This window comes from Chelmon rostratus, chromosome 3, assembly GCF_017976325.1.
Source record: "Chelmon rostratus isolate fCheRos1 chromosome 3, fCheRos1.pri, whole genome shotgun sequence".
Classification (NCBI taxonomy): Eukaryota; Metazoa; Chordata; class Actinopteri; order Chaetodontiformes; family Chaetodontidae; genus Chelmon; species Chelmon rostratus.
The window spans coordinates 10602920-10722704 of record NC_055660.1 but is presented as its reverse complement, the minus strand read 5'-3'; the positions used below and the strand labels follow the sequence as shown (position 1 = coordinate 10722704).

Sequence of the window (119785 nt, the reverse complement as noted above, 5' to 3'; positions counted from 1 at the left end):
GGGGTATGAAGGGAGAAAGGGTAGTAGAACATATGGGACACACTGAAATGATGTCGATACTTATGTTGGCAGTGCAGATGAATGCAAATCAAGTATTTTACTTAAGTACAAATTTGAGGTTTTTGTATTTTGCTTGAGTATTTCCATTGTATGTAAATATATACTTCTACTCCACTACGTCTCAGAAGCATATTTCTATTTCATTACATTTACCTCACAGCTGTAGTTACTAATTACTTTGCATCCTGTCCAGTGAAAGCCATGTATCTCCAGACGTGTTGATGTTGAATGTTTGTGATAAACTGAAGGGTGAAATGTTCCTTCATGGGTTGAGAAATTTCTCCTCCTTCTTCAGCTATAAAAATGGTTCTCACAGGACAGCCCTGCTACAAACATATGATGGTCTTATAGAGTATGATCCTTTGCTGTAGGTTAAACTAGCCAACAGTTTATAAAGTAGTTCAAATGAGCTCACATAACAAAATAGAAAAACACTGACAGGGAACATTTTACTGCGCTACGAGTACTTTTACTTTTCACTCTTTAAATACGTTTTGCTGATTGTACTTACATACTTTCACTTCAGGGTTTGAATGCAGGACTTTTACTTGCGATGCAGTATTTTGTGGAATTAGTACAGTGTTGCCAGATTTTGTTTGGAGTGTGTGCTGCTGGTTTTAATGAGGCCTGCAGTGTGTGTGTGTGTGACAGCTGTGTGACACTGTGGTCTGTTTCTTTACAGCGAGCCATCAGACAGATCAGCTGGTGAGCAGCAGACTGACTGTGAGACTGAACTTCACACATGGACTCATAATAACCCCCCCTCCTCCTCCTCCTCCTCCTCCTGCAGCAGCAGCAGCGGCAGTGGGGTGAAAGGCTTCGGCCTCTGCAGCTGTCACAGATGCCCACCCCCCGCCACACTATCACCCAGCAACCAGCTAGAAATGAAGCTGGTAAACAGACCCACCTCCCCCCATTCCACCACTGCTCCCTCCCATCCCCTCAGAAGCTCCCACCACAACATCTCTCTCTCTCCTCTGTCGGCTGCAGGCTCGCTCGCCCACTCTGTGCTTTGTTGTGCAGCTGAAAGCAAATTGGGGGTTCAGTCTGAGAGGAGGGGGCAGGGAGGGGCAGCACAGGGCTGACCTCATACTCCCTGCCTCTTTTCTGTTTTTTACGATGCTTGCTTAATATAATCAGAGTGTGCTGGTGAATGAGGGAGGAGGGGTTCACACAGAAAACCCTGTTTATGAACACTGACTCCACCACTTTTTAACGAAGCCTGCAGATTAGTGGTGGAAGAAGTACTCAGATCTGTTACTACAGTAAACTGACTAATAATACTGAAGTCGCCTTCATTCGTACAATGAAGATGTTCACCTCTTTGAAATCAGACAGCCCTGTATTCAGTGCTTGGGTCCTCAAGTTCTATTCAGCCTGGTCTCCTTTCATAAGATACACAGACACTCTGTCTTTCACTTGCCTTAAATTTCCTCTTACAACAAGGGGACATGTCATCTGCAACACAAAAAAAATAAACAACTAATAATACAACAGTCAAAATACTACAGTACAAGTAAAAGTCATTCTGCATTCAAAACCTTACTTAAGTATTTGTTATCAGCAAAATGTACAAAGTATCAAAAGTAAAAGAGCGGATTCTGTAGTAAAATGGTCCCTGTTGCAGTTAAAAATGTCCAATAACAACATTCAGTGAAAACATGACAGAAGTCGCTGCCTCTGGTTTCCACTGCTCGTCTCCCGTCTCAGAACCATCCTCAAGGTGGTCCAACCACACGCACGTCGTCTTCAGAGAGGACCAAAATCAAACAGTTGACAGAACAATCCGGGGCTATCAGCCGCATCACGTGGTCTTTACTATCAGAAGATGGAGTTTGCTCAGTTGCCGTGGAGACGGATCTGTTGACATGTGAGCTCAGAAGCTGTTTTTACTTCGTTCAGGATTTCTGGGTCGTGGAGGCTTAAAAGTGAAGCATCAAAGTTCATTGTTGACCTCTGAAACAGTCTTTTGATAAAGAAATCACGACTTCACATCTTTACTTACTGGCAGTGGTAGAAAGTTACTAAAGTTTTGGTACAATTTTGAGGTACTTGTACTTTACTGGGCATTTCCATTTTATGCTGTTTTCTATTTGTACTCTGTGACATTTGAAAGGTAAATATTGTACTTTTTACTTCCCTTTATTTATTTATTAACTATAATTACATACTTACAGATTAATAACACAAAATATAATCAGATGAAAAATTATGTATTATAATAGGTTAAAACTTTATTTATCCCTGGGGGGAATTCACAAGTGATGGACATATTAATTAATCAAAAATTATAATCCAGTACTATAACGAACATTATACTGAAAGGGGACATTCTGCATGATGAGTATTTCACTTTTTGTACTTGAAGTACACTTTGACGCTAACACATCTGACTTTTACTGAAGTCAAATTTTGAATGCAGGACTTTCACTTGTAACAAAGTGTTTCTACCCTGAGGTATGAGTACTTTCATTTAAGAAGTGCTGTGGATGATCTCCATCTGCAGATGACGACCCTGTCATATGACTGAAAGCTGGTAGCCTGAATGATTGCGGTTCAGTTTTCTGAAGAGTTCAGACTTTGATGTTCAGTTCTTTCTTCACCCTGTGGAGACAACCAGCTCCATATTCAACTTTGATCTATGCGCTGTTAGCATGTACACATGTTCGGGATCTTTGGAGAGGATGGAGGAGCAGAACACCTCCCATCCTGATGGGTTACTAGAGGATGAACCTCAGTTGAACTGAAACCATTAGCTAATTTTCTGCATTACTGCTTTATATGCATGAAGCCAACGCTGCCCTCTGCTGGTGGGGAGCTGTAACATCATATCACGCCATCAGGAGAGCTCAGTGTCCTTCTGCTTCACATGGACCAGACTGAACTTAAGCACAGTTTATTACATTTATTTAACAGCTGTAAATTGTTATTGTTAATTGTTATTTTCAAATTGAGGTTTTACAAACGAAACATCTGATCAGTTTAGAAAACATGATCAATTGTTACAGATTAAACCACCAAAAGTATATGAAGTAGTGATCAGCTCCACCGGGACCAACAACGTTAAAGTTCTGCTTATAAATAAATACATCAATAAAAATCATCCAATAATAATAAAACAGCACAACACTGACAGTAGCCACTCTGCATCATGAGTACTTTTACTTTTCATACTTTGAGTATATTCTGTTGGAAATACTTCTGTATTTTACGTTAGTGAAATTCTGAATGCAGGACTTTTGACTTGGACTGGAGTATTGTTACACTGTGGTACTGCTACTTTGATCTTACGTATGATTTGAAAACTTGGACTTTGTGTTCATGTGTGAGGAACCTGACGGAATGAATTCAGCAGTAAGAGAAATTAGCTCTTAAAGGACAGGTTCATATGATGGATTTGGTCAAATTTCATGGACTTTTTTTAGCCTTTTCTACCATTTCCTTTACCTGCTGTTTTAAATGTGCATTCAAATATATTAATTTGACAGGAAGCAACGCACAATTCAAGCCGCAACAGACCAAAGAGATGCTTTCAAGGAATCAGTTGAATTCCAAAGGCTATTTCATTGTCTTTGGGTCTGTCCAGTTATTTATGGTCAACAGACTGTTACATACATACTGTTACTGGTATGACGATGTATACTTGGATTCTTTATGGCAGAATGTTACCATAGGAACACAAATAAGCAAAATAAACCATGGCTCAATTTAAGAAAAAGAATTAACAGAACAAGCATACAACTCAATTTGTGATATTATGCTACATAAATAAAACTGACTGGACTCTGAGAGGACCTTTATGGAGCTTGAATTATGAATTATAATTAAGTCAAATGTATATTTATTACTTGTTTGTGTATGTTTTTTTTTTTGCCTGACTGAACACTTCTTGTGTGCCTGAAAAGCAGAATATGGCTTCATTATTTGAACCCATAAATACAACTGAACTGCACAACACTGTATATTATGCTCCACTACTATATTATTATATGTAATATTGTGAAATGTGACTTTAGGGTGAGTTTTTCTTTTGACAGCATAAATTAATGGTGGTATATTCATGTTGCAGACCTGGTGAAAATACAAGCTGCTGTATCGAACAGAGGCCATCACCCCAGCCTGAGAAATGTAGGCCAAAGATCACCATTCCTCTCAGCTTATGGGTCACTGAAGAAATGGCTCAAATGAAGGTGGAACTGAGACCGAACAACAAGTGTGAATAAAGGGTGCAGAGGGAAAAGAAAAACCACACCATCAGGACCAGCAGTTATCAAAGATCTCCTTCACTGTTTTAATAGTAGACATTGTGCCACAAAAATGTCATGTCCGCAGCCACAAATCACGTGCCGAGATTACTAATTCCAGCTATTAATCATGTCATTCGCTTCACTTGCTTCTCTACACAATTTGCAAATCACTTCTTACATTTATGTATAAATATATACAGTTTATAGATTATTCTCGAGCTGGGATGGTGATTTCATTTCTCCTGTTGTGGTTGTGCTGTAGATCGGGAGTAATTAGCAGAGAAATACATACGGCTGACGTCACGTCTCCCAATGTAGCACATGCTTATTGTATCATGAACACCAGCAGAGCGCACACAGAGCCGAATATAGATATATACAGGAATGTTAACTGCTATCATACAAAGTGGATTCTTTAAGAAGTCACGGCATATGAGAGGAAATATGCCAACAACACAAGAGCACCGAAGGCATAAATGTCACGTAAATCTCCTGCCACAAAGGCACTGGCACATTGTTTTTAGGGGCGACTCTGTGAGGTTGGAGTGGGTGACGTTATCGGAGCGTTTGAGCCACTCGCTTCATGACTGCAGCTGATCACATGAGGGAGCATGTGATCAGTTCTAACATGCATGCTGCTGGTTTAAGCATGTGCTTCATTTGAAGTGCTCACTAATTCATAGACTGGAGGAGATATGGGCCGTTATCCACAGCTAAATAAAGACAACTTTGGGGGTTTATTTCAGTTTTAGAAGAGTGACTCATTTAACAAACTAAAAGGAAGAGTGGGGCAAACAATAAGAAAACAAAAAAGAAGAAAAGCTGTATGCATGTGTTCTCTGTCATTGGTTAACTTCACACACTGTTAAAAATTGTATACATTTTGTTTTTCCAGTATGAGTGTGTTTTGGTAAAGTAAGAAAAAAAGACCGCCCAGTGTGTGCTGTGGGGATGGATGGGCTTACCGTCCTATTGCTGACTTTGAAAGGGCGTGGTGGGAATCTGGTGTTGTAGCTGCACACACAATTACAAACCGGTCCAGTCAAAGTCTTCCTGTCTTTCTTTCCCTCTCTCTCTGCTTTTCTTTCCCTGTGGAGCATAGTAACATTGAGACTGGTCGTGGGCTCGGGGGTGGATTCAGGTCGTGGCTCTTTCGGGTCTCAGCAGCAGCCTCCGGACGAGGTGTTGACTGGCTTGCTCTGGATCTTGACGTTGGACTTCTCCGAGGCGCCGGCCGTGGCCCCGGGGCCCATCCTCTTCTTGATCTCGGCCGCCATGGTCATGAAGGCTTGCTCCACGTTGGTGGCACTCTTGGCGCTGGTCTCCAAGAAGGGGATCCCCAAGTTGTCAGCAAATTCCTGGTGAACAAGTGGTGAAAGGGAGAACAAGGAGAAATGAAATAAATTAAATCCTGTGACAACTGAGAAAACTGATAAGACTGAAAGCTCCACAACTGCTGCTAAATAGACTAGGAGCATTGGTCAACTGCTGTTTCCAAGGTCAAGAATTTACTCTCAGCCAAACTTCAGAGTTAAATATTCTGACCCAAGGAAATCTCCAGTGGCCTTAAAATAATAATAATAATAATAATGAAAAGTCCACTTGCTTGCTTTTTCAGCACTTTCAACCAAAATGGTAGAAAGAAAGATAGAAAAGAAGTAGAACAAAGTGTCTGAGATTGAATCTTTAGTCAACAAAATGCAAAAAACAAAACAAAACAAAAAAAACTCGATTTTTGTAAAAGGTCAACAAATGCAAGTACAATTTTAACCCTTTAACAAACAGTTCCTCCTTTGTTTTCACTCAATTAGGAGGTCTTTAAACCATCTTACTTGACTCTGTCTGACACTATTTTTTACTTTTCTAGTACTTTCCACCACTATTTACTATTTTCTGTATCATCTTGTTCCAAATCCTCACAGAGAGTGAAATATTTCAACAACTGTTGAACTGTTTTTTAATGGTGCATCATTCTATCACATGCAACTCTTCAGGATGTCCTGAGCATCATTTTGGTACCATTTTATTTGTATCTGAAAACTTTGGGTTTAGAATTCAGTTCTGTGTTTTGAACAATGTTTGGCTTTACAGCATGATAACACAATGACTAACCTACTGGCTAATGCCTGCTATTCTAGTTAATAAAGATACGACACAACCTAATAAAGATAATCTTAGCATATTTGAGATCGAATGTGGTATTTTCACTTGACCACTGCTGCTGACCACTGAATGTATGAGTGTTGAGATGGAAGCAGTGAATTAAGCCATATTTTCTCACTGAGCAAACAAATGGACAGAGGAGAAGTGGATCATGCGGGAGTTTCTATGGAAAGTATATTACTTTTTACCCACCAAATAAAAACTTGTCACTCTTGAAATCTACTTTAACTAACCAGAAGAAGAAGCTGGCTGAGTACAGCCACCTTTCACGTAATGGGTGGAAAAGATACATCTTCAAAAGAATCACTTAATATCAAAATATATTTCAACACAAATTACTTCAGTTGTTTTCTTTAATTACACAATTACAGAGTTATAAAACATGTAGGTTGCTGGTTCCTATAAGCACAGCAGGCAGATGGAGCTTTGCACATCTGCTTAGCACTTGCTGTATGTTTGCATTTCTTGTCATTAACAGAAAATGTTATTTAAAATGGTTCAGGAGGTCATGGCTGACGTGCAACCTCGGCCTCATTTTGTGCCTGGTAAGCCAAAGTGGGTGCTGTCATTAGAAATGGGCCTATATGGCTTAACATGTGACCCAATCTTTTAACAAGTAAATACTTGTAAATATAAATATACAACCCCTGCTTCAAATTCACAACATGACATGATGCGCAGTCTTCAACTTTTTAACCATTCTCCACAGTTCACTCGGTTGTCTGACCAGCAGCTGGATGCTCAGTCGATTGCAATTTATGTTTTCCACTCTGAGATCTCACAGCACAAACTGAGCTTGTCAGGTGTTCAAGGCTATGACAGTTACAACACAGTGGGAAGCAAAGACAGACTGCTGGCAAAATGCTCAGTCAGCTAATGCTTATTACATCAGCTACAGATATTTGGACATGCTGTCAAACCGCTGCAGGCCTCGCAGATACAACAGCGAGATTACTAAATCAAATGTTCTTGTAACACAGTGCTTGTGTCTCACAGCTGTATGTTACCATGGCGTCCACTTACCTTAGCTGTGGTGTAATCCACAACCTTCTTCGTTGTGAGGTCACACTTGTTGCCTACTAGCAGCTTATTGACGTTCTCGCTGGCATAGCGGTCGATCTCCTGTAGCCACTGTTTGACGTTATTGAAGGACTCCTTAGGACGGGTAGCAGAGAGACAACAGACATTAATGCCGATACTGACAGACAATATTCTAAGTAATAATAATAATAATACATTTTATTTGGAAGCGCCTTTCAGAACAGTGACATCCAGTGTGAGAATATACACTATAGACACTTTCTTTCAATGAAAATATAATAGATTTCCATCCTGTCCTTTGAAAATGCTCAGCAGTTATGTAAAATATAAACAATTTGCAATTAAAAAGTTACATCCTGAAAAAACAGATAACTTCCTTGAATTTTATCATAAACATTTGTCAAGATCTGTAAAATATCCCTAAAGCTTAAACTTTTGTTCAGCTTTTGTTTTGTTTATCCTGTGGCGTTTTTGACCACTAGTGTACCTATGAAGCATTTTTTATGAGTCGGTCCCTGCATTGTTTGTTTGTTTGTTTGTCGCCCAGGTGACATCGGCTCTGCAAATGTTTCACGAGGAGGGAAATGCATTCGACTTGTTTCACGGATGCGCATAGTGTAGGTGAAAAACACTGAATATAAACAGAAAGTCTTTTTTAAAAGACTGTTCAAAAAGTCCACAATCACTGTAATGTGACAGATTTATTGAAGCCTGACTGATAAATTGACCTGCCAACATAACCACCTAAAGCTATCAGAGATATGTTAGCTTCATCTTACACACTCAGAAATAAGTTGATGGTCAGAATTATTTAATAATCAAATTTAAGGAATCCTTATTAAACATTTTGGTTTATGCTGTTTTGTCTCACAAATTATTGATAGCAGTCCCAAAAATCCAGAATCGTCTGAGCTGTAATGTTTATATTAATTGTTGACATGTAGACAATAACACTGTTATTCTGTTTGCTTAAATAGATCTGCACTCTCATTGCAGTGCACTTATTTTAAATTTTAAAATGTTTCAACTAAGTATGTCCACTGATAATCAATAAAACCAATCTTGTCCTGGTCCTTTCTCCTGGTGTCCTGTACTTTATACAGTGCTTATTCAAATTCTTTTCAAGGCCTTTTCTTTTCTTTTTTCTGTGACACTTTATTTTCTTTAAATAGGGTTATCTTCTTAAACATATTAAATTGTTATTCCCATTATTGTGTGACTGGATTATGATTGCGTGTGAGTGCGAAATTAAGTGCTAACATGAGCGAACCCAACATTAGCACAAATGTAGCACTGACCTGATCTGTCACATCATAAACTACAATAATGCCATGCGCTCCTCTGTAGTAACTGGATGTGATGGTGCGGAACCGTTCCTGACCGGCCGTGTCCCACTGAGAAAACAAAGCAGAGCTTGTCAGTTCAAACTGACACATAACCCAAAGTTTATCACTACTTATCTATTACATTACGTTCTCCTTACAATCTGAAGCTTTATGGTCTTCCCGTCCAGCTCGATGGTCCTGATCTTGAAGTCCACACCGATGGTACTAATGTAGCTCTCTGTGTATGTGTCATCCTAGCATAAAACAAATACACAAATATGCACACAGGTGGGTCTCGGTGACAGATATGATACCTGCAGGGTTATTAATCATCACAGTGCTGACAGGGAAAAAACATAAAAGCCGGTTGTGTAATAACATCTGGAAAACAGACACTTACTGCAAACCGTAGAAGGAGACAAGACTTTCCAACACCAGAATCACCAATCAGGAGCAGTTTGAATAAATAGTCACTGTGAAGACAGAGGAGGAAAAAAAAACCCAAAACGTTAACACAAAACTACCACCACAAGACCTGAAATCACATAATATTATGCTCGTTAGGCTCGTAAATTAACATGGGAATCCTAATTGTGATTTCTTTTTATTTTACAGATATTGTCTAATTTAAATGGCATATATTTTAGAATCTGACATTTTGGACAGCTGTTAATTACCGGATTGATGGTTTTCAGTTTCACTTTCTATTATTTTGTTGAATGGGAAAAAATATATGTATGTTGAAAGTGTACTAATGTTCAGCAAATTTAAATTACATTTACAAAATAGGTTTTTTTGGTATCAGTGTGGCAAATGCTTATTCTCAGTGCCAGTTAATTATGATTATCACGATTTCCCCGGCTGGGGATAATAAAGTCTTATCTGTCATTGAAGAAAATGGAGAAAAATACCTATACCTAATACCATATCATATTTTCCCAGAGCTCTGAGCTAACATTTTAAAATGTCTTTTTTTCTTCAAACAACAGTACAAAATCAAAACATATACTTATTAGTATATACTATATTAGTTATAACCCTGTATCCAACAGCTGTGTATTTCAACAACATACAGCTAAACAGTGCAGTAATGTAAATATTAACATATAGTCAGGTAAACAATTAGTCAATCAACAGAAGATTAATCAACAATTTTAACACGATTAACCGTTTAGGAAATGTATCAAGAAAAAACATTCTGAGGGTCAGGCCGAACTGTGGATCTGTTGTTGTAGAGCACACTACTAATCCCTTGATAAGAAAAATCAATACATAATAGAAATATTAGTCAGTTTCAGCGCTGTAATGAAGCAAGGCAGAGACTGACATTACCTAACTAACTCCACATCAGGAGCAAATTTAGTAACTTCCTGTTTGCGGAGGATAAATTACATTTAAATTACAACTGTGCCTACCCCAGATCATTAATGATATTATAATTAGCTTCGTGTTTACGAGAATATCCTGAGTTCTGAAACTGTTGCTGTGTATCAATCTGAGCAACTATCTCAACAAAAAAATCCTCAACAGTGTCAAGTAACGCTACGTAGATATTCGGTTAGCCTACTAGCTACTAACGCTACTTCCATTTAAGTTGCTATAAGTACGCTAGCAAACATTGTAGACGAAATACAAATAATTAGTCGATTTGATCGGTGTTATATTGACCAGAAAATGTTGACAAACATGGGTTTTGTGATAAACATCAACGCTGTCATTTGATAGTGCGTACACCCCACCACAGCCCTCAGCTCGCTAACTTAGCACAGAAGACAAAGCAGCTGACGTTCATTTTGTACACAGTCTACCGGTCCGCCTGCCTAGCTAACGTTAGCTTAGCTTCCCCGGCTAAGCTGACAGCTCAACCGGACCTGTCATAAACGACATTAAAATTCCCACTTACTATTCGGGATTCATCGTTGACTACAGGTTACAACTGTTGTTACTGTGAATACAGCTGGATTTCGTCGCAGATTAACCTTAAAACCGGCCCTGTAGTGAAGAAAAGACACCGTTTTTCTGTCAAGAACTGGCTAAACTGGTTGTCGCAGCCAGAACAGCATAATCGAATCAAATATGGCTGTCAGCAATACCTACCCGGAAATACCACAGGATATGAATCATGGGTAGTGTAGTCTTAAGGCAATGGGCGTTTACACAGCACGGAGGTATACAAGATTTCTTTTGTGAAAGGTGGTAGTAATAATACAAAGTGGTGGAGGAAGAATTCAGATCCGTTACTTACGTAAAAGTGCTAATATCACACTGAAAAAATAATATGTTGCAAGTAAAAGACCTCATTTGAAAATGTATGTAAAGGTACAGTATGCATAGACTAATTATGATAATGGAGCCTACTCTAAGTATCGAAAGTAAAAGTAGTCAGTGCAGTAAAATGTTCCCTGCGTCTGTTCTACTATTAGTGCAACTAATGATTCTTTTCATGATTAATCTGCTGATTATTTTCTCCATGAATCGACTGATTGTTTGTTTTTTTTACAAACACTGAGTGAAAAGTAAGAAATGTGGTCACAATGACCCAGAGCCCAAAGTGACGTGTTTAGTCCAACCAACAGTCCCCAAAATTATTACAAATATAATCTAATGATATATAGAACAGGTAGCTAAAGTCTATGTACAAAGCACAATATAGATATGAATAATTCATTCAGTACATGAAATCTATTTAGTAAAGTTATATATGTGTGGAACTTCTGATATTACATGTTTTTTCTGACAGTCATGTTAGAGATCTTCAGTTTCTGGCAAAAACCAGCTAAGTGTAGCTGTTTCTAACCTTCAGTTCAGATGTTTGTGATGAAACTGTTTAGAAACTGCAAAGCTGTATTTTTTTTTTCTTTTACCACTTTGTGCCAAAAAAGGTCAACCACATCTGATGTGTTAGCAAATAGTTGCCCTTTTACACATCCAGCAGACACAGAGCAAGACCTGATCAAAATGTAATGTTTACTCCCCTTTTAGCTCTGTTTTTGTTTGAGCTCTGGCACTTTAGCTGCTAAATCCTCCACTTCCACCAGCTAGTCTCGAACTGTGTCTGCTGCTGATTGCTGCTGAACGGGTTATGTACAGTGGATTTAGCTGCATGAACCAGGAAATGTGTTACAAAACCAAAACTAGGAGCTACAAGAGGCTAAAAAAGAAGTGCTGATAATTCACTGTGGGTTCATCTTTATGAGTCAACCTTTCCACAGTACACAGTCATTTGATCCATTAGTTATTGAAAAATATTTATTCATGGCAATTTTGAACACAACACACCTTCAGCTTTAGTTACACATGAAAACTTCAATTTTACACATAACAACTCACAAATTGTGACGTGAGACATACAGGTAGCAAAATGATATTGTATTAATGCATCTTTGTCAAAATCCAACATTTTTTATTTGTACACTGATTGGACAAGAAAGTACTGAATGCGTAGATCTGCAACCACAACGCAAATAATGGATTCTTGTTTGTGTGGAAATATATTTCATGAGGCTTTGGAACAGTTACAGACATATTAAAGCTATATGACCTTATTTTGAGTAAAACATCCAAACCCAGGATCCTGTAACATTAGGATCTGAACCTTCACACACATTGGGAGTATTCTACTTATTCCATCATTTCAGACACATTGGTGTGTCCCACAGTTGTGCAGAGGTTAAATAATCAGCATGGAGAAACCTAGGTGCTATAATAACAAAAGGCAATAACTAAATGAAGCAGAACCAGAAGAAAAGAAATACACATGAATATGTCATTTTACACACTGATTACTTTCATTTAAAGTCAAGAAACTGTTCTAAGCATTGCGATTGACAGGAGTGATGATCAGAGGTGCAGAGTTTTTACCACCATCATTTGGACAAGGACCAAAGTACAGGTAGAGTTTCTCAGTGAAGGAGCAGCCAGTAAAGGAGTACATAAGAGCTGCAGCACCTACATCATAAAATGAGACCAGACCCTCCTCATAATCCACAAACACCCCGATCTTCTGTGGCTTCCATCTCAGACGGAGATAGACATCAGGGCCAGTAAAGGCTTTGTACTGATTTCTGTTTCTCAAACATATAGTCCAGTAGCCCTCTTCAGGCCTGAGTGGGATGTTCTCTTTCCTGTTGATCGACTCTCTGGCCACTCCTATAGTCCATTTAGTCTTCTCTTGAACTTGAACCTCATAGTAAAATCTGCCTGAAGAGAAACTCTGCTTTCCTAAAACACAAATGGTATTAGAAAATCTTTCTGGGTTGTCTGCAAGATTCTTCTTTACATCACAATGATGGACTTGTTTCCCATCATCAGACAGAATGAGGCAGGGATGTGCTGTACCAGGATCAAGAGTCACATTAATGGCATACCTTTGGACCTTCTTGAGCTCTGCTTTATTCAGACCAGTGATCTCTTTACTGAGCGTCTCCTCCAGGTGAGCCACAGCTCTCACCACAGTCCCCTCATATGATGCTGGATGGACGCTGACCTCTGTCCAGTCTTTGGTGGGTAGAGCAGTTTCCAGGGCAGGGAAACACTGTAGGAGATGGAGGTGGTCTTCACAGAGTGAGAGCTGCTCCACCTCAGTTCTTCTCTTCATCAGCTCAGAGATTTCCTGTTCCAGCTCTTTGATGGAATCTTCAGCTCGTTTCTGAGTTGTTTTCTGCTTCTCTTCTATCGTGTCAATGAGCTCATTCAGGCCTCTCTCAACAGACTCCATCAGAGAAGTGAAGATCTGAACGCCTTCTGCAATCTCTCTGTCAGCATTTTCATTGCTACAGCTGAGAGACTGTTTGATCTCCTGAATCTTCAGTCGTCTCTTCTGGACCATCTGCTGAATTTCAGCCTCTGTCTTTACCAGTTCTGCCTTCTTTCTTTCATATTCTTCTCTCAGAGGAACAACATCATGTGTCTTGTGGTCTAAAACAGTGCACAGCATGCAGACACATGTCTGGTCAGTCTTACAGAACAGCTCCAGAGGTTTATCGTGCGTCATACACATCCTGCCCTCCAGGTTCTTCACAGGGTCGATCAGCTGATGTCTCTTCAGACGTGAAGCTGTCAGATGAGGCTCCAGGTGAGTCTCACAGTAGGAGACCAGACAATCCAGGCAGGACTTCAGGGCCTTCAGTTTGGTCCCAGTGCAGACGTCACAGGGAACTTCTCCTGGTTTGGACCCTTGTTGCTCTGAGCTGCTGCTGCTGGCTTCCTGTTGAGCCATCTGTCTGAACTGAGCAACCATCTCTGAGATGAAAGTGTTGATGTACAGCTCAGGTTTGCTGGTAAAAACCTCTTTACACATGGGACACTGGCAGCTGTCATTAATATTCCAGTGTTCAGTGATGCAGGTCTTGCAGAAGTTGTGTCCACATGGTGTGGAGACTGGATCAGTGAACACATCCAGACAGATGGAGCACAGAAACTGATCTTCAGATAGCAGACAACTGGCTGCAGCCATGTCTACACAATGGAAACAAAAGTGAAAGCATGAAAAAAACCCAAATAGAAATTTTGGGGTTTTTTTTGAGGGAGATAATCTGTTTTTCAAACAACTGGAACACGAGGAAGCTACAGAGGCTCACCTTTGAGAATTAGCTGACTTTGCAGGAGAAGATGAAGAGCCACCATTAGAAGACAATCAGCCACCTTTTAAAGGCGCTCACTCATATGGAATATTGAAGCAGAAAACAAAGACTGAGCAAGGCTGACTACTAAAAATAGATAATAAGTTCCTTTTTTGAAATTTACCAGAAAGACTGGATAGTTTGAGTCTCTAGTCCCGAGTCAAGACAAGTCATAACTGAAACAGTTGGGTTTCAAGTCCTTGTCAAGTTATTATGCGTTTTTAGCTACAGGAAGTGCTAGCTACTGCAAAACCAACAGGGTTACAGTTAGTGGTACAGTATGTTGGTATATGTATACACTGCTGGCTGACCACAGTTGAAAAAAGGGTACTCTTTTGAATGTGAAGACTAGACATTTGAGAGCATTAACAAAGACTGGTCCCAGTCTGTGGAATGCTCTCCCAGACCATCTGAGAGCTCCACAGACTGTGGACTCGTTTCAGCGTAGCCTAAAGACTTACCTTTTTACAAAGGCTTTTCCCTAACCTTTTTTCATATATGTCACATTGCTGGTTTGTGTTGTTGTCCTGTTTATGCTTTCTGTAGCACTTTGAGATTTCTTTTAATGTAAAGTGCATCAAAAATAAAATTTATTATTATTATTATTATTATTATTACCTGCAAAAGGTCTCTTTTCATTGGACTAAATTACACTCACTTAACAACTCTGGTGGTAGTGACAAATGGAGAGACGCAGTGACTGTGCTGGCATTTGAAAACAAGACCTCCAACAAGATGGAACACTCACAGCTTGAAATACGATGAGATAGATAGATAGATAGATAGATACTTTATTTATCTCCAAGGAGAAATTTGCAGATGAATGTAAATAGTTGTCTTGACTGATTTTTGAACAAGAACAAAACAAAACTGCATCTAGAGAAGTGTTTGCAAATACAAACGTGGGTGCATTTGTATGACTTATGGTATATTATGGTATTTCTGAAAAAAACCATGAGGACAGCAACATCGACTGAATCATTTACTTCAAAAGACGTTCCTGTCTAAGTACGGCCGACTGGTGTTCATGCTGGTTATGGAAAAAGAGGAAGGGCGTGCACATCCAAGGTTTCCGTCAGCTGCTTGAAAGAAGACATACCACCATCAAAAATGAAGGTCTACAACATTGAGGGGCTCCAATTTATTACTTTAAGCCATTATAGCTGATTATTTGCATTGTCTCATAAAAATAGACAGGTATAAATGTAAAAGTGTGGCAGCCATTCCTTTATACCTTTCAACAGTAAACACTATCAGGTGTACTCACCGGTGTTCGTCAGAGAAACCGCTGTGTCGTGGAGAAGCCTGGTGAACTCTTGAATTGTCTTTTAGAGAGAAACAGAGAGACTCATCTCATGACTTCAGTTGCACAGTAACTCTGAGGAACTTTCAGTTTCACTGAAGGATTTTTAGTTGAACTTCGCCTCTCTTTACTGTGACGTTTACAACAGCAAGCAAGTGTTCTGACAGATTTTTCTGTCAGGCTTCATGCTAATCCTGCCCCCTTCAGAGGGTCAGGGTAGGATGCGATTGGTTTAGCTTGTTGTGGGTTGTACACATCTGGAGAGGAAGAGTCTACCTGTGAGGCCAATTTCAGGGAAAACAAGAATCTTTGTCTTCCCTTTTTTATTGTTGCTCCTCCTCTTACTGCAGCTCTGTTGCTTGTGTTTTGATGCCTCCCTCAGGTCTGAACATGATTTTAATGACATATTTTTGGCCCTCAATTAATTCAATTTTTTGAGGACGAACATCAAAGGTGTGAAACTGTGTGGCTCGGCCATCCCACAGCCTCTGTCCACTAGCCTCAAACAGACAATGTGCATCCCCATATAGTGTCATTTGACCAGTTTTGGAAAGCTGAAGCATCACACTGGTTATTGTGACTCAGTTAGATATCGAAAGCAACAATGATGCTGTTGGCAATTCAAATAATTACAGCACCAATCAGGTTCAATGCTATCATAATTATTGCTTTATGTTTACTATTACTGACTTACTATTATTACTTCATACTCAATGTTTTGAATATATCCTGTCTTGTCATCATTTTGCAGCTGTAGGTATCCACAGTAACCATTTGTATTGCTTTGTACAATGAACAGTATTTGGGTTACATCAGGCTAGTAAACACAGATAAAAGAGGATGTTCACTAAAACTGTGAATTCAGCAGAAAAGTCTTTAAATCAGGCATTATGAATTTTTAAAGTCAGTTGGTATTTAGATCGAATAAATAATCTGTCTTGGCTTTCGGAGAGTGATGTTTGGCTTTGCATCAGAGTACATTTTGTTGGAGAGACTCACACATGCAGTATGTAGCTCATGTTTAATTGGATAATTTGTATTGCAGTACATGTTGACACTTCGTGTGACTGTAGATTTCAAATGCAGTCATGAAAACCTAATGACAAGGTATATATATATATCATAAAAGATGTCAATGAATTGCTTTTGTTTCTATTACTGTTAGATTACATTACATAGCATTATTTTCACTTCATTTCTCCCCTAAAGAGCCTCAATCACAGAAAAAAGCATTTCTATCCTGTATAACAAATACACATTGTTTTTTTTTTTGGTTGTCACCACAACATGATGGTTCCATTGATAGGTCAGTCAGGGCCAGGCAAGCTGATAAATCATATTGGAAGCTGGTGTGCTGCACCAGTTGGCAGGCACGTAATGAGATACATGAAATTTGAGACAATCCTTTCTACAATGCCAAACTGTGCTGGAGTTATAAAATATAATCAATGGTCAGGGACACCTTGGAGGAAGAAGACATCAGCATTCTGCCTTTCCTTACAGAGCTTGTCCTACGGTGGTTTTACACGTTGTTTGATGATCCGGTATGATTGTTTGAAGCATTCTGTGGCCTTTTGTGTTAGCCTGTCATGAACCAAAGTGTTGGAAAAGCAGTTCCTATCAGACAGTGACACTAGATTAAAACTCATAGTAAGAATTCCCTCTCTGGTGAGACAGACTCAAATCTATGCGAAGACTTTTGCTCCTATTGTTAGAGTCTAAAAATCAGCCACTCAGTGTGATTGACAGGAGAGATGATCAGAGGAGCAAAGTTTTTACCATCATCATTGAGACCAGGGTTGAAGTATGGATAGAGTTTCTCAGTGAAGGAGCAGCCAGTAAAGGAGTAGATAAGAGCTACAGCATCTACATCATAAAAGCAGACCAGACCCTCCTCATAATCCACAAACACGCCCACTTTCTTGGGTTTTGACCTCAAAAAGAGACGAACTGGAGGGTCATTCAGAGCTTTGTACTTTATTCTTTTCCTCAACCATATAGTCCAGTAACCATCCTCAGGACTCAGTGGGATGTCCTCCTTCCTGTTGATCGACTCTCTGGCGACTCCAAAGTCCCATTCAGTCTTTCCTTTAACCTGAACCTCAAAGTAAAATCTGCCTGAAGAGAAACTCTGCTTTCCTAAAACACAAGGATTGAGGGAAAATCTCTTTGGATGGTCTGGAAGACTTTTCTTCACATTACCAAGATTCACTTGTTTCCCATCATCAGACAGGATGAGATAGGGATTTGCTGTATCGGGATCAAGAGTCACATCCACTTCATACTGCTGGACCCTCTTCAGCTCTGCTTCAATCAGCTTCTTCATCTCTTTGCTGAGCGTCTCCTCCAGCTGAGTCACAGCTCTCACCACAGTCCCCTCATATGATGCTGGATGGACGCTGACCTCTGTCCAGTCTTTGGTGGGTAGAGCAGTTTCCAGGGCAGGGAAACACTGTAGGAGAGAGAGGTGGTTTTCATAGAGTGAGAGCTGCTCCACCTCAGTTCTTCTCTTCATCAGCTCAGATATTTCCTGTTCCAGCTCTTTGATGGAATCTTCAGCTCGTTTCTGAGTTGTTTTCTGCTTCTCTTCTATCGTTTTGATGAGCTCATTCAGGCCTCTCTCAGCAGACTCCTTCAGAGAAGTGAAGACCCGAAAACCTTCTGCAATCTCTCTGCCTGCTCTTTCCTTGCTAAAGCTGAGTGACTGTTTGATCTCCTGAATCCTGTGTTGTCGCTCCCAGATCATTGGCCAAATTTCATCCTCCAGCTCGTTCTTCTTTCTTTCATATTCTTCTTTCAGAGGAACAACATCATGTGTCTTGTGGTTTAAAACAGTGCACAGCATGCAGACACGTTCCTGGTCAGTCTTACAGAACAGCTCCAGAGGTTTATCGTGTGTCATACACATCCTGCCCTCCAGATTCTCCACAGGGTCGATCAGCTGATGTCTCTTCAGACGTGAAGCTGTCAGATGAGGCTCCAGGTGAGTCTCACAGTAGGAGACCAGACAGACCAGGCAGGACTTCAGGGCCTTCAGTTTGGTCCCAGTGCAGACGTCACAGGGAACCTCTCCTGGTTTGGACTCTTGTTGCTCTGAGCTGCTGCTGTTGGCTTCCTGTTGAGCCGTCTGTCTGAACTGAGCAACCATCTCTGAGATGAAAGCGTTGACCCTCAGCTCAGGTTTGCTGGTGAAAACCTCTTTACACATGGGACACTGGCAGCTGTCATTAATATTCCAGTGTTCAGTGATGCAGTTTTTGCAGAAGTTATGTCCACATGGTGTGGAGACTGGATCAGTGAACACATCCAGACAGATGGAGCACAGAAACTTATCTTCAGACAGCAGACCAATCGCTGCAGCCATGTCTACACAATGGGAACAAAAGTGAAAGTGTGAAAACAATCCAAACATAACTCTTGGACAAATGACTTCTAAAACTTCTAAAAAAGTTCTTGTTTTGAAATTGATCAGAAAGACTCAAATACTGAGATGCTTGAGGGGCTCCCAACTTAAAACTAATTATAGCAGATTATATGGAGTGTGTTATACTTAACCAAATTAAAGGACACATAAAAAACAGAAAGACTGGAAAGTTTGAGACTCTAGTCTTAAGTCAATGATTAAGTCATGATTAAAGTGATAATTGGGTTTCAAGTCCTTGTCAAGTTATGATTACATGATTATACACTGCTGGCTGACCACAGTTGAAAAAAGGGTACTCTTTTTGAATGTGAAGACTAGACATTTGAGTGCATTAACAAAAGCAGGAGGCACCTGCAAAAGGTCTCTTTTGATTGGACTAAATTACACTCACTTAACAAAACTGTGGTAGTGACAAAAGGAGAGACGCAGTGACTGTGCTGGCATTGGAAAACAAGACCTCCAACAAGATGGAACACTCACAGCTTGAAATACGATGAGATAGATAGATAGATAGATAGATACTTTATTTATCTCCAAGGAGAAATTTGCAGATGAATGTAAATAGTTGTCTTGACTGATTTTTGAACAAGAACAAAACAAAACTGCATCTAGAGAAGTGTTCGCAAATACAAACTGAGGTGCATTTCTATGACTTATGGTATATTATGGTATTTCTGTGTGACAAAACTATGAGGACAACAACATCGACTGAATCATTTACTTCAAAAGACGTTCCTGTCTAAGTACGGCCGACTGGTGTTCATGCTGGTTATGGAAAAAGAGGAAGGGCGTGCACATCCAAGGTTTCCGTCAGCTGCTTCAAAGAGGACATACCACCATCAAAAATTAAGGTCTGCAACATTGAGGGGCTCCAATTTATTTATTTAAGCCATTATAGCTGATTATTTGCATTGTCTCATTAAAAATATACAGGTATAAATGTAAAAGTGTGGCAGCCATTCCTTTGTACCTATCAACAGTAAACACTATCAGGTGTACTCACCGGTGTTTGTCAGAGACACCGCTGTGTCGTGGAGAAGCCTGGTGAACTCTTGAATTGTCTTTTAGAGAGAAACAGAGAGACTCATCTCATGACTTCAGTTGCACAGTTACTCTGAGGAACTTTCAATTTCACTGAAGGATTTTTAGTTGAACTTTGCCCTCTCTTAACTGTGGCGTTTATAACGGCAAGCAAGTGTTCCGAAAGATTTTCCTGTCAGGCTTCATGCCAATCCTGCCCCCTTCAGAGGGTCAGGGTAGGATGTGATTGGTTTAGCTTGTTGTGGGTTGTACACACCTGGAGAGGAAGAGTCTACCTGAGAGGCCAATTTCAGGGAAAAATGTCTTTCTTCCCTATTGTTGCTCCTCCTGTTACTGTCGTGCTGTTGCTTGTGTTTTGTTGCCTCCCTCAGGTCTGAACATGATTTAAATGACATATTTTTGATTAATTAATTACATTTTTTGGTGACCAGCCTTTTCATTTGGCCATTTTTGGAAACTCATGTGTTCAATCATCAGGTGAGCAACCTGTTTGGTGTTACCAAAATGAAGCAACAATGATGTTGTTGGCAATGCAATGATTACAGCTTAAATCAGGTTCAGGTGCAAGATCAAATAATCATGTTTTTTTTTAGACTGATGTTTGACTTTATATTCAAGTGCATTTTGATTAGCAGAATCATACACGCAGTACGTAGCAGCCAGCACAAGGGTAATTTGATGATTAGTGTTACTGCAGGTAGAACCAACAGTTTTGCAGAGGAACAAACTTTCATTTAGTTTTAGCCCGTGAAAGACCATATTTCAAAAAAGGTCATGAAAACTGACTGATAAGGCTTCTGTTTTAAAAATATTAATAGTTACAGGTCAATTGAAAGGAGCACAAACTCAGCCTTGTGATATATATATATATATATATATATATATATATATATATCAAGTGGGTTAGTGCATGTTACAAAATCAAATAGTAGTAATCGTATCTACACGCTGAGAGCAAAAACTGAAAGTGTTGACCAAAAAAGACGAACTTAATGCCTGAAAGTTTTATCAATTGAACCGTGTGATCTTATGTAAAAACATAATCAGGATTATTTATACTGACATTATTAACAGGAATGCCTGTTTGACAAGATAACATTTAGACAGCGACATTCCTGTCTGAGCAGAGCTGACAATTTGTGTTAATGCTGGTTGTTGAAGCTGTAAATCTGATCGTTGTACACCCCAGTGTTTGGCAGAGACTCAGCTGTTTTTGTCTCTCACCTTCGGCTCTACTGTAGCTCTCTATTTGTGGTGCTGTAGCAGGTATAACTACATCTCTGTCAAGGTTTGGCATGCATGGCATGCAGATTACAAAGAACAGATTGATTTAGAAAGAATGATAATGGAGTATCTATTGGGTCTGTCAAGGCTCACAGAGGAAGTGGACTCACCAAGCAGTCTCGAAACAAATGAGAAGTTCCGAGGATTTAATGTCTCTTCAGACAAAACAGTACGACAAACAGTATGACAAATCCGACAAAGCAAGGTATCCAAAGGCAAAGGCAGAGGAAATAGTCAAAATCCAAAAAGGGTCATACACAAAGAACATGGAGTCACAAGAAAACACCAGATAACAACACATGGGACAAAGATTATCTGGCAAGAGAAATAGGAAAGACAAAGGGTAGATATAGGGAGGAGCAGGTGAACATTACGGCACAGGTGTAACACAGGCTGATTAGGAAAGGTAAGAAACTTGAAAGGAACTTAAGGAATGAAAAGAAACCTACCAAAATAAAACAGGAAGTGAATCACAAAACACAAAATTGACAGAACATGACAATTCTGCATGTGTGGTAGTCTGTTCTCCAGAGCATGAATGATGACCTGTACTGTCGAGAGCACCTGGTGTTACCCAACTGAGCCAGTCAGGCCTTTGCATTTGGGATGTCGCCTTTCTGTGCCAGAACCAGAGCAAATGTCCACGTACAGCCATGAAAAACAGGGAGTTAAACAAGCAAATTAAGTCATGTTTTTGTTACTTCGAACATTTCTCAAATTGATCCAAATTCCCTTGTTGTAGAGAAGATCTTTGTTGCGAAGAGTTCATATTTTTATCAGTGTGGTCAGCACATGTGTTATAGGCCTGGCCTAATAATTCTTAGCTTCCTGTGTGTTTTTATTGCGGATGTGTAGTTATATATATATATCTTTCAATATTTGGAACTATTTCACCATGAATGCATCATAACTTTTTTGTGCACTGGTGCCACATTGCATGCACCTTTTGTGGCCTTTTGTTTTCACCCCTGGCCCTCAGATATTCTGCCTCCAGGTCCCCTTCCACTGATGCTGTCTCACTTCCTGCAGGGTGAGTGACTGTGATCTTTGACTTTCTCCTTACCCATGTTGGGAACACGTCTTTGAAATCTGAATATGTCTGTTTTATTCACATAAAAGCAAAAATTAACACAAGCTTTTTAACTTTCCTTTATTGTTTCTTTGTACAAGTACAAGCCTCAGTGTTGTATTGAAAAGGAGTTTTGCATAAATGAATTTTTGACCAGATAATGGCACCAGATGAAGAATCAGTTCTAAATTAGTATAATCAATCCTCTGGGGACCATGTATGTGTGTATCCAATTTAACAGCAAACCATTCAAGAGCTGTTGAGATATTTCAGTAAAGAACTGAAAAGTCATCATCATGGTGGTACTACAGGAAAGGTCAGGGAATCACCATCACAAGCAGCATAAACCATCTGGGAACCATGAATGTCTGCAGCATGTTTTGTGCCAATCGATCAAGCAGATGTTGAGATGTATCACAGCATAAGTGAAAACTTTGAACTTCTGGTGAGACTGGATGAAAAATCAGAGGATCATCAAAATTGCTAGAATGCTTCCTCTTGGGACCATGAATATGTTTTGTAAATTCATGGTAATTCATCTCATGATTGTAGAGGTACTTCGTTTTGAACCACAAATGTCCACTTTGTGTTGGCACTGGAGGACAAGTCAGGGGTTCACCAAAGTCAGTAGGAGTCATCCTCTGAGGACCATGAACATGATTTTTTTTCTAGAGAGTGCATAGGAGTGTTGCTGAATTTAGGCCTGTCAAGAAATCAAACATACAATAATAAGGAATTTATCTAAATTCCACAATAAAAGCTGTTAGCAGTAGCTTTCCATGAACCTTAGAGCTGTCTGTCCATATGGTCACACTAATATACTGTTGTTAAATTTGAGCAGCAATCATTTTACCAGAGATAAAACAGTGATTATTCTTTTAGCAAATCAATCAATTCATGGAGAAGATAATCAGAAGATTCATCTAGAATGACAAGAATCATTAGTTGCAGTAAACTAAGCCAATGTTTAAATCCTGTTTTTACATGAATGCACAAGTCACAATAATCTAATGATATCATATATAATAGTTGAACAGTCACAGGGGACATTTTACTGAACTGAGTACTTTCACTTTGAGCACTTGAAGTACATTTACATGATTATACTCTCACTAAGATAACATTTTCAGTGGAAGACTTTTACTTTTAACAGAGTATTTTTACAGCGCAGTTTTAGTAAAGGACCTGAATACTTTCTCTACCACTGACTAAGACCTTGGTTGGGTACAAACTGGCTCACAGTGGCTTGCTGAGAGATCTAAAAGGAGACTTGTCTTTCCATCATAAGTCAAAATGTCTGTTGGCACATAAATGATAATAACAACTCTTTCCACAAATCTACAATCATTCATTCAAAAGTGCCAATAAGTATCTTCCTCTTTTGGCTTGGAGAGGGGAAGTCCTTCGACACAGAAGTCTCACTTCTATGAACAGTCACGAGACGTTTGAATGGATTTTGTTGAATATGGAATCATCAAACCCATGACTTGATTTTGAGTCCAAGTATTGTGACAACAGTCCACACCCATGTTCAGTATCTTGCGTGATACTGAATCTTTTTGTAGAAAATAAAGTGAGTAGTCTATTTCGAGTGACTGACACGAGAGATAATTAGAGGAGCAGAGTTTTTACCATCATCATCAAGCCCGGGATTGAAGTATGGGTAGAGTTTCTCCGTGAAGAAGCAGCCAGTAAAGGAGTAGATAAGAGCTGCAGAATCTACATCATAAAAGGAGACCAGACCCTCCTCATAATCCACAAACACCCCCACCTTCTGAGGCGGAGACTTCAGACAGAGACTGACAACATGTGCGTCAAGAGCTTCGTACTCATTTCCATTTCTCAGCCATATAGTCCAGAAACCATCCTCGGGACTCAGTATGATTAGTCCCTTCCTGTTGATCGATTCTCTGGTGACTCCAAAGTCCCATGCAGTCTTTCCTTTAACCTGAACCTCAAAGTAAAATCTGCCTGAAGAGAAACTCTGCTTTCCTAAAACACAGAGACCGGTAGAAAATCTCTCTGGATTTTCTGGGAGATTCTTCTTCACATCACCATGATTCACTTGTTTCCCATCATCAGACAGGATGAGACTGGGATTTGCTGTATCAGGATCAAGAGTCACATCCACTTCATACTGCTGGACCCTCTTCAGCTCTGCTTCAATCAGCTTCTTCATCTCTTTACTGAGCGTCTCCTCCAGCTGAGCCACAGCTCTCACCACAGTCCCCTCATATGATGCTGGATGGACGCTGACCTCTGTCCAGTCTATGGTGGTTGGAACATCCTTCAGAGGCGAGAAGCTTTGGAGAAGATGGAGGTGGTCCTCAGAGCGTGAGAGCTGCTCCACCTCAGTGCTCCTCTTCATCAGCTCAGAGATTTCTTGTTCCAGCACTTGGATGAAAACTTTGGTCAGTTTTTTTGTTGTTTTCTGCTTCTCTTCTATCGTTTTGATGAGCTCATTCAGGTCTCTCGCAACAGACTCTTTCAGAGAAGTGAAGATCAGAACACCTTCTTCTATCTCTCTGTTTGCGTCTTCTTTACTGAGCTTCACTGACTGTTTGATCTCCTGAATCTTCAGTCGTCTCTTCTGGATCATCTGCTGAATTTCAGCCTCTGTCTTTCCCAGCTCTGCCTTCTTTTCAGCATATTCCTCTTTAAGAGGAACAAAGTTATGTGTCTTATGGTCTGAATAGGTGCACAGCATGCAGACACATGTCTGGTCAGTCTTACAGAACAGCTCCAGAGGTTTATCGTGTGTCATACACATCCTGCCCTCCAGGTTCTCCACAGGGTCGATCAGCTGATGTCTCTTCAGACGTGAAGCTGTCAGATGAGGCTCCAGGTGAGTCTCACAGTAGGAGACCAGACAATCCAGGCAGGACTTCAGGGCCTTCAGTCTGGTTCCAGTGCAGACGTCACAGGGAACTTCTCCTGGTTTGGACTTTTGTTGCTCTGAGCTGCTGCTGTTGGCTTCCTGTTGAGCCGTCTGTCTGAACTGAGCAACCATCTCTGAGATGAAAGTGTTGACCCTCAAATCAGGTCTTACATGGAAAAACTTTGCACATATGGGACACTGGTATTGATTAGCGATATTCCAGTGCTCAGTGATGCAGTTTTTGCAGAAGTTGTGTCCACATGGTGTGGTGACTGGATCAGTGAACACATCCAGACAGATGGAGCACAGAAACTGGTCTTCAGACAGCAGACTGCTGGCAGCAGACATGTCGACACACTGACAAGAAAAGTGAGAGCATTAAAAAACATTTTAAGTGCAGAATTCTTGTTTGAAATGATCATCGGATGCCAACTTCATTATCAAATAATTTAATAAACCTACTCAATGAGGCAGAGACACAGTAATTATAGAGCAGTTAAAAAGTTTATGCACTGCAGAACTGAGCAATGCTTTAAAAAATCTTACAGGAAATCTAAAGCCCTTTGATAACCTTTCTGTTACGACTCTATGTGTGCTGCTACCAGGACAATATTTACCTAAACTGCTGGTCTATACAGTGGCCCAGATAACCATTGTACAGTCACATAGCTAACACTGTGAAGAAAACCAACATAAGCTGGCGGGTCACTACACCCATGAATTAGACCGTTCAGGAGGTTACACATCATTTGTACCATGTAACATTTATGTGTGTGATTCCCAGTTTTATTAGTTGCACCCCTTAATTAATGTCTGTTATTAGAAAATGGCTATTTGAATTAATTTACAAGTTCTTCATAATTCCCAGCCAGTTAGTCCTTTTATTCCCAGACTTCTTGTTTTGTCCCCCCACGATTACGTTGTTTTACTTGGCATGATTTTTAAGTATGTTGCCTTATTTGTGGGCTGTTTGACTAACAGCCCACAAATAAGGCAACATAGTTAAAATATACTAAAGAATGTTTATTGTCATTCTTTTTACAAAACACATTTTTGATTGCCAGAATAAAATAAAAAGGCGGAACTTTCTGAGTAGAGGAAAGAGAGAAAAAAGAGCTGTTTGTTGTTAATTCAGTAATTATCATCAGCTGTACTCACCAGTGTTTGGAGACTCTGCGGTGTGAACTTTATTGTTTCTTTGGACAGAGACACTTGTCTTACTTGCAGCTCTGCTGTCGCTCTGACAAACACTCAGATTTATTTCAGAACGTTTCGTTGAAGCGCTCTGGTGTTGCTCCGCCTGTTCTGTTGGGGAGGTTTTCTGTCTGCTTCTGCTTTGTACATATTTATAATACAGTATAATACATAGTTTTGACACCAGATGAACCTAATATTGAAGATGTCTGGCTTTTGTGACTTATTTCTTTTTTTTTTTCTTTCTTTTTTTTTTTCTCTTGCAGCCCATGGAATGTTTGTCACAAATGATGTAAGAGATGTTGTCTTTATAGTCCTCTTCCTCTCCAAGAATAATCACCTGTCAAAGCTTAGCTCAGCTTCGATACAGTCCGGTCAGTTTTGATTTTGTTTCTAACCACTTTTCACATTTTGGTTTCTTTGGCCATGAACGATCCTTGTGGCAAACACACAGAAACAGGAAGTGAGCTGTTTCTCAACACGTTCTCATTATCATTAAAGACACAATGTGTGATTTAAAGGTAATAAAAAGGGGAGCCCAACTGTCAGATTTCATACTGTAGGATTTAAAATTGATACCAGGTATTTTAATACAAACTAACAATTAAATATGTTATTAATTTGATAAAAGAATCCCAACCCACTTTCATTTACACCAACACACTAGATTTTTCCAGAGCTACCAAGCTTGCATGTCAACAGATCCATTCCCTTGGCAACCAAACAAGCTCCATCTGCTGACGATGAAAGTTTTAAAATCATGGGATAAAAGCTAGTGGGGGAAACTTGACTTTGAATTGTGTTGTCAAACTAGGAATTTTACATTTAGACATTAGTTTTCATGCTTAAGTTACTACTTATTTATTTACATCACTGACTTATTCCTTGAACTCGCGTTAGTTAGACTTCTTTGTCTTTTCGATCCGTTCCCTGCTCTCCCTTAATTCTCTCTTCTGTGGGTTGCTTCCCTGTAAGATCTCTTCCAAACTGATGATCACATACAACTGAAGGAGGTTTAACTTTAGAAAAAGAGATTGAATACCTTTATTTTGAACATATGAAAAAAAAAGAAATAGAAGTAAGAAAGCAAAACAAGAATAACCAATAAAATGAACAGTCAACATAATCAGAAAATATTTGATATCCTACTCTTGATAGAGTAGGATATCAAATATAGAATGATAATATTGTGATTTTTGTTGACAAAAACAAACAAAATGTAAACATGGAAAAAAGTTCTTAACTTTCGTTTTGAAGTGTTTTGTGATTTTTTTCTCTCTCAGACTAATATGATTTCAACATTAGTGTGATGCTAAAGTCCAGCACCAATAAAGAGCCAGAAGGAGAGTGAATGTTTTACTTTCATTCACCAAGTGGCCAGAAACATGACTAATATCTGAATGTGTAAATGGTCAACTGCTTGCCAACACATTCACCAGAACAACTTTATGTGGTAAAGATGTGTTCACAGCTTGCAGCGCTGCCCCCATGTGGTCAACAATCAACTGTTGCAAATTTAAGATTCAGAACCAAGTTTTCAGGTAAAAACAAATTTATATAGAACATTTTAACCATCAGACATATTTAGCCGAATTGCGTATCATTGGATGATTAGTTGCATGTAGTACAAAAAGTAAGTTCTTCACTCTGTGTGCGATTATAGACGTAACGCTTTTATTCTGAAGGAATCACACCTGAAGTGTTAGTCGTGTTGCTTCCGGTGGGTTGGGTAGCTTGGCATTAGCTAGTGTGCGGGCAGGAGGAGGCTTCTGCTGGAACAAAAATGGACAGTCAAGGGAGAAAAGTTGTGGTTTGTGACAATGGAACCGGGGTAAGTTTGAGAACATATGGATTAGTTAGATCTCACTCCGTGTCGCTCTCGGTACTCCGGCAATGCAGACTGATAAGAAAATAGAGAGAACTGGAAACAGGAAGTAACAGAGAGCTAACAGGCTAACGCGTTAGCTCGTCTGGGTGGGTTGTGTAAGGAATGTGTCTGTCAGCTGGATTCACCTCATTCATCGGCTGCAGGGCTACAGTGACATTCACTGGGAGAGTTTTGTTTAGCTTCTGTTTGTTAAGTGTTATCACATTCGTTTAGCCAAGAAAGGGACAAATTACCTCGTTGAATCGGGTAGCTACATCAGTTTGGTTAGTAACTTTGACAGCGTAACTTAACGGAATTCACTGACAGTTGGTTAGCTTATGTTACTGCACAGTTAAACACAACAACAACCGTCCCTTCAGTAACGTTACACAGCATTTAAGCACTGTAAGATTTCTGAGTTTTAATGGTTTTAAGTTATAACCATTAACTAAACCGATTTCCGAATCTATGCGGCAAGCGTTAACTGTAGCTAAGTTGCATTCCCAGACAACGTTAGCTAGCTCCTTATCCTCACCTTTATTTATTAAATATTCATGGTGTAAAGCAAAACCACCACTCACCAGATGGAAGGACGAGTTCGAGCTAACGAAATTAAGCTGATTTCGACAGACCAGCATTACCACGTTTCCATTTTTTTTCCCCATTTTATTGTTTCAGTTAGCTAATTAGCTCAGTGGCCAGTTCACACAGCCCCTCCTTCGTTGAAAAGCGCCGTAGCCACTTCACTCTTCTCTCTTGCTCCAGTTACACACATGCTGTCCAGCTGCAAGCATGTCTTTAAACGGTCGCATGTGCTCATGTTAGCTTTTAGAAATGAAGTATGAATTTTAACCAAATCGCCCAGTATAGCTGGAGGGAACGAGTGCGCATGTGCGAGACACTGGTTGCGGAAGTTCAGAGAATTCTTCCATGTAAGGAAACTTGTCAGATCTGCTGCAGCTTTCACCAGTCTGAAGAGACGTTTACACTGTCTACACGTTTTATTAATCATAAACCAGAGGAAGTCTGTTTGCCCCTGGTTAAACACTAAGAGAGAATTACTTAGCTTCTTCTGTTTTAGTGTTTTCAGGAACAAAAGGGCCAAGATACCTACTGTCATATCATTTTAACTGCTGAGGTTAGAGCTGTACCTGTTAAATCTGTTGGACTGGTAGCATCCTCAGTACTGACTGTATTAAGATGATGAGACACAACTGATCCACATTAAAGTGGGCAAAAATGACAGTTTCTGTTCTGCTTTTTCTTGATTCATAAAGTTACTGCTGATAGCACTTCACTTCCTGCATGTGCTTCAAAACAAATACATTTTAGTATGAACAGATTGCAACATTGCATGGATGAAATACGTTCATCAAAGCTTGTTGTAGCACAAGGTTCAGAAAACTAGATCTTCAACACGACATTTTACTAACAGTTAACTTTTAACAACTGGAGAAAAAGCCATATCGGTGAGAAAAGTCTTAGCTGAAAGTTCCATGCCTGTTAAGGGTTGGTAAAGCTTCTGTTATCGTATATTGAATGTTAGGGGAACTCTGTCAAAATGACATGATCATTTGTTATTTGTTTACAAAATTTGTACAAATTGATTTTCTCAAGCAAATTATGATTAAAAACTAAGATGTTACAGTTTCTGTTTTACATGTGTGATGAATTTTCTCTGATCAAGTACATAACAGGGGAACACAGTTTATTGCATTAAACATCAAATTGATTGAGCATGAAAGTTCAGATAAAATCTGATGTTTCTACCCAAGGCTTGATAATAATGCATTTACTGTCTCTTGATCTGGTCACATTTTGACTCTCTGAGTTCTCATGTGATCATGCTGTGGTTATCTTACGCTGACTTGGTGTGAGATCTTATGTCTGTCTTTAAAACCGAAAGGACTTTGCACTTGCGCAACATTCTACTTAATGAATATGTATTGTACTTTACCATGCTGTTTGAAATATTGTTAACATGTGTGCTTCCTTCTTCTTTCAATCCCATCCTAGTTTGTCAAGTGCGGCTATGCAGGCTCAAACTTCCCTGAACACATTTTTCCTGCGCTGGTTGGCCGGCCAATCATCCGCTCCACAGCTAAAGTCGGCAACATTGAAATCAAGGTAATTTCTTTTTTTCTTTTTTTGGATGTGACAGGATGGTGGAAAGTGAAAAGACGGTAGGCTTTAAATTACAGCACGCAAGATATAGCAAGTTTGGATCTTAACCAAACACTGCAGCAGCTTATTTAAATGATTTATCGCTTTTTATGCAGACAAGAGGGAAATTCAATAAATCAGCTGCTGAAATGGTAACCATGGTGACAGGTAGCTGTGAGCTAACAGAAATTTCAGCCAAACATAGTCACGAAAAGTGCCAGGTGAAGCGTTATCATCCTCTGCCCCTAAGTATTTCTTTCAGTCTGCCGAACTGTTGACCTTTGCAGGACCTGATGGTGGGGGATGAGGCCAGCGAGCTTCGCTCCATGTTGGAGGTGAACTACCCCATGGAAAATGGCATCGTAAGGAACTGGGATGACATGAAGCACCTGTGGGACTACACCTTTGGCCCTGAGAAACTCAACATCAATTCGCGCAACTGCAAGATCCTACTGACCGAGCCACCCATGAACCCCACCAAGAACAGAGAAAAGATTATAGAGGTGGGTTGTTGCAAAATCAAGTGCAGCACTGCAGATGTTTGAATTTCGCCGGAGAGACTGGGGCAGTGCGACGTGCCCGTAATTGATTATAGCCTTTAAATGATATTTACCCTTGCTTTTCCTGTCAGGTGATGTTTGAAACATACCAGTTCACAGGAGTGTACATCGCCATCCAAGCTGTCCTCACTCTCTATGCTCAAGGTGCGTTTGTCTCTGTAACACTTGCTGCTATTCTAGAAAAGACTGACTTTTTGAAACAAAATCCATTTGCTACTGTAGCAAAAGCCACTATCTGAATGCTAAATTGGCGGGTAGTTACATCGTTATTATGGCATTGTCAGGTTATTACTGCTGTACGGTCTAACTAGAGGTAGACATGCAGGTTTTTGTTGGCAGTTTCTTGGGTGTTGGTGCTGCCAGCTGAGGTGTTGCTGGTTATTTGGGCTGTCTAATTTTTTTTAGGCTGGTTGTAAAGGTGTTGCGAAGTTTCATTATTCATTATTAGGACAAAATTACGCTGAAATTTGCACTGTTGATGCTCGTCAGAGTATGATCCATATTTGGAACTTGATTGGTTGAATGGACTCTTGATTTTAATAAGATAGTAGGTGAGTTTCCATCCATCTGTTTTTATACATATCTTCAGTTCGTGCATAAAAAACCCCAGAAAATGTGAAAAAGTCCAAAGTGCAGTGGAAACAGACTGAGTGAATAAATGATGGCGCACATGAAACATTTGATTTAAACGTCACTCGTCACTTCCAGTGAAGACCTGAAAACATCAGATCTGTGTCAGTGTTGGGAAGGTTACTTTTGAAATGAAACCAGTTACAGATTACTAGTTAAGATGCTAAAAATGTAAAAAGTAATATAACTATTTATCCCTTGATCTAATCACTGTAGCGTATTACATTTGATTGCTCTTTGATTACATTCCTAACAAATATTTTAAACTCGACAATGAACTGAATTTCCAGCACTGAAAGGCCTTCTTGTCTGACAACATGGCCAACCATGGTCATCTGATTAGAGACATGGCAGACTCAGATTGCCTTGAGTAATATGCATTGATTTGATTGGCAGATGAGCGACGATACACATTCTAACAAGAGAATCAAACAATAACAAAGCTAAGCTAACTTTTGGATGGAAACCCAGCAAATGACCTTTACTCCCGTGCCACCATCAGGAGTAAGTTTACAGTCTCCACGAATATCTAAGAATTATGTTTGAGCTTCTTATCCATGAGCTTCATCTGCAGGGTGGGTGGTGTTTAGATTTTGCTGGTTTCTCGCTTAGGCGGCCTGGTCCATGGAGATGGGCATACAAAAACGCAAAAGTACAATCTGTAGTGGTAACAACAACCCTTTCCCACAGACTTTTGCTGGCAAACACGAGGCATAGAGGGAAGTTTAACATTCTTCATTTGCAAATAGTACCCACATTGAAATGATAGAAAGCTGGTTGAAAATTAGCAAAATTCCTTTTTAAGGGTACCCGGGTGAGTTTTTGACCACTAGTGGTGCTGTAAAGCATTGCTGATGAGCAGTTACTTGTAACTGATGTCTTATCAGTACACACATGTACACCTAGAGCACTAGCTGATACACATTTGTTTTAGGACTGCTGACTGGAGTGGTGGTCGACTCTGGGGACGGCGTCACTCACATCTGTCCGGTGTACGAGGGCTTCTCCCTGCCTCACCTGACCCGACGCCTTGACATCGCAGGAAGGGACATTACACGCTACCTCATCAAGGTATTGCATTGCACTGTGAAGAACTGTCTTTACTTTTCCCTAAATGCTGCATTTCCTTCTGACATTTGGTGGCTATGTGGGAAATCCTTTTCAGTGGTGGGATTTTGATGCACTATGTGGCCAAAAGCACTGTTTTTTCTCAAATAGATACAGGAAGTGTTGAGTTTGCATTAACAGTGTAATGAGGGTTACTGCATTAACTTTAACGGGGCAAACAGGAGCAGATCAAAGAGAGGCTTTGTACTAATATGACAAAATGTAATTATCAAACAGAAGGTATTAAAAATAAAAGCCTGCCTCTAATACAAGCCTGTTTCAAATAAAGACCTGGTATCTCCTCCAGTCGAGGTAATTAAAGGCCATTGTCACTGAGGAAATTTGATATGTGTACTGTATGTTATGCTGTCCCAGGAGAGTGGAAGCTGGAATAGCAGCAGATTAATGTCCATGGTTTTGGAATTATATGGTCAATAATAACATTTGGGTTTAATACGGTCCACACACCTCACATTCATGTTTTTGTCATTGCTGGAAAACAAAAATATTCAGTTTTGTCAGTTTTTGTCAAGAAACAAGAAACGTTTAGCACAATGTGCAACTGGTTATTTATTTATTTTTTTCCCATCATTATTTTTATTGAATTTTAAAGCATTTTCACATACAAACATGAAAAAAAACAACAACAACAACAAAAAAAACAAGATTACAAGAACAATAACCCCAAAACAAAGGCTTCTCTGTTTTATACTGTGTGAATAAACACAAATATATAATTCACCCATAATAAGGATGTGGAGTATCAAAACAAGAAAAAAAAGAGCAAGGAGAAAATAAAAAAAGGGTATTATTTTAGGACATCGCAAAGGACACTGCAGAGGACTACCAATAACTACGCCTCCTCCTCCATCTCACCCCCCACAACACTCAAATCCACATTCTCCATGTATTCAATAAAAGGTCCCCAAATGTTTTGAAATAGTGACCGTTTCCCTTTTATAATGTAAGTAATCTTCTCCATCGGTAAAGTTGTAGATATTTCTTTAATCCAGTTAATGAATTTTGGTTTACTTGTACTTCTCCATGAGGTTGCTATTACTCTTTTTGCGAGCAGAAGACATAAATCCAGGGCAGTAATTATTTTTCTAGAAATATGCTGTCTATCAGAATATAAACCGAGGATAAACAATTTAGGGTCAAGGACTAATTGTATCCCTAAAATTCCCTTTAAGGCTTGTTTAATCTCCAACCAGAACTGTTGGACTTTACTGCATTCCCAAACACAGTGAAAAAATGTCCCCTTCTCCTCTCCGCACCTGATGCACAAGTCCGGGATATCATTATTGTACTTACTGAACTTTTCTGGAGTCACATATGTCCTCATTAACCAGCTATATTGTAGAGCAACTGGTTATTTTACATTGTTGCTTATTTTTACAAAAATGAATGTATGACAAAAATTTTAACCACCAAATCCCGTCTGTTCACCAGCTGCTGTTGCTCCGAGGTTACGCCTTCAACCATTCGGCAGACTTCGAGACGGTGAGGATGATGAAGGAGAAGCTTTGCTACGTCGGTTATAACATCGAACAGGAGCAGAAGCTGGCGCTGGAGACAACAGTGCTGGTTGAGTCGTACACGGTCAGTCACAGTCATGTTAAAAAAAGTCTGTTACTTCTCTGAAAATGACACGGCAGTTAGAGAGTACAGCATTTAACATTATTGAGACATCATTCCCTTTCTGAAGGCAGGAATATTGTGTGTCTCCTCAGCTCCCAGACGGCAGGGTGATCAAGGTGGGCGGCGAGAGGTTCGAAGCCCCGGAGGCTCTGTTTCAACCCCACCTCATCAACGTGGAGGGGGTGGGTGTGGCCGAGCTGCTCTTCAACACCATCCAGGCTGCAGATATCGACACTAGGTGAGCTAGAACAGCCTGCTTGTCATGTGAAGTCAATGGAAACTCTCTGGAAAGTTTCCTGTTTGATTCACGCTTCCTGTCTAGTGTATGTTCAAATTTCTCAAAGAGATAGCACAACCCAACTATAGAGTCAAATGCAGAAGTTTTATACCAATAAAGTGACACCAAAACCCACAAATTCTGACATCAGAGTAGAAGTCAGGCTGAAGAAATATTGAACTTATTACTGAGTTTGGAATATTTAGAGGTGACATGTAATATCTGTAATATTCCTACAGGTTCCAACAGTCCAATATTTGCATCGAACCTTGTCACTGTTAAAAAAAAACAAAACAAAACAATTAAACTGAATGTAGATCAGCATAGGACACTAAATCTCTCTGTAACAACACAGGAATGATGAGCATGTGTACACATGTCAAAATTAAGACTCGCAGGGTGTCATTTAATACAAAATCTATTAAAAAAAAAATACATGTGTCATAATCAACCATCATTGTCTCTCTGATTAGGGCTGAGTTCTATAAGCACATCGTCCTGTCTGGAGGCTCCACCATGTATCCTGGCCTGCCGTCACGCCTGGAGCGTGAATTGAAGCAGCTGTACCTGGAGCGAGTGCTGAAGGGAGACGTCGACAAGCTATCTGTGAGTGCAGGTGTCCGAAAACCAAAACACCAAAACCATGAGGCCTGTCCCACTGATCACTTATTACAACCATAGAAATAAAAAGCCCTTAGACTTGCACTTTTATTAGCACTTAATGCGGTATTACTTGATGAAGCATCATCATCATTATTAGCTTAGCAGGGAGCATGTTTGCCCTTTTCTAGGTACTGAGTTGTAAACATAATGGGAGAGTGAACTGTGCTCCATCCTTGATTTTCAGCTTGTTGTAGTTGTAAACTATCATTCAATTGGGTTCATCTGTGACAAAATGCAGTGAAGGAGTGTGTATCGCTGATTCTTCTTTCTTGTGCAGTAAGTGTATTTGCCACTAGGGGGCACTGAAGGCAAGTCTAGTCAGTGCCTTCAAAGCCTCAGAAACGTCTCTCTTTGTCATGGTCCGGTGATGACAAGGTGAAAATACACCCTCTCATTGTTCCTAAGTGTTTCCCTGAGAGGAAGCACGCTCTGCTGCTCCTGCAGTTGCTCAGGGAAATTCTCCAACCTGTAATTAAAAGACAATCTTCTATTTTAGGGACCTCACAGGGCAGCAGGGGTTTCATCACATTATTATCTCTTCCTTTTCTCTGTTAACATTCTCTGTTCTTCTTTCTGACTCATCTCGATCACAGAAATTTAAGATCAGGATAGAAGACCCCCCTCGACGTAAACACATGGTGTTCCTGGGCGGTGCCGTGCTGGCCGACATCATGAAGGACAAGGACAACTTCTGGATGACACGGGAGGAGTACCAGGAGAAGGGGACGCGAGTGTTGGAGAAGCTCGGGGTCACTGTCAGATAAAACACAAACAAATAAGAACACTTCCCCCCCACCGTCCCTCCACCCACCTCCATCAGCTGATGTCCATGCATCGCTTATCTTGATGTGTCTGGATGGTCACACTGTGTCTGTGATTCACGCTCATTTTGAAAAGAGGGAAGGATGGAAGGAGGGAGGAAGGGAAATAGGGATGAAGAACATGGAGTTTTGGGGTAAGAAGTCTCATTGCCAGGGGTGGGGAATTCTTGAATATTTAAGACCAAAAAATACTGACAATTATGTTTTGAAATGCCATAAAGTGCTGCAAAATACTGCAGCTATGTTTAAAGGAGTAGTGCCACATTTCGGGAAATATGCTTTTCTTTCTTGGTGAGAGTCAGTTGATAAGAATGGTACCATTCTCATATCTGCTCATTCAATGTAAAGCTGGAACCAGTTGACAGTTAGCTTAGTTTAGCATAAAGACTGGAAGCAGGGGGAAGCAGCTAGCCTGGTTCTGTCCAAAGACAACAGCCGTGAATGGTGGAGGTTTTTTGGGACCCTTCCTTCTCTGCAGGTTTTCATTGGGTTAGGGCAATAGCAATGCTGAGGAAGCATTTCCTTTATACACCAAACCCATGCCCTTGACTGTAAGATTGCCTGACAACTAGCAGAGACTTCAAGAAGTCAGTATTTCTGGTCAAGAAGTAGTTTGCCACCGATCCCTGGAAAACCACAACGTGATGTTTTTTCACTTTCACTGCACAGATTAAACAAACAACATATAGCCTGCTATTCAGTGAGCTTAAGAGCTGCTGGTAGCTGGATTGTGTGACCTTTGGACAGAGCAGAGCTAGCTGTTTCCCCCTGTATCCAGTGTTTATGCTAAGCTAACTGGCTGCTCACTGTAGCTTTATATTAACTGTGCTGTCTGCACATTGAAAGTGGTATCAATCTTATCCTCTAACTGTCAGCAAAAAAATCATATTTCCTAAAATGTCAAACTACTCCTTTGAAGATGAAATCAATATCAATGGCATGAAAAAGGCAAACTGTCCTCAAACTGTTCTGAGACCAGTTTACTTTGAGAAACTGAAGATATTCTTGTATTTTATTTAGAGCAGCTCATCTGTGGGTATTATGGGCCGTCTGCCTTTTCATACAAGGCCAGAATGAGCTCCTGGCTGTTTTCAAGTCGAAGATGACGATGATGATGATTTTATTATTAGTGATGCATTTGAGTTCCTTTCCAAAACGAGACCTCCGCCATGTGAAAAATGTGTCACCTAATCTGTCAAAACAAAAGCCTGGCATTAAAAATAATGCTCACAGTGTGGGGCATTACAGAGATGAGATATCTAAACAGATCATTACATCCCGATCATCTAACATCCTCCCGTCACACCTCCTGTTTAATGCTCTGCCTTGACTCTCTGTACTGCAGGTACAGCAGGGTAGGCAGCACCTCGTTTGTCTATTTTTGTGTCTTCTCTTTTTTGGGACATTTGCTTGCTTCTTGAACAGTTTGTATCCTCCTCAAGAGGTATGATGAATATGAAGATGCGAGGCGAATACATGGGAAAAATCTGAAGGAAACTCTTCCTGAATCACAGTGTGGAAGGTTTGATTTGTGGTGGTGAGCAGAGTTTTGGATTTGGGAACATTTGGTTGGGGCTTTTAATGGGTTTGATTTGGGTGTCTCTGTATCCAGTTTACCACCAACAAATCAACAAGCTCAGATCACGCAGGATTTATGAGAGAACTGTTTCCATTCCTTAACGATTACAAAGCATCAAGTCATTCCTTAGACGTGATCCAAGGCTGTCATACTACATATCAGCGTCTTGTATCACTGCCTCCAGAAGTTCAGACATTTCAGTCACCGAGCAGCTCTTAAAATGTGTTTGGAGAAGAGTGAATTAAAGTATAAACTCACTGGATGGTAGGCAGACTTTTTATTGATATTTAAGTGCTGAAAAAATGTGTTTGGCAAGTTGTAAATCAACCAAAATCATGATTCTGTGACTGAGAAAGCTCACTTCCTTGATAGTCAATCAATATTGCTGTAATTCAGCTTCCAGCCACAAGTGGCAGCACTGAGCAGACATCCACTTTCAACATGACTTCATTTCCTCTTGTTCATTTTGACACGTTTTGCTCATCAAAACAAGCTAACATTTGTGACACATGCACAAACATATTACACACACTGCAGGACTCATTTATCGAGCTGCAAAGATTAGTTGGTTAATCGATCCAGTTCATCCCTTAATGAGCAAAAAGAAGTGGTTTGTATTGACTGTAATGGAAGAGAATTTCATGTCACTTTACACTCGCCTAATATCCCACCTCCTAGGTTCAGTGAGAAGAAAACCATTTGAATAGTTTGCAATCATTCTTTTCATAACAAAATCATTAAAGGTCAAACTCCGTGACTGAAATGTCTGCGAGATACATGACTGTGACGCCTACTATGACTCCTGGATCATGACTTGTCACTTGTCAAGAATGCACTCAATAATCAGCTTCTTCTTTTTTTTAATGCTTTTGTTTCTTTTCTCTTTATGTTTCTAAACATTCATGTGCTTTTGTTTCAAAGACCAGGCGTTGCCTCTCCTCTGAGGGACTGTTATTCTTCTGATTGTACAGCTGTGTGTTGACCTGTATCTTTCCCCCTGTTCAGTGAGGGTCACTGAGAAGCTTTCTGCCTTTAACAGCTGATCTCGGTGCAGTCAACACAATTACAACAAACAGATTGGCTGGTCCGGGGTCAGATGTTGGGGAAATTAAACATATCCTGTATTAAGAGGAAATCTCCAATAGGAAATAATTCCATGCCCTGGTCCAGGAGGAGAAAAGGAGGTGTGGATAGCAGAGTCAGACAGACAGAACCATAAATTGTCTCATTGGTTGAGACAGAGTGGGCAGGTTGTATTTTTACTGACTGCAACTTCACACAGATGATTTAATGAGACAAGAAGTTGTGTGTAACTGATGAACAAATGCTCTGTTCAACCAATGAGATTATTCTTGGATGTTTGCGCCTCCAAAACATTAAATCTGCACACTGATGGCGACTTAAGAGTGTAGTCAGTCTCAGCATTCCACTGATCTTGAATCTTCCTCACATGACCACACCTCCCCCTCCTCCTCCTCTCCTCCTTGGCCCTGGCTGTACTGAAGATGAATTTGTGGGTTTCTGTGTGGGTCACTGAAATATTATTTGTAATATTAATAAGAATCTGGTGTCAGGAAGTGGAGACCACGTAAAAGCTGGTATTTGTGGTTTTCCGTCTCGGTTCTTATGTGTATATTTGAGGCACTTGGCTCGCATATATAAATATAAATGTATAATTTCCTCCTGACAGCACGGTCATCAAGTGCCAAGTAGACTTATTCTTGCTGGATATTATTTTTGGTCATCCTTTCTATGTTTTGTTTATAGCATAACTGCCAACCGCTGATTTAAATAAAGCTAATTGATTTATAGACGCTTGGTGTTGCTGTGTCTTCGTGTCTGTTGTCGTAAATAGCGATGACACCGTCCTCTGCTGAGGACAGCGAGAGGGGATTAAAGGGACGATGTAGAAAGAAGCAGAGCATCTATTTTCATGTGGTTTTAAGGATTTCTGGTGCCGACCAAGGACGGGGACAGAGTCAACAGGATGGACAGAACGTGTCTCATTGTGGGTGTCGGGGGATGTTGGGGAATGAAACCTGCTGCTTCAGAGGGTCACTGTTGCACAGCTGATCTCCAGACTCCGGCTGCTTCTGATGTCGACAGCTTCCGAGGTGCTGACTGAGGAATTCCCACCCACTGCGGTCTCCTGGTAACGAGATTCAAACAGCAGAGCGACTCCGGCTGACCTTGATGCCACCACATCACCCCCATGTGTTCAGGAGGATGCCTTCACTTTCTGAGTTCATTATTTCTGACTGATTTTAAGGAATCTCACGAAAAGACCAAACTGTTTCTACTAACAGGTATCAAGTATCAGGTATGCTTCTAACAGGTGTGTGTATCACAGCCTGATAGATCTTCCTCTGAGACATAAAGCTCCATTAAAAACTCATCAGTGAGCCACACTGTTTCACTGGCCGACATGTTCCTTCATTACCATGAACACACACACACTGTAGTTTATTTTGACTCAGTCCCACATACACCATCCTGCTGCCGCAAATACACACAGGCGCACCAAATGTGGATTAATTCACCGCTGAAAATAGTCCCCAACAAATGCACTATTTGCTCCTGTTTGTTTGATAAAAACTGCAGTGAGCTGTTTTAGATTACTAAGCCTTTTTAAACATAACGTAACATAAATGTAACTTTATATTTGTGAGGTGTTTCTAAAGATTTACATCATCAGTAGGAACCAAAGAGCTTGTACAGTAATAATGCTCCAATAATACGATGATAATATGACTTTAAGACACGACTCTGGGTGTGTACTTTTACATTTGATATTAAAGTACATTTTGCTGATCATACTTAAGTGAAATGTCGAATGCAGGACTTTTAGCTGTAACAGAATATTTTTGCAACGTCGTAATACTACTTTTACTGAAGTACTTCTTTGACCACTGACCTTTTGAGCTGTTTTGGGTAATGTAATTGAAGAGTGGGTGGAAAACTGACAATATGCTTAATGCATTTTTTTTAAAAAAGCTTATTGTCTGTGCAGTGGAGTTATAGAAGTGCTCTTTCACCCATGTTGACATTCTATTCTTGACAAAATAATCTCATCACAATCTCCAAGCACCTATATTTGAGGATGTGATATGATTGAAAGCTTCACAGCAGCTACTGAATGAACCATGTGGGGCATCATGAGATTAATATTAGTCTACTCTCACTCTGAAATGTTGAACTAGTTGTTTAAAAATGTAAACATGGTGTCAGATAATCTTATATTTGAGGTAAGAGTAGTATTTATACTTTGAGTAGAGGGTACTTCTTTCACCGCTGCCACTCAGTACCAGACGCAGGTTGTAATCTATCGACTAACACACACATCCAGTGGCCAAACTGAGCCACATGACTCAGTGTGTTCCTGATTTGACTTAACAGAAGGAACTCAAGAAAACAACAAAAACACCATAAACAAGTCTTGAAAATCACCCCTGCAAAGATTCAGCAACCCTTTGTGTGTGTGTGCATGTGTGTGTGTTGGGCCTCCCCAACAGAGCAGAGTGTGAGGAATCCAGCGGGCCGGGACGCTCGTCTGGGCCTGATTTACCGAGGCCCCAGTGAGTCTGCCTGCCTTGCTTTGTTTACTCGGATGAAATCTGAAACAAATGTGACTGCGATAGACCACCAACCCCGCCAACACACACCCCCTCCCATCCCATCCTGCTCTGAAACATCGCCACCACCCTCTCTCTCTCTCTGTGTGTGTGTGTGTTTTCTGCAGCTCTAAACTGACATGAGTGCTGATCCAATCTGAGCTGACACTTTCAGATGTCTCCACAGTTTCTGCACAGATCGGCATTAAACGTCTAATCCAATCAGGCTGATCCAAGAACTGATTTTTCTTCTGCTGTTTTCTAATCAATCACCAACAGAGTTTTTTTTTTTTTTTTTACCTCAAATATAATATAATATCATCAAACACCAATTAGTTGAACCTCTAATGATGCTTCGTATTTTATAAGTTGATCATATTGTTTTGTAAAATCATAATCAGTAAAGTAACCAGAGTCTTTAGTTTTTAGATAAATGCAGTAAAAGGGACAATATTCCCCTCTCAGATGGAGTATGAAGTAGCATCAAATTCAAATACCAAGTACCTCAAAACTGCATTTAAATGCATCACTTAAGTGCGCTACCGTCACTGCTAAATGGTGAGGATAACAAGACTTCTCAGTTTTCATCAGAGATTGTTATTTGTGCTGAATTAAATGAATTTAGTGCTGAACAGCTAACATTTTTGCCTTTAGACGTGGTTGTGCGTCAGATGAATTAGTTTGAAGCACACTGACGTCTGAAGGATGGGAAAGATGTCTGTGATGAGATGCTGTCAGATGTGTGTGGATGTAAATAAAGAAAATTGTAAAAATGTTATTTTCCTTATGATTTAAGGTTCTTGAACCCTAAAACATGTTACAGTGTCACCAAAAACCACAAACTGACACATCCTGAACTGATATGACCAGTCCGGGTGAACCTGCTGACATATTGATCCTGTAAAACAGTCTTAATGACACAATATTCCCAGAATGCCTTTCAGCAGCTCTCAGAGGTAAAGTTATTAAATATTGGTTAGTTATTATAATTGACCACTGAATGGATTCAGGAATACAGAGATCAATAAAATTATTGCATGATGTCTCAGAAACACACACACACACACACACACACACACACACACACACACACACACACACACACACAGGCTTTTTCTTTAGTTTCCAGATGATGTATTTGTATTTATACATGTCTCATAGTCTCTCTTTCTCTTAGAAGAGATTTACATCCATCATATTAGAAACAATAAAAAAATAGAACTGAAAATGTACATCATACACTTGATACATATACATATATATATTCTGTTTTTTACATAGGTAAAAATGTGAATTATATAAAAAAGACAAACCAATGAATTTAACATTTGCTTGTTTTTTTTTTTTTTTACACAGTTATTATTTTCTGAAATCTACATCAGGGCATAAATGAAGAGGAGGCTTCAGGCACTTTCCTTTAATAGCTGAAGTGAACGCAGGCCGAAGACGCTGCATCCAACAGACAAACTGCTTTTGGTTCACTTTCCTCGCCACAGATCGAAAAGTAAACGTGGGAATCTTTTCTACGACGAATGGCAGCAGTATCATGAAGCTTGACTGACAGGAAACACAGCAGAAAGAGGAGAGACAGACAGACAGACAGACCGACAGACAGACAGCTTTGTAACAGAGGCCTTCACTTCTGATTGCTGCTCCACTGAGTCTCTTTCAAAATAAAGGCGCTACATGGAGGATTTACTGTTAGTACCACACCATTGAATTTGTATGTTGTTGACCACTTTGTACACCTTTCAGGCAGCCATTGTTTTGAAACTGAAACTTCTATGAAAACGTTAATTTCTATGAAAATGAAATAGAGACTTGAAATTTACTACCGGTAGATAATCCCAGTCAACACGTAGTTTATACAGTTGTTGGCAAGGATTATTTTGAATTGTTGTGCGTTTAAAGGAGCATACACGTGCTCCAACTGTTTTTGTGTCTCAGTGTACATTTCCTACTATTTCTCACTTCTTTTTTGACCTTTATAAGACTAAAAGTCACGCTAGAAGCTCTGTGAGGCTGTACTTACGTACAACGATGCTTTGAGTGCTAACATCAGCATGCTAACGGGCTCTCATTGATAATGTCATGTTCATCATCTTAGTTTAGACTGTTAGCATACTAACATTTCCTAATTCATTTTACCAGTCCTGTAAAACTAGCCTAGCTCACCCACAGCATACAGCAAAACAAACTGAAAGCTGCTCTACATGCCGGACTACAAGCATTGTTTTGGTCTATTTTGAAATGAAACACTCTTTAACTTTGATCCCTGCAGGCAAAATGACTGTCAGTGCTGCTGGCATTGAGTGACAGATGTCTGAACACACCGAAGAAGGTTTTTATTTCCACCTGAATATTTGTTTTTAAATAAATGCCGGCACATGACTGTATCTGGGATTAATTACCTGGAAAACAGAATGGGACCACAGCATGAAGCCTTACCCTTGTTCAAGTTCAATGAAAACTGATAAGAAGAAAATGAATATTTTACATGTTTTCTATGCCTCTGTGTCCAAAAATAAAAGGGTCATTTACTCTATTTATCTAGATAAAAATCTATATTCAAATTTAGGCCATCTATCTTGATATTTTTCTATAATATAGTATTTATCATTTCAAATCCTGTGTAATATCTCTTTTTGCCCTAAATTCCTTGATTTGGCTATAAATGATCCACTGAGGCTGCATCCCCTCATTTTCATTGGCCTGGATACGTGCCAGTCATCTGCACAATCAATGCAATTGGCTCAATCGTCACACAATCATCATCCCTCTGATGGCCATGTTCACCTCATGTTCTTCACAATCTGTTTTCCTTCCATTCATTATCACTCCTCCACAGACTTGAATGCACCACAAACAGGAGTTCTGAAGATGGTCTCTGGACAGAACGGCAGCAACATGATGTTAAAAAAGATATTATACATAAAGAATCACTGTATATTGCTAAAATAAAGCTCAATGATCCAAAGCAAGTTTCAAGTCTCTGCTAGTTGATTTTCATGACTTCAAAACCCAACTGTGACCAATGGCTGCCTTGGAGGAAGGAAACCAAACAGACGATGTTCAGCAGCTTTAAGACACGAACTGTAGTTCCATGAGGTGGCCTCAGATACACTGTGGGAGCTGCTTCATCACAGCCAACGGTCCCACTGTTTGTTTAGATTGTAATCTCAATGTCAGAGCGTTAACGTGATCATGAGATTATTCTGTAATCAAAAGAAAACGTGGTCTTAAGTCAAGACACACGAGAAAACAATGAAACACGAGAAAACACTAAAGCACAATAAATAATTAAGTCTTCCTGAAGTTTGTTCTGCGAAGTGATGAAGACTGAGTATTAGTTTCCTGTGACAAATTCATTGAGTCTGTTTACAGAACTGCTGCAGCTTATTCACGTTTCTGAGAAATGAGCACAAAGTCTTACAGTGCTGGTTAAAGATTAGATCCATGTCTTTTAATTATCGAGCAGCGGTGGGATGGAACTCGTCACCTTGGAAAGTAGTAAAACGTGTTAATGTAACGCTGAGATTGTATTCAGTTACAGGAGGAAAGAAGAAGCCAAACATGGCCCTGGCTTTACTCCTAGAGATGTGATATTGATGGAGAGAGCCACTCATCCTGATTTATTCATTATCAGAGGTGGCTCTCATAATAACATCTTTAAATCTCACAAACTGGGGTCAAATTTTACCGTTTGACCGCAAAAACCTTTTCCTGAAAACTAAACTGCAGATTGTTGTGATTATGACAGTTGTGACAGATTATCATTATTATTTGATTCCTCTTTTTTCTCAAACTTTATCTGCACTTTCAGACTTTGTGCTCGCTCCATAAGAATGCTGTGGGATCGACTTGTTCCCTCCAGGCTCAGGCTGGGCATCAACAGGACTTTCTTACCTGTTGGTCTACCTTCCTTTTTCAAGCGCTCGGTCATAAATCATCTGAAGTCATTTCTCAAGCAGAAAATTGTGAATCACAGTTAACTTGTAGGATTGAACCGAGATACTCAAATATTCTGAAACTTTCAATTATTTTTCTTGCCTTCGTGATATTAATACCAATAACTCTTTATAAGACAGTCTCAGACACACACAGATTGCGAACCTCCCACAACCTTCACACACACACACACACACACACACACACACACACACACACACACACACACACACGTAATTATCTAGAGCAGTGTTCTGTCATAGCTTTACTCTTACTGGGGTTTTGTTCTTCTTATTATCAAACAAACCAGTAAAGTCAACCACTGTGACCAGTGAAGATGATTCAATGAGGTACAGCAGCTGCTTGTTTGCTGCTGATTGAGCTGCACAGAACTTGGGTTATTCAGATTAAAATCCAACATGCTGATGCACACTTCATTGTGTTCCTGGATTATTCAGGATTGTAATCTTCCTGCCAGTCAAACTGGTTTATCAGTTCAGTTTGCTGGGAGGGAAGCAGAGCAGCTTTCAGACCAGTTAAGTGCCTCTGCTGAGCATCAGGGAACCAGCGCTGCCGGCACAGTGCCAAGCATTCACAGTAACTGTGTGGACAGAATTCAAGTTAGCTTACAATCAATGACAAATTTGCTTTCTTGTTGTGGATTTAAGTGCAGGGCTGAAGTCAGGACGTGGTTAGCCTAGCTTAGCATGAAGACTGAAAGCAGTGGGAATCAGTTAGCTGGGCTCTGCCTAAAGTTTAAAAGTACATCTACCAACACTAAACAGAAATGTGAAAACAAGAGATTTAATGGGGAGATGCGTGCTAGTACTATTTCTTAGTTAACAGCAACCGAAGCATCTAACTCCCGTAAAAAACACAAACTGTTACTTTTACATTTTTGTCCGAGTGCAGATTAAACAAACTATACATGCTGTGTATTTTGTAGCCTTGCAGAGTTGTTAGGCACACTGTAAAGAGCCAGGCTAGCAGCTTCCACCTGCTTCCAGTCTTAATGCTAAGCTAGGCCATGTCCTCACTCCAGCTCTGTACACCCACAGACATGATATTTATGTCTATCTTCTTGTGTAACTTTCGCCAAAAGTGAAAACACCTATTTTTTATAAAATGGTTGGAGTAACCCTTTATAGTGAAGTTATCTCACATTTGATGCTTTTCTGAAGTGATTATGTGCATCCGAAAATGATTTGTTAAGGTTAAAATGTTTTGCTGCTGCAGAGTGAGCTGTAGTTCCCTCTACAAACATGACAGCATTCATACTGACTTCACACAACGCTGAAAAAAATGACTTATTCAAGCCTTTAACACACATGAGTGTGAAAATATAAAGTACCTGTTTATATATATGTATATATATATAAACAAACCTCTCTCTCTCACCCACCTATATATATATATATATATATATATATATATATATATATATATATATATATATATATATATACATTTCTATATATAAATGAATATCTTTTGTTCAGTCTATGTGAGAATTGGAAGCCATTTGGCTAAAAACAAAAAACAACAGGGAACTTTTTTTCCAGACAAAGAGACAAAGTTATTATTCGTCTCCACCTTCTGGAAATTGGAGACGAGACAACAACAACAACAAAAAACAACATAAAAATCACAGCGGTCTCCGTTTCCCCACCTCTTCCCATGAGTCCTTGCAGTCTCTGTGAGGAGAGCGGGGCCTGCAATGCCTCAGCCCACAGCTTTGTGTTTCCCGCCACAGCAGTGGCAGGCTACGCCGCAGCGGTAGCACGCCCTGAGGGGGGCGTAACAGCACATGCAGGGAGCCAGCAGCGACAAACCAACCAGCGCCGCCCAGCGCAGGCAGAAGCGCTCGTCGCTGGTGTCACAGGAGCATGGGTCCGAGTAATCCCCCTCCGGGTCCGACATGCAGTGATACAGCAGGCTGTCCGCGCACCACATGAAGCTGACCCGCCTGATGCAGGTCTGAATGGGGTCAGGTGCTTCCTGGCAGCGGCCCCGCCCGTTGTCCTCGTGGTTGAACATGTCTTGACAGTAAACGCATCGCGAACGCTCACCGTCCTCCTTCCGCCTCTTGCCTTTGGGCTGCAGGGCTCGTGGCTGCACCGTCACCACCGCTCTGTGGCCGCTGCCCAGTTCCAGGCAACCAGGTTTGCCATCGCAGCCTCGCTGCACCTCACAGGTCAGCGGGTACGGGTAGGTGTAGTCGTGTTTGGGCGGCTCACTCTTGGCGAAGTGTACGTAGGCTTCGAGGTTGTCGCGCTGGGTCAGTTTGTCACGTGTGGAGTTAGCGTCGCGGTAGTCCTCGTAGCGGGTGAGCCAGGTTCGCTCACGAGGGTTGATGCGTACAATCTCTTCCTCTTCCACCGGGAAGCTGACGTGACGAGGGAACATGTGCACCACCTACAGAGGAGATAGAAACCGTTTAAAGGTCAGCAGAAAAAGTGGAACACAGCTGCTTGTGGGTTCAGGACTCTTCATGGTTAGTTGATTCCAATGGGTCTACGTTCCACAAATAGATCCCTGCAAACCTGCATTTAAAGTAATGTCTCTGTACAACCAAGATTTCAAAGGGATTTACTATTCCGCCTTCAGCCTCAACTTTTCATGCAGAACAGAGTGAGAACATTTCAACACCAGTCCCTTTTGTAAATCAAAGGTTCCCTGTGGAGTGAAGGTTGACTTCTTGCAGCAATATGGAGCCTTTTTGTCTGGGTCCCCACTTTGTTTATATCATGCATGCACATGGGTACACATGTATGGTGACGCGATAAACAGATGGTTTCACACTATTCCACTGATCAACAGGTGGCGGTCATGCAGTAATGGAAGAAGAAGAAGACTGCTACCAAGTAAGCATGCATGTAAACAATGCTGGTTTTAAGATATTAAAAGAATCAGTTTTGCAGGTCTTTTATGATGAAGGAAATACATTCAGCACATTTGTTAGAACTCAAGGATACACACACTGTGTTTGGGTGAGTAAAAACGTAAACATAACTTTTGTTTGTTTACAAGGAAACTTCACAGGGCAGCTTTAAGTCAGTTGAGATCCAAACTGTTTAACCAAAAACCAAACCAAGAACAGGAGGTATTATGGCCCATAGAGGCTCACTGGTTCAGAGTTCTTGCTTCTTTCTTACTTCTTCTCAGAGTCCTTATTATAGCACCCTCTATGGACCAATTGGTATCATTGTTTGTGTCCAAGCAGAGTCATTCAGAATTTCACTGTACATTATGCTAATATAGTGTTAGCAATAACTAATGCTCATCCTTCTTCTTCTTCTTCTCCTACAGTTTTGACCCGCTGTACCAACTAATCTAATGCAAATCCAATTAACACCTAAAATGTTGCCATATTTTTAGTATTTTGCATTCATAGAATTTGAGTCCATTCCATTGATGCCTTTGAGTTTCACTTGACACATTAAATAAAACCAACAATATTTTTACACCAGTATGGCAGACTTGGTGGTCTCGATGCTGATTCCTTCCTCACGTATAGATGTAATGTCTAATGTTTGTTGATAAACACAACACATGGTTTTCTTTGCTCTGATCTGCTCTAAACCTGAAACACATTACAGTCTGCTTTCTATCTGCAGTCCATTGAATTTTACTTGTAGCTGACACTCTGACTCTACTCACTTGGTCCAGGAAGTAGTGATCAGAGGGCCGGTGCTGCTCGTAGAAATGTCCCAGGATGCAGTGGTGCCGACGGGTCTCACAGAAGTTGGGCGGGGCCAGGGTGTGCATGGCCGGCTCTCTTTTCTGGGATGAGTTGGACGAGCTGTCAGTGGCCGTCTGGAGGCAGAGGACAGAGAGAGTCCATAATAGTTCCACTTTACTTTAACTCAAATGCTCAGGTATGCTGCACCTCTGGCCACACCCCAATCAGTGATATCACAGCAGGTATTTTGGCTTTGATAGCTTATTGAACACCTGCACGGAAATAGTCGTCGGTGTTAAAACCATTTTTATGAAAACTGAAAGGCTTTCTCAATTGTCCATGTTGACTTGAAAGTCAAACATCTTGAATTCTAGGACATCTGGGAAACTCTGGGAAGACTGTGATCTGACAAAAAGCTCCACAACAACTACTGAATAGACTTTGTGATCAGACTGTTTTAACATATGCCAAGATGTTTAGGTCCACAATTTTTGAACAATTGCGAGGCTAACTGCCACCATGTGGTAGTGCAACAGTGTGACGTCATTGACCTCTTTCGTCTTGATTGACAGTAGCTCTGTGTCTCCACCTCCACTATGAACTAACCCACTGCATATAATTGTAAAATCAGAATGAGCAAATCATGAATTAAAACTTCCTTAAGCCCACGTGGCATCGATCAGAAGATCTTGGTTCCTCTCTGAAACCACCTGAGCCTCACTTCAGTGTGTTCTGTCCCTCCACCAAACGTCTGTGTGTAATTAGACAAGAACGAGGGAAAAAATAAAAGACCTCCAGAACCAAAGCAGCGTGGCAGAAACGTCTCTGAAGTCTTTGTGTTTTTATTGGGTCTGTGTTAAATGAATCCCAGCCCGGCCTCGCGGCCTGCGGCCCCGTGAGCGCTCTGCGCAGTGTTGGGTTGCGTCATCCTCGGGGTTGACACAAGCCGCAGCTTTCATGTGGATCGCTCGGATCACACAAGAAGACTTTCTCAAACTCCAGAAAACTGAGGGACTGAAGAACCTGCCGAACCCCACAGGAGAATGAATAAAATGCATTCTCACATTTCTGGGCTTGTCTTTGCTTTACGGTATGTTTTGGATGTATTTTCCATTTATGTGAATCTATTTTTGTCTCTTTTTCTTATGAAATTCTGCATGAACTGATTCTGTGAAAGCTAGGCTAAATTTGCATCTCGGCTTTACCTTCATACAATCTAGTGTATATTACAATTTTCCCATTAAAATGTAATGTAAATATTATCTTTAGGGCTTAACAAACATGGTGAATACACTTCCCATCATATGAAACATTTGCAGAGCTATTTCTTAAACAGTTTTGACACTTGCATTGGTTATATGTTCCTGTCATTTTCTTTTCCGCCTCTTTTATCTAGTGCATTAATGTCCCAACAATGTAGTACTGCAGATGTCACACAGTGTTCTTTTTCATTTCACAGACATGGTCAGTCATATAAAGGCCAGATTTCCTGAACACATCAGGCGATTGGACGTGCAGGCCCAGCTAATGGCAGAGGACATTTTAAAGGCCTCATTTAGCTCCAAATGAATCGGCGGTCTGATGGACCGACTGCTGCTGGAACCCCTTTTTCCCATGGTGTAATGGGTGGGGGCCTCACCTGCAGGTGAGAACGTAGACAAGGTTTAAGTTTCCTTCTCAAACTCTCTACTACTTCTGTCACTTTTCGTGGAAACCCCCAGACACTATGCAACCCCATGAACGTCGTTTTGTGGAGATTTGAGGAGAGATGATCTGAAAGTATGCTGTTATCCCAAAATGAATTATTCCTTATGTCTCACTCGTCTCTATGACAGCAATTTTACCTTTAGATGTGTGAAGCTCTGCTGCTTTGACTTGTGTTGCTAGAACCATATCCCATTTTCTGCCTCTCTGTTGTGTTGCAGCAATGCAACTAGCCAGTTGTGACCCACCCCGTTGTGTTAAGACATGCTAACGGTGTTGCTGTATTGATAATAATGCAAGTCGGTCCACTATTTTGGTTCAAACTGAAATATTTCAACAGACAGTGGAAGGATCGCAATTCAGTTTAATGCAGGCATTTATTATCTTGGTGATCCGCTGTCTAGGGTTAAAGTTAGGGTTGTCCTCAGATGTCCAACACATTTGAGGACCATAAAAATTAACATTCACTACTCCTCAGCTTCAGCGTATTAGAATATATAACACATATACTGGGCGTTTTTTTCATCTGTGTCATGTTTTGTCACATTACTGTAATTCAGGGCTCAAAACCTCCATAGTTCCATGACTATCATTTATGCTCCTGCTGTTCTCCAGCAAACACATCTGAACACATCATCCAGATCTCCTCATTCAGAGACCTCCAGAGGCAGCACTGCATCTTGACAGGGAGGGTTTTATTTACTCCGAAAGGATAATGATCTACATCCTCATTGTCCTCTGAGTCTCCTCAGCCCCTGGGAGTCAAACTCCTCTTCCTCCTCCTCAGAGAGCCAGACTTCAGACTTGTAGACAGGACGGATGGGAACGATCTGCAGCCGGGGCGGTTCAGCCACGTTCCCCTCAGCCAACCTGGCTTTCCTCTAAACGAGGCCAGCTATGTAAACAGGCAGCTCGGTGACGGATTACTGACAGGTCAGACTCTATGCTCCAGCACTGGACATCCTGCGGAAACGATACACCCTTTTTCTTTGAAGCCACTGGAAATACAGGAAAAGAGAGTAGGACCTGGTCCCTTCATCAGACTGAGGATGGAGGTGGAGGGGAGAATCTTTTAATGCACTATGTGCAGTATATTTATGGTTTAGGATTGCTTGTGGCTTGTTGGACAGAGTACAGTGTAAAGATGGTGAAGACAGACAGGAAAGAGCGGCGGTCTATGTGGTATCAGCTGTATTAGAGGTCTAAGTTTATCCTGAGTCAGTCTTTTGTTGCTCCTGTCCCTGAGTGGCTCCTGTTTGAAATGTGTTGCTGCATAAAATTCTGAAGAAGCAGATATTTACAAAAATCAATGAAGTTGATGAGGTAAAACATTAAATATATTGTCTTTGTACTGTTTTCAGTTAAGAATATGTCAAAAAGGATTACTATGTTATCACAATCTGTTTGATTTATGTTTCACACAGCGTCCCAGCGTTTTTGCTGTTCGCCCTGCTTCCAGTCTATGTGTTAAGCTAAGCTAACCTCGACCTGACCTCAGCTCGAACTTAACACAAACACATCAGACTGATATCTTCATGAATATATGCTGAAGCATTTCTTTAAGCCTGGAACATGCCTATCTGGGCTGCACATAAGCAAACATTTGGGTAAACATCGTTTACCCATACCAACATGGAAGTGAACCTTTCTCATATCTCAAGTTTTTAACAACAGAGTGAGGACATTTTGGCTGGTCCTCACTTTCAGACAGACCTTCAGAGGGCGGTTTTAGGGTTAAGACTCTTAAGGGTTAGAGTTAGATTTAGGTTAGGGTTTTGCCATTTAGTTGTGATGGTTAAGGTTAGGGTTAAGTGCTGGGGATTGCATTATTTCAATGAGCATTACTGCAAGGATACAAGTACACGTATGTGCGTGTGTGTGGGTGTGTGTGTATCGCTGACAAAACCAAATCTCAAACAGGACGGCGAGGTGTGTCTGGTCATAAACATCACAGGAAACCAAACCCCTCCTGTCTTTCATGCTTCCCGTCTAACACCCCCACCCAGGAATGTGAATTCTGATGCATTGCATTAAAAAATGAAAGAATGATGGGTCATATGAAAGGGAGACGTTGAAGTTCTCTGACTTCTCTGTATTTTACACTCACCTCTTTGAGACTTTGATAATATCCTCCACGTGTAAACATTCTCCATATTAAAACTACATGCAGAAGAAATGACAAGATGCTGGACAGTCACTGCACTCAGATATTGACCTTTTCCTCACTTCCATCAGTGTTTTAACAGCTGCGGGAAGAGTTTCTCACCGTGAAGACGTCGTCATCGCCGAGCTCCGCCTCATTCTGCAGCGTTGATGAGGATGTGGTCGACCCTGAAGAACACACAGGAGGATCAGAACGACAGGAACTGCGATGACTTCTGGGCCTTTTAATTTCATCAGCTGCTTTCGGCCCTGCCACAGTTTTCACGACATTCAGATTCTGGTGACAACTAAAATCACATTTGTGGGCTTGCTAAAGGCTACGACGCTACTGTAGCTCTAATCGTGGTCCAGGTTTGGGTTTGGCTATTTTCAAATGTAATTTCCAGGGTGTAGCCAATGTGTTGCTGGCAAGCTAACAGTCAGTAATGGATGAAATAAAGCAAAAAATATGGCTTTGAGTTAAGTCTTAAATATGGCAGCCAGTTCCAACTGGTCCAAGCTTTAAAGTTCAGGTCTCTAATGCTACTCCACACTTCGGACATATCGATTGCCTACTTAAAGGGAATTAGCTTGTTTGCTCTCTCACCTAAAGATTCAACTTAAATTTCATCGGTAGTCCAGAAATAGGTCCTGGACGTCGTTAGCCTAGCTTAGCACAAAGACTGAAAGCAGGGGGAAACCGTTAGCCTGGCTTTCCTTAACTCCGAAGCTGACTTTTTAGCTAACAAGCTAACACAAGGCAGCAACTTTTTTTCTGGTGATAAAGTCTCTCAACACGTGTTAAGAGTACACAACCTAAAAATTGGGCATTTGCATGACCTAAACAGTTCATTGGCTCAATCCTCTTGACTGGTATTTTAGCTACAGTTGAGCTGAAGTGTGTGAGCAGTGTGTACCTTCTGTCAGGTCCTCCAGGGCCTTCCTCACCCCGCGGTCGAATGCTCTGGCATCGGCCGGACTCTGGAAAGTCAGGCCACACTTCCTGTTGTCCACCTTCCAGTGGTGGAACGTCGGTGTGGCCTTCGTGTAGACCAGATCCTTCTTTAAGAAACACTCCAGAATCACCTGAAACAAATCACATCAGACTGACAAGATGAGACCACCCGAATAATAAATATTACATTCAAAAGAAGGTGAACACAGCTGGACTGGGTGCCTCTCCAAATATATGTAATATAGAATATATATTGACATGAAATGCTGCTGCAGCCACCTGCTTGTCTTTGAGGCGTTCTCCGTGGATGAGGAAGGTGTTGCGTCCCAGCAGTTCGGTCGGCAGCAGCCTGCACACGCCCACTCTGCTCAGGCATCCGTCCTGCGCCAACCAGCCTCCGCTCGAATCGTCTCTGGTCATCACCACTGCTTTGACGCGCACAATGTAGCTGTCACTGCAACGCACCACAGAGGAACAGTTAGCATGTTTAGCTGTGGAGAGGGTTCGGCTATCTAACACATAGCATCTAAATCCCCTATTCCAGTATTCACCTTTACTATTTCAATAACAAACCATCTGAAACTGTACATGAATGATGGTTTCATCACCCAATTCTCTGGGATGAAGAGAAAAGATCTGAATGGCAGTTTATTTGCAATAACTGACAGGGGACATTTCTGTTGACCTGGACGTGCAGTCTGGAATGAAAAGGGCACCATATGTAAAATTGTAGCAAATCTGGTTACTTGCACATCAACAACAAAACATTGACAAAAAACCTTTCTTGCTTTGGAGTTTAGCTGCATCTCATGCATGAGATGCTGAAAGCTTGAAAGTCGGCATTGAGTTAAAATGATTTTGTAAAACCACTGGAAGTTTCACAAAGACTGAAGATTGAGTTTGAAACTGAAACCGAAATCAGTGTCCACTAAATAGCTGTGAGGAGGAGCATCTGGGTGAAATGATAAAACCGCTCACACCCCTCAAAAAACACTGACAAGCCATTTGTCACCCACTGTTGCACTGAAGTGCAGCAAAAAGCTTTAAGTTATCCAACAAGGCTTTTCTTCACATTCGGCACCAAAATATTGCTTAATTTTGCAGATTTCCTACCAACTTGAGCTGCTGACGGAACTGACAGCTGAAGGGCCTAAGGATAACAAGTATATATGCAAAAAAAAAACCAAAACAACAACAGTTGATCAGGAACATGTAAGATTCCAGCAGAAACTATGAAGCCACAGACATTATACACAGATCATTGTCACATGGTGGGATATGTGCTGCGAGGTCAAAAATGCAATACTGTTTATTAAGCCAATCGAAGAATGATGACAGCCCAACTGACACGCACACACACACACACACACACACACACACACACACACACACACACACAAAGTGAAAGCATGTAAGTATTAACAACAAAATGTCATTTTAATATCAAAAGCAGTATTTTACTGCTGGAGCTGCTCCAGGTGTAGCTAGTTTCAACAACTGTGTATACATTTAGCTAGTTTAGTCCAGTGGTTTCCAACCTAGGGGTCGGGCCTCTCCAAAGGGGCAATAGATAAATCCGAGGGCCCGTCAGATGATTGACGGGAGAGGAAAGAAGAAGAAACAAAGCTCTAATACACACGTTTGATTTCATTTTCTGGACTTTTTTCTTTGATTGTTCTGGAAAATATTGGATCATTTGACCTCTTTGGGCCTTAAACAGATATTGAAATGAAGCCACGTGAGAAGTTTCAGGGGAAATATCTCCTGGAAACTGCTGACAACTCATAAACATCTGAAAATGATGAGGGGCCTCGGCCCCAACCAGACACCGTGATTTTGTAAGAGGTCACAAATGAGACTTTGTCGTAACCTCATACTGTACGTGGCTGCTCTGTGACTGGTCAGTGTGCGCCTGAGGATGGAACTGAGGAGAGTCTCAGCTTTGTTTATGCATGGCACACTGTCCCCACCCGGCATGGAGGTGCGTTAAGGTGACATCATCACGGCTCTTGTGTCATGGTCATACACCTCCCACCTTTTTGAAACTCTGTGCCACTGCGTGTGGAAAACTTTTCATTCGAAGGGTCTTTTATTTGTTTTTTCTCACTTTACTGAATGCAAAACTTTGGAAGAACCTGACATTAATATAACTGAGAACACTGCTGACACAAATAATGAAGTAAATGACTACGACGAATATGACTCAAGGTCTCTGTGTCTCTTTACAGCGATATGAATAGATATGAATTTACAGTTCACGGCAGTCCTTCGTTAGCGCTGAGCAGCTGTGTAGAAAAATGTCCGTGTTCGGTCTGGTTTTCTTCTGGAAGCACTCGTTGACTTCGCTGAATGTTTTGTTTGTGCGCCCCCTGGTGCTTTAGGAGGATACTGCAATGGACAGTCTTAGTAGCTTCTGTTTTTTGGCTGGGCAGCGAACCAGTGGTTTAATCTTTATAACGTATTATATTTTATAAGCTTACCTTGTTTTTTTAAGTGAAATGTTGCAAAATAGAAATGCAAAGTAGCATAACATGGAAATCTAAACAAGTAGCCTACCTTGCAGGAAAGTGCTCGAGTAAATGTACTTAGTTTCTTAGGAAACAGTGTTTTTCCTAAGAAATACGAGAAGAATACAAAAAGAATAATGACAGTTTTGGGACCTAAAAATAATGCCACAAGTGGGAAATGACTGAGAAACCCTGGACTGCAATGACCCGTGGTGAGTGAGTTCATGTCAGTGGTGCTGTCCAATAAGAAGGCGTAGCACTGACACCACTAGCATCTGGTGGCCGGGTGGCCTCGTCCTTCTTCCCTCTCTGGAGTGAGTCAACATGCTCTTTACAGAACATAGCATCACTCACCTGTGATCAGACACACACACACACACACACACACACACACACACACACAGAAAACCCAAAACAAACCGAGTCCATCACCGGCTCTGAGCTACCAGCAGAGAATGAATCTTTATGTCCAGAAAAAAAAGGAGATGGAGCTGGAAGCATGGCAGCATCGAGGCAAAACACAAAAAGAAAAAAAGGTTGGGATTAAAAATGAAAAAATAAAAACACTCTCTCTCTGTCTTGCCTTTTGTGCTCCGACATCTCTCGTACATCCTGTTTCCACGGTCACAGTGTCACGGCGGTCTGCGTTGACGACAGGTTGTCGAGCTGTGCTGCTGCACGCCACTGATGCCACATCCTAACGGGCCGGAGAGAGGCGGGAGACGCTGCCTGCCTCGTCTCCAGCCTCTCTCTCTCTCTCTCTCTCACACACACACACACACACACACTGCTTCTCTCCACTGCGTGATTCAGCCTGCCTGTCAAACAGATGGTGCTTGTGTGTGTGTGTGTGTGTGTGTGTCTAGCATGAGTCATCACTGCATTTGCCGGCAGCGTGCAGTGACACACACACACGCACACACACACACTGCAACACACACTCACAGGAGGGACTATATACTGAAGCTTGGTTCCAAAATGAGAGATCCTCCATTTGCAAACAGTGACACCTTCACTTACAAAATGACTGATGGTGTAAAATGAAACACTTGCAGTTTTTCACAGACCTGCACTCAGTTTTCTTAAGACAGGCGACATGGTCAGTCGGTTTGTGCGTCCCTCCAACAACAACAGCCAGAGATCATCTCTGCAACTAGTGGCCATGAAAACAAAGGATAATTTTACTTTATTACAACTTGGGTCTTTGTAGTTTTGTCCATCATTTCTGTCCCGGCTGATTCCTAATGGTGGATTCAAACTTCAAATAGAGTGAATTTATGAGGTGGGAGTGGAGAGATGTGAGAGTATGAGGCAAAAATAATTGAAAATTTGAAAATGTTTTGATTTGAGTGAAACATTTTGTGCTGATCACTGAGCCGCTGAGCTGTCAGACAAGCACACGCATCAAGTTTCCATTCAAACGTAGCACAAAAATGACATTTCAGAAAATCCATGAAAATAACAGAGTTGTTTCATTAAGGTAAACAGTAGGTGGCGCTAATGCTCAGGTCAGGTGCTGTTAAAGCATTGTAGAAGAAGCTCAACATGATGGAAACAAGTGGATGGAAGCTCACCTGTCCACCTTCACATGGTCGTATGTTTCTAGCTACCTAATAGCTACGGGAAACATATGTACTGTGTTACTGTTTGTGGTGAATGAGCACGGACCACAAAACACTCCAGGGTTCAAATTTGTGTGATCCAATTGAGATTTGATTGCTCTGCTCAGCTTCTTCTTCTTCTTTTTCCTTCTGTTTGCATTGGTCCAAAAAACAACAATAAAACAAACCATCAAAAAACTTGTATGGACGTTTGATTGCTTTTCGAAACGGGGGAAGAAAGACGAAAGCAGAGGAGAATGCTGCTTTCACCCAAGACACATCGTAATGCAACATGTAAAGGGGGTCAAAAAGACATTCAATGTACGATGATATAAATCAGAAAAGAGCACCAAATCCTCATATTGGAGAATCTGGAGGAATCACAGACATTCTTGCTTGATTTTTCAATTATAAAGTTTGTTTTTTTATTGTGTGTTGAACAGCTGATTGCTTTAGTGTCCAATCCTTTCAGCACAACATACAATATAACCGAATTTAATATGCGTATCATAAAAGATGCAGTAAGGACATGTTCCGGTCAGCAGCCATACATTTGTCTGAATGACATCCTATCCTAGGCAATGTAGCTTTTGTGTCTGTGTGTGTGTGTGTGTGTGTGTGTGTGTGTGTTATATAATATCACAGGACACACACACACTTCCCCCTGAAGGTCTTTCCAGGTTAGAAAATGTAGGTTGAATGTTAGTGGGAGGACAGCTCTTATCAAGTGTTCTGTGTGTGTGTGTGTGTGTGTGTGTGTGTGTGTGTGTGCGTACCAGGTGTCTCAGTGCTCATAAAGAGAAGGTCAACAGTTTATAATGTACACCACCCACCTCCACACAGGCAGGTGTGGTGATGTCATCACAGTTCATCAGACTCAGATGCAAACTGATCGTCTACTTAAAGGTGCAGTGTGTAGATTTAGAGAGGGATCTAATGGCAGAAATTAAATATAATATTCATAGTTATGTTTTAATTAGTGTATAATCACCTGAAAATGAAAATTATTGTGTTTTTGTTACCTAAGAATGAGCTCTTTATATCTACAGAGGGATGTTCTCTTCTACACCATGTTGCGCCACCATGTTTCTATAGTAGTCCAGAACCGACAAACCAAACCGTGACTCTAGAAAGCGCTTTTCACGTTTTTTGCATTTTCAGCAGCCACCGCAGGTTCTCCTTGGAAAACACTTGGAAAGGGAGGGTGAGGCGAGGGGCGTTCAGCTGGTTGCAATCTGCAGCCTCACCACTAGAAGCCACTAAATGCTTCAGACTTGACCTTTAAGTCCAGTTACCATCATGTTATGTCTGCTTGTTATCTTGTTGCTGTTGTTTGTGCACAGAGAAGAAACTAACTACTATCGACCTGTGGAGGAGATGACAACAAACGCTGTGCACAGAAAGTACTGTCAGCTGCTGATTCTGAGGGCCTACAGGATGGACATCTTGAGTCTCTGAAAACACCATAATAATCCAGGCTGTCCTGTCGCTGTGCGCCTCTGGTCGTAGCACAGGTATTGTGATGGACAATGCTCATCTATGAGGGCCACGCTGTACACCACACTCCATCTGGACCTGGCTGGCAGAGATCTGACCGACTATCTGATGGAATCGGCCGTGTCTGATTCAGACTTTTGGAGTTTTGGTGAGTCAGCAGCAACTGAGCTTGTTATAGGTTCAGATATCTTTGACAATAATCATATGGATCATATTGTTTATTATGCTGAAATATTGTTTCCACACATGTTTAGATTTAACTTGAGATAACAACTTGTTTCTTCTACACATTAATATGCACGCGCATTTAAAATGTGACGTGTATGTACAGATCCAGGGCAGCCCTCTCTGAAGTATATGATGATGCATGACGAGTGGTCCTAATGTAAGAAACAATGCTGTAAAATGCTTTAGCCTGCATTTTCTATATCAGGACACTAAGATATGGACTTTAGGTAGATAAAGAAGGGTGTGACAACCTTGCCCACTCAGGTTTAATGTTGAGTTTACCTCTAGAGCGTTAGTAGGTAGTTGCTAAGTGGTTGCTAAGGTTTTGCTAGGTTGTTGCTAGGTGGTTGTTAGGGTGTTGGTTGCTGGGTATCTGCAAATGTGCTCAATGCAGTTACTATTTGGTTGCTATAGTAATTATGGGGGGAAGCTTGCTAGGTAGTTACTAGACTATTTGATTTGGTAGGTATTTGCTAGGAGATAATGCATGGTTTCTAGTAACAGTGATAGCGGTGGTAGCAGTGATAACAGCAGTAGCAGTATTTATGGAGGCTCTGCAGCACATTTCCTTGTCTGTTCAGCCATGTTGGTTTTGCTATTGCTGTGCAAACTAAGACCACTGTTGTCTCCTATGCCTTGGCTATATCGTCATGTAAATGCGACTAGACAGATAACCGTAACCCTAACTGCAGACATCTGCAGCTGCCACACACCACAAACCACAAGTCCAAGTGGTAACTGTCATTGAGTCCCATTTGAAATTAAGTAAGCGCACAAATGCAACTTTGCCTTGTGAAATTTGGCCACTTGGACATGTGAGGCTGGAATAAAATAACTGTCTATTTTTCTTCTACTCTGTGTTGCAGCAATCTGGCCAAGCAAGGCCCACTCAGAAACAGAATGGTGGTTTGATTTCAAAGGAAATTAACTGACTGCTGGACAATCAGACCTGGACAACCTGTTTGCTATATTGCATCAAACCAGTCATTGCTCTGTCCTCAAACGCACATTAAAGTAATAGGAAGGATGATGGTGCAGGAGAAATCGGGCATGCAAACTTCAGTTCCAAAATGAAGCAAAAAAGTAAAATGCTTAAAGTCCTTTATTAACCAGATAGAAAGGAGATAAATGAATACTCTGACTTGTTTTAAGGACATGCATATCACAGTCAGCCTTCTGTCTCTGATGGTTTACAGTAACTCCTTTGTCCATTAGACACAAGCTTGTTTTTCCATCAGTGCTGCAGCACAGATGATTCCACACGCTGACTGGGAAGGCTGAGCAGAGGAAGTAGCTGACTAACAGTCTCAGATCAGTAATGCACTACAGAGCTGCGCTGGGAATTCAAAGAAATGGCCTGTCAGTTAAAGACAGTTTTTCTTAAGCCACCAACTCTAACCTAAATGATACCAGAATGAAGATGTCAATCCTCTGATTAACTAGTAGAGACTGATCCGACAGGAAATTCTGAACCATGCACAAAATAAAATGCAATTTTTTTCATTCTATGGATATTAAATTGCAGCTTGTGTGGACTAATTTATATCACTATTATTAATATAATTCGGCTGTCCTGTTTCTCAGGACATGATACAAATGTTTGTGGTTTTTGGAGTTCATGATAATATTCCCTTCCATACATAATATTACAATCATAAATTGGTAATTATGACCAAGAATTTGATGTTTTCTTAAAGCACCAACATAAACAACTAAATAACTGTAAGGGATGATTGATGGTAAGCTAATATGCAGTTATTAAAAAAATAACACGATGAATGTTTTGTGTTGAAAATCAAATTTAACCCTTTAAATCTGATTGATGCAAAATACTAAACACACAGAGGTCACACACACATTGCTGGAATCAGCACAAAACCCCAAGCCAAAAAGCCTCAACTTCAAAGTTAAAGCCAGAAATTAAACGATCCGGTACACGTTGAGTTCAGATGAGAAGGAACGAAGCTGCAGTTGATTGCAATTAATTATCATTATTAATTAGCATACTTTAATAACTGTTTCTCATTTTTGGCATCTGATTTCCTGCAAAATGCCTGTTTCAGTAGCTGACTCACTGTGTTTCCCATTAGCATGCTAACTCACCAAGATGGTTGCAAGTGAACTACCAGTCGACCAATCACGGTGCCACTTTGACAACAGAAAGGAAGACAGTTTACTGCTTACTGTGCTGAATTATTTGTCTACAGCAGTTTCAAGTCTCTGCAAGCACAATTTCATAGAAACAAAAAACTGAAACCGAAACCAACTGAAACCAACGACTGCCTGGAAGGTTCAGCAGGGTTGGCTGCCTGACGGCTCAGATTTCAGGAGGTCAGTGATCTGATAGGACCAGAGATGAGGGAGCTGACAAAGAGCAAACACGTTTAGGCTGAATGATACAGCTGCAGGCCCTCAAACGGCAGTCACAGAAAACTTAAGCTCATATCACAAATCAATCTGGGCTGCGTTGGTGTCACTGTTAAGATGCAATGATTTAGTCAACCAGCATCTACCAGCCTTATACGCACTACTGGTACTATCATGCAAATGAGACAGATGATGGATAACCCAACTGTGTTTTTGTCACACAGTTTAACTTACACACTATTCGTGAAATTATTTGGAACACAGCTGTTCATAGCCTTGGTGGACAGATGTCTGTTTAGCTTCAGTATAGTCTTTACGTGTTGCCATGTGGTATCATACAGCTCCACCACGTGTCCTGAGATTGTGGTATGACTCGGGCTTTTATATTGGGCTCCAGATTGTCGTTATCCTGACAACCTCAGACGAGGTCGTACAGTTGACGTTGCTCCACTCATTTGTGGTTACGCTGCCTCACTTGGGTTGCAGTGAGCAGCCCAACTGTGATTATCCGATCAGATTGCTTTTATTTATTAACTTAGGTTATTGATAGGTCAATGGCTGCAATAGATCAATCTGATACTCAGTTTTCAGGACACCATCTGTTGGACCACAAGGCAAACCACTTCTTTCACACAGTTCCCAGTAAATTACTAGGATAACCTTTCAGGCACCGCAAGTGATTTTCACTATTCACACAAGCAGCCACATTCAGGATAATTTCCGCCCTGCACCTTTTCACGCATGCCTTGGCAATGCCAGAATGGAGGGGCAACGGACAGTCCACCAGGAGGTGGTAATGCAACACTTGTGGATGCCTACCATAAGACTCAACAGGAGAAGAAGAAGGTGGGGCAGATGCATGTGTACCCGGTGGAAGACGTCTCTTCTTTCCAGGAACATCCGGAGATGTTTTTGTCCGGTGCTCTTGTAATGTATTTAATATTCAACAAGTTTGCAGGACAGGTAGGCCTAATGTTTTTTGTGATCTACAAATCATAAACAAGTTGCAGATTCACATATATCATCAGGTGAGTCTTGTGATTGGTTCGCTCACTCCATGTGAAAGCATCTTTTGTTGGACAGACGTCATCCTTTACGTGCTGGTCCCTGCAATGTTCATGCTTTCATCCACAACAGCCACACTGGCATTTTTCCAGAGATGTTATTTGGTCCTGAGGTGGGAAGTTGGCGCACGGATTTTCCTGAATATTGATGCCTGCTCCCTTTCACACATGACCCCATGCAGGAAGTGTTCCTGAACATTTCAGGGGCAGGCTGCATGTGTGAAAGGAGCTACACACTGCTAAGTTTGAATTCAAGCAGGTAATTACAGTACAAATATTGAATTTTTTTCCACGCTCCAACAAAAATTTGAATATCAAATAATGAATGCTACAATTTTCACACACAAGAAAACAACAACACAGAATCTTGTTGTAATTTGCTGTTGTGTGATTGTGTGTGAATGAATGCAAAAGAAACCTGAACAGGTGGAAAAGAAAAGAAAAGTCCAACCTCCCCTCTAATACTGATTCCATGTTTATACAAGTTTGAGCAGTCAGACGGCTGTGTTTGTCCAGTGAGCAACATCCAGCGCTCAGAAATACAACCCCACAGCGTGGACGTTTTGCGGACCAGAAGCGCCTCCATTCAAAATGCAGGAAAGGTTCCCTAGTCACTAAAAAAAGTTTCCTTGGTTCCTGTGGTGGAAACAGGCTGCACAGTGTTGGAAATCCCTGCCCTCAAGCAGCCCCGTCCTCAGAGGACACAGTAATGAAACGACTGCCTAGAGCACTTTAACAACAGTGTGTGGATGCACTTAAACAAACAGCATGACACACACACACACACACACACACACACACACACACACACACACACACACACACACACACACATCTGTGGGAGCTGACCAGAGATGCAGATAATAGCCTCTGGTGGTCTGTTTGCTCCATCATCATGAAAGACAAACACACAGACACACACAGTACATAACTACACATATTGCTCCCACAGGAACACACGTGTTGTCAATCACGCACACACACACACACACACACACAGTCCATCCGAGCTCATGACATCATCAGCGTAGAAAATGTTGTTTCTCGGAGGTTTGGATCAGCAGAGAGCAGCAGCAGATGGTGTTTGGCTCGCTCTCTGCCAAACTTCTCAATAACTTCCCTCCCTCGCTCGCCCATCACAAAGACAGCCAGTGTACTTTCACCAAGCCGACCGAAACAGCAGCAGCAGCAGCAGCGGCAGCGACGCCCTCGCTGACCTTCAGCTGGCTCATGTTTTTTATGTTTTAGAGTTTTTTGGTCACCGGATGTGTGGAAATGTGAGCGACGGTGAAGTCGATCTGCTGCCGCGCAGCACAACCGAGTCGACCTTAAAGGAAATCCATCTTCCATTAGTCGTGTCACGTTGGCGTTCGGACGGTGGCCATCGCCAAAGCCCAATGAACCTGGATTGTCCTCCTGCATCTGCAGACCAAAGTCTTGTGAAGAGACAACCAGGTTTTCACTCCTGACAGAGTCCAGAGACCAGTCAAGATGGTGGCAAAGATAGCAAAAACATGGATTTATCATCTTGTACTTTGTCTACCGTTAGTGGACCATGACATATCAGGTGTGAGATTAATCTGCGGATGCTCCAGTTTAAGATGAGGCCAAACGTTTCAATGGATGTCAGTTTCTGAGCCACGACAAAGACCAAGTGCGACAAAAGTGCAACATTTTGCTACGCTGTCCATCCCGGAAACAAGAGTCCCAACTTGAAGCAGCTGTTGATCACTTGTGCCCCTACAGGCAATGATGTTCTACTGTAAAACAGGACGGTCAATAAAATAGGTTTTTCAAAAATTCTGAATCACGGGAGTACCTTGAGCATGAGCATACAGTCATAAATGTGGAGAAAAAATATGAGGCTGATGGGTCGAGTAGTGTGTGAGATTAGCTGTGGACAAACACACGATTAAACGCATGATGTTACTTTAGTGTAACATCCAACAGAACTCATCATACGTGTAAAACTGACATTTTAATATCTCATTTTCTTCTCGATCACAGCTGAGAGAAAAGAAATGATGATATTGAATTATCGTCCAGCTCTTTGCATATTTTCAACATTGAAACCTGCTCTAACATCTACGCCCACCAGACCCACCTCAGCTGGAGTCACTGGGCACCAGCAGCTCACATGGAGGTCAGCACTGATATCAAATCGATGTTGTCCTGTGTGGGTGGGGCCGGAGTACCAGGGACACTGCTGCCTGCTGACCTTTCCTCAATGTCATTTTCAACCCCCTCCCCTCCCTCTGGCATTATCAACAGCTCTCTGCTGGCTGGTTAGGGGCATCGGTTTGCCCGATCAATAGAAAACACCCCCACAAAAACACCTCTGGAGAAGAGCAGGGGAGAGTTTCAGTCCCTCACAGTCCAATGGAAACCAAGAATCCTCCACCGAAAGCCACCAAACTGCTGAGCAGGTATCAGGTCGCCTGCAGAGCCGTCTGAAGCTACAGAGCTGCTGCTTCAAAGGACCTCATGCATCCAAATTTTGCTCCACTACATTTATCTGACAGCTTTAATTACTTTACAAATTAAGACATGCAAAACACTGAACTTTGAACTTTTAAAATGACGATGCATTGTAAAAAGTCTCACTACAGAACAGTATATAACCCAGATTCTGTGTAACACATAAATCATCCTTTTTCACATGTACTCAACTGAAAACTGTACAAAAACAATATATATAACGTAATTGATTTTTGTATATATATATATGCTTAATCTCAATTTGATGCCAGTAACAGGGGGAGGAGCAACAAAAGACTGGGAAAGTTGTGGAACACTCCAAAAACACCTGTTACATTCCACAGGTAAACAGGTTGATTGGTAACAGGTGATAGTATCATGATTGGGTATGAAAGGGGCATCCTGGAAAGGCTCAGTCATTACAAGCGAGGATGGAGCGAGGTTCACCTCTTTGTGAACACATGATTGTATAAAGGAGATTACTACATGGGCTCAGGAACACTTTGTAAATCGCCACATATCAACAACATCCAGAAACTTCTCAGTGGAAAAGTGTGTTGTGGTCTGACGAGTCCACAGTTCAGATTGTTTTTGGAAACCAAGGACATCGTTGCCTCCAGGCTAAAGAGGAAAACCACCATCCAGATTGTGACCAGCACAAAGCTCAAAGTTCTGTGGTATGAAGGTGTGTTAGTGCCCCTGAGTAACCTGCGTATCTGTGAAGGCTCCATTAATGCTGATAGGTACATACAAATTCTGGAGCAACATGCTGCCATCCGGACGTCCGTTTCAGGGACGTCCCTACTTATTTCAGCAAGATGACGCTAAGCCACATTCTTCAGTGTAACAGCAGCATAGACCCCGGACTGTTGAGCAGCTGAAGACTTGTATTAAGTACGAATGGGAAAAAAAATTAACTTTCAAATTTGAACAGTTGCTCCCCGGTGACACCTGGTATTAAAAGGCGATCAGTATCCGGATAATAAATTAGCCGAGCTTGCCTTTGTGTTCACACCCGCCCTTTTTAATGCGTTCTTGTTTTCCTCACTGAGATCAGATCTCTGTCTAGAGCAAAACCTACACATATATAATTTGAGGTGGCGGCAAATCAGCCCCAGACTCCCTTAAAAAATCACAGAGTTCTGTGAGTTATTGCATCCAGGGAAACTTTATAAACTTTGTGAAAAGCTGTCTACGACTAATTCTTAATTATTTGTCCCCACTTGTAAATTCGGCAAATGTAACACATTAAGTTATTCCTTTCTTTGTATAAAAACATTATGTCTGTTCGTCCTGGTGTGTAGCAGTACCAGCGTATAGGTAACTTCGTCAACACAATAATAGCACACACCATCACATGCCTGAAACATTTGATTGTTTCAGCTTCTTGAATGTGACATCTGCTTTTCCTCATCGTAAATGACAGTAAACTGAAACATTTTGTGGTCTGGACTGTTTGTCAGACACAACAAAACATCTGAGGCTTTCACCCAAAGCTCTGTTTGATTGGGATGATAATACAGAATGAATGGATGAGCATATGATAAATTAATAATATTACCATGTTAGGTGAATAAGTACTCTCGGTTCATGTGACTTTTTGTGCTTTCAATCGCCCAACCAAAAAATCGTCTTATGTTCTCTCTCGAACACACCTTCACAGTAGTCGTGTGCAGTGCCAGCATGTTTTTCAAGGTTAAGTTCACTGGGAACAGCATCCTGTCATGTCTCCACTGGCATCCTGCCATTACAAAATCTAAAGGATCACGGTATACAGATGCCAAAGATATGTTTGAAGAAATTTGAAATTTGAAGAAGAGTGGGTTGATCACTAGTTCGCCACGTACAGCCCTGACAGGTTCCAATCAGTAGGTTATCTTAGCCTGAATGCAGCCTGAGGGCAAAACCCAGGGCAAAAAGTGTCATCTTAGTAAAGCTAAAGCTAAATCAAATTGACACTGAAAAAGTAGCCTGCTACCTGCTTCTCTCTGCAGCCAGGTGCACTTTGGGTAAACATTTCACAAGTTGAACCTATTATCTGGCTGCACGCAGTCATATGAGTCATGTGTTTACCTGCAGGGGCGTGCAAAGCATGAGGCAGTCATAAGAAAAGGTAGCCAGGTTCATCAGGTTACCTGCTGCCTTCGCTGTCCGCCGGGACAAAGAGTCTGATCTGCTGAGGACATGTGGGTGCGTCCAAAACCAACATGTTCCGAGCAGTTTATTCAAACTCTGCAGCTTTTAGTACTTTGTTACAACCAAGTACCAGAATTTAGAAAAATGCTAAAGAAAGTGACGTGAAACAGTGAGCTTGTTTAAACAGTGAATACGTGACATATTCTTCTCACGACAACATACATCCATCATGATCATGACGGTGCACTTCAAGCCTTCATTCAGCTGCTGACCCTTCCTCCCTGAACGCTGCGTCTGTTGAGTCTTTGTAGCCTCGACCCGTAAATCGTAGAAATGGAGACAACGCTTTCAGACAGTCAGTGCAGGAAGACACTCGAAGTGCTACACTCGTTTGTTCAAATGAAAAGCAACAGAAGTTCAATCAATAGTCACACCTCAGCACACCTGAGTGACCAATCACAGTCGGCCTGATTGTCAGCTTGTCTGTCACGGAACATTATGATAATCGTTAGATGCAAAACTGTCCCCATAACATTACAGTGTCAGGAAATTCATGTGGGTCCCCAGTGGGGAGTTCAGACGCTGTTTCATCGTCTGACCAGCACTTAAGGTCTAAGAGGTCATGACCACGTTCACCCAACAACAGCACAGCGTGAGCAAACCTAGCCTCCTCATTCGCAGGGATGGTATCACTAACCAGTACTAAAAGGGCACCACTTCCAGACTGCTCAGTACCGAAACTCCTGGCCATAAAGCCAGAAACCTCATGAAACACTAAATACAACATTCTATAAATCTGAAGCAGTGCAGCGACTGCAGCATCTGCAGCCTCCCGGCTCCAACGGACCACCTCAACCTCGTCAAGTCAAAGTAATGCTCATTACTGTTATAACATAAGTCTGTAGTTGTTAACTTAGGGCTCAGTCAGTCGGTTTAAGCACTTCTGATTTATGTTCCTAACAAATCACACAGACAACATCAGTCAGGCAGCAGCTGCAGCCTCATGGGTGGATATCAGAGGTCAGACAAGTCCAACCAATCCTCCATCACTAGACCAGCAAGAAAGACACAGAAGGAACCAGCAGATCGTCAGAACACTGTCACCACGTTCACTGTGAAGGATTTACAGCCCCTCATGACAGTGGAGTCCGGTTAATTAATAAAAGCCAAGAGCTAGCATAGCATGAATCACTACCTGCTGGGTAGCCTACGTGTAGCTTCTGCTGGTGAAGCAGCATCACCTCCAGACATCTGTAGCAACTGCTTCCTCGAACTCTGCAAACAATTTCCATTTTTTTTTCTGCAAATGCATAATAATAATAAAAAAACTGTTGAATCTTTTCATGTCATGTCTCGATTTTCACAATAAATTATGGAGCGTAGTATCGAAAGGTATTGGTAATGATAAGCTGTATCAGTATCGATATTAGTATCATTAACATCCTAATGATGCCCATCCCTTCTCATAACCTGTTGTAAAATCGTTCTACAGTCAAATTTCTGGTAGATTAATTTGTGATGTGAACATTATAGTTCTGTGGTTTGTCTCATAAAAGATTAAACGACTGTCTTCACGACAACTTCAGACAGTTATAAAATCCGTGTGCAGTGATTCATCGTTGGGCCAAACTCATGGATGTGTTACTTTTTATACTATAGATTATTTTACTGGTTTTATATTTTATATTTCATATTGCTTTTTTCTGTACACCCTTGAGTTGAACTGGTCACAACCTGTAGACACCCTGATGATGAGTCACAACATACAGTGGCCTCATTCAAGGGTCATGAGGCAGAAAGGCTGAGAAGCAGCGTTTCATACAGGTGGAGGGACGCGTTCCTGTAGCCCCTGTTTTTATGAATGGGATACAACATGCAAACGATAAAGAAATGGTGATGATGCGTGTCAGTCCCTGCAGAACCTGCTCTGTCAAGTCCTTCATGATGCAAACTGCAGCACATCATCTGCTCTCTGTTATGACTGTATCACATCTGCAGGAGACTGCACACGTTTCTCCTTCCCGTGAAATCTCTCCGACCCCAACCAACCCATCCATGAGGAGAAGGTGGAGGTGGAGGAGGATGAGGAGGGCCCCTGCACCCCCTCATCACTTGAGCCCATAACAACACACATCAGCACCAATCCGTATCCATGTGATCAATGCACAAAGCTCAGCGGCGGCGCGCCAGTACGCAGCCAGTCATAACTACAGAATAATAATGATGAGGGGGGGTGTTATTGTAGGGTTCGGGGGTGTGGGACTACTCACTCGTCTGGGCGCGTGTCCTCGCTCATTTTTTTCCGTTTCACCTCCGGTAATAATAAGCTCCCGCCGCGGCTGCACAGTGCGGTGTCTTCATGTTTCCTCGCCCTTCAGCGGCAGCGGCAGGAGCGGCGGCGGATCCGGTTCTCTCCCGCTCCCCGCTCGGTTCTTGAATCCCGATGTGCGTTATTAATTCTCGGATTTCCGTCTCTCTCCTCCTCTTCCAACACCTCCTCCTCCTCCTCCTCCTCCTCTGCTGCTCCTTTCACTCCTCAATTACTGGAGCGCATCCGAAGAAGCGCATCCGATCTCCTCCTCTACCTCCTCCTCCTACGCCTTTTCTTCCTCTTCTTCTTCTTCCTCCTCCGCTGCCTCCTCTACCTCCTCCCCCGCCGGCCCGGGCTGGAATGCGGTGACCGAAAATGGTGCGCTGGTATCGGTGAGGATGGCCCCCGACGAGCCCCATCTCCTCCTTACTCCATGTTGGATTCAGTGAGCGCAGGCAGAGCGGAGCGGACTGAGGAAGAGGAGGAGGAGGAGGAAAGCGGGTGACGTCAGACCCGAAGGACTGCAGAGTCACGTGCTATTACCATATAATAATATTAGTAATAATAAGAATAATAATGTTATTTGTCAGTTATAACACTGGATAGGCTTAATGCATTACTGGTACAAGCACCAATACTGCAAATGTACTACTACTAATAATTATTTTAATAGAAATGGTTATTCTGAAGTATCATGTTAAATGCATTGATAAACCAGCAGGAGTAAAGTAGGCCTAGTAGAATTAAGTACTGAAACACTAGCAGTAAAATGCAGTAATACTGATACTAGCAGTCAGTCGCAGTAGAGGTTTATGGTACTCTGTTGGTAGTAGTAACTTTAGTAGTAACAGCAGTGATAAAAGTAGTAGAAATGTAGGCCTATTACAATAGTAATAGTTGTTGTAGTCACAGTTGCAGTAGCAGTAGTTGTACATGGCAAGCCGTAAACGTTTATTTCATGTCCGTGATATCAGACATTACAGCACTGGTAATAGTAGTACTGCAGCAGCAGTGGTATTAATATCTCTTATAGTATTTTTTGAGTACTTTCAGTCCCATGAAATCCTACTTTTTTCTTCTTGCATTGCTGGAGTGATATAATCTGTAACTACTTTTTTTCACAGCAACAAACAGTTCAGACAGTCAATCCAGTTATCCAGTTAATACTTCAACCCTGTTAAAGGGTCATCTCAGTATAATACTACTATTTAGTACTTTTTTTCTAATAACACTTCAGTAAAAATGTGAAGACAGGACTTTAGCTTGCAATATATTTACCTTGTAGTATTGCTACACTAGTAGTGTACCGAGCAGAGTAGTAGTGGTGGTGGTGGTAAAAGTAGTTGTAGTAGTAGTAGTAATAGCTGTGACAGCCGTAGTTAAATCAGAAATCTTGTTCCTGTGGTCATCAAACCTGTGAATTACTTTGTGATAACAAATATTCAAGATACTCTGATATACATTGTATTATTCAACTCTCAGGTCTGATACTTCACTCTGGTACTTCACTCTTCGCTGCTTACAAGCGCTTGCAAGCTATTCTTCAAATTAAGAGTTCATGTGCCCCAGGCCAAAACATGTCACTGCTCCTCTTCTGCCACGTTAATAGATAACTGTACTTTAGTGACACCTTGTGGTCAAGCAATGCCACTGCAGCTTTGTCTTCACATCTGCTCCACATCTGCTCCACAGATGTTCCAACTATATGATATAATAATAATCTCCAGTATTTGGCATTTATTTTGTAAATAACTGGTGGATGTGACTGTGTGTTATTTTTATGATTTAGACCTTATTTAAGTGTGATTCTGTGTTTTCTGTGTCTGGTCTCACTTTATTTGGATGGAAACAGCCGGTGCAGATACTCCATGTCCTCTCCAGTGACTTAAATGTGTCAGTAATAAAGTGTACTGAGCTGAGTCCAGAACAGTCTGTGGGGTTAAAAAAGGTTGATGTCAACTCAACAAGTTCTGAAGAATGTAAGTCATGATTTTATTATGATAAGATTTTTTCTAAGACTTTGCATTGCGTATATCAAATTATGTAAGTGATAATTTTTACCTTTCTTCTAATGTGATAATGTGAATAAATATTGTAAGAATGCAAATCAGAACTGGAACTTTTGGATTCTTGCAATAAACTGGAAATCCAGTTACAGGTGAAATTATGTATAAATAACAGTGACATTAATGTTCACTATCCAGACATTTTTGGCTACTGGGTGCAAATGAAAACATTATCTTTGTTACTTTGTATTGGGAAGGAGAAGGAAGTGAGAAGACATTATTTTAATGGCTTCCTGGATCGATACTCTGAGGTGATCAGAGATGAATGAAAGACGATTTCAGCATCAGATCGTTTTTATGGTTATTTTTTAAAATAGTTCTTTAAACATTTAACTAGTGTTTTTGTGTTTTCTATTTCCACAGGGCGTTGTTGTGCCCTTTTATTTTGAAGTTTCTGCGTTGCAGGTGCATCATCCTCAGAGGCGGGACGTCTGTGTATGGACTTCTCATTGGATAATTGACAAAGCTTCGGCCATCTTGTGTGTATATAAACACGCTCTCACCTGCTCTGTCTAACAGGCTGACGAAGAACCTGTGCTGAAGATGAAGTTCAGACTCGTTATGTTGCGAAGTTGCTTTTCCACGTTTGCTCCTCTGTAAGTTGAGCATCTCGCTGGCTGGAGCAGTGACGACACGCTCATCCCAAGGTTTGTCCTTCCTCTGATTCCACTGTCTGTCTTTGTGTAATTGTTGTTTATTGCTGAAACTCAATGAAGCTTTGAGTCTGCTTGTTCTCATCTAATCTCTCATACTTCTGTTCAAACATTGTTTCTGCAGCATGCTACAGCACAATAATTCAGACATGCGTTTTCTAAGAAGAGTCAGTCAGAATCATCTCATAATTATTATTTCATGTTGGAAACCAAATCAGAATCTCCTAGAGGAGTACAGAAGGAACCAGCTGCTGCATTCACTTCCTCTACTGTTCAGGCTGACGGCTCTCTGGCTGCCTGCTGGCTTCACGCTGTAGATCTGCTCCCTGCTCCTGGAGTGTTGTTGCTGGGGGACTTCAGGTTTATGAATCCACCTTAAAAAAATAAAAAAAAATCCTGGATGTTTGTTCTGTGCAACACTTTGTTGTCATGAACTCTGTAGCCTGTAGGGGGGCGCTAACAGAACAGTAGACATTCAGTCACGTTATAGCAGCAGATTTCCGGGTTTATTCACCGTCTGTAGTTTCATATGAAGTAGGTTTCTCCAGTTGAAAAAGTTTTCAGAGAAATCACTGACAGAGTGATTAAAATAAGGCACTTTCAGCTCTAAGTGTTTCTTCAGACCATCAGGGAAACACCTCCAACCAGCAACACAGAAGATATTTGAAATAATATCTTACAGCTGATTTATAAATCAATATTAATCTATTAAGAAAAACTATAAACTCTGTATGAAGGAGTGTTGACAGAAAGTGGAACCAAAATGCTTTTAAAAGATTTAACAAGTCCATAAACAGCAGAGCTTTTTTTTTTAATATTCCCCTGAAGTTACTACAGCATGTTTGTGGTCCTAAACACTAACTTTACTACAACTGTATGAGCTGTGTGATATTTTCAGCTCCTTTTTAAATTGGCAATAATATTCCTACTCCGACTTAGTGTCATTTCACCCAAATTACAAAAAAGGGACAAAAAATACTCACTTAAACACACAATATGTGTCATGTGTATAAATACATAACACAAGTTTTACAAAACACAGTTTTTAGACATTTTAATTCACAAATGTTACAGAACAGCTGTTTAACTTTAGTGTAATCAAGCCATGCAGATAATTCTGGTTTATTTGACTAGATTTTAAATTTCTTAATTTAATTTAAATGAATCTTCCATCCGCATTGACGTTCTCTGCTCAGTTACTGCATATTATTAGAAGGCTAAACGTGTGAACAGCTCATGTTTGGTGAATGTTTCGTCTGATGTCCGAAGTCTCTTTCAAATTAACCGCAGTTTTTAGCTGCAGTGAATTCTTAACGACCTCTGTCTCTCATCAGATCTGAGCAGTCAGCATCTTTAATCTGATTAATAATACATGGGAGTGCTCTGGCTGGTAGTAACGCTTTACAAACACTAGATGGCGCAGGTGTCCAAGAGTTCAGCCCTCAGTGTTCAGCGTGAAGGACACTTTCTTGCATCTTCACATTTAAACTTTGGCATTTAAAAGCGCAGATTACTTGTCTTACTTTGGAGCAACTGTGGTTCACACTTTAAGCTAATATAATAACACCATCCTAAAAAAGGTAAGCGGAGTCATAACAGAATGAGAGGGAACAGGAATCACAGAGTTATTGGAAACTTTCTCTCTCTGCTTGAATATTCAAGGTTTGTTGTGTCAGGAATATTTTGGCCTCAATTGTTTAATGTTGCTGTCAAACATTTAAAGTGTTTCCATTCTGCAACATAAAAGTTTTTACCTGCAAAACAAACAATAAAGAGAATGAAAGGAGTCATTCTTAATATCAAGATTTACTGCAGTTTACTCTCTACTTTACTCAGGGCCACATTGGACCCCTGTGCATTGGGCCCTTGTTGAGCCCTCTGTTCTCCCACTGTTTGTGTTTTGTATTATTTAGTAATTAGTTTATCACTTGACTAAGTTATGGGTTGCATGTATATCTCCTATAGACAGTAAGGGGTAGATATGATAGGAACAGTGGGTTGAGGGGTGTCAACATGTGCAGCAGCATGAAGGCACAACATAAAGTAAACTAATCAACTCCCTAAAACTAGATTTTAACTCAGTAAATTTGGCCTCAGTATGATGTAATGTTGCAGGAGTGACCTCGGGGCTGCTCTCAGTTCAGTTTATGTTGTGCTTTGGTGGCGCAGACAGTATTCACACACACATTTGCAGTTAATCAAATTACCACCAACTTCTTGCCACATAGTAAACCTGGAGCGTTCGGGGCCCCTGGAGGTCTGGGGTCTTTGTTGGTGATCCAGTCCTTTTTCTACTGTACAGATTTTTTTTTATCCACAAGTTTTAAAGGAGTTTTATTCCATCTTTGTGTTGAAACGTTGTCGTATTTAAGGACTTGAAAAGTTCTACCGTAAAATACCAACTTTATGTGTCAACAGCAAAGTAATTTATCTGCTCCAGTGATTCCTACATCATCTAAAATGTTTGTGTCCCCAGCAACAATGTGAGGAGGCTTTTGTCTCCCCCCAGCATTCAGTCACACTCCCTCCATGCCGAGCACCTCGCGGTGGCGCGCCTTCCCACGTCTTGTGGAAGCTGCGGGGACGCGCAGCGAGTCTCTGCTCCTTTAAGCTAGAGGAAAAACTATTCTCTCCCCCTGCCCTCTCTCCCTCCCCCACCCTCCCCTCACACCCGAACGGCCTGCTCTAAGGGAGGAGGAAGCCGCTCCGCTGGAGCTGCGATGGGGATTTGAACGCACCTCCGCGCAGAAGACAGCGCCGCACGGCCCGGCTCAGAGCGCAGCGGGCGGGTCCGCGTCACTTTAACCCACCGGTTTGGATGCAGACTGATCGGATTCGACCTGCGGACTGAGCGGCTGGTTGTGTGGTTGGTCGTTGCTTGGAACTGGAGGCCGGTAGCAGGACAGCGTCTGCCCGGGCTGGTGCTGCAGTTGGCGGAGTGTTGCCGTCGGTCGGTTCCCGTGGAGAGCGGAGTGGAGCCTGCAGAGCCCCGCTGCTGCTGCTCTGTGCGTGTTTGTACGTTTCTCTCTGCGGCTGGACTCGGTCACACGCGTTACACACGGGACTAGCTGATTAACGCTCCGGCACCGGGGAGTTGGATGTGTGTTTTGCACCGCAGGAGTCACCTGGATTCCGGGCGGAGAGACGGGGCCGATGGCGCAACGGGTGCGTAAAAATCAACTTTTATTAGCGCAGAGACACGATGAGAGAGAGAAGACGGTTTGTTTTCAGCTTTGAGTTCAGCTGCAAAGTTTGATGGTCAGAGCAGGAATCAGGTGTGAATAAAGTGAGTCTGGATTTGTGGAAAAGCCACTTTTCTTCAAAGTGACACAAAGCTGAGAGGAAACCGGATTTAAACTCTGCTGAAGAAATTCACCCTCATTTAAAATTAGAATTGAGCTTCATTAATATTAGTTTGTTTCTTAGCTGATTAATATTAGTCTTTTTAATTTCAGGAACTAGTAACGACACAGACTTTCTCCCGTGCGTTAAAATAATTCATGGAACTTTTTCACTGTAAAGACTAAAACTTCATTTCCCAGATTTCTTTTTGAACGTCACTTTTTCCACAGATTTGTTTTCACATGAACAGATTTAAATAAAGCACTTTCCCGTGTAAAAGTAAAACTTTAGATTTAGTGATTATTAACTGCAGCAGTGAAACACATGACGAAAATTTAATACAATTATTTTCACTCAGAAAAAAAACTGAAGAGAAAAAAATAAATGTCAGCTGATCATATTTAAAAAAATATTTTAGTTAACTAAATATTTCAAATTTCGATAATTAAACTTTAACTAAACTTTATTTTTTTTTTAGCGTAACTTTACTTTTTAGTTTATGTGTTCACTTTGAACTTTAGGCCCTTTTCCAGTTACTTTTCCGTTGATTTATGACTGAAAGTTAATCAGTTTGAAATGAACAAAAAACTTTTTATTCCACCAGAAAAACTCAGTCGCTCTGTGTTTTCACGGCCTTTGCAAACGTTTTATGCGCAGAGTGAAAAGACGTTTGCGGCTGAGCGTCGCACTTTGTGCAGCGGCTGAGAACTCATCTGAACGCAGGATTCATCGCACATTCAGCAGTTTGTTCCCGGGTCTCAGTCCTGTGTTTGAGGCCGTTTGTGCTTCAGCGGCGGAGAAGAAAAACGTTTCGTTTCGTTTTTTCACGGCTGATAAAATCCGTTCAGCCTGAACTGACGGAGCTCAACACACCAACAAACAGGTGGATAAAGAACGTTTTATACGCACGTTCAGACACGCGGAGTTTGGAAACGTTTTGCTCACGCAGGCTGTTGGTCGAGGTCAAAGTTTAAACTGCGATTTATTGGTTACTGATCACTGATCGATCTAATGAGAGAAAATACAGTAAGAACTAATGATCCTCTTTAATGAGAGCTTCTAAACTTTAAAACTCCTTTGTAACAGTAATTTGTGGCGTCGTTGCTCAGAGTGGAAAAAGAAGGAAAAAAAAGAAACCAACAGCACCAACGCAGCGAGCAAAGAAAATAAAAACACATTCCTGTTATTTAATTGATTTTTGGTCTTATTTCTGTAGGTACACACAGTCTGGAAGTTTAATAACTTTTTACAAAAACTTCAGGCTACATATAAACACATCAGCTTCTCTCTGAGTAAAATCAGGTTTCTGATTTTTGAAATTCTAATCTTCTTCACAGTGGCTCTTTTTACTTGTTGCTTTGAAATTAAAGATTGATCACATTACCATCTTTTTTAAATTAATGTGAGCTTACTTGTATATTTAAAATTGGATGAAATAAAAGCATAACAGAGACGGTCTGTTAAAGCAAATGATAAAGCTCAGTTGCTACAGTTGGAAAAAAAACAATTTTTAGATGTGTTTTTTTTATCTTATGTTCATAGATTGTGATGGAAAAGTTGAAACTTATTTTGACTTCATGCTAGAGAACACTTCCTGTTTTCTTCCAGGTGGATTTCTGCACACAAACTTGTTTTCACTCCAGCGTGAAGCCATAGTTTCTGAAGTACTTGAGGAGATGAGCAGAGTAGGGGAGAGTGTGAAAACTGATGATATGAGACTGATTAGGTTTCTAATGTCCAGTTTTAGTTGCCGCTGTCACAGACGTCTCGTTTTTACATTCAGCTGCATCATGTTTTGAAGTGTTCATGTTATTTTGTCCACCCCTGCGTAAAATGCAGACCATGAACTCTGCAGTTCAAACGTTGTTTCGTTTAACACGGAATTTACGTTTTTATGATTTTATCTGAAAACTGAGTTTGTCATTTCACACGCTGGATGTTTCAAAGTGAATAAACATCACAGTACTGATCACGTCAGACAAAATAAGCAGGGGCTGGACATAATAATAGGAACACCTCCACAATGAAACAAACACTTAATAAAGCTTAGTCCTGGCTATCAAAGACGTCTTAATTCTGCTGTTATAAGATTTTAATGTTATTTTGTGGAAAACCGCTCAAACGCAGGATCGTTCTTCTGCTTTTTTTTCAATAAGTCAACATACTGTTTTATTTTTATTATTTATGTTTTTATCTGGACATAATAATCTGCCATCAGAATCTTATCAGACTGTAAGAATAATACTTTTAAACACAGACCAGGTGTTTAAAAATGTCAAACTTCTTTTCCAAAAACATTAGCAGTTGTCACATGAGAGAAAAAATAAACAGGGGGGTGTGGACATAATAACAGAAACACCTGTGGCCTGTAATCAGTTTTTGTTGACTCTTCTTGCTCTCGGATTTCATGATGTTATTGTGTGTTTTAGGTTTTTTTTTTTTTTTTTTTTCCAAATGTTGTTGTTGTTGTGTGTTTACAGTTTTACAGCCAGCTCATTCCTCTTTAAAGAAGGGTGTTTTTGTTTTTAGGAACAAAATCAGAAAAGTTTCTTTTTCTTAAATTAACCTTCCTTTATCGTCTGTTGGTGAGAGTTTGTCATTTTATTGTCTCTTTTGTGATGGCACTGCTTTTACATTAATCCTGAGATTGAGTCCGTTAAACGTCCTCATGCTGCTTCTAAACCCTGAACACAGTCTGACCACATCCACGGTTCACATGTTTGACCTCCACTGAGGTCAGCCAACAGCTCCTACAGGACAACTCAAGAGGTCAAAGGTCACACATCTCTTATCTTTGTGTTTCAGTATGAAGACCTGGCCCACTATGGGCTGGAGGGGGTGGGCGGAGTGTACGGAGACCCACACCACCATCACCACCACCACGCCGCTGCTGCCCGCTCTCTGCAGGCCGTGCACCTGGCTGCCGCCGCTGGCGGTCCGTACCCTCCACACCAGTATGCCCAGTCCACCCACACCAGCAGCAGCATGGCCGCCACAGCCGGGGACGCCGTTAAGAGGGACAAAGACGCCATTTATGGGTATGATGAGTTTACGACGCTGTAAAAAGAGACAAAAAAGAAAAAGAGAAACAGGACTGATGGGGAGAGGGGGCTCCTCAGAACGTTTCTCTTCTTCTGTAAAAATAGTTCCTGGTGTCATTTTATGTTTGATTTATCTGTTGGGCTTTTCACTGTTTGGGAATGAGCTCAAGCCGTTCCCTTCCAGGCCGAGCTGAGCCAGACCAACATTATCTGTGTGTTAGGGTGATGAAGTGAATCCTGTTCTTTCTTCACAGGCACAAAGAAAATGTGCCCAACAGTGGTAAAAGAAGTATATTCAGCTCATTTACTGCGGTCCAAGTAGCAATATGGCAATGTAAAAATACTCCAACACAAGTAAAAGTTACTTCAGCAAAAATACATCTTTAACTACCTCTGCAAAATAATTACAGCTGTTAAGTAAATGTAATGGAGTAAAAAAAATCCAATATTTCCCATTGAAATGTAAATATAAAAGGACATAAAGTCAAACATGTGAAGTACAAGTACTTCAAAATTGTACTTAGTTACATCCCATCACTGCTGCTCAGACATTTTTTCTAGTGTGGTAGCTGTCTTCTCTTTTCAGTGTAACAGCAGACAAGTTTAGAGCACTCTTTCTTTCTTCCTCCCTAATAAGATTCATCATTCAGCCCCTGTGCTCAGCTCCTGCGATGCAGTCTAACAGAAAACTGCTTCAAAAACACAACTTCATACCAGTAAAGAAAAACATGAACAAACAGTAGTTTTGGTCATTTGTTGACTATCAGAGCAGCAGGATCCATTCTGCTCGGTCAGCAGCTACAGTTGTTGCTTGTGGCGTACAGCTGCACTGTAAAAACCTTGTCAAATCAACTCACCTTTAATCCCTTCATTATCAATCAATCTGCCTAGTATCTTCTCAATGAATTGTTTTGTCCATAAAATGTTTGAAAATAGTGAAAAAGGTCCATTTCTGAGAGCCTAAGTGATACTTTCAGATTTCTGTGTCACACTTTAGAAGCAGGAACCAGCAAATGTTTGACATTTTAGCTTATACATAACTAAAACATTAATTGATTACTAACATAGTTGCAGATTTTCTGTTTCAGTCTAGCTACGTTTAAAAAAAAAAAAAAAAAAAAAAAAAAAAAATCAGATTATGGCCAATGAATACAGTTTAACTCTGTTTCCTGGTGGGTTGCCTGTCCCTGCTGCAGGCCTCACCTGGTTTATTTCTGTTTATGCTCCCTCCCTGTTATATTGTACCCCTGACCGAGTATTTGCAGTGCCTGGCGGTTCAGTTCTGGGGTCTTTTCTGTTTTCTCTATAGGCTTCACAACACTTTTTACAGTGCATCATGACATCTCATTTAATTTTAATTCTAATGACATGAAAATATTCTGAGTATCACCACAGGACTGCCTGGTGGACGCATCAAGCTAAGTGTCAAATTTCAACTTACTTCAGTTAAACGTAAAACTGCATGTCTCTCTAAACATTGAGCTTGGATTTGTTGCAGCATTAAGATATTTAAGCATTGTTTTTACTTTAACGATATTTGAAATAAAAAATAGACTTGTATTATTTTCCTGTCTAGATTACTGCAACGTTCTCCTGACTTTAAGTTTCTGATCTTCAGGCAGAGTTCAGCCTGTTTACCAAAGAAGATCCACTGACTGGATTCAGTGTCACCTTCTAAATATCGAAACGTCCTTAAACTTCTAATTCGGTCTAGTCTGCTTCTTTTGAACTAGTTTTTATTGCATTCTTGCGTGTGTTTTTTCTTGTTTTTAATAAATAATGCAGCCTCATTAAATCATATACTTAATAAATATCTTTATAATAAATTCTAAGCTTTTAAGCTTTGATAAAGCAGTGGGCTTTTTGTAGACAGTTTTATTCCACCTGTTTATCAAACGCCTGCTTTGTGTTTCATTGCAGATCCCAGTTCAGCCTGTTTTTGTTTGTTTGACTTATTTCCTCACTTCCCTCATGCGGATAGTTTGGGTTTTACTTGTCCAGGTCTGCCTCAAGTACCATAAAAAAACCCTTTTGTTTTCAACACATGTAAACATTTTGGAAGTAAACTACTGAAGAAGTTTTCCCTGTGAAAACTATCGACCTTGTGTTCTGTGGATTATCCAGAGTAAGTGAGGAAGTTTGAAAGAGGTGATGCAGTTTAATTTTTTAATTGTGATTTTCTGGTTCTATTCACCTCCAAAACTGGGCAAATTTCTGTACCTCATGTTTGTTTCTTTGTAATTTAGTGAAATATTCAAATTAATTTTGTTTTGTTTTTAGTTTATAAAGCCCTCTTGTTGTTGATAAAAGTGCTCTGAAGGTGATTCTGTTTCTTGACTGTTTCTTATGGATATCTAGGAAAGTTTGAGGTGGCAGGAAACTTGTTACAGTTTTGCAATCTGAGCTGATCCCTCCTTCTCCTCCTCCTCCTCTCCCCCTCTTTCTCCTGCAGACATCCTTTATTCCCTCTGCTCGCACTGATTTTTGAAAAATGTGAATTGGCAACGTGCACGCCGCGAGAGAGCGGCGTGGCCGGAGGAGATGTTTGCTCCTCCGACTCCTTCAACGAGGACATCGCTGTCTTCTCCAAACAGGTACAGAAACAAGCATTTCATCCACATGTCAGAGTTAATACAGAACAGATCTGCAGGATCATAAAGGGCCAGGGCCGGACCAATCTTCCTAGGGGTCTCTGGGCAAAAATGAGCTTTGGGCCCCCACTGACATCCCATTGAATCCCACTTTCTATGCATTCTGTGATTATAAGTCCCTGTTCAAAGGAATATTCAAATTATTCACTTAGCAAAAAGTATAGATATATAAAAAATACTCCATCATCAAAGAATTGTAGAGTGTTTAACATGACAAGGACAGAATGTCCAAAATAAAAGACCAGGCCTCAAGATTATGCAATAATGCAGGTGTTACTTTAAGGCCACTACAATCTTGTTTATAATGTGCTTTTGTGGTATGATACTAAACCTGTGTCCTAATCATATCTTAGCAGATGTAAGTGGGCACAGCTGGTCTATAAAGGTTTGGAGTTATGTCTCAGTGGTTTGAGTGGTGCTGAATCATCTGAAGAGCTTGGAGGCGGCTCTTTTTTGCCCTTTTTGCCTTTCTAGACCGACAGCTTGTTTATTTGCTCTAGCGTAAGATGCTAACATTACCGTTAACGTTACGAAGCATTTCATTAGCTGACTATGATTTAATTTTTAAAAAGCCCAGTTACCAGTGCTAGCTGGCTCTGTCCTCCTCTTTGTTTCGTTTGCGGAAGTTTAAACTCCAGTCAAATCTGTTATTCGATATAGACAAATACAGTGTTTAGCGCTCATGCTGCCTTGTTAGACTAAATACATTGGATAGCGCTCATGCTAAAAGCCTTCTTAGACAAACACATTGGTTAGCACTCATGCTAAAAGCCTTCTTAGACAATGTATTTTGTTAGCTTTCGTACTAAAACACATTGACACATTGATTGGCTATTGTAAGCTAAGAAACAGCTAGACTAACTAGCTCTACAGTGCAATACAACCAACCCCAGGGGGTCCAGCCTTCCGTTTAATATTTCTAATATCTTTGTGTGTCCAGATCCGATCAGAGAGGCCTTTATTTTCATCAAACCCAGAGCTGGATAATTTGGTGAGATATTATTATCATTATTATTATTATATTTTACTGTAATAATGTTGACTTTTGTTAAAAATGTGTTTATTTTTTGCTCATTTAATGTTTTTTGTAGATGATCCAGGCGATACAAGTGCTGCGCTTCCACCTCCTGGAGTTGGAGAAGGTCAGAAAAAAAACAGATTTATCTCAGTGATCTTTGACCTTTTATTGATCAGGCTCTGCTTCAACCAGCATCTGCTGTTTAATATGAAGTATTGAGATAAAAAAAATGTCCACTGTGCATACTTCTAAAGTTACATTCCTAGAATTTTATCTTTTATTTTTATATACTGTGTGTGTGTGTGTGTGTGTGTGTGTGTGGTTAAACTATATGTGTATGTGTCTATATCAGGGGTTGTCTATATATATGACCATTAAGAGACCATTTTGGTCAATTGTGGAACTATGCTTTTTTTAAGTATGCATTTTATTTCCAGGTTCATGAGCTTTGTGATAACTTCTGTCATCGATACATCAGCTGTCTGAAAGGGAAAATGCCGATCGATCTGGTTATAGATGACAGAGATGGAAACAAATCAGACAGCGAAGACTTCATCAGGTCATCGGGGAACAACATGGATCAGGTGAGCTCCCTGTCGCTTCCTGGAAACTGATACGCTGACACATATTCTGCTGCTGATTCCCACAGAGTTGTGTCATGATGCTGTTAGACAGCACAGATACTCAGAGCAGCAGTGGACTGTTCTACATAGGCTATGTCTTCTGTCACATATACCATTTTCAAAAGAAATTACACACCATGCTGTTACAGATGTTGCATTATTATTGTATTCCTAATATACAGTCAGAAATACTTGACAGCGTTTTACAGATGTACAACCCTGATTCCAAAAAAATCTGGACTCCTGAGCCCATGCAGTAATATCCTTTATACAGTCATGTGTTCATGAAGGGGTGAACCTCACTCCATCCTTGCTTGTGAACAACTGAGCCTCTCCAGGATGCCCATTTCATACCCAATCATGATACTACCACCTGTTACCAATCGACCTGCAACCATTTGGTACTTTACACTGTATCATTTAATGATAAATTCTCAGATTTTTGTTGAAGCACATGTTGAGTTTTAACGGTAAAAACACTAAACACCACCTTGTATTCTTTGGCATAACAAAACTAGAAGTTGTTAGGAGTTTGAAATATAAATAATGAGATTTTAAAAGATCTGATTTAAAGATGTGTCTGATATGCACATGACATTGAAGAGGAGTGTCAGAAAGGTCAGCCCAGCAATGTCCAGAACTGCAGCACACCTGGTGCCTTGCTGCTTCTTCATTACCTCAGACTTCTGCCAGGCGTATGGGTGAGGCTTCTCCTGAGTCTTCAGACCTCCTTGACAGAGGATGTGCTGGTCGGGCTCAGGACTTCCTCAAGGTGCTCTTTCCACAACAATATCTCCTGTCAGGGTCATCAGGTCTCGTCCCCTACCGGAGAGAGCCTGAGCCAAGTCCTGCTTTCCCTTCCTGAGTCTTCTAACAGAACCAGAACAGACAGCGTTTTTGCTCAGGTGGCCACCAAAGTTGCAGCACCTCTGGCCTCTGTTGCTTCAGGAGACCCCTGGGCCAACCGAGTCCAAAAGGTCTCTTTCTTCAGCCTAACAGCCTCCTTCACCGCTGATCCACCAGCATGTTCTCAGGTTGCTGCTATGACAGGCGTTGGCAACCTTCTGACCACGAGAAGCCGCTTCCACAATGGAGGCTTTGAACATGTGAGTGCTGAAGTCCCCCAGCAGAACTATGGAGCCCCTAGATGGCATCCTTTCCAGAACTCCACCTAGAGACTTGAAGAAGGCCGGATTCTCCAATCTTACATTCACACAAACTAAAGTCAGAGCCTTCCTCTCAGCAACTTGTCGTCGCATAGAAGCTGATCTGATCTGACCCGATAAAGACCCTGACATGCAGTTTAAAAGCTCTGGAAAAAGGTGGTAAGGAGAGTTAACATTGTTTTGTTCAACTATATTATTCCATTTCTGGACGCAGTCAAAGTTGCTCTGCAGGGTTTATTAAACAAACTTGAAATGTTGAAATCCGCATAAAGGGAAAATAGATTATGAGCAGATAGATTTGATCATCCAGCTGCAGGAGTCACATCTGTTGTTGGAAATAAGTCAGGTTAAAACTGCTGTGAGTTCATTTGTCTGGCCACAGATCACAAGCATACACACACGCACATACACACACACAGATACACAGATCTTTTTTCTTCTCTTGGACTCGTGAAGACTTCTTTCTTTTCCCAGAGAAGCAGCAATAATAGCGGTGAAAAGTCTGGTTGTGTCTGTTTTCCGAGCCAGCCGAGCAGGTTTTAAATCAGCCTTGCAGCAAAGCTCTCAGCAGCCACTTGTCAGGCCTTTAACCCTTTAATCACCTCCAAGTGTGAAGTCGAGCAGCTTAGTGTCGGATGACCAGCGGCTCGAAAGCTCTGGTTTCTTTTTCAAGTGCCTCCTTTCGGTCGGATGATACACTGATAATCCTCCTGGTCCTTGTTTTTCAGCCTCCGTCTTTGTTACTGAACATTCTTAGATTAGGTGTTTCTGCATCGATCACCTGTCAGTCAAACTGGTTGGGACAATGATGGCCTTTTATGTTTATTCGGGTTGACTTTCTGTGGGTGGCGCTATTGAGTCTGACCTCCAGATAGATCAACTTAAATTCGATTATGTATGTATTGATCGCTCTGTTGTAGCATAGGGAGCATGAAACCTTGAGACCTGCACTTGTTCTGTCTTAGTGAAGGAACATCCACCTTCAGGGCTTTTTGTCAATCAAAAACTGAAAGATGGTAGGTCGGCAAGTCAGCATCTGTCCCTCATTTGAAGGCGAGTCTCTGGCATGAACTGTATCCATGAGGTCATGAGTGAGTTCAGCATTCATCAGACGTCTTATTCCCTTCTTACTAATCTGAACCTGAATGGAGCTCTGTTTCATTACACTTGATGTCCGATCTGTGTCTCACTGGCTGTCCTCCTGTTTCTTTGTCCCCGCAGATGTCATGGAGCAGAGACCATGACGACGCAGCGTCGATCCGTTCGGCCGGGACGCCGGGACCGTCCAGCGGTGGACACACGTCTCACAGCGGCGACAACAGCAGCGAACAAGGTGAGATTACTGACAGAAGCTCTACATACACGATCACACTAGACTGACAGGAGTGATGGACACACTGCAGCTCCACATATGTCTGTTTCTGCACGTACAGAACATGTATGTGCATTACTGAGCGTGTCTTGTGTCTACTGTAGCACATCGTGTACAAGTTTGTATATCTACTGTAAAAATCAAAATCAATGTAGTTGTGTCTTCTTGTCACATTTCTCGGAGTCTCAGAGTTACTAACGGCAAATGTTTTCTCTCTAAACATCTCTCATGATTTCATTTCAACTGTTGATGTGTAACTGTTCAAATTATTCAGTATTTCACAAAAAAAGCACATATTACAGAAAAGTTCCCATTAATCATCTGATGACCCCTCAGATTTAAATGATGACCCTCTGGAGGGGCCTGACCCCGAGGTTGGGCACCACTGGACTAAATTAGCTAACTGTATATAAAAGAAGTTCAAAGTAGCTCCACTTGGAGCAGCTCCAACAGTAAAATGCTGCTGTAACATTGATGTTTCAGTATTATCTATCTTTTTACATTGTTGTACTGATACTTCAGAAAAGAAACTGAATACTTCTCCCACACCACTGATCACTGATGTGTGTATGTGTGTGGCGGGGAGGTTTTATGAAGGGTGGCAGAGGTTTTCCGACATGTTGGGCTTGATGTGAGTTTGAAAATAAAGGGAGACGGTGGAGAAAAAGGGGGAGTGAGAGGGTGATGAAGGCTGACAGACGACGGGAAGCTCTGAGCAGAGTTGGAAGAAAGAGAGCTTTATGTCCTGGAACACACACCCCAAACACACACACACACACACACAGAAATAGAAATAACACCATGTGCAGCGCTCACGCTCACCCCTCACTGACACATGCATGAACAGAATTCATATACGTTCATGTTTTAAACACATATAAATAAATAAAACGTATACACATTTATAGAAACAGACATAAATACCCAGAAATTATATGAACACACTCTCAACACAAATATAAATCCAGAAATAGACCATCAAAATGTTTCTATCCACTTCAAATTGGTTCTTTAAAAAAAATCTAAATTCACAAATGAGAGAAAAATGTTCAAATACTCACAGAATGTGTTGATGCTGCTCTGTGAACATCATGCTATTGATTAAGAGAACATGTAACACAAGCTGATAGAAGCATCCTTGCAGCAGGACCTGATCCTCCTGCTCGTCAGGTTATTTCCTGTAGCGCAGACACAACACCACTGCGCTTCTGTTACAGCATCCAGTCCAGAAGAGTGATACAACATATTCACTGAAACAGGCAGCAGCTTTAAACACCAGAGGACAGAGAAGAAACGTCAATTCCAACTCACCAGGTGCTGTGTTTGTTCTGCCATCTTCAAAAAACTCACATATATGAAGCTCCTGAACTCCTGGAAAATAAAACCTGTGTTATTATCTTGATGTTTGTACAAGATCCAGATATTGAGTAAAAAAAAAATCTTTAAGGACTTTGGGGGAAAAACAAACTCACTAAAATGATTTTTTATCTTTAATCTTCTCCATGTTTCATCAAAGATAATAACAGCAGTTTTTAAATTCATTGTTATTTTCTATTATTGGAAGAGAAAAGTGAGTGATCCTTTGTTTGAAAGAGACGACGTAACGAACTTGTAAAAACTTAGCTCACAAACAAACAAACAGTGTTTTTGTGTCACCATTTAGCATCTGCACTTACTGATCTTGATATTTGCACTTACATTTACATGCTGTTTAAAGTGCTGCAGCTGAGCAGCTAATTACCTCTGCAGCCTGTTAGCAGGGTGCTTTTCCCCTGTGAATATATGTTTGGTGGCTCTTGTGCAGGATGCAACGTGTTCATGTTAGCTGGGAAGCTCATGTGGGTTGTTAGTTGTACGTTGTCTGTTAGTCGTTAGTGCTTTGTGCAAATGTGGTTCAAAATGCAGCAATTTCATTGGCTGTATGTGTTGTGAGTCTGACTCTGAAGAGTAGAAAGAAGAGGGCGCACTTTCCAGAGTGTCTCCGACCAATCTGACCAGCAGCAACAGCAACTACAACTGTGGAGAAATTGGACAAGAGAGGATAACAGGGTTTCTCTTGCATAGATGCTCTGTGTCTTCCTGAGTTTGCACAATAGCCTTACAAAAGAACAAATGAATAAAATTATACAAACAGTTTAATTCAACAATAAAAAAATAACAGAAGAAAAAGCTCTACATAAACCCACATACCTGCAATTTTCAAGAAATTAACAGCGTTTCTCTCTCATACATACACTCAATCTGTGTAACATCAGTAAAATCACTAAATGATTCTCAGCAGTAAAAATTAGCATGACAAACTACACACAGCCCCGCTTCTCCCACAATGAGCAGTTTTATGCAGAGAAAGAAATAAAATCGCTGGTCTAATACATAATGCTTATCAACATTAACGCTGGGCCGGATTAGCCAATGGGCTCTCTGGGCACAGGCCTCGGAGTCCTCATGCAGTCGGGGGCCCGTGCGAGCAGGTGATGACACCAAATACAACCAATCAAAACATGCCCTGACCAAAGTGGGCTCTCCCCTACGCCGCCCCAGGCTAGTCTTCTCTCCTAAACCGCCTGTCAGCAGAGAAGTCAGGATACAATAGCTCGAAAAATTAAAAGAAAAAGGGAGAAGCTGGTGCTGCAAACAGAAGGGAAAAAGAGGAGAGAGAGGCCTCCCGATTAAGAGGTGCCATCAATTTTTCGTCAGTTCAAAACATTAATGTCATAGAAGAAAATTTTCAGCAAGATGATGCAAACTAATCCTGCTTTATCTTCCATTTAATGTTAGATACTTTAAGGCTTTCAGTCAAGTTGTTTTGTAATGGCAGCTTTCGATAATTACTTACTTATTTCATATTCCAGTGAGGTGCAAAGCTCTCCATAAAGAATTAGAACAACACCGTACTCCACCCTGTGTGCTATGTCTGAGGTATTAAAGAAAGGGGGAAAAAAGCTGGCTGGCCTGTCAAACATTTGTGTCCAGGGGTAGTAACTCGATGATTCAGGCCTGTTTTTAAGCAACTTAACTTCACATTTACAACCAGAAATAGTGAAAGTGCAGAGAGCAGAATATCTTCATCCAGAGGAAAGTCCCAAAACAAAGAGGAAGTAAAGCTAACATAAACATACTGACGACGCAGCAACAACGCTTAAAGAAGCACGATAATAGAAATGCTAACATGCATCCTTCTGAATAAAAGTCTGTGCTTCGATCCATACAGACTTCTTCCAAGATGGACAACTGTAAAATGCTTTGTTCATATAGTGCAACAACATCACACTCAACTACAAATGAAAACAAGCTCTCTATCTGCTCACAGAGAAGATACAATTAATAACAGTAATTAATGCATAAATAAAAGGCACCATAATGAAGTCAAAAATATAAATTTCTTTTGAGCACGTAGCAGATGATTCACAAAGCAGATATGTGTACTGGAACAGAAAGAAAGCTATTCAATTTCAATAAATATAATAACTGAATGAACATATTAGTCTACGTAATGTGAATATTTGGGGGGTTTGAAGCGCTGTTTGGACAAAGCAAGAATTCTCTATGAAATTGTATGTGACGTTTCTCACCATTTTCTGGTGTTTAGAAAATGTTTGGCAGATTAATCAGTTATTGAAATAATAACTGGTGACAGCCATACTTCAAACACACATAATCGTTGCCGCACAGAAAATGACATAACAACAGAAACAAATGTACCTGTGATATAATAAACACACAGTAAATGCAGTTCCACTTTAAAACACACACACACACACACACACACAGGTCCAGCAGCTCTGGCTTCATGCTGCTGGTCTCCGTCCAGCCGGTTCTGTTAGCATGCGACTGTTTGCGGGCCAACTGAAACAGGCCCTGTGGTTTCTCTATCTGCTGCCCACATTTACAGTTTTACACTGCTGTGGGGGGACCGCTGCCGGCTCACCTGTGAGTCTGACCTTCAAAAAAAAGGACCAATCAGCAACCAGTTTGATATATTAAGAGATTTGTTAATCAAACAAATACAATACATACACCGCAACATACATAGCCTTAATAGTGCAATGGAGTTTGGCTCTCTTACGATATTTGGCTTATTTCTCATTTGGGGTTTCTTTCATCTTTCTTTCTGGAAAGCTAACATGCTTCTCTGCGTGATCTGTGAGTAATGAGTATCTACTACTGCAACACACAATAACATCTGAGCAGAATTTCTACCACAGAGTGCAGTTATTTTGTGAGCTTTCAACAACTTGAGGTTTTGACAGCATGCCTATGGGAGCTGTAGTTGTAAATGCTAAAATAACCATTGTTTTAACAACGATGACTCCAAAGACGGTTAAGTCGGTCTGTCGCTCGGTCCACTGCTTTAGTCCAGACTGAAATATCTCAACAACAACTTGACAGATTGAGGCAAACTTTTGTACAGACGTTCATAGTCTGCAGGAAATTAGCCCTAGTGGCGTTTCCCTGACTTTTTATTGAGCACCACGAAACATGCAGAACAACAAAAGCATGTTAGCATTTAGCTCCAAGTTCAGCCTAGAGCCACTCTGTAGGGTCTTAGTGTTTTTATGGTCAAATGGCAGTTTGTCCGCAGTTTTCTTGTATAATTTGAAACAATTTGGAAGTGAAAACGATGATCGTTAAAAATGATTGACCAGACTGTTCATTACAGGAGTCCATTAGTGCAGAAGTACTATTTCCAGATATATACGATTTTAAAAGCATTGGACAACCGTAGTTTATGTCATAGTACAGAGTTTTGCTTTCACTTACAGTATGTGAGTTCATTTGGTGAAATTGTCTGATTCTCATGTTTCTCATGCTTATGGAGCCCAGTTTGCCTCGGATACGAAGCCGTGGTTACTTGTGTCGGGGATAACGAAAACTACCGGAGCGAGATCCCGTCTAGGAATCTTCCTTTACTCGCTCCAGCTCGGGACCATGGGGCTAAAAACAAACTGCATCACACCTCCATTTGGAAACAAATCTGCTTTATCAGACGGTTCGCTCTGCCTGGATGCATCAGCAGCCAGACCACAAGCTGCTTCGGCTCACTCTCTGTTGGCTGGTAGAGATTTAAACATCACTTATACACAGCCAGCTCCCCGGTTGACCTCTGCGATGGAGCCAAATGTGGTTAATAAGAGATTTCTTTGACGTTACTGAAAAACCTCAGTTCAGCAGGACTTCAAATGACATCTGCTAACTGTAGGCTAACACAGAAACCACAGCCAAACTCTGCAGCATATTTGGCCAGCACTCGGTGTTAATTTGCCGTCCTGGAGAACATAAACAGAGAAACATGTCCTCAGCATAAAAGACCATAATACTGTCACTTTGAATGGGCCTTCCCCGTCGGTGAATGTGAAGTGAAGAGAGACACTTGTTTGCTTTCTTTCTGAGAGTGAGATGAGGCGATCAATATTAAACCCATGTCTGTATGTTCAGGGCTGGAATTGTGATGCCGTTTTCCTAGCTTATTCAACAAGAAGCAATTCAGCAGCGGGTGCAGTGTTTTGTTCATGATTAAACGACGAAGCTTTCAGAAATATCCAGAACTTTGATTTCACGCCTTTGCTGGAAGTCTTCTTCAGCTGCTGAGGTTCCTGAGTGAATGTTGTGGTACACTGTGGCCAAAAGATCCATGAACGTCCATATACTTTTGGTTTGGTTCTGTTTTTTCTGGTTAGTTCCAATTCAAGGGAAATCTTAATGCCACAGCATGCAATGATTGTTTAGCTTTGTGTCAGCAGTTTGTGCCAACATTCAAAGTCAGAGCCATAAAGAAATGGGTTTCCCAGTTTGGTGCGGAACAACCTGACCTTACCTGCATCCAGCACCTTTGGGATGATCTGGAATGTGCACTGTGAGCCAGACCTGATCCCCAACATCAGTGTTGGACCTCTGATGGCCCTGAAACCGGAGGAGTGTAGGATTTCAAATATGGCTGCATTGTTCCGGTGTCCACACACTTTTAGCCATATAGTGTATTTAGTCATTCCAGCCTGCTGTATGTTTTTAAAATCTCACAGCAGGATAACTTCAGTTTCATCCTTCGTCTATCTCAGTGTTTTTATTCCAGGACTGACCTCAGCAGTGAGGTCACCTTTATTAGAGCGCTGGATTGGCTTTTATTTATCTGACCCCTCCCACCATCGCCAGCAGAGAGGGGAAATGGTCCATAGTGGAAAATAAAGACTCGCTCCTTCTCTCACTCTCCAGTGAGCGTTCTTCCAACAGACCACGGATAATAAAATTTTGCACAAACAGTTCTTAAAAAGCGCAGCGATGGAGGAGGCAGGCAGCACGAGCGGGCTGCCGTGTGTGTTTTTTCTTTATCTCACATGTGTAGAGCAGAGAGAGATTCATCGTGTGCAACAACACAGAACTCGAGGACTGTTGGAAAAACACTTGGCACACTGTGACACATTTTACTGGCACGTTTAACGCACGTTCAACAAGCTCTGGTGGAATCACACATGATTTCCTGAGTAGCAGAGTGTCTTGAGGAGAAATAGTTGCTCAGTTTCTTGATTTACAACAAAAAGGCGCTCACATGAAGCTACAGTTGCATCGTCACACCATGAATGTGACGCAGCCAATCAACAATCCTTAACGTTCACTCCCATTGGCTGAAAATAGAAGGCATTGCTTAAGTGATTTCTTGAAATCGCAGAGGGCATTTTTACTGGAGTTAATGCTTCGAGATACTGCTGTGTTTTTAAATACTGCTTCTGCCTCCTAAAGCCATTTTAGTTATACTTACATTTCCACCCATCTCTTTTTTGTTTTGCACATTTTCAGTGTTTGCATTAAAAAATTTGAGCAGACATTTTGGAAAAAATAAAAAACAACAAAGCGGAACTTTGTTGTTGAAAAAAGAAGATTTTTTTAAAAACAGAACCTGTAACAACAGATTTTTGGAACACACCTTGATGTACCTGCTTCTTCTTCTACTAGACAAAGTCAGTGTTGCAGTCTTAGAAATTTAAAATGTGGGAAGCATTTTAATAAATACATGAGTTCTGTGGCGGTGACATGAATGTGATCGTTGTTGGCTGGTTGTGTTTATAGTGAAAATCAGACTCCTCATAACTTGTTCATCCGCTGCCTATTGAGTCTCAGCTCGTCATGTCTTCACACGAGGCCGATGCTGCAGCATCTTTTCATAATTACGGCTGCGACCACAAAGTAAAGCTCCTCCACATCTCCATTTTCTTCCTCCTTGTCATCACCCACATACTTCCACCTCCTCTCCTTCAGTTCACAGGTTGTTGTGAAGCCGAGTTGTCACAAACCATTAGCAGGTTCAGTCGGGCCGCTCTTTCCTCAGCTCTCTAAGGGGAGAGAGGAGACAGGGAGTGCGGGTGGAGGGGTGTAAATCAGCCTCTGGGAGCTTGCGGTTCAGCCTAATGAGGCTGAGAGCTTGTTTATGGAGTTACGCATCATTTTTATGATTATTTCCACCTTTTCAGGCTCTGCTGCACGGCAAAATCCCGCCTCTGTTCAGGCTTAGCGAGGCCTTCGTCCTCCGCTGACTCTGGGCAGGGCGGCAGGACCTGGAGCCTGGAGCTCCTTCTGCAGGCTGCTGGGGACTGTCGCCCTAACCTTGGCCCGGCGCTGTTAAAAACACTGAGGAGAAAATGAGCCTCATTAAACAGGCAGAGAAAGTGCAGTAAAAACACCGGCCCGGCAGCTTTTAGTGGTTTTCAGTTGAAATGCTGCATTATGTGCCATGATCCAAAACCTGCGGGGGGATGGTGGGGCACAGAGAGGGTTACAAAGCAGGGCAGGCCAGCATGACTGCAGGGTCACTAGTTTGAATGCACTCATCAACTGGGAAAATCAGTGTAGGGAAAGTACATGAGCAAAGGCATGTGTTTTCTAGGTGCCTTTAAGAGAGGCCTCGTATGCACTGTGTAAAATGTGCTAACGTTAGCTGGCAGGCTGCGTTTGGCAAGTGTGCTCTGTGTTGTGTTAAGTTTAGTGAGTCCTTCTTCTGTTTTTGTGTCGAAGAATTCCAACAAATAAAACTTAAAGGTTAACATAATTTCTTTACCCTTTATTACCTAGTTCCAGGATTGTCCTGGTTTCAAGCTGGGTGTCCCGAGTCCAGACAAACAGCTGTACAACACCAAAATATCACAGGATTCACCACAATTAAAATCATATTAAACTTAAACTTCAGAGCTTACAAATACATTTACCATGTTCTGTTCCACCATGATTATCTAACCCTGAACATAAACAATGCACCACACGTCTCAAGTCAACACTGAATTGTGTTTTGGTCTGTGTGTCAATCAGTCAATTAATGTGTCGTTGTCATGGCTGTCGTTAGCCAACGAGTCATAGCATCATAGGCTATAGCAATTAGCTATAGCAAGCTAGCTATAGCAAAACGGTTAGCTGTCATGCTGTCACCGCTTCCTTTGTAACGTACCAGCAACAAAAATCCTGCATTCATGGCATCCATGGTGTTGAAAGGTGCGCTTGGTAGCTGTGCTAAATGCTGAAATAATTGTCCCTCGTCCTGATCAAAATGGCAATGGTGCATGCGTAAGCCCATACATGAACATGTGGTATACGTAATGGTCCCGTTTTAAAATATGGTCGCTATAGATTTCGGTCTTCTCAAAACCTCCTTTAGAAACTGTTGAAGTTGGTCTGATATGTACCAACTAGACTGATCTGTTTGGAAATGGTTGTTTCTCGTCAGGACTATGAAATCAAGTTTCTCTCTTCTTCTCCATGTGCTGATCAGGTGACTGCCTGGATAACGGCATGGCGTCTCCCAGCACAGGGGACGACGACGACTCGGACAAAGACAAACTGCACAACAAAAAAAGGGGCATCTTCCCCAAAGTGGCCACCAACATCCTGAGAGCCTGGCTTTTTCAGCACCTGACAGTAAGTGCATCCACCTGAGTCTTTCACATTCACTGCTTCAGGGGTTCAGCTACTCAAAATATTGAGACAGTACTGAGTGATGTGGTCCAGATTATCAGTGTGTGCACTGTTCAGTGCCGTGCTAGCATTTTGACATGTTGAGTCGTATGGTACTTCAAGTGTTGTGTACAGAAGTGATTCGGGCTGTTATGGTGGTCAGTACTCTCTCCTAGTTGTTGGTCCGCTACACAGACATCTTCTCAGAAGTCTTTGTTTTCCTCTGTCTACTTTGAAAACACCATTCTTTTTACCATTTTTGAAATGTGCGCAAGGCAACATCATTTTTATTTTCATTCACATCGTAGATGCACTTGACCTTCCTCATTGGAAGACATTTGTCTTGAAGCAAGACAGTTAGCAAGACTAATAGTCTGCTTCATATTAGCACTGAATCATAAACTAGGTTGAGTGATGGTTGACCATGCTAACGTTCAAACAGCAGGCTTAACGCTAGTTATCTTACACCGATTTAAGATCGATGCAAATATACCATCGCTTTATTATGCTGTGTGATATGCAAACTTTTACATGTACATAGTATAGCAAGTTCCATGCTAACATGTTAGAATACACAGTCTATGGTAATCGTTACTAACTAGTAATTCTACTTAACACAGTGTATGCTAACTCTGTAGCATGCTCTACATACTTTGGCATACTAAGTTTTAGTGCGCGCGCACACACACACACACACACACATTGGTTAGCATACAACACTTACTAACTGGATTTATTTGGGACATGAAGGTGGATGGTTGTGATAACACTTAATCATAAACTAGGTCGAGTGATGGTTGGCCATGCTAACTTTCCGACAGTGCTAACTACCTTGCTAACTATCTTACACCAGGTTTAGCTCAGTGCTGACCTTTAAGATATGTATGTATTGAATGACAATAGGTTTCATGCTAACTCTTTATATGAACACTGTACACCATCACTTTATTATGCTGTGTGATAACTTTTAGACAACTAAGTCACAGTTTCATGCTAACATATTAGAATAGAATGTGTAGAATGGTCATCATTAGTAACGCTCATGAGCATTTTGGAGGACTGAACCTGTGACCTTTCACTTCTGTGGTGGTATTTCTGTCCACTCATCCACCCTGCTGCCCCTAATCTGCTTTGAAGTTGTGTTGACCTCCTCCCAACCTTGGGACGTTCTCAGTCTGTCTTATTGACCTTTGAACTATGCTGTGGTCCAGGTATTTCACCTGTGGGCTGTTTAGGGCTCTTCAGAGATGTTCTGATGGGAGGAGAGCACAACTGTGAAGTGAACTAACTCTAGATTCACTTCAGATTCTTTGTGTTGTATTTTAGTGTGTTAGGGTTAGGTTGTTCTGTTTCGTAACTGATTGTTACTGTTAGCTTGTCCTGCTTAGCCCAGTCTGAGATTTTGATTGATTTGAATTTGTGATTTGTGACTTAATCCAGTGATAATAGTTAATAGTGACTTTGACAAAATGAAAAACATTTTACTGTTAGTTGCCCGCGTTAAAATAAAAATGATGCTTGGTGCAGCTTAACCTTTCAATCGCTCATCAAAAATTCTGTTTTTGTGCAAAATGGGCTTTGTTTACGTAGAACTAGTTTATTCAGTGTTTGACAGTTTGCTGCACAGTGTCGCAAAGATTACATCTTCTTCTTTTCTTCTGCTTCTGTAAAATCTGGGTTTGCCAAAAAAAAAAAAAAATGCATGCAAAAATGCAGCAACAAACATTTTCAACTTCTAGGGCTCAAAGGTAAACTCCTGGACTGTGCATAGGTTCTAATAGTTTATCATTAGCAATAAAACACATAAGCAGCTATTTTGTTAACTTCTTACAACCTTTGGAAGCCATCAAGAAGAAAGAAACACAACAAACCTCTGATAAAAGCACATTTCTTTTTCTTTCTGTAAGAACACGAACACACACACACACACACACACACACACACACACACACACACACACAGAGATGGGTTAAAACCATCAGGATGCTCATTAGGATTATGGTGTAACTTTAAAAGCACAGGTTTGTCTGCTGGGTTGTGTCCAAAGGATTAGAACAAAGGTTATTCCCACCAAGCTTCATATTAATATCTTTCTTTTTATCAGCGAAAAATAAATAAATCAATTTCTAATCATTCTAATAGTGAGAACATAAGAACCTAAAGGGAAATATAATTTTTTATGAGTGTGAAGCTGAAATGAATAGTCCAGTAAAAGTGGGAGGACCGGCTTCGTGCTGAAAATCCCAGTCGTGACTGACTCATAGGTTTGGCTGAGATCGGCAGAACAACCAAACACCCCCCCCCCCCCCCCACCACCACCAGCTTTTCCTCCCATCTCCCCCTGCCTGCCTCCAAACATGGAGAGGCTAAATCGGTCCCTGCTCGGCGGGGGTCAGGGCCGCTGCCAGGACTGGAGGACAGCGAGTTCTGCAGCAGATGGGAGGTGAGAAGAACGATGGGAGGGGGAGGAAACACTGGTACCTGAGAGAGGGAGGGAGGTAGGGAACATGCTAACTGTTGGAGGTTAAGGTTGTGTGAAGGGCAGCAATGCATTTAATCCAGGAATCAGAACACAGAGCAGAGAAAATGATGAAACAACATGGAGGCAGTTTGACGCAACAGTCTCAGAGTAAAGAGGCCCACACACACACACGCACACACACACACACACACACACACACACACACACACACACACACACACTGCCATCCACGAAAAACAGGAATGTCTTAAAAAATCTATAGAAAACTTAAAATTTTCAAAACATTCAGAAAAGGAGAAAATATTGATATAAAATCATGATAAATCTCAGTTTCATTGTTCATAAAAGAATAATTTCAACATTGATATAACAACTGCAGACTGTCCAAAAGTCAAACAATTAGGACAGAAAACATCATGTCAACCTGTGAGCCTTTATTTAATGAGGGTCTTTAAAACACAGTTAAACACAATAACAACAAAACTCAAACAAAATGAAGAAAACACCTCACTCTAAAACTTTTCCAAACAAATCATCTGCACAAAATGTGAGTCTGCAAGTTGGACATAATACATATTATTTTATATGCACATTAAATAATGACACTGATTCTTCAACTTCAGTGGTATTTTGGTTGTTTTGTCCATCATTTCTCAGTAATAATAGCATTTTACATATTAAGTTCATTTCTGATATCATTAAAGAGAGCTGACAGAAAAAAACAGCAGTTTATCCAGTGTGTGTGTGTGTGTGTGTGTGTGCGTATGTGTGCATGTGTGCGTGTGTATCCACATGTACACTTATAGTAAAGCATAACAATGCTTTTGAACTGGCAGCCTGTTTTTGTTAAGTCTGCAGTTGGACTCTTTGGTCGGCTTTAAGCTTCTGTTGCAGCTTTTAATCCTGCTGGTCCTGGTTACCACGGTTACACAGAGAACTAATGGAAAAGCTGCAGGAGCAACATGTGGAAAAAAAGTCCAATTCAGAAAAATTTTACTCCTGCTGCATTTTTAATCTTTGTGTCTCAGAAAGCAGCAACACTGCCTGTGTGTGTGTGTGTGTGTGTGTGTGTGTGTGTGTGTGTGTGTGTGTGTGTGTGTGTGTGTGTGTGTGTTGCAGGGTGTTCTGGCTTCATGGCTGCCTCCCCTGAAGTCGTGCACAAAATCCAGCAGCCTCCTCTGAGCCACAGCTCATAAAATCCGAGCCACAAGCCGACGTGCTGTTTACACCACACACACACGCACACACACGCACGCACACACACACACACCCTGCTCTTTCATGCTTTTATTTACCGTTTCATGTAAAAGTGCAAACATCAACTGGAGGGCATCATCATCCCTATTAATGTAGTTAATGTTAATTAGTGTGTAATTTCGCTCCTTCTCGCTCACAGATGTTATTTGCCTCCTTAAATGACTTTTTTACAGGTGGGGGGAGCTTTGTGTACGCTAACATTTGTTTACAGTCACCCAACTCATTAAAGAGCTGCTTTGGCTTACAAATTACACATGTGACTCCATCAAAACAGCTGGAAAGACTTTGCACGTCCAAGTGTTTCTCAGCACGACGACGACAGAGCAAAAAAAAATAAAAAATAAAAAAAAACAACCTCCACCGTTAGCATGAAGAGACGACAGAAAAGAGTCCCAAACTTCAAAGCGAGCGCCACAATTACAGAGGAGGACTTTACCCTGCTTGCCTGTCGGCAGGCTGAGGAATGGGCCTCCTGAGCCAAGCGGGACAGATGAGTTAGCAGGAAGCCCCGGCGCTGACCTCGACACCCCCTGCCCTCCAACCATCAGAGGTCAGAGGGCACCGGGACACCTCCATCCATCCATCAGCGGCTGTTTACAGCAACAGACCTGCAGATGTGGGTGATGGCGAGGCCACGGCGACCCGCAGGCACCAACACGTGTTCAGCCGCCTGCCACCACCCAGAGATGTACGCCACCACCTCACCAGACCCCTGACCATACAGGAAGTCTCGCTCTAATAACACCATCAGACATCAAATGCCGCCGATGTGAAATCCACCATCACTTCAGTCTGGTCCCAACGTCTCTGTCCGTCAACATATTCATATGTTCCCTCATTACGACTGAATCAGTGGCGCCACAGACTGAACAAATGGAGATCATTAAACATGGTGGTGATTGTGTTTACGCATTCAGCCTCCAAACTTAAAGATGAAAAAATTTACATGGGAACGTTGTGATTTCTGCGATCTGAGGCAGCAGATTTATAAGGAATGAACATTTTATCAGCTACAACAAGAAACTAAAGGAGCTTTGTCCCACTGCCGCTTTGATTCAGGCTTCTTCTGTCCCCTTGTGGAAAAACATTTTAAGGCACAATCACAGCAGCATTTAAATTGAGCTCCCAGTTACCTCACCTGGTGGAGAGCGTACCATGCATCAAGACTGAGTCCTGACTGAAGGGACCAGGGTTCGGTTCTAGCCCAGAGTCCTTCACTGCATGCGCGGGAACAATATTAATATATATATATTAAATGCAGTTCATCCTGCGTGAATCAGAAGCAAAGATTTAACTACAAATTCAGTTTTATTTTTTCGTGAAACAACTTCAGCGACAGTTTCTGAAATACAGAAACGCACACACAGATTTGGGAACACTGGTCAGAGCCAGTCAAACTCGGTCAGAGGATGTTTTGATAACTTTCCATGAACTCTTAAGTTTCTTAGACCAGAAGAAAAAGTATCAGGACCTAATCAGACCTAAAACTCTCTGGGTTTGGTTAAAAATGAAGGCTTGTGTGATCAGACGTTCATTTCCCTGCAGTGTGAGGAAGGCTGTTCTGTGGCTCCCTCACCCTGCAGTGAAAACATCATCCATTACCTCAGTGACAGGCCCCCCAGGGACCCCCGGGCCCGGCTCTCTGTGGGGGTCGCCTTTATTGACCTCTCACCCCCCCTCACACACACACACACACACTCATACACACATCCACAAAAAATGTCCAGCATGTGGTCACATACATCACGGAGCAGCCTTTCTTCCTTGACAGCGTAAATGAGCGTCCGTCAGATAATGAAGCGAGGAGGCCATCAGACGGCAGATGGGGGGAAAGATCTGAGCCGAAAGACTCAGAGAGACGTGCAAAAGACGCAGTTTAAAGACGCCTTCAATTTCATGCCGTAATCAACGCTAAAGTTTGGTTTTTTTACAGAATAATCTTCAAAGTTTTTCTAGAAATAAATTATTTCTGATAAAGTTTCTCTAGAATTTCATCAATCAATCAGAGGTGGACAGCTCTGGAGCAGTCTGGACATGTTTGTAAAATGCTAACACACACACACACACAACTTAACAAGTTTACTGGGACACACGCTGTGTGTGTGTGTGTGTGTGTGTGTGTGTGTGTGTGTGTGTGTGTGTGTGTGTGTGTGTGTGTGTGTGTGTGTGTGTGTGTGTGTGTGTGTGTGTGTGTGTGTGTGTGTGTGGGAAGAGCTCCAGATTTTATTACTAAATGACTAAATAGTGACAAAATTCTGCTTCTCATCCACAACTTCCAAAACAAGAACAGCCCAACAGCCAGAAAGAAGGCTGACATTCACACAAAACTCACTCAAAAATTTTATTTGTTTGGTTTTTTGTAGTTTTTTTTTTTTTTTTTTGAGAGAGAGAGACAAGAACAGGATGTGGTTATCTTAGCTTAGCAGCCAGATTGGCTCTGTCCAAAGTTTAATAGCACAAAATTCAATTTTCTACTTAGAGGCTGAAGCTATTTCCTAGCAAACAACAGTATATTACAGTGTGGATGTTCTCCTGGCGGTGTATTAACAAAACTGTACAACCCAGATTCCGAAAAAGTTGTGATGCTGTGTAAAACGTCAATGAAACAGAATGTGAGAATGTGCTAATCCTTTTTATACATGCATATACTAAACTGAAAACAGCACAAAGACAATATATTTATAGTTTGACCTCATCAGCTTCATTGATTTTTGTAAATATCTGCTTATTCTGAATTTGATGAAGCAGCATGTTTCAAACAAGTTGGGACAGGCAGCAACAAAACACTGGGAAAGTTGTGGAAACGCTCCAAAAACACCTGTTTGGGACATTTCACAGGTAAACAGGTTGATTGGTAACAGGTGATAGTATCATGATTGGGTATGAAAGGAGCATCCAGGAAAGGCTCAGTGGTTCACAGTGAGGATGGAGTGAGGTTCACCACTTTGTGAACACATGACTGTATCAAGGATGTTACTACATGGGCTATGGTTTGTTTGTAAATCACTGATTCGGTTTATTTATGTTTTAGTCCAGACTTTTGGTGTTTAAATGGGAAAATTGAGTGCTGAACTCAAATCAGCTCTCCCTTCACAGTGAGACAGACAGTAACACTGATCCCAGAACAGCCGCTCAGCCCTGTCGGTCCTGACCAGTTTGGTGCTCGTCCAGGCAGCGAGCTGCGAGGCGGTCTGAGCTGCCACTCCCTGCTAACAGGATTATAATTTTATAATGAGCAGGTGGCTCCAGATTAAAACCCGAGTGGAAACTCTGAAATTAGACTGGGAGGTGGACCAGCTCGAACTGCTCGCCATGTGTTTTTACTCTCGCTTCATTTGGTGGAGGGAAGATTCTGCGTTCTTCATGCTTTATGCGACGGTGTGATGAGCTGCTGCTGGGAGATTTTATGTGACTTGGTGATCAGAGAGCAGGAGGATCTTCCTGAACCTGGTGTGATCTTGGATTACAGAGAAAGGTTGAACTCCTTCTTGTGTGTTTCACAGCTTTAAACAATCCTCGGTTAATTTTTCAGCTCTTAGATAAACAGTCTGAAGCTTCTCACATTCTTGCCGCTCTTCACTCGCTTTGTTTTGTCTTGTTTTCGGTGAAATCATCGGCAGGACAATTAAAGCTCCTCCCTGGAGAAGGCTGGAGGCTCTGAGGCTGAACATGTGATGAACCGACCTCATGATTATCGCTCTTTGTGGCAAATTAGATGCAGTTTAGGCCAATTACCTGCTATCAGATCACAGGGAAAACGCAGCACTTTTGGCAGAGGGATGGGCAGAGTGGAGAAAAGAAGGCATCAAAGACTTTCCTCGTCACCACTGAGCGATGTGGAGACTCTTCTGGTGTCGGCCCGAGGCTGTCTGATTGGCTGGGGAGTTCTGAAATAGATGATAGTGTTTGGAGTAAAACCAGGAGGTGATGAATGGCGGAGTAATCCCGCCTGCTTCATATGTATTTCCTCGTCTTCACCACTCCTCTTCTTTGTGCTCATTTCTCCTCCTTTCCTGTCCTTCACTTGCTGGTTCGGCTGAAGGTAAACAGCAGCGCAATCACTGGTGGAGAGTAACTAAGTACAGACTTGAGGTAGCTGATTTCGGCTACTTCCTTTTCTTCATCCTCTTCTTCTACTTCTTCTTCTTCTTTTTCTTCCTCTTCTTCTTCTTTTTCTTCCTCTTCTTCTTCCTCTTCTTCTTCCTCTTCTTCTTCCTCTTCTTCTTCCTCCTTTTCTTCTTCTTCTTCTTCCTCTTCCTCCTCTTCTCCTTCTTCTCCTCCTCCTCTTCCTTCTCTATTATTATTGTTAAGATTATTATTATTACTATTATTGCAGGTTTAGATAAGACCTGTATCACTAACTAACTATGTGATAATATAATAAACATTAAATAACAAACATTATTCTGAAAATGGGCCATGTTGCATTATGAGTGCTTGAGTATATTTGGATGATAAAGCTTTTGCAGTTTTAAAGTAGAATAAAGAGTAAAAGATCTCAGTACTTCTTCCAGTGAAACTATATCAGCTGTTTGTTCCTGAAGGTTATTTTTGTTCACATGCGTCCAAACTGTGCTTTCAATTTGTCAACGTAGCCTGTCGTCGCTTGTGACGGAAACAGTATTTAAAGCCTTTACTAAAGTGAAAGTAACAGGACAGAGCATGAAAAATACTCGCAGGTAAAAATCCTGCATTCAGAACGTTCTTTAAGGAAAAGCTTTCAGTTTGTTTTTATTCTTTTTGTTGATTCAGCAGTTAAACGTTGTGCTGTCATACTTTGCATTGGATTGTGGCCTCGTGCCAGAACATTTTCATATTTTTATCCTTAACCTTTCTTACCTTTTTCTAAGTCCTGCTGTCAGAAATCAGCTGACAGAAGCTAATTTAGCCGCATTATGTTTACATTTAGCATTCATTTTTTTATTTCATCCATAAAATGTCAGAAAATGATGAAAAATGGAAAAAAAAGTGAGACCATCAAATGTTTTGTTCGCCCAAAGTCTAAAAACCCCAAAATATTCAGTTTATTGTCACATTTGACAAAGAAAAGCAGCAAATCTTCACAATTGAGAACCTGAAATCATAAAATGTGGTTTTGCCACTTACACACGTAAACAGTTAATTCATGATCAAAAGCAGATTCATTTTCTGAATAAAATGGTTTGGTCGTAAAAAGCTTCATTCAGACTAAGGCATTAAAATCCACATACTAACTATACTTTTTCCCACTGTGGAGAATGTGACTATTTGTACATGACTTGTTCTACAGTCCTCTTAAATCACTCGTACGTGCTGAGCGGTTCCTGCATGAAGCCAAATAATTTCCATCCGAAATGTTGGCGGAAATGTAGAAAGTCTCCCACAATGAAAACACATCTCGGAACAGACTGTGCTTCACTTCTACTTCCTGTTCTTAAGTTATTTCTAATGATGCGGTCGTGGCAAACGTGTCTCCGCCGTGTGTCCAGTCTCCTGGATGCTCTGCTCTCCGCAGAGTTGAATGAGTCTGAGCTTTCGCAGCGCTGCATGTTGCATCAGTGTGAAAATAGTGCTGCTTATCTGGGTCAGGGACGGGCAGCGACGTGCCGCGGAGGATCTGCAGCAGCTGGTTTCAGTCAGCACATGAAGAAACTCGCACTCGCTATCAGCTGTTGCACTGAAACATTATTTATTGTTTGCAGCTCTGCAGAACTTGGCAAAGCTTTACATGAACTTTTCTCTCCTGTCCACTCCCATAGTGTTTATTTAGAGCTGAGATCAGAGACAGCTCAATACCACTTACCCAATTTCTGACCTCACAGCTACATGCAGATACCTCCAGATTTACCTCCATCGCCCTCTCAAGTTATCAACTAACATCTTCATGAAAGTTCATGTGCAGCTTGTCTCATCAAATGCTTTTTATTCTTCCAGCTGCCATGAATTTAACATCTCCATTTCACATTTCTTACATTCAACCAATGCAAAGGACAGTTGATTTTATCCTTCATTTCTTACAGTGTAGTCACATCATGAAAGCCAGCCAGTGTGGCCACTTTAACAGCTGCTTTATTATCAAAATAGTTGCAGGTTATTTCTCTGTTGATCTCCAAAGAGTTAGAGATCTACTACTACCTTATTGTTTTATGAATGTATTTGCTCTATTAGTCCTCACGAACATGAAAAGACATAAACACATATCATATAGCATACATATAGTATAACAGAAATGCATACTATAAACACACACACACACATCTTCACTTCATCCCTGGAATATGTGCATATTCCAGGGATGAAGCTGTGCGGCCTGAGGCCTGTTAGAGAAACACGCCTAAACGACCCCCAACACACACAGTCTAATTAACAGGGCTCTCTCTTCACTTGGCTTCCCTCTCTAATTGGCTCGCCATTTCTTCCCATTAATTATGCTCCATTTCATACCCCCTTAATGAGTCTAGCCCCGCCTCCCTTCTTTAATGTTAATTAGCAGCTTTGAGGCTCACAACAACAACAACAAGAAACCACCTTGTGATGTTTTCCAGCTTGTTCACATCTCCATGTTTTGTCCCTGTGCAGCACCCATACCCGTCGGAGGAGCAGAAGAAGCAGCTGGCTCAGGACACCGGCCTCACCATCCTACAGGTCAACAACTGGTGAGTTGGTGACGCTGGCGACGCCACACTCTTGTTATGTTTGGAAAGCCCGTCCCCCCGAGGCAACCTGAAGCTAATGATTTGAATGATTCCTGTGGGGTTGCCCCTTCTCCAAATATCCCCCAATTACAGTTACAGAGGGAAGGAGGTGCTTAATTGGAGAGTTAATTGGAGCTCGGAGGGTGGAGGTGGGGAGCTAGAGACCTGTAGGATGTTTCCTGGTGTGTTTTCTGTTTACTGATATAGAAGTGGAAACGTCAGCAAGATTCACTGTTGGGGATTTAACAGTTAACACATAGTTAGCACACTGTTTAACTCACCTCAACTTTGAAGCAACCTTTTGCCATTAAAATGAATTTGCAAACAGGTTTTGTCATCTGTTTTGACCCAAGGAACCTTTTCCAAGAAACCAGGTTGCTTTGCATGAGCTTCTTACCTGCAGTGCAAGCCCAAATCCTGGTTCCAGTTTTCATTTTTCATTTGGTTTGGTTAAGTTACGGAAAGATCCTGATTATAAAACACTGACTGTTGGCCGGAGATGTGACCAGTACGTTAATGTCACTGAGGTGTTTGATCAAGACTTTATTGTGTCTGTATTCAGTGTACCTGCATCACTGAACCAATGATTTGCCATCATGGATAAAAGCCTTGAACTGAATCATCAATTTGACACCTGGAACAAAAAGAGAGATCTGGGGATTTTTAAATATCTTTATACATATTTTGCATAAACAGCAGAAGAGTTAATCAACCCAGGACACGTTTCATATCATGGCACCTTGAAATAAGTAAGATTTCATAACATTTGCATTACAGCAGGAAACCGTTTTACTGGGCCAGCAGCAGCAGCAGTAGCAGCAGCAGCAGCAGCAGATCATGAAGTTAAGAACTAAACAAGAATCAAATTTCAGAAACATCAGAAAGATTTCAAACAGCTCGTCAGGAGGAGAGCTCCACCCTGAGGTCCTCTGAAAGGGCTCAGGAACAGCGACAGTCGCCTCCATCTCATTTAGGGGCAGCAGATTTACGCAGATTTCATACTTTTTGTCCATCACACAGTCACGTCTTTGTTTGCAAAAATAACAGAAACATCAGAATTAGACTACCTGCTTGGTTTTATGTGAATATTCACACTGAAAACACCTTCAGTCTTGTTAAAGGCAGGTTTCGAAGCCCGGTGATATACTGGAGCTGATGTCTGGAGCCTGTCGGCCCCTGAAACCTCTGAAGCCATTAGTCAGTCCCGCTCCCTACGAATATTTGGCTGTTGCCGTGGTAACGCCTCTGGAGCAGCTCGCAGTGTTTTCCCTGATTCTGCAGATTCAGAGTAAATGAGCGAACAGAGACGAGGGCTGTAAATGAAGCAGGGAGGAGGCAGTTTGATCCAACTGCTGCTCACTGGCTTACGCTGTCAGATCACGTGTGTGTGTGTGTGTGTGTGTGTGTGTGTGTGTGTGTGTTCAGGTGGGCTTTAACCTGTGATGTGTTGAATTTGCATGACTTCTTTTCCTCACCTTGCACACTCCACTTGCTTCCTTTTGTTTCCTTTACTTGTTTCCTCGCACTCACATGTCCTTGCTTCCTTTTATTTTCTCTCCTTGTCTCCTTGTCTCCTTGTCTCCTCTCCTCTCTGCTGTAAAACACTGTTTTCTTCTTCTTGTATCTCCTCTCCTTATTCCCTTCCCTTCTTTTTAATTCCTTACATTGCCTCCTCTCCAACTCTTGTGTCCTTGCATCCCAGTCCTCCTCTCCTCCTTTCATTTTTCATCAGAGTTTATTATCCTCCTCTCTGCCCCCAACACATCAGCTCACCACTCTACTCATCTCTCCTTCCTTGTTTCACCTTTCCTTTTCTCCTCTTCTTCTTTTCTTGTTCTTCACTTCTTATTTGGTACTCTACACTGGACTCCTCCTCCCATCCCTTCTTTTCTCCTCCTCTTGCCTATTCTCCGTTCACCTCCTTTACTCTTCCTTCTCCTCACCTTTCGTCTGATCAAATTGAATTTTTGGGTTTCCCAGCTTGGCCCCACAAAAAGCTGCATAAAAAGACAAAACAGTTTCCAGTCTTTTAATTTCATCATAGTTTGTTGCTCAAACCGTCAGATTGTTTAACTTTTACTTCAAGTGTTTTCTTTCATGTCATACTTTGTGTTTCATGATTTGTGAGGAGGGGTGTGTGTGTGTGTGTGTGTGTGTGTCTGTGGAGGGGGCAGTTGGTGTAAATGGCATTTTCATGGCAAACAGCTGGACTGGTTTATTTAAACACACCCGTTGTGGAGGAGGGGGAGGACTGACCTGAGATTGACACCCGGGGTGGGCGGGACTTAGTGACTGTTTTACAAGCAGTGGTTAGTGTGTGTGTGTGTGTGTGTGTGTGCGCGCGCGTGTGTGTGTGTGTTTGGTGATTGTGGTTGTGTAGCTGCTTTGTTTAAAACCTCACTCATGGCTCAGACTGTACAGAGAGGAGCATCCACCTCCCTCCTCTCCAACCTGAGGGGAGGGCCTGGAGGCTGGGGGGGCACACAGACCTGAGATCAATACACTGAGATTCTGACAACAACAACAACATGACAGCTGTCAGGGAGCTGCAGTACCTCTGATAATCATCAACCATTAGTGAGGGGCTGATATTAAAGAAGAGCCTCCGCTGTTTGGACTTGAACTTGTGGTTATTAACACTCCTGACAACTCTTCACTATTCTTTACATTTGAGTGGAGGCCTGTAACAGTGAGTGGTAGCGTGACACCATCTGTCACCATCTGCCATTTTTTTACACGTTCTTCTAACTTTAGTGCCTCATCCAAGCATAGAGACTGCAGCCTGCATTGACTTAATACATAATACATAATACATAATTTGTAGCCCCTAACCCTAACATTCACAGCTCAATGTTCCACCCTAAACCTGAGTCTAACCTCAACCTTAAACCCAAGTCTTAATCTTCAAACAGAAGCCCTGAAAACAACAGAAATGTTGACACTACGATTTCACACATATGTGTGAAAAATACGTCTGAAAAAAGATGTTTTTCCATGAAACCCGGTTTTGTGACGGGACAGTTTCTGGGTTGTCTGGCTGCAGAATAATGAGCCTCAGTGTTATGGAGGCTGGGGGCAGCAATGGTCTTTATGCAGCATATGTGCATGTGTGTGTGTGTGACAGCTGTAAACTCAGCCTCATGGTGTGAAGGGGTCATGAATAGGTGACACTTTAAGTCTGCAGTGGAGGCTAAAAACAGAGCATCAGTTCATGCAGTGAATAATCCACTGAATATGAAAGAATGTCAGAAAATGAAAATCATAAAAATCAATGTTTTATGATTAACACATGTTTTAATCAAGAAATAACATAATTCAGAAAAATCCTGTTGTGGCTCCTCATCACAGGTTCTGGACCTGAATCATGAACAGTTCAACCAACGAGTCACTTTAAATTCTCAAAGTGTTTCATTTGAAGGATTTCTAAAGGGAGTGGTCAGTATTAAAGTAAAAAATAAGCATGCATGTAATCAAGATAGTTTTGTGTGAGAGAAATGTTGTTGTTTTTTTTTCCTTCTGTCTTGAATCGTCTTGTGACGCCTCTGACTCATCATGTGAACCACTGTCCTGCTGCATGTTCTGCAGTGTTTGAGTAACTTGGCTTATTGAAGAGCTTCTTCCAGTAGGAACCAGTAGCCCTGCTCTTTCCTGTTATCCATCACGCTCTTTTCTCCTTATTTTTTAGAAGACAGTTTTCTTTAGAGGAACCTCTGAAACAGCATTTGGAGCCTCGTGTGGTGTTAAAGTTACCTTATGGATCAAGAGGGTTTAAATTCTTTGAATGGTATCAGCTGTTCAGGGCAGAAACTCATTTATATCAAACCAGTGTCCAGGTTTGGGGTCGTTTCTGTGCAGCTTTCAGTCTGACAGCACATTTCAGCTTCCTGTTGGAGCTGAAGTAGCCCCTGTTTTACTGTCCACTAGAATTTTTCCTTTCCTCTGTATCTCACCCTTCCTCCTCCTACTCCTCCTCCTCCTCCTGCTCCTCCTCCTCCTGCTTGCCTTTTTTTACTCCCTGAAAAGACTCCTATGGCTTTTGTTTTCCTGAAAAGGAAACAGGGTCGTCCCCCACTTTTTTTTCACCCCCTCTCCTCCCTCTTTTTCGAACAAGTTGAAATGGAACCGTCCCTCCCGGGGGTGAGGAGGTGCTGTGAGGGTGGGGAGGTGGTTGTAGGGGACATAAATCAAGTGGGAAACCACAGAGCTTTCACTCCGGGGTGGGTCAGGAGGGGTCGACAGGCAGTTCAGAAAGCTTTAAGCTGAGGAAGACCAGAACGCTCCTCAGCAGAGGGGAGGCGGTGGGGGGAATATGAGGAGTTAAGGGAGGGGAGGGTCACAGAAGGTGCCAGGTCATAGGTCATGCATACCAGGATGATGGCTTTCAAGAGTGTACTTAGAAGGGGACGTGTATGAATGCACTGCTGCTGCTGCAGCCATCACAGACATCGGCCTCTGGTTTCAGTGCACTTAACACTTTTCTCCCACTGTATTAACCTGGTTATAAGCAGGGCATTGACACCTGGATTACCTGTGGAAAAGTAGTGTAATTAAAACTGTGACTAAATTACTGGAGGTCCTGTTAAAAGAATAGTTTTTAGTTCAGCAGAAACAGCAGCAAAGTGACAGCTTCATTTGATTTGGCAAACTTATTTCAACTGAGAACATATAAATCAGAACTTAATTCAAACCAAAACTGCTTTAGCTGCTAACCTGAACTAAAGCGTTTCACCTGCTGAACAGAATTAATGAGCTGAGCTGAGCCTAAGCGCATATACTGACAAGGTTTGTTTTAAACTAAAACTTTGGTTTAGTTTAAATTTCAGCAACTGAACCGAACAGAGAACAAACTAGCAAAATCTTTTATTTTCATCAACTTATCCCAATTTGACTAATTTAGGCCCACAAACTTCAGGTAATTTAGATAATTTTGAATCTTCACATTGTTGCCGCAGCCCATGAGATGAGAGAGATAAGATAAATAGATAACTTAACAAATAAATAGTCAAAAAGTATATAAAAATTAAGAATAGAATAAAATCCAAACTACACAGACTTAACTGAAAACCCCAAATTACAACTAGCAGTACAAACAGTACCCACAACTGACGTTTAACTAGTAGTGCCATACCATCTGAAACAGAGACACACTGCTGAGCATATAACAGCAGCAACATATATGTGAGATAGCCAACGCTGTACATCTATAAATATTATAAAATATGATTATGGAGAGAGGACTTTGTTAGTTGTATCGTTACAGCAGCTCAAAGCAAAAAAAAAAAAAAGATGTTGTGGTGCACTGAGGCGTTTGATGTCCCACAGTGAATCAGAGCTTCGCCTCTGTGAGCAGGGAGGAAGCTGAGGTTTCTCTGCAGCTTTAGAGACAAAACACCAAAATCATACACACTTCATTTATAATCACTGTGTCTTTCCCGTCTCCTCCCTCCTCCTGCTCTTCTCTTCGTCCTCCCTCTTCTTCCTTCTTCCAGGTTCATCAACGCGAGGCGGCGGATCGTCCAGCCCATGATCGACCAGTCCAACAGAGCAGGCAAGTCTCACGCTCCAGTCCACGTCTGCATCCAGCAGGAAAAAGCTTTTAATTTAGCAGCCAAATATTAAGTAATATATTAAGTAATAAAATCTCTCTTTGTGACATGGTAATGCATGATAATGTCACGTGTTCCAGGAAGGTCGGACATTTCAGATCTTTTAGATTCGTCTGGAGAGCAAGTCAAACCCAGAAGACAGACAAACTGATGCTGTGATTGTGAAGCTTCTTGTATTGAGAAAGTCTTGAGTCTCAGATCTCAGTAAGGAACAAGTCTGACTGCAGCTTTTTCAAAATATCAAAATTTAACAAATGAAGAAAAAACTGGTAATTTCATCAAATAATTCAAATGAATCCCACAAAGCCTGATCTTAAACTACACTGTGGAGCCGATGAGTGGTTCTGTCTATTCATAGAGCCGCCACCTCGCTTGAGTGACAAGCTTTGATTTAATGTTACTAATGCAATTTGTTTTTCTTCAAATGTCAATTCTTAAACGGCAGCTTTACCTTCATCCATTATTTTTTCATTAATGGTCTCAAGCCCACAAAGCTTTCACGCAGTGGTGGGAGAAGATCCTTTACTTGAATTAAAGTATGTAAGTATAATCAGGAAAATGTACTTCAAGTATTCAAACTAAAAGTACCCAGTGCAGTAAATTGTCTACTATTATATATGATATCATTAGATTATCATGACTCATGCATTCATGTAAAAGCAGGATTTTACTGTTGGAGTTGGTTGAGGTGGAGCTCATTTTGAATTTTTTTCTGAATGACTGCAACTAATGATTCTTTTCATTCTGGATGAATCTGCTGGTTATTTTCTTCATGAATCGATTCAAAGGAAAAGCAGCAAATCTTCACATTTGAGAAGCTGGAAACATGAAACAGGAAAAGTGACTTTAACCCTTATTAATTGACTAATTCTTTCACCTGTAACATGTAAAAACTGATATTTTGATTTATAACAAAACAGAGACTGTTTTGAAGGCTCTTCATATGTTCTGTGTGGAAGCATCTTAATTTGTAAAGTAACTTGTAACTATAACTGTGAGATTACTTCAGTGAAGTATGAAAAAGAACAATATTTCCCTCTGAGTCAAAATAGAAAATGGCCTGAAAAGAAAAGACTCAAAGAGCGACTCAGTTCTCAGAACTGGCTGCTGCTCCCCTCCAGTTTTTGTTAACAAGACGATTGACCAGTTTCCTGATGGAGCAACAGGACATGCGATAGATTCGAGTGAGTGTATTTTACGAACACCACCCTGCTGGGGGTTTTTTACCTATGTTGGACTGTAGTTTAACTTTGAATAAAAAGTGAATTCCCTACTTCTGTCTAGGTTTTGGTGATCCCGGCGCTGGCTAAGAATCAGTTTCAGTAGCAGCCAGCTTTTGGCCTGAGTTGGCACCCATGTTGTGAAAGTCGACAGGAGTCCGTCAGTCACGCCTGCCAAATTTTAGCCACTGCTCAGCCAAACCATTTTGGCTACCTGGTTAGCAAAGAGGACATATGTCGACATGATGAATATTTGAAGCCTACATTTGTTCTGGTATTTGCTTTTATAGCTCAAAAAGGAGTTTTTGTAGCGTGCGTAGATAAAATATCACGCAGTGCTGCCGAGCTTGATTCCAGATCCAAATATGAACTGTATTTGAGTAAAAGCTATAAATCTTTGAGCCAATGACGTCTTTACATGCACAATGTCCCAGTTTTGAGTCCTATCCTGGTTTTGATTCCATGACATTTACATGAAACATAGACAAACCCATTTATACATATCCTTGCATTGAGGACTAACAGCATCCAGAGTTTCTGATCATCTGTGTCGCTGCAGATCTTGTCACTTTTATACCAACCGAGTAACATCAGAGGCTGGGGACGAGCTCACTTTATTCTCTGGTGTCTTTTCTGGACTTCATCGGAAGACGAGAGTAACTAAATAACTTCATTACAGTGTCATGTTCAAGTGCAAACAGTTATCAGAAACCTGGATAACTGAACCAGGATATGATGTCTTCATACACAAATTGGAATACTGACGTGCATGTAAACACTCGATAAAAAACAGGCTGAATTTGCACAGTGAGAGTCTCGCTGGTGAACTTCCCCCCACTCGCTGTGTCTTTTTCTATCTCGGTTCCTTGTTGTGTTAAAGCGAACAGAGAGGCTTAAACTCCAGGATTGAATGGCCTCTAAACCCCAGCAGGATTAGCTCCAGACAAAGACGCTAATCGCTTTGACTGACCACTCCATTGAACATTTTAACCTGGGATTAAAACAAATAGGAGCCGGGCTAAAGCGAGGCTAAAGTACTGCTAGCCTTTTGGCCCCTAAGCTTTGTTGGCATTAACCTCGGCGCTGACTTCCACACAAAAGCATCGATACACTTCTAAATGACAGCGATGAGAAACTGTTAAAGGCTTCAGTCCTGGGAATGTGACTATGTGGAGTGAAGCACTTCCTCTTAAGATGAAACTTTATCGAGCTAATGTCCCCACGAGGACAAGCACATTTCATTTAAAGTCATGTCATCATTGATTAATGACCTCCTCCCTCCAAAGATTAGATGCAAGATGAAAACAAGGAAAATAAACAAGTACAGAGAAAACGGGAGTGTGTTTCAACACAACACAACTGCTGCTGTTAGAGTTTATGCAGAAATATAACAAATAGCAGATAGAAAACTGAACCATTGTTAGGTTACAGTATGTAGACACAGTGGCAGGAAATACTTGATACAAAGACCAGAATGAAACTGACAAAAACGTGCTAGTTCAAATTTATCAGGCTGTGATGCACAGACAAGACGTGTTAGTAGATACATTCACTGTTGATATTGGTCTTTCCATGAGATTTGTTGAAAACAACAAAAAGATGAAAAAAAAAACGTGAAATAAATTAAAAAAAGATAAAATATCACCACTTCTCCTTCAACTTTGACTATCCATCCTGTAGTTTCCTGCCCTCTCTGACCTTTCTTTCATCTATGTCCTCAACTGTCCTGTGGTGGACATTTTGAGGTCACAGATCAGGTGCGTCAAACAACCTTAACCTTCTGCAACATTTTAGACCGAAGTCTGCAGCACAGTCTTAATCTGCAGAAACACACTTTGATGCTGAAGCCAGTCTAAAAACCTGCTATAGTGCCCGTAGAGGCTGAAATGCAAATGTCACCCCACACACTTTATATATCATATAAAGTGTTGGCAGCTACTTTTACAGTCATTCTAGCAGGCAGGTTTTAAATGCAAACTTTGTCCTAAATGTTGGGGCTAGATGAGGGGTTAGGGACTCATCAGATCATTGATATTTGATCCTCTGGGGAGCAGGAAAGTTCAAGTAAACTCTGGACCAAAGTGTCAGTCGGGTGGACAGACAAACAGGCATTGTCAGGTCTGAACACTAACGAGAGGCCGATATCTTCATAAAGGGATAGTTGTGATAGTTGTGTGACAGATAGCAGCTGTCATACTGTCCTCCACCTCACAGTGTGAATGTGAGAGTGATGTCATCACTATGGGACAGCAGGCGGCGAGATAATTAAAAAGGGTCATCTCCCCCCGTGTCCACAGTGAGCCAGGCAGGACCGTACGGCCCAGATGGTCAGCCAATGGGAGGCTTTGTTATGGACGGACAGACACACATGGGAATCAGACCACCTGGTAAATACACACACACACACAAATAATTCAGTCTCATACTTTGTGTAGAGACAGTGTTAATGTTATTTTCCTGGTAAATGGTACATTTTGATACATTTTTATTTAAAGATCTTTCAATTAATTAACATTACATTACGACATTAAATAAAATAAAAGTTTATAGCTGCACTAACTGTCCCATGAGCCTGTAATGACCATTACAGATCAGAGATCAAAACATTGAATGGATGAAAAAAAGAGGAAACAACGTTCGATACAGTTTGTCCCAAAGGTGGTGCCAGAGGAGAAGTCATGCTGTAATGCAAATCATTCTCAGACTCAGTTTGTCAGGCTCAGCTCAGTCTAAACAGACGCAGATGTACCGTAACAGCCATGCTAATGTTAGCACTCACCTCAAAGCATGCTCGCAAACATGCGGGTTAACAGCTACTGGATGCTACTTAACATTCAGTCGTTGGCACTATTTAGCAAAAGTAACTTGCTAACATTAGCATTTTAGCATTAATTTCTAAGTGCTGCTGGCACTGCCAGTCGTTTGCTACAGTGTTGGACAAGTGGAAACTTTGACCTGTTTCACCCCCTGGATTCACCCTCTGGGCACCATGAATGCAACAAAGTTCATGACATTAGGCCAATAGTTGTTGGGATTTTTTCCTCTGGGCGATGTGCGATCACATGGTGTGATCATCCCTACAGCCAAATTTAGCTTAATCTACAGCAATGCATCATAATCTATAAAATCATCACATTTGTGGTGCTGCTGTCCTGTGAGAACCACGTATCTCCGAAATGTCAACTTGTCACGAGACCAGACAAACTGATGATGATCCAACTGTGTGTTCATGTGTTTGTCCTGCAGGTCCTATGGGTGGTGTGGGGATGGGAATGGGTGTGGAGGGACAGTGGCACTACATGTAACACTACCACCACCCTGCAGCCAGAGGACCCGCCCAGTGTCCCAGGAAACCACTGTGAGTAACACAAGTCAGGTGTTTAAAGGGCCAGTTTACCCAAATTACACAAAACTGTTGTTTTTGTTTTGTTTTGTTTTTTTTTACTTTTTTTTAATTTTACCTTACAAGCTGAAAAAGAAAATATTACAAGAGAGAATTAAGAGAAGAAGACACTTCTTCTAACTTTAGGTCTCGCCCTACCAATGTTGTATTAAGGCGTTTTCTTTAGGATCAAAAGGAATCCAGGTAACTGTCTGTTTCCATGGTTTCAGTGCGGGTGCAGGTTATATCAGTCATATCACATGATCTTCCTCAGTTGTGATGGAACACCTTGTCTTGTCCATTTTTTATTTTTCTTAGCATTTTGTCATCCATGTTGACTTGCAGCTTGGAACCTGTGGACTTTTTTTTTCATTTTATAAAAATACTCATTTAACATGTATGGCACCATTCACCATACGAAGTGAACTAAACAACTACAACACCAGACAAAAGACAAAACATCTCTCTTATTCCATCACCATCTCCTCTCAGCTCCTCCTCACTAATTAAATCCATTTCCATCTGATTTAAAGGTCAATTAATCCTCTGAGATCCTCTCCATATTCTGTCTAACGAACTGATCATTAGTGAGAGACGCAGAACGCTCTCATCTCTTTATTTGATTACATGGAGTCCAATTACTTCGTAAGCAGTTTTCATTATTAGGCCGGGGGGGGGGGGGGGCAGTGAATGCAGCGTGGGGAGGAGAGATTAAGAGGATGTTAATGTGTAGAAAGGAAGTGTAGAGGAGTTAGAGATGAGGAGGACGGGGGGTAAGGAGGGATTTCCTTAAAACGTGATCAGTCAGACGGCAACATCACTCAGACCGAAGACAATTAAAGAGTCTTCAGGAGAAGCGTTGGTCTTTCCTCCCTCTGCCATTACTGAGCTTATGGCTCGCGGGAAACAATACACCTGTCAGCTGGGATCTGATGCAATCATGCATGCAGCCACACATACACACTCTCTCTCTCACACACACACACACACACACACACACACACATCCATACATGAGGACATGACCACATCGTGTCAATTTGGCCTCCTTTATTCCAAAATAGATCCTTAATCACAATCAAACCCCTCTGAGCACCTGGGAGCGTGGAGACCAACATGGAGGAAGCTGCTGTAGCTTATATGCTATGTGTCACTTTTCACTTTTGTCTAACCTCCTCTGTGGGAGTATAAACTGCTCCACAGACATCCTCATGAGACAGAAATTCATTGACCTGTTAGCGACTACGCTAGTTGGCTTTTTAGCTAGTAAGCCAGCTAGCATGGAGGGATATTGTAACTGTGCTAGCATACTCCTGGTTTGGCTAGCGTGTTAGTGGTTAGCTTGCCCGCTGCAGTAACTCACCAGCTAGCTAAGACTTAGTTTGTGAGGATTCTTCAATTCTTTATCGAATGAAATTATGTTCAATTCTGAAAACAAAGTACAGACAAAACAGAAGCTCTGACAGATACTGTGACTGCTAGTGCTAGTTTAGCCCGCCAGCTACAGTAGCTCACCAGCTAGGCCTGCGAGTTGTCATACATCAGCTAGCTTCTATAAAGACTTGCTCATGCTCATGAGCATTTTATCTTTGAGGGAGCAGACAGGTGGAGCGTCCAAAATGGAGGAACCTAAAGCAGCTTATAGCTGCCATAAGGTTTTATGTAACTCTCTTTTTAGAGTATACCTGCAATAGTTTGCAGACAGTTATGAGTCTATATCTTCTGAATAAACTGTGGATTTACTGTCCAAGTATGGCCTGAACTAATTAAATCGCTAACTGACAGTTAGCACAGAGAGATGTTTCCTATCAGTAACTCTTTAGTAGTAAGTACAGAGAAAACAAAGCTCTGACAGATACTGAGACTGTCCAGTGCTAGTTTAGCTTAGCTACATTAGCTCACTACCTAGCCCTGCGAGTAAGCCTGGACAGTGCATCACCAGACTTCCAGACATACCTCAAGTGAGGAGATACCTTTTTTTTCACTGACAAACCAAATGAAAACATGATGGAAGAGATTAATCAATTAGTTGTCAACTAGATTAATTGCCGACCTTTTGATAATTGATTAATCCTAAAACTGATCCACAAAGAAAATTAATCGTTAGTTGCAGCCTTATCTAAATCCATTATTTACTTTGCAGTTTCTGAATTATTTTAACACAAGTTCCTCCTCTGCAGTTCATTTTATCTCCTTTTCAAGTTCACTTCTTCATGACATGTTACTTTCTGTTTTCTCTGCAGGAAAGGTCTGCAGACCTCCTTGGCAGGCGTGGAGCAGGACCTCACGCCTCCTCACCCTTCCTCCCCTCAGCCCCACACCCCTGGGCATCTACCTGGCCCGATAAACACCTGACAGCTGCTGCGTCTCCATGGCCACCAGAGACGCTTTGTGACTTAAAATCTTCCAGCTGTAACACAAAAGAGAGAATGTGGGGGCAGATGGAGATCCTGGAAGGAATCATTAACAGCTGTGTGTCTTAACTGATGACACTTGGAAGGATTTTTCTGGATCAGGACACAAACGTCGATGTGGCGTCTCTGGATTTGATAATTTCCCGTGATGTCAGCATACCAGCATGTCTACCAACAGATTTAACCTCCTGTTACTCTCCAGCCTTAAAACTATGGACGCCTCAAGTGGACATTTTGACACCAGTAGATCAACCTTCCCATCCTCTCCACCAGCTGAACACATGAAGCTGACGTCTGTATTTCCCAAGGCGTTCTTTTGAAACAGAACATGTCTACAAACCATTTTTCAAGACACAGAAGCTCTGAAAAATGGCCGGCAGAGGTCATGTGACCAAGCGCTGTTTACTGTGGACTCTCAGAGGACGAGAGACAAGTCGTTACAAGTGCTCTGCTGCTGCCTTTTGCATAATGTACTGGTATAAAGGAAAGGACTTGTACTGTTTCACTTTTCACACTGTGTGTGTTTGTCTTTTTTCATAGACTTTCTTCCCTCGAGCTCCACAAACCTTTGAGTTCTAAAATAAAAAGTTAAGCAAATTTGTTCCTCGATTTGTGAAAGCATTTTATTATTAACACCCGGTGGTTTTCTATCGCTGTCGAACTCCACAGAAGCTGTTCGGTGTGTACAAATGCTTGAGTGTTGTACTTGAGTTCACTTTGCAGGTTTATGCATCTTTTCATTCTGGGAAAGTTTCTAGTTTTCCTCCTCCAGGTTTCATGGCAAAATGTTTACATTTTACATGACTACATTTGCATGACAGTTAGAGATTTTCAGATTCAAAATATGAGATAAGCTAAAATAACTAACATCATCTTTCAGTAGCACTATTTTTACGGGTCCTTTTTCTGCTAATTTGCTGGAAATTTTCCATATACTTTCACAGAAAGAAGCAGGCATGTAACTGTTAATTATTACACCATTTCCTGGAAGGAGTTTTGTGATTTGCAGTCAGCACCATGGCTGAGCATTTTCTCTTTTCTCTGCAGTGAACCAATGACTGGAATCATGTATGATATGATAGGGTTGGGGTTAGAGTTAGGGGCTTAAGGTCATATGAATGAATGGACCAGACTCGTGACACCCGTGCTTTATACATCATATACCCAAGCAACCAATCCCGTCAACTTGCGTGCATGATAACATAGTCACATGTTATCTGTTATCATTACATTTCTAACGTTGCAGAGAGGGATACATGACAGACATGATTCTGATACAACCACTTGTGGATTACTCTTGTCTTGTGTGGCTGAAATGACTCCAATATTACCACTTGCCATTGTGTTGTGGACAGCAGTGAACAAAACAGAAAACAAGCATTGCCCATTTCCTTAATGTCTTTTCTTGCGCAGTTCTTTTTGCATCTTTTCCTTCACTTTTTTCCTTCTCCTTAAAGTACTTTTTGAGTATATTTCCACTGTGGCGTTGCCACCTTTAAATAAAGAATTTCCTCTGGGGTCAGACAGGGGTAGAAAACTGAACTTTTAACCACTAAAAATATATATCAGCACTTTTTATTGTTTTGTAGGCAAAAGAATCTAACCTATAAAACATATGTTTTTAGCCACCATTTTATCTGTCTTCCATTTCTGAATGCCAACATGGAACCTGTGGATTTTGGGGGAGAAAGCCAAA

General features: G+C 41.3%; 7 protein-coding genes across 14 annotated transcripts; 2 read left to right on the top strand and 5 right to left on the bottom strand.

The window, feature by feature from the left end:
- Nucleotides 1-5025: 5025 nt before the first annotated feature.
- rab1aa (RAB1A, member RAS oncogene family a) lies at nucleotides 5026-10903 on the bottom strand. The gene is made up of 6 exons (XM_041965441.1): nucleotides 10740-10903; nucleotides 9237-9309; nucleotides 8995-9090; nucleotides 8810-8905; nucleotides 7494-7625; nucleotides 5026-5665 (listed from the first exon to the last, which is right to left on the bottom strand). Exons 1-6 carry the CDS (start codon nucleotides 10751-10753, stop codon nucleotides 5468-5470), a joined length of 609 nt encoding a protein of 202 aa, XP_041821375.1. The 5' UTR covers nucleotides 10754-10903; the 3' UTR covers nucleotides 5026-5467.
- Nucleotides 10904-12067: 1164 nt separating this feature from the next.
- LOC121604878 (E3 ubiquitin-protein ligase TRIM21-like) lies at nucleotides 12068-15862 on the bottom strand. 4 transcript variants are annotated; one of them, XM_041934526.1, is made up of 4 exons: nucleotides 15725-15862; nucleotides 15444-15539; nucleotides 14416-14432; nucleotides 12068-14293 (listed from the first exon to the last, which is right to left on the bottom strand). In XM_041934526.1, exons 2-4 carry the CDS (start codon nucleotides 15518-15520, stop codon nucleotides 12648-12650), a joined length of 1740 nt encoding a protein of 579 aa, XP_041790460.1. In that variant the 5' UTR covers nucleotides 15521-15539; nucleotides 15725-15862; the 3' UTR covers nucleotides 12068-12647. The 4 variants fall into 4 exon arrangements, with proteins under 4 accessions (XP_041790460.1, XP_041790458.1, XP_041790461.1 ...); XM_041934524.1 differs by having other exon boundaries at nucleotides 15444-15536; nucleotides 15725-15824; XM_041934527.1 differs by lacking the exons at nucleotides 14416-14432; nucleotides 15444-15539 and having other exon boundaries at nucleotides 15725-15860.
- Nucleotides 15863-16517: 655 nt separating this feature from the next.
- On the bottom strand, nucleotides 16518-21858 carry LOC121604879 (E3 ubiquitin-protein ligase TRIM21-like). Of its 2 annotated transcripts, XM_041934529.1 has the most exons (3): nucleotides 21620-21858; nucleotides 20188-20245; nucleotides 16518-19126 (listed from the first exon to the last, which is right to left on the bottom strand). In XM_041934529.1, exon 3 carries the CDS (start codon nucleotides 19122-19124, stop codon nucleotides 17472-17474), a length of 1653 nt encoding a protein of 550 aa, XP_041790463.1. In that variant the 5' UTR covers nucleotides 19125-19126; nucleotides 20188-20245; nucleotides 21620-21858; the 3' UTR covers nucleotides 16518-17471. The 2 variants fall into 2 exon arrangements, with proteins under 2 accessions (XP_041790463.1, XP_041790465.1); XM_041934531.1 differs by lacking the exon at nucleotides 21620-21858 and having other exon boundaries at nucleotides 20188-20285.
- A 2119-nt stretch (nucleotides 21859-23977) lies between these two features.
- Nucleotides 23978-25813, bottom strand: LOC121604880 (E3 ubiquitin-protein ligase TRIM21-like). Of its 4 annotated transcripts, none has more exons than XM_041934534.1 (2): nucleotides 25090-25804; nucleotides 23978-24984 (listed from the first exon to the last, which is right to left on the bottom strand). In XM_041934534.1, the coding sequence occupies exons 1-2, from the start codon at nucleotides 25802-25804 to the stop codon at nucleotides 24161-24163; spliced, it is 1539 nt and encodes a 512-aa protein (XP_041790468.1). In that variant the 3' UTR covers nucleotides 23978-24160. The 4 variants fall into 4 exon arrangements, with proteins under 4 accessions (XP_041790468.1, XP_041790466.1, XP_041790467.1 ...); XM_041934532.1 differs by having other exon boundaries at nucleotides 23978-25531; nucleotides 25565-25804; XM_041934533.1 differs by having other exon boundaries at nucleotides 23978-25541; nucleotides 25578-25804.
- A 2560-nt stretch (nucleotides 25814-28373) lies between these two features.
- Nucleotides 28374-39769, top strand: actr2a (actin related protein 2a). The gene is made up of 9 exons (XM_041934536.1): nucleotides 28374-28481; nucleotides 30534-30644; nucleotides 30968-31183; nucleotides 31312-31384; nucleotides 32805-32941; nucleotides 34430-34579; nucleotides 34711-34856; nucleotides 35369-35501; nucleotides 36152-39769. The coding sequence occupies exons 1-9, from the start codon at nucleotides 28434-28436 to the stop codon at nucleotides 36320-36322; spliced, it is 1185 nt and encodes a 394-aa protein (XP_041790470.1). The 5' UTR covers nucleotides 28374-28433; the 3' UTR covers nucleotides 36323-39769.
- A 7299-nt stretch (nucleotides 39770-47068) lies between these two features.
- Nucleotides 47069-70232, bottom strand: spred2a (sprouty related EVH1 domain containing 2a). Its single transcript, XM_041934105.1, has 6 exons — nucleotides 70149-70232; nucleotides 54280-54454; nucleotides 53963-54131; nucleotides 53170-53234; nucleotides 49178-49333; nucleotides 47069-47932 (listed from the first exon to the last, which is right to left on the bottom strand). The coding sequence occupies exons 1-6, from the start codon at nucleotides 70172-70174 to the stop codon at nucleotides 47240-47242; spliced, it is 1284 nt and encodes a 427-aa protein (XP_041790039.1). The 5' UTR covers nucleotides 70175-70232; the 3' UTR covers nucleotides 47069-47239.
- A 5429-nt stretch (nucleotides 70233-75661) lies between these two features.
- meis1a (Meis homeobox 1 a) lies at nucleotides 75662-118634 on the top strand. Its single transcript, XM_041932990.1, has 13 exons — nucleotides 75662-76073; nucleotides 79056-79288; nucleotides 81744-81885; nucleotides 82883-82933; nucleotides 83034-83084; nucleotides 83398-83544; nucleotides 85971-86082; nucleotides 94874-95019; nucleotides 105353-105429; nucleotides 110958-111016; nucleotides 114592-114681; nucleotides 115541-115652; nucleotides 117919-118634. The coding sequence occupies exons 1-12, from the start codon at nucleotides 76062-76064 to the stop codon at nucleotides 115597-115599; spliced, it is 1179 nt and encodes a 392-aa protein (XP_041788924.1). The 5' UTR covers nucleotides 75662-76061; the 3' UTR covers nucleotides 115600-115652; nucleotides 117919-118634.
- Nucleotides 118635-119785: the final 1151 nt, after the last annotated feature.

What these genes read in the sequence shown, in the direction of transcription:
- actr2a (XM_041934536.1), top strand. Translation starts at nt 28,434, where the DNA reads ATGGACAGTCAAGGGAGAAAAGTTGTGGTTTGTGACAATGGAACCGGG. An exon ending in CCTCACTCTCTATGCTCAAG is followed by an intron (nt 31,385 to 32,804) that starts GTGCGTTTGTCT and finishes CATTTGTTTTAG; the next exon opens with GACTGCTGACTGGAGTGGTG. An exon ending in TGCTGGTTGAGTCGTACACG is followed by an intron (nt 34,580 to 34,710) that starts GTCAGTCACAGT and finishes GTGTCTCCTCAG; the next exon opens with CTCCCAGACGGCAGGGTGAT.
- LOC121604879 (XM_041934529.1), bottom strand. Translation starts at nt 19,124, where the DNA reads ATGGCTGCAGCGATTGGTCTGCTGTCTGAAGATAAGTTTCTGTGCTCC.
- LOC121604880 (XM_041934535.1), bottom strand. Translation starts at nt 25,804, where the DNA reads ATGTCTGCTGCCAGCAGTCTGCTGTCTGAAGACCAGTTTCTGTGCTCC.
- LOC121604878 (XM_041934526.1), bottom strand. Translation starts at nt 15,520, where the DNA reads ATGTGCACGCCCTTCCTCTTTTTCCATAACCAGCATGAACACCAGTCG.
- spred2a (XM_041934105.1), bottom strand. Translation starts at nt 70,174, where the DNA reads ATGAGCGAGGACACGCGCCCAGACGA. An exon ending in GAGGACACGCGCCCAGACGA is followed by an intron (nt 54,455 to 70,148) that starts GTGAGTAGTCCC and finishes GGTGCGTTGCAG; the next exon opens with TGACAGCTACATTGTGCGCG. An exon ending in AACGCCTCAAAGACAAGCAG is followed by an intron (nt 54,132 to 54,279) that starts GTGGCTGCAGCA and finishes GATTTGTTTCAG; the next exon opens with GTGATTCTGGAGTGTTTCTT.
- rab1aa (XM_041965441.1), bottom strand. An exon ending in GTCTCCTTCTACGGTTTGCA is followed by an intron (nt 9,091 to 9,236) that starts GTAAGTGTCTGT and finishes GTTTTATGCTAG; the next exon opens with GATGACACATACACAGAGAG. An exon ending in AGACCATAAAGCTTCAGATT is followed by an intron (nt 8,906 to 8,994) that starts GTAAGGAGAACG and finishes TTGTTTTCTCAG; the next exon opens with TGGGACACGGCCGGTCAGGA.
- meis1a (XM_041932990.1), top strand. An exon ending in ATCCTACAGGTCAACAACTG is followed by an intron (nt 105,430 to 110,957) that starts GTGAGTTGGTGA and finishes TCCTTCTTCCAG; the next exon opens with GTTCATCAACGCGAGGCGGC. An exon ending in CGACCAGTCCAACAGAGCAG is followed by an intron (nt 111,017 to 114,591) that starts GCAAGTCTCACG and finishes CCGTGTCCACAG; the next exon opens with TGAGCCAGGCAGGACCGTAC.